General features: G+C 44.3%; 1 protein-coding gene across 2 annotated transcripts; it reads left to right on the forward strand.

Moving 5' to 3' along the window:
* The first annotated feature begins 26655 nt into the window (after positions 1 to 26655).
* Positions 26656 to 86228, forward strand: Sh3bgrl2 (SH3 domain binding glutamate rich protein like 2). Of its 2 annotated transcripts, none has more exons than XM_048435753.3 (4): positions 26656 to 26854; positions 60200 to 60385; positions 78607 to 78687; positions 82084 to 86228. In XM_048435753.3, the coding sequence occupies exons 1-4, from the start codon at positions 26810 to 26812 to the stop codon at positions 82093 to 82095; spliced, it is 324 nt and encodes a 107-aa protein (XP_048291710.1). In that variant the 5' UTR covers positions 26656 to 26809; the 3' UTR covers positions 82096 to 86228. The 2 variants fall into 2 exon arrangements, with proteins under 2 accessions (XP_048291710.1, XP_048291711.2); XM_048435754.3 differs by lacking the exon at positions 26656 to 26854 and adding an exon at positions 35567 to 35708.
* Positions 86229 to 144179: the final 57951 nt, after the last annotated feature.

The following is a 144179-nucleotide window of genomic DNA, read 5'->3' on the forward strand; positions in this document are numbered from 1 at the left end:
ATTAAAGTGACCCTTAATAGTGCAAGGGGTAGTTTCATTCTTTCTGAAAACAGTGTCTGAAAGTCAAAACTGTAAGCCTCTCTTGAGGTCTACTCCGAGAGCTCTGCAGAATACAGGGACAATTTTCGTTGAGGGTCTCAAGGAAAGTCTGAAGTTCCCACAAAGGCCTTGGTTTCTTAACCCTTCGAGGTCACTGCTTTTATTTACGTCATAACTAGGCTATGCACAACACTTGATTCACTAATATGCTTCCAATGCAATCGATATAGCATGAAGACAAAGGCAACTAAGACAAAAGCTGCTCTGACAAAGCAGGGAACCTCTGCCAAATAAAGGCAAACCTAATTTTACTCAAATGTAGGAATGCGTAGCACACTCTCCTGCTGGATAAAAGAACACTCTAAGCTCACATTGCTCACTAGAAATAGAATCTTCTGCCCAAATTCACGGAAATTGTGATAAGAATTGTGGAATCATGCCTGACAGCAAACTCAGCCCTGGGCTACTGTCCATGACTGTGGCCTGCAGTATGACATGTTAGAGCTGCCAGGTCTCAGATAAACAGCTTCCAGCCATCAGCCAGAACTGGGAGGCATTAGATTTTAGCAGTTTCAGCCAGACCTCTTCCCAGTCTCCCTAGAGAATCTACTTATAATCCCTTTGAAACCAACCATTTTGAAGACTGCGTTTGTGTCCCTCAGTTCCTTCTCCACAGATGTCGCAGAAGCTTCTCAAAGATCTGTGTGTCTAAATACCGATTCAACTTTCCCAAAAAGTATCATGTCTTCTCTATCTCAGTTACTATCCAATCTGGAAAAGCCGAAGTTACCTGTGGTGATTTGAATAGGAAAGGCCTCCCACAGACTCACATATTTAAACGTTTGGCCATAGGGAGTAGCACTATTAGGAGATGTGACCTTGTTGGAGGAAGTGTGTCACTATGGAGGCCGATGTTGAGGTCTTATATGCTCAAACTAGGCTAATGTGGCAGTCTTCTGCTGATGCCTGTGGATCAAGCTGAAGAACTCTCAGCTCCTTCTACAGAACCATATCTGCGTGCACACTGTCATGCTTCTTGCCATGATGATAATGAACTAAATCTCTGAAACTATAAGTCATCCAATGAAATGCTTTCTTTTATAAAAGTTGCTATGGTCATGGTGTCTTTTCCCAGCAATAGAAACCCTAACTAAGGCACTACCTTAAACTCCTATCGCCACGTACTTAGAACGCTTATCTCGTCTCTCGTCAGCCAACCTAGGTGCTCCCTGGCTAGCAAGCCAGCACCTTCCTGTCAATTCACAGCACAAGGTAAAAGAGAAAGTATGTGGCATGTGCTCAGAATGGTGCCTACCTCTGGGAGATGCTCAGGAAGTGGCACCGCTTTCATGATCACCCCTGGCCTAAAACCTTCACGGGGTCCTAACCCGTCTCCCCAACTCCAGGTCCCCTCAGGTTTTCTGTGGCATTCTCTGGTCCCTTTGGGACTCTGGTTTCAAAGAGTATTTGTCCCTCACAGCCTTGTTTCCTTTTGATTAGCTGTTCACGGGGAAAAGATAGTCTTTTTAATCCACCAACTTCTAGAGAGGAAGCGTTTTTTGAGCTAGTACCTAAAAGGAACGAATCACCTTCATCTCTTTCGTTTGCACTGGGGTGATGACGAGACCCTAGACCTTGAGAGGTGCTATTCCAGGATAAGCCTTGGTGGGAGGTGGTGGCCAGTGTTGCTCTATGTGAGAAGAACACGAGTTAGTGCCGTGGGGAATGGTTTCCAAAAGAGGTCATGCTGGGACTTCACATCCCACAGGCCTTTGCAATGTGACTTTCTCTCTTTTCTCCTCTTTGAATCAGGGCTGGCTTAGTGAGTTGCTTGGATGAATAAAAAAAAAAAAAGCGGCACCAATAACGCAGCTCTCAAAGCTTTGGTTTAATAGATTCTAAAGCACTGTGTGCAATCTTGAAATGATTTTTCTAAAAATATTCAGATTTGGTGAGACAGGTCTATAATTGCAGGCTATAAGTTAAGGCCAGCCTGGGTACCTTGATCAGAACTGGTCTCAAAGTAACAGGGTTTAGAGATATGTCTCAGTAATAGAGTACTTGCCTAGCATGCTTTAGGTCCTGAATTCAATTCCCAGCAACTCCTTCCCCCAAACAAAACCGAAAGCAAGCCCCAAAACAGCAACAACAACCTAGAACACTGCTTAAGGCCACCTTTCTGTCAGCTGGCTCGTGCTGGTTATTTGGGGGTGGCCACATGCGATAATATCACCACCCTATGACTCACAGCCCCAGCTGAGTCTAGGTCCCAATCTCCCACAGGGATGGAGCTATTAATAATGCTGAAAGAGATCAACAAAAGAATCCTCCAGGCAACCGATATAATTGTAGTAAAACAGATAAACTGTGGTGCTATTACCCCTTCATAATCTGGTCCCAGTATTCTGCAACAGTTCACTCTTTTATTCCTGTCCTTGAAGCTGCACCAGGGAGTGGCTAGACAAATATTAAGATCATAACTTTCTTTTATTATTATTATTATTATTTGTTTTTGATTTTTCAAGACAGGGTTTCTCTATAGCTTTGGAGACTGTCCTGCTGTCCTAGAATTCACTCTGTAGAACAGATTGACCTCAAACTCACAGGGATCTCCCTGTCTCTGCCTCCCTTATGCTGGGATTAAAGGTTTTCACCACCACCGCCCAGCTAGATCATAACTTTCTTACCCCAGCATTCAGTATTCAGAAGCAAATAGAGCTCTGTGAGTTCTGGGCCAGCCTGGCCTACACAGCAAGTTCCAGAACAGCTAGGGCTACAGAGTGAGACTCTGTCTCAACAAAACAAAAAAGCAAATAATCAGAAACAAAAATAGCAAACAAAGAAAAATATAAAACACAATTTTTCTCACAGTGTTATCCAGGTCATCTTGAATCTTCAAAGTTATGGTAAATCTGCGTGTTATATTCATAGTAAATTTTAAAACAGGAAGAGGTAATTCAATGGATTTCACCTAAATTCAAAATTGAAGTTCCAATATGAAAGGTACGGAAAGTCAAGTAGCCAAATAAGCATTTCTAGTAGCCAGGAACTGCTGGTGTAGCATTCAACCCATGGGAGTCAAAACGTGAGTCTCACAGAGACTTTGAACAGGCGTTATTATGCTGGTCTGTTTGATTAGACACACCGAATGATAAGATAGTCCTGCTGAGTAAACAAATGTCTGAAGAATTTATGGTAGAGGTAGTCACCAGCAAGAAAATTTCACCACTACATAGAATCTTGGTATTTTTTTTTCCTTTGGTTACATTTTTCTGAATGTTCCGTTTATCAGCATATTTTAATTCCAAATGGGAATCATCCTGAGGCTGACTCAAACAACAAAGAGTTCAGCCAGTAAGGACTCTTTCAGCCAAACCTAATAGCCCAAGTTCAAGCTGTGAGTTGGAAAGGAAAAGACAGGCTCTGCAAGTTGTCCTCTGACCTCCACATATGCCCTGTCTCAAAAATAAATATAAAAGAAGTAATAAATAAAATAAACAGCAATATGATGACATTTTGTCATCCTTTGTAGACTAATAAGAGATTGGCTGGTGGTGTGAGCCTGAGAACTGATATTGAGGGACTGCATGGATTGTTCCAGAAGTGGAAATCAGGCAGAATGACTGGTTGAGGGGATTTCACAAACCACCTGGCCTATGTCAGCCTTTCTACTAAAGGAAAGGAAAAGCCTACCCTGCTTAAAGTGGCTGGTGTGCTTGAGGCCTAAGAAAAAGTACTTACACACCATCTTTAGGGGTGGGGTAGTAAAAATGTCTTGTGGCTTGCCTCTTTGTGGAAATGTCTATTTTACCTTTGTATAACCATCTCTCTGTGTTGTCAGGTCTCTGGAAACCTCACTTTCTCAGTGTTGTATTCACCCACCCCCAATGACTCAATATCTCTCACAGAGATCCACCTACCTCTGTTTCCTGAGTACTGGGATTAAAGGTGTGTCCCACCACTGCCTGGCTGCGTTATGAGGGTGTATAGGCGTGATAACCAGACAGGAAGAAGAGGTGGGGCAATGAGAACAGGAGAATTCTGGGAAGAGGAAACCCCATTCCTCTGCAGTCCTGCCCAGACACAGAAGAAGGAAGAGGTGACTGTCTCACTGAAAAAGGTCCCGAGCCATGTGACTAACACAGACAAGAATAATGGCTAATAATGGGCTATACAAGTTATAAGAATTAATAAGATGCCTGAGCTAATGGGCCAATCAGTTTATAACTAATGTAGACCTCTGTGTGATTTCTTTGGGACTCAACGATTGTGGGAACCAGGCAGGACAGAAAACCTCAGACAACGCCTGCAGATGAGGACGCAGGGCTCAGCCACTGCTCTAGGGCCATGCATGCCACCACGCTCACTGCCATGACGATAATTACTAAACCTCTGAAACGGTAAGCAATCCCCTGACTAAGGCACTACCAGCACTGCTCTGCCAACTGCAGCTTTGAACCCAGCAGCAGTGCTCTGGCTTTGCTGTTGAGTCGGAAGGAATAAGAAAATCAGCCACCTGTCAGACAGAGGCAGGGAGGGCTGCAGAGCCTACAGTACTAGCTCAAACTGCACAGTTCACCACACTGCTGTGCTTCCAAGTCACCAGGCAGAAGGCGGACTTCTTTCTGAACTACAAGACGCTCTTCTTATTTTTTCAAAACTTTTTTCCTTCTATTGGAAGACAAATTCTTATCTCATACAATATATCCTTATTATAGTTTCCTCTCTTTCTATTCTGTCATTTTTTCCAGAATCTTCATTATCGCTCTATCCTGTCTTTAAACCACTGCCTAGAATTTAGTCGCAAATATATCCCATCCTTCCCTTCTATACGGCCTTATTCTGACCCCTGGAGAACAGTGGCACCCAGTTCTGAAGAACGGCATGCTCAAGTTCTTATATTACTGGGAAAAGAAGTAGAAGCAGAGGCTACCAGATCCCCCTTGAAGGATAGTTAGCAATGGCTCCGGGACCATCCCACCAGTACCTTTTGCTCCTTCCCTCCCTGTATTCCTGTGTGATTGTTCATGGATGGAAACCTGGCTTTCTACAGAGTGTATTCAGTGTTAACTTCCTACAGACGGAAAACGTGTGTAGCTCATTGTGCTACACAGAGGGATGGTCACTTACACCTGTTCTAAGAGGTTGTGACTTGAGATCGTGAGAGTCCTCCAAAAAGACTGCAACTTAAACCTAGGGCAGTTACACGGGCCATTGACAGCAGTTCTGTAAATATTTACAGAAGGTCTCATCAGTTATTATTCAGGGGGTGTGTCTAATGTGTAAAGGTGTGTGTGTGTGTATGTGTGTGTGTGTGTGTGTGTGTGTGTGTGTGTGTGTGTAAGACAGAGAGAGATAGAGCACTTGAAAATTAATGAAAAAAATAAAAAGAACATGACTGTTTCTAGGTATGGTGGGGAGAAAGTTTATTGTAGATAAAGGGAGAACGCAGCAAGAGGCAGAGACGTCTGGAAGAGTCCAGAGTGGACATGACCAGACAAAGCTGGACCATGTGAGGAGAGGGGGAGGAGAGAAAGAGTAACCAGGTGCAGCCACCTGCAAGCCAAAGATTCTAAAGGCCGGGTAACCTAAATGGCTGGATTATATAGGGAAGAAAAGCCCAGGCCCCTGGGCTGGAGAGTTCAGGGTGGGGGGCAGGGTAGGCCAGCCAGGATGACCCTGTAGCAGGTAGGGCTGAGGGGTGCTGGGAGAACCTGGTGGCCAAATCCACTTTGATATGTTTAATAGGTTCCTCAGCCCTTTGTCCCAGGGTTTGAGACTTAACAGAAAATTTAACCCAGGAAGCTGACTTCTCATCTTGGACATTTCTCAGAACCGTATGGAGTGCTTGAGGGCTTGCTTTTTGTTTTGGATTTTTTGTCTTTATTTATTTAGTTAGTTTTTCAGCAGTGATTATTGAACCCAGAGCTTCCACCATGCTATACACTTGCTCTACCACTGAGCTATATCCCTAACTTCACCCCCTTTTCATTTTCTTTTCAGACAGAAATTCTCTGAAAAGAGAGGAACAGTCCAAGTTATCATGACTATCCTGGAACTCACCCTCTAGCCCAGGCAGGCCTAGAAGTTGTGATTCTCCTACCTCAGCTTCCTGAGCAGCAGGGGTTATCATTTATAAAACTGGGTGACCCGAGGCTGGACCCATGAGGGGTGGGGCACCCAAGGCCTCAGTGGGTTTTCTTGCAGGTGGGAGACCCTGGCGGGTGAGAGACAGATACACAGAGAGAGCTTGGGTATAAAGTTTATTTAGTGGGCTTGGGTGAGGAGGGGAAGGGTGGAAAAAAAGAGAAAGGCAGAAGTTGCCTCTCCAGAAGGGGGACAGTGGGCAAAGAAAGAGCTGGCTGGAGAGGAGGCAGGAGATCCACTTGCCTGGGGAAGGGGGCATTGTGAGTGGGCCAGGCTTGTCTCTTAATGGGACAGAGTACCCAGGTGACAGGCCAGGTCAGGCCATTACAACAGCAGGGTGGCAAATACCAGGTCCAGTGTTTGGGGTGCTTGTTCACACCATAGACACCCCCCTACTTAGTTTCCTTCATCACAAATTTGAACTCATTAGAAAATAGATTCCAGTGGAAAAGCACTTGTGTGGCCAATGCAACGGTCGCATACCTGTAAGGTTTCCATGCACTGTCCCCACGGGATGCTGAAACAGAGAGGCCAGTGCTAAGAGAGGGGCGAAACTAATTCCTCCACTTTGCAGAATGAATGGGGAAGCTGAGGGCTCAGCATTCCATGGGCTTACCACTGTGCTTTCTGCCAGGACTGGAATGAGGAAAGCAAGGATACAACACTCAATTCTGAACATGCATTGCCTATCAGAATTTTCCATACTGCAGCACACACCTTTTCCATGTAGGACAGGACATTTCATCACATGTACTTGAGGCCACTTGCTGGTTATGAGGGCCAAATAAAAGTGTATATAAAGGGAAGGGAAGCATGCCGGGAATATCCGCAGTCTCCCTTCTCCCCCCAGGGTCATTGTTGATGCATCTAGATGGCTGACTAGAAAAGGAAAGGTCATACTCAGTGCTCGCTTTAATTCTAGAACTAGTTCTCCCTTTCCAGACCTGGATCTAGACCCACCTCTGCCCTGGCCTCTCCCCTAGATGTCTACCTGCCCTTCCCCACTCTCGGGGGCTTTCCCAAACAGGGGAGTGTTTTCCTTTGTTCTTTGCTTCTCCAGTCTTTGTTCAGCTTTCTCCACACTTGGTACACAGCATGGTTAAGGCATCAGAACTACCAGGGTTAGCAGATTTTTTTTTCTGTGACAATTATTAATGGTTCATTCACACATGGTTGATCTAACAGCCACATTGATCCAAGCAGCCATATAGTTCCAGTCCCATTATCGGTCAAGATCTCAAACTCAGACCCAGTCATGTGTCATCCTGATCGCCTGTATTACAAAGACAGTCTTGTTTTCATCCAATTCAGCAAATATACTGTGGACACAGAGCTACAAGAGGCTGGCTAGAAGCTTATCCATTTATTGACTAAAGGAGGCAGGCCGTGCCAGGACCTTTCCTCATGTATCCCAGCAAATAGGAAGTGTGATCGGCAGTTCTGCACACGGAAAGTGCATGTCTAATGGCAAATTAGAGAACTGTAGAAATATCATTATCCAATCCATTTTAGGGATGATGCTTGCTTTCCCATACCCTGGCTTTATATTTACTTCTTCAAATAATCCGAGGCATTTTGCTGACTTTCATATTCTACAGAGAAGCAAGACAGAATGCTAAAGTCCTTTGTGGTAAGGGGAAAAAAACTCAAAAACAGCAAATCAAGAAAAAAAAATAGAAATCAGGCTGTGACCGCAAGTTTGAGAGTGCTGTGGGTTGGTTAAATCATTCTGATGTTCACTTAACTCACCTGTCACAATCATACGTTTAATTCTCTATGCATTTCTTGAAAATGTGCAGCTTAAAAACAGAATAAATCTTTAAAGAAAAACTAGAAGGGCTAGGAAGATGACTCAGCAATTAAGAGTACTTATTGCTCTTACAGAAGAACGGAGATCAATTCCCAGCACCCACTGGGCAACTCACAACACCTGTATCCTCCGCCTGGGGAGCTGATGTATCCGGCCTCCACAAGCACCTGTACTCACATCCGCACACTCCCACACTGCCACACATGAATATATCTAATTGAAAATAATAAAGCTAAATCTTTAAAATGTCTAGAGTCTTAGGGCTAGAAGAGCCTCACAAATTAGGAGCTCGTGGCTTCAGCTTGGAGAGACGGCGGCAGCGTGGAGCCCTTGAAGCCAATGGGATAGCTGCACCCTAAACCTGCCTGGTGCACAGTGAGGCCGGCCCTTTGTTTTCACGAATGCTCACAGTGGGTCATGAGCCATGCACATGACAAATGTGGCCCTTTGTTATAGAACAAGTGCTTCTCATTAGTCCTATTGATGACATTAAGATAAATTATCCTTGTGTTCATCAAGGATTGAATCAAAAGGGCTAGACTTCATTTCATGCAAGACAAATCACTCCTGGGGTAACTTAGCACGGCATTTTCTACATTTGTACTGTAGGAGGCCGCTTGTTTTTCCTGGCTGCTCAGCCCCGAAATAATCACACAGAAACCATATTATTTGCAATACTGTTTGGCCAATAGCTTAAGAGTATTTCTGGCTAATTCACATCTTAAATTAACCCATCTCCATTAATCTGTGTATTGCCACGAGGCTGTGGCTGACTGGGTAAAGTTTTGGCATCTGTCTCTAGCGGGGCTACATGGCTTCTCACTGACTCTGCCTTCTTTCTCCCAGCATTCAGTTTAGTTTTCCCCGCCTAGCTAAGTTCTGCCTTGCTATAGATCAAAGCAGTTTCTTTATTCATTAACCAACAAAAGCAACACAGAAGACAGAAGGACCTCCCACACCACATTTGAAATTAGGATCAAGCAATAGCTGATTTCCTGGCTCTGGCTACTCCCTCTGACTTCAGGGTTGACTGACATTTTTGTTCTTACTGTGGTCTGTACCTGGCTTAGGTCTCCTGTGCTGGCTGCATGATCATCATCATCTTTATCCTACCTCCTGTTCAAGATCTCTCTGGGGGATAGAAGACTGGTCATCCATGGCACATAGTAGGTAGTCAAGTGAGAATTATCCACTTAATCGAGTCTGTATTCTAGGTTGGATTCACACCTTGCTAGGTAATGTGTAAATTTGGAGGACAATATTCTAACATACTTCTCCCTGTGTAAAAGTAGTAATGTTACATTAGGTCACCTTGACTATCCCTTTGGATCCAAAATATTATTTTATCCTCAACTTGGATCCAAAGCTTAATTTTCCTGAGAGAGGCCAACCCCTGCCCCCAACTGCTCCATAAATGGATGGTTCACATCCTCTCTGCTCATTGCCCTCATTTGTGAAGGTTAATAACAGCAAGATTTGTCCTGTGGCTTAAGTAAAATAAGGATGTGAGACACCTAGAAAACATTCAGAAACACTTAACAAATGACAGTCATTGTTATTTTCACTGTTTGGCGACAGTTTTTCCTCTAATAGTTCAATCAATTTGTCCCCAATTAACTACAGTAAATAGCTTAAATCTCCAGTCTAAAAATAGTTCTTATAGACTTCAATATTGAGCAAACCCAAATTCCAATAACAGCTCAGCTACTTACTCTTGTATAACACCAGATGGGTTCCATGACTTCAGAACCTCAGTGTCCTCATCTATTGAAATATGAAGCATTTTACTGAGGAGATGCCTCAGTGGGTGACATCACTTGCCACGAAAGCCTGATGACCTGAGTTCAGATCCTCGGAACCCACAGAAAAGCCAGGTGTAATAGCATAAGTACCTGTGCTCTCAGTGTATCCATGGGGGAGTGGGAGACAGAGATATGAGAATCTCTAGATGCTACAGACCAGCTAGCTTGGTTTATGCACTGCAAGGAGACCTTGTCTTAAAATGGAAAAGCAAGGCCTGACAGCCAAAGGTTGTAATCTGACCTCTGCACTCTTGTCATGGCATGTAGGTGCTCCCTCACACACAGGAACACTATATACACTTGTCACATACACATACACACACACACACACACACACACACACACACACACACTTGCATATCACATGCACACAGTATTTAAAAAATGAATTGCACCATTTTGCATCTTTGGTTCTCCGTAGGGTTTAGTATAGGCAAAGAATATGCCAGAGAAATGCCAGAAAAAAACAAAACATCATAAACTCACAGAGTTAAACAAAGTGAGACCTGGGATTTTATAACACCACCTTGGGGAAAGAGCATACATGTGTGCTCTGATAAACGTATTTTCTTATTTATAGTATATAGTGACTTCTGCCAACATTCCCCATGCTGACGTTATTCTTCAGCCCCACCTTTACCTGGGAACTCCCAGTAGACCAGGGATCTGCTAGTAAGTGAGTGGAAAGTGTGTTTTGAGAGAAAGGATGGCCACTGGAGCCTACTTCCAGTGATGATGCTGTGAAATCCAAGCTCCTGTGTAATGCAGACCATTGCACAATGCAGAGATCATTCTTATTGGTCTTCCTCCTGACATTCTTTTTTTTTTAAATATTTATTTATTAATTATGGATACAATATTCTATCTGTGTGTATGTCTGCAGGCCAGAAGAGGGCACCAGACCTCATTACAGATGGTTGTGAGCCACCATGTGGTTGCTGGGAATTGAACTCAGGACCTTTGGAAGAGCAGGCAGTGCTCTTAACCGCTGAGCCATCTCTCCAGCCCCCTCCTGACATTCTTATTGGTCTTCCTCCTGACATTCTTATTGGTCTTCCTCCTGACATTCTTATTGGTCTTCCTCCTGACATTCTTATTGGTCTTCCTCCTGACATTCTTATTGGTCTTCCTCCTGACATTCTTATTGGTCTTCCTCCTGACATTCTTATTGGTCTTCCTCCTGAAACTTGATGTCGTAAGGTTTCTATTGCTGTGATAAAACACCATGATCTAAAGCAACTTTTGGAGGACAGGCTTTATTTGAGCTTACAAATCCCGGGTCACTGACAGAAGTGAGGCAGAATCCAGAGGCAGGATCCTGGTGGAAGGAGCAGAAGCAGAGAAGACGGAGGAACACTGCTTTCTTGCTTATTCCTCATGGTTTGCCCAAACTGCTTTGATACACAATTCAGGAACACCTGCTGATAATGCAGCAATATTATGTAGCAATAATATAAAAACAATAGCCTACCTACTTGCCCACAGGTAATCGGATGGAGGCGTTTTCTTAACAGAGATTCCTGTTCCCAGATAGCTCTAGCTTCTGTCAAGTTGACAAAACTAACCAGCATCCCTAAGATGTTTTGGCAACAAACTTCCTAAGAACTACCTAGGGTAAAATCAGTTCCAATTTTTTGAGCTCACAGAATCCATCAGAAAGCAGGAAGAGGCTGCTCCAAACCTACCTGGTTTCAGAAAAGTTCCCTTTGCTCAGTACTGCACATTTGCTACACAAGTCCTTCAACAATACCCAAAATGTATCCAACTAGAATTTACCTCATCACAGAGTGAGAAATTCTGGGCATTACTGACTCTATGAGTTTAGCAGACACTGGCCAGCCCCACCCACCGACATCTTTTCTGACCACCCAGGTTTGTGGATAGACCTCAGGGATATCTCATTGCTGGCTCTTGTCATTGGCTGTGATTTTGCTTTCTGTCATTGCAAAAGTACCCGAGACAATCAAGTTCTGGGGAGGAAAGGTTAACTATAACTCCTAGTTCTAGAAGTTTTTGTTTATCAGTAGTCAGCCCTGTTGTTCCAGCAAGGCAGCCAGCATGGTGGAAGCTTTTGTGGAGGCACTCGCCTCATGGCCAGGAAGTATATAAGAGAAAGAGAATGAGGCCAGGATCCTTTACCCCATTCAAGGTTTTGTTCACAATAACCTAATGGCTTCTCCCTAAATTCTGTTCTTCAATCTTCTACCACCTCCCCAGGCTGGGGAACAAGGCTCTAACACATGTGCCTATGGGAGACTTTTAAAGTGCAACTGCCCAGACTGGTGGACAGCCAGTGTGTCTGGGACATTTTTTAACTGAGAAGAGGGGGTGGGTACCTTAGCAGGGCTGGTTAGCCACCAAAGCAAGCGCCATACAGCTGATGAAAGACAAAGCAGACTGAGACTCTCAGAGCCAGAAATGAAAGCAATCTGCGGTTCAAAAAAAAGGGAAGGTTTTGAAATTCTGCTTCATTCCTATCCCAGCCTCAAACTTCGTATCCAAAATTTGTCTGTTCAAATATTAACGTTTCATTCTTAAAATGCTTGAAAAGTTAGGAGTAAAGAAAAGGGTTGCAGCTCTTTTACATTTTATACTGGGTAAACAGGCTCGTTTTCAACTATTTCCAGTTGTTTGTCATATATTTTACAGCCTTTACTTTCTGGGTATATTTCAGGCAAACTGTGTGGAGAATCGGCTAAATCATTCTCCACATCTGACAATATTTGTCCCCAGAGATCAGGCTCTTGTGTAAAGTTGAGATAACGTTTTCATGGACTTTGGAACCCCTACCTGCAGTTACTCCTGGAGAAACAAAACAAAACCCTATTTGATGCATCCTTTCCCTGAAGAAACACCATTCAGAAGATTTAAGTGATGTGAAGCAGGGTCCTTGCTTACCTGGGCTTTGGCTCCAGAGAGGTGGAGTGTGGAAGGAAGTGGGCACCACAGTGAGAAAGGGCAGGAGACTGCTGTGGTACCCAGGGAAGGTGCCCCATGCATATGTGATGCTGTGATTGAGCATAGCTCCAGCTTGTAGGCTGCGCTCTTCCTCTGTAACCATTCTCTGTGCCCTCCCAAGACTCCTGCTTCATTGTTGCTGCAGGGCTACACAGGACACGATCGATCGGCATCCAAATGCTTGGAAGAGAGTCACTGTAAGGACAGTCAGAAGACTGGGGGACATGGGAGGGAGAGTCACCCAATCAGAAAGAGCTGTCCTTTCCTGGGTTAAAGCTTCCTGGGTCTTTATCCAGAGGGACAAAGTCCTCAGTGGACTCTGCTGGGCTCCTGCTATGAGGAAGGGCCAGGCCTCAAGAGGATCACTGTAGTATGATGCTCCTCATGAGCACACCTTCAGGACCTTAGTGCCTGGATGGTATAAGGGGCACACGGCATGTGTGGAGTCTCCAGACTTCCCCACTGTGGGGCTTCTAGAGCATGCGGACTGAATACTCATGTTCCCGCAAAACTGGCGTGGCCTGTTGAAGCTGTCCACCAACTCACTGTATTAGGAAGCAGGGCTTTTGGGAGCAATCAGGCACAGGAAGGGTGACGAACAACACTCACTGAATGGTCTTTGGATTGCGGAGAGCTAAGATTTGAACTTGTCTTTCCTATGAGAGTCAAACGCAGGACCTTAGCAGAACCGCTAACACTTCGTTTCCGCGCATTTTAGTATCACACTTTTAGTCTATAATAATTGGGGCTTTAAGGAGGACTAGATAGCTCACGGGACACAGCAGGAAGGGAAAATCCACAGAATCGTAGCATGATTTTGGAGAAAGAAATATTAACTCGTCCTCTTCCCTTTTGCCCCCCCCCCCCACACACACACTTCTTTTCCCTCTCCCTGCTCTGTCTCCTCCCTGTGTTTGTGTATGTGTGGTGAGGGTGGGGGTGCATGCTGGTGGAGACAGAGGCTGCTGCTGGCTCACTTCCTCAAACACTCTCCACCTTATTTACTTACTTGAGCCAGGCTTGGTCTCTGGACCCGGAGCATGCCAATTTGGCTGAGCTGGCTGGCAGACAGGGAAGTCATAGAGCTCCATCTGTCTCTGCCACCCCACTGCTGAGATCATAGTCCTGGGTCTCTGTGTGTGATGGGAATCCAGATTCAGGCCCTCATACTGTTGTCAAGAGACCTCTGCTAATAGGACTCATTGACCGAGGCCCTGTAGGGCCTCCTACAACCGCAGCATGTGAAGATGCTGAACTAGATACCATGTCATCCTGGAAAGTGTGACTGATGCCTAGAAGCGAGGTTGGTGTCTGTCACTGCCCTGTCATGAAGTCTTGAGGAAATACTGCATAATGACTTCCGCAGAATCTGACGTTGCTAGATGTTAGTGGGGATGCCTTTTTCTTTAAAGCATCCTTTCCTGCTCATTTTCAACTTCAAGTTTGAAAAGAGGAGCTGCAAACACTCTACACATTTTGACTTTTCGAGCTGGAAGATTCTAAAGAGAAGTGTTTTAAACTTTTCCAACTATGATAAGAAAAGCACCTGCGTAAGACCCCTCCACGTGCCAAGATCCAACACTAATTTCTTTATATTTTCTGGCTTGTTGTTTATCCCTTTTTTGTTTAGAATAAGTGCATTTTAATGTATTTTGTGTGTATGAAGGTGGAGGACACATATCCCAGATAGTGCCAATGGAGTTCAGAGAACAACTTGTAGATTCAAGTTGTCTTCTTCCATCATGGGGTTCCAGGGGTCAAACTGAGGTCACCAGGCTTGGTGTCAGGCACTTTGACCTGCTGAGCTATCTCATGGGCCCTTGTTTGTTGGGTATTCATCATCCATCCATCCATCCCCTCCATCTGCTTCATAGACCTAATGTTGTAGGAAAATGAAGTCAGACATACAAAGATAATTGAGTCTAATTTCGATACTAAAGGAAATCCCAGTCCAATAATTTATGATGTAAGAAATTTTGGCATGGATTCGGCTTGGACTTTTAGGGTGCCACAAAAGAAAATATTTAAATCAACTTGGTGAACTTAGGAAGATTATCCAAGTCAAGTATTGAAATCAAGTATTGAAGACAGTCTGGCAGCTGACTTGACATAGTTTAGGTCAGTGGATCTCAACCAGTGGGTTAAGGTGCCTTTTGGGGTCAAAGGACCCTTTCATAGGAGCCAGCTAAGACCATCTGCATATGAGATATTGACATTACAATTCACAACAGTTGTAAAATTAAGGTTATAAAATAGCAATGAAGATAATTTTATGATTGGAGTCACCACAACATGAGGAACTGTATTAAAGGGTCGCAGCATTAGGAAGGCTGAGAACCACTGTGTCGGGCAAAACCATAACAGGTAGAGAAAACAGGGTACAGTGGAGAGAGGCCCTGAAGGGGACCTGTGGAGAAAGGCTACAAACGTGAAGACAAACACGCTCTGCACTGAGACACCCTGGTTCACACACAGAAATGTGCCGTCATCTTCAGAAGCACAGGGTAAACCTTCCCAGTCTGTTTATGCTTCAGATTGTCTTGTGAGCGGAAAGGTCTCCCTCAAAGGGTTGTCGTCAGGATTAAGTGTAGATGCCCCAGCAGAGTGCCTAGTCTAGTTCCTGACACTCATTAAACATTTGACAAATTATTTTTAACTTCAGAAGCTTTTGGCTCTTCCTGTGTGGGTTGTAGCTCACAGTATACTAAATGTCAATTTTTTTCTTGGCATATATTTTCTGATATTTTATATTTGCATAGGAAAAAAAATCTGTTTTCTAATCGCCCCTGGTTTCTTGGGGTTTTATTTGATGATAATGCAGGCTGCAGCCACCTCCTTCTGTTGTGTTGGAAGGCAGCAGGGCTCTGAACAGCTGTTGGTGACATTTTCTCCCAAGCAGAATGGCCCCGCATGGCTTCCATCAGATGATAGAGTCAGAAGAACCCACGAGACGCGTGATCATTTACATGGCATTCCTCTGAACACTCCAGTGAGAAGGACGCGGAAACGGTTATCTGGAGGAAAAGCCACAGAGGCAGAAAAGTACACGGAGGATGCAGAGGCTCTGGGGGCCAGTAATAAGGCCAGGCAGTGTGGCATTTCTCCTCGGACTCCTCGGTACGCGGTTTTCTCACTGTATTCTCATAATGGCTTTGTGAGAATCGCTTACTATCCTTGTTAACTGACGAGGAAGACACATCTCAGTGACAGTGTCTTTCTCATTCTGGAGTTCAGTCTCCTCCTGGGAAGAACAAAGCCTCAAGGAAGCATGGCCTGACTCTTTAACAACCTTTGTGTTCAGGGACCAGCTCTCCTCTCAGGCTGCATTCTGAAGTTAGAGAAAATGATCTCCATATCCCTTCCACCCCTCACATGCTACCTTGTCACTTGGGGGAGCTCTGCTCGATGATTCAGAAAAGAAAAGAATGCATAGACTATCTATCTGTTAGGAGCCAGAAAGCATCTCTGACTCTATTTCGTATGTGAATTTTCACTTGATGTTTGATTATGAAAATAGCGCTTTGATTCAATAATCATTAGTATTGTGTCATTTTTGATTCTTTGGTACGTTTGTATTCACTATTAAGTTCGTGGTTTTGTTTTTTTTTTTTTAACCTCAAGTAATAGACACCTTGAAACTTCACCTCTGAAAATTTCGTCATGGATTATAATAGAAACTAATAAGCAGCTTCTGCTATAAGCCACTGACGCCTCCCTTGGGCCCACACCGTATCAAAAGCAGGAAGAAAACCTGGCATGGATGTCTTCATTTCTGTGTGCCTTCTTTGTTTCAGATCAGATCCCTTCCTGCTTAACTCTGAACGGATTTGGGCCTTGTCAATCACCAAGGTACATCCATTTTAAAGCAGGCATGCTGTTTTATGCACCTGAATCTACTGCTGTTTCAGCTCCTGATGTCAGCTCCACGATCACAGGCCTGCTGCTCAGGCCAAGGTTTGGCGGGAACTGTCTTTGCCTATGCAGCCAAATGTAGTTTTTAACCAAGTCTCTATCCAATAAAGACTAGGGAGGTAGATGTTGGGGTGAAAACCTGCTAGCTTTGAGTTGTTGGGAAGTAACCAGATGACCTTCTTTTTTGCTGGGAGACCCAGCAAGAATGTCCTTCCACTGCCCCAAACCAAAAAAGACAAAGTCCCTCCCTACTACTGTTGTGCCCAGTCTGTGGAGACCCCAAAAGACTACCAAGGAGACTGACTCACCGAAATGCAAAAGCAAGGTTTATTAACATGCATGTGTACAAGCCAGCAGGGACCTCGTCAGCATAGAAGCGAGAGGAGGTACCCCACCCTTCTAGAGAGCACGATTTAAAGGCAAGACCCAGAAAAGTTACATTAGCAGGGTTCAGGGTGATGGATTCAATCCTGACTGGTTGACATCTGTCTAGGGGTGTTCTGGTGGAAAGCAATGGGTGTGTGCTGTCAGGTGATCCTATCTACAACAATTGGAACGGTAGGAATTTCCTTTGGATGGTCTGTTCCTGGGTGGTGCCTGGGTAGTCTCAGTTTGTGATCTCTCTCATAACCAGCTATTGCCTTAGGGAAAAGTACTGAGACGCGGCTTCTATTAAGCTTATCATGGCTGGGTCCTACACTAGCTCCTGTGCAGCTGTCTTCCGGGATCCCATCGACTCTCTGACTCTGTTAACTAGTTGCTGGCTCTGCTTCCTGAACCAAGGTTTTATTTAACTAACACAAACTCAAGGGTTCACAGTGTGATCAAATATCCTGCAATACAGGTAGTACCTACTGTTCAGTTGGAACCTCCAACTCACTCCTGCACTTGTCAGAGAAGCCCCATTCCTGTCCTCCAGATCCCACCCTGCCAGAGAATCTCCAAACAGAGTGAAGGCACCAAAAAGTCCAGTTCTACATTCTTGGCTTCTATAGCAGTTTCCTCCCCTAAAGTTGCCACTAACCTAATTCCCCTCCTAGAGTGTTCAGGTTTTGACCATACTTGGACACAAACCCAGCAGTGGTTTGTGGATGCGTTATCACTCCTTACCTAAAACCTATGTAATCTCCCTTCTTTAGATCCAGTGTGTGTCTTCTCCATCCCCAATCTCTGAGACTGGAGAACCACCTGGGAGTTGCTTTGCTCAAATAAACCCATTGTTGTACTTTTTAAGTTTGGCTTGATCTGGCTTACTGCATCATCTGAGAAACCTTTTATTAGGGAACAGAAAACTTACTACCTTCCTTTTGGTGCTGAAGGTGCCAAGAGTCATTGTTCTACTACAGGGCAGTAGTGACACAAGTCTTTAATCCCAGCACTCAGGAGGCAGAGGCAGAGGCAGAGGCAGAGGCAGAGGCAGAGGCAGAGGCAGAGGCAGAGGCAGAGGCAGAGGCAGAGGCAGAGGCAGAGGCAGAGGCAGAGGCAGAGGCAGAGGCAGAGGCAGAGGCAGAGGCAGAGGCAGAGGCAGAGGCAGAAAGATCTCTGTGATTTCATTCAAATCCTGCCTGATCTACAGAGTTAGTTCCAAGACAGCCAAGACTGTAATGGAAAAAATAAAATGCTGCAGGTCCCCAAGTATCAGCAGTGGGCAGTGGGAATGAGACCATGGTCCAGGCCGAAAGCCCCCTCATGACCTGCAGGTCCTAGGTAAGGAGCCTAATGGTGGGTGAGAGACTTTGGTGGGGCAGCTAGTCCCAGGAGGAGCCGCAGCCCATGGCAGGTGAGAGACAGACAGATAAGCATGCCACGCAGAGTGAGGTTGCATATTTATTTAGTGTGTTATGGAAGGGGAAGGGAAAAATGGGAAGGGGAGAAGGAAGAAGAACAGAAAGAGAGGCAGGGAGAGAGAAAGAGAAACAGAGAAACAGAGGGGGGAAAAGGGGAGAAGTAGGGAGAAGGGAGAGAGGCAGAAGCTGCCTGGGGAGGTGGAGAGAGAGTTGCCTTGGCACTGGATGGGGTAGGGAGTGGGCGGGTCTTGTCTCTTAAAGGGACAGGACAGATCATTACAAAGACTACACAGGGAAACCCTGTCTCAAAAACTAAAAAAACTGACACAAGCCTTAGACTGCAAAAACTCTGAAGCCTTGTAAGACAGAAAACCCCTACAATGAGGGAAATTTTCTCTGCTAGAGAAACAGATTCCTGGAACAGAATCTCCTCACAGGAACTAGATTGTTCTATCCTATTGAGGACAGTGATAGACCACTTTGATGACCCAAACCAGAGATAATCAGAAGCATTTTAACCAAGGCTGCTTCGTTTTATGTACTTGTTGCCCCTGTTACAATTAAATCTTCCTCATTAAATCTAAAGCTCATGTCAGTAACTCACAGACAGACTTAGGGTCACCAAATCCCCTTATCTGCCCTTCTTCTTGACGTCCACATAGATTACACATAGAAAACACCCTTGAATCTTTGTTTTCCATCTTTAGTTTCTTTCTTTCCTTCCTCCTTCCCTTCTTCCCTCCCTCTCTCCCACCTTTCCTTCTTTCTTTTTCACGTTTATGTGTGTTTTTTAGCAGCACATGCCTGTCCTTTTGATATCGCACCAGTGCTCAGCAGTCTGGTACCCTTGCTAGTCTCTGAACAAAGCAGCTCAGCTTGTACCAATTTGCTGTGGGTCTCTGACTTTTGTTTACCCCCTTTTGTCCCCTCAGACCTCTGAGGTTTGGACTCCAGCTAAAGCTTTCCAGATGGGCTGAGCAGGAATTGCCAGGTACAGCCGAGGCCTCCAGGATGCTGCCTGCCAGGCCCACTTGCCCTGGGAGGAGATGAGGACAGATAGGACCCAGCTGCCTCGGCTCTGCTTTCCCCTCACTTTTTAACCACAGGGCTGTGCTCTATTTCGATGGAATGGATGAGGGCTGGGGCTTTGACGTGGCCACTAGCAGACACAAGGGCGAAACTTTTTCCTGCTAGGCTATCTTTAAGGCAACTTCAAAAACAGACAACGACCCACAGAATTTCTCCGATGTTTGGAAGTTCGATGAAGCCGAGACGCCCATTTTCAAAGCAAATGTTTCCGATGTCACAGAATAGCATTTAGTGCGTGTTTATTAGTGCTCCGTGACTTTTCCATGTTCTTCTCCAAAGCCTACAGCGCACAACTCCCCTGCTTTCCTCTTCCTGCCGTGTTCCCTTGCACCCTTGCTAGGAGTTTAATGTTGACTTTGGGTTTTATTTTATTTTATTTTTTTTTAGGGTGTTTCATTTTTTTAATCGGGAAGTATTGGTTTATTGTTTTATTACAGTGAAAGAAATTGACGTGTGATGAGAGTCTGTAGCTTTCTCAGAATCAGGCATAGATCTGTAAACAGCGATCCTCGCAAAAGATTTAAAAAGGCAACAGAAGCAGCTGACCTCAGAGTCTGCGCTGGTCTTAAAGACAACCCGTGTTAGCACCACATTGCTGTGGCTTGGGGGTGGGTTCTTCTCCAAGGATTCATGTGCTAGATTTCAGGGAGACAGTCCTGAGGGATGGACTGTTGGGAGACTGGGCTGGGAATATCGCTCAGTGGTAGAGTTCTTGGGGGGCGTGTGTTATGAAGGGCCCCATTTTACCACGAATTCTCCTGCTCCATCTTCTGCTACCGTGGTGGTGCCATCCACCAAGGGGTCTTAGTAGAGCTGGCGCAACGGATGCTGTGGAACCCAGACCTGTGATATTACCATCCCTCTTTTCCTCAAAGTGACCCAGCGTTAGGCATTCCACTGTAGACACAAACAACAGACTCATGGAACCTCTAATCACTAATTCATCTTACACGCTCACTGTAAACTCGTCTTACACACTCACTGTAACGGGGAGAGTTGTGTCCCCACCCCCTAATTCCCATGTTGGAAATTCTCCACTTGCAGCACTTTAGATGTGACTGCGTTTGGAGACGGGCGGTTAAAGTGCAGATTAAATTAAAGCCTGTGCGCGTGCATATGGAGGCCAGCAGTCAGTCTTGGATGGAGCAAGCACATCACCAGTGGACTGTCTACTCTCCTGACTGGCAGAAAAAAAAGAAGAGGAAGAGGAGGAAGAGAAGGAAGAAGAGGAAGTGGTAGTAATCATTGTCATCTGGGCAGCTAGTAAGCCCTTTCTTTATGAGGTCAAAGTGACAAAGACCACATTATGAGGCAGGAAACAGGCCTTCACTGGACACCGAAGCTTCTGGTGCTCTAATTGGAACCTTCCAGGCTGCAGAGCCATGAGCAGTAAAGTCCTGCTATTTGCATCTTCCTGTACATATTGTTACTTCTTTGAATGAAACGACTCAGTGTCACTACTGTTGCTGGAAGTGTGTCAGGTTTGGCCAAATCAATTGATGTGGAGCCGAGATGGGCTGAGGGAAACGGAAAAATCTTTTAAGAGTGACAGGTTGCTACTCAGTACTGAAAAATGTGGTGTCCAGCACTGGCCTTCCCCTGACCTTGACTCCCAGGCAGGCGCTAATAAGGTAACCTGTAGCAAACAAAAGGGGCGTTTGAAACATTCAAACTTTGACTTTTCTGCTGGTACGTTTTGCCCATATTACAAAGATTCTCTTCAAGGGAATCCCAGACGGGCTCACATTTTAGATAAGAAAACAGAAACACCATTAACATTTTTTCATTTTAACATTTTGAAAGTTATTCAACCTTGCTGAAGGGAGGAGTCTGATGGGCTGCTAATGGAGAGCAGACAGGCGACAAATGGTTCGAACTAAACCAAGTGGGCTTTAAAAAGTGATCTATTTCCAGTGAAGGTAAACTGAACACAACAGCAATGCATTTCTTTTACTGTGTTGTTCTCTGAAGAATTTAATAAATTTTCCAAATACGTCTGAGTTGCGAGAGAGAGAGAGAGAGAGAGAGAGAGAGAGAGAGAGAGAGAGAGAGATTAGCAGCAGATGGCCTGCCTTCCATTAATGAGTACTTTATCTTCTCAAGGACTCAGTGACACCTGGTGAGAGCAAAGCTGCTCAACACTGGTGAGCTACACTCCCGAAGATCCCTTCCTCAGACTTCGGTGTTAAAGGAATTCCAACCACATGGTGCAGAAACGGGTTCCCTTTGAAGGTTGCTGTTTTAACCCCAAAGCTCTGGCTGCAAAGCAGGGCATATTGGGCAGAGCACAGTGGTACCTGCAATTTAAGCTGCCTCTGCATGATTGGAGAGAGGTAGATGTTTAGGACTGAGAAGGAATGATGAACTCATGTCAAATTGTTCTTTGTTCTAATTTACCCTTGATTTACCCTTGGGTTTACTTTTAGGAAAGAGTTGAGGAATTAAAAGAAGATCTTGCTATTCTTTCCATAATCTTACATCTTCTGGTATTAAAAAAGCACTAAAAAATAAAAGAAATAGTTGTGCATTTCTGAAATGCTAACACTGGGAAGGCTGGAGACAAGAGGATTGGTTTGAAACTAGCCCAGGCTATATGAGACTCTGGGAAGAAAAAAAAAAGCACTAACACAAAATGCTCATAATCCTCATCTCGTAGGTCTTTCAAAACTTTGTGAAAACAGTAAATATAATTGCTACAACACTTTGATTTTCTATAATTATGTCTCTATATAAACATATCACACGTTTGCTGTTGCAATTGTCACAAATGGCCTTTTAAGCCTGGAATAATGAGAAGTTAAATTGAATTCAGAAAAATCGTTAACAACGTTATCTCTGAAGAGTCAAAAATGGTTTCTGAATTCAGCTAGGACCTAAATGCAAAATGGAATGTTTAGTATAACATGGCAATTGTTTACAAGAGAGTAAACTAGTAACTAAAATTTAGTACTAGAAATTTCTATAGTCTGTGTTGCCTAGAACTATTTAAGCAACAATCAATTTTCAGGGATTAGTTTTATCTCTAGTTGCGTGTGTCTGTATGTCTGCATGGGGGTGTGTTCATATGTAAGCGCCTGATGAAGGCAGAGGAGGGTGGAGTTACATACAGGCAGATGGTTTAGTCTCAGTGCGTCAGTGAGGGTCAAGACGACTTTGAAAAGTCAGACTATTTCAGCAGCAAATGAAGGGTGGAAGTGAGACCATGGCAGTCTCTTAGCTCGCATCTCTCTTAGACACAGTGGCTTCCACCCTGGACCAGCTTCTTCTCCTTGCCCATTGGTTAGGATCTGTTATTGCCCCGACTTACACAAGGCTTCTCATTCCCTTCTCACGACATCATACATCTTCCATCACATTTCTGCTTCGTTTCTAACATCCTGCTTGCAACATCCTGAAGGAGGGAGGACCTTGGGACGCCGGGATATATTGTCGAGCCCTGCCATCTATTCCCTAAGTGGGATTCAAGCTGCACTAGGTCATACTGGGCCAAAACAGAGACGTGGCCCAAACTTCCGTGACTCGGCAGTTGAGGATGATTGCCAACTGTCTGTTTCCTTTAGCTGCTGGCTACCCCTCAGCTACTGTTACCTTGCTGAAACTTGAACCTCTCTGGGTCCTGTGCTACTGCATGTAGTCTCCCTTTCAGACTGTTCTGATTGTGCTTTGCTCCGTGCTTGTCAACACCTTGTTCCTTCCCAATTCTCTTGCTTCTCACATTTGAATACAGGCAGGTACCAGTACTTCTCAATCCAGGATTCCTGGAGCCTCTTCCCATCCTTGCCTAAGGGCCTTATAGGTGGAACTTAGAAGGATCATAAACATGACTGAAGGAAAAAACTTCACATCTTTGTATTGTCATCGATTGCTAACTAAAAGTCACCAGTTTCTTGTCTCATGTGTCTGAGCAGTCTGTAGTAACAACACTCACGGCTCGTTACCAGTAGAAGTCACAATATTTTCATGTTTTCCGATTGTTGTAAATGTCTTAATTTTTTCCCCATTATTACTTCGAACCCACGGCAGCTCTGTGATCTGGCGGTAGACCTTTTTCCTGAGTGCAGTTAGAAGGCACATACCCGTCCCAATGTGTGCTAAGATTTGGTAACTTTTTATGATAGTATCGTTTCCTTTGTAGTCTAATTCTGATTTTGGATACACCATTAAGAACATTTCTTTTTGGAAAAGGATCCATCGACTTCCTTATAGAGTTAAAGGGCCCCTGGTTTTCTCCCTGAAGAGCTAAGGGTCTTGGCAGATGGTGTAGCGTGATTTCTGGGAGAGATGGAGCACAACTGGACAGGGCAGCAACTCTGACCCACTGAGTCTTGTTATCAAGCTTTGCCTGCCTGCTCTATCTGTAGATCAGAATCTAAGTAGCTCCTAGGCACCCCTCCAGTTTGTTTTCTAACTCTGGGTCTGTACTTCCCTCACTTGGTTCCTGGATTGAGAATATATTTTGTGTCGCATATAATTTCTAGAAATTATTTTTTTTAACCAAGGTGGGAAAAAAAACCCCAGAGTTATTACCACAAAAATCTTCAAATAGTCCTTGGAATGTTCCCGGTTAAGTGTGAAATTGTTTGGGTTCTTGCCTTCATGCAAAACAAAATCCATTTGTGAAGGCTTAAGCAAGTCAGAGAATTTATGATATGGAGACAGAGGTGTGACATCGCCCTCCAGTCAGTGATAGCAGAACAGGTTAAACCAGAAATGAACTGGCCAGCGTTCCCTGTAAAGGGCAAGCAGCGAGAACCTCAGAACATGAGGACCACGGAGTCTTTTGTATTTTGTTCCATAAAATATGTGGAACGTGAGCCAATGAAACTTTATTTGTAAAATGGACAGATGGCCAGTTTGACAGGCTGTAGGGTGAAGGCCCCCTAACTTACAGCACTGCCAGGGTGGCTTTCTGAAGCATCTGTCCTTCCCCGTCTGCTTTCCTATCCCCACCTTACTGGAACCAGACAGCCAGGCGTGGCTTCAGTTACAGCTAGCATTGTGGACATTTCCCAGAGGCTAATGCACCGCACCGGAGGCTTGGTCTCCACTCTGCTCTGCAGAGGCTCTACAAGAACAGAAGGACTTGGTGGGACTTTTAGTGTCTGAGGCGTAACGGAGGGGAGCTAAGCCACGATGGGCATGACCTTGGAGGCACACTGAGTCCCAGACCCCTTTCTCTTCTTTTGCTTTCTGGCGCCATGAAGGGAGTGGCCTCACCTTCTCCTGCTTTGGTCTTCCAAGTGCTGGGGTAACAGCCCTGCAACACTACATTTGCTGACCTCTCTTTCCCCCTGGTGAGCTGTCCCAGGTGCTCGGTCACAATAACAGGAAGGTGACTAACTCACTCCTCAAAGCTGAGTTCCTTGTCCCAACTTCACGCTGCCTGACTTGCCCAGTCCCAGTTCCAACATGCTGACGGAGGAAATGACTTAGTCAATTTGTTTTTTAATCCATTTTGCGCAGAGTAGTTCTGAGTTCTGCTAGGCTTTTTATCTTCACGGCTACATTAATTCCACACCGCAGAAAATGGTGCCTTTTGTAAAGACCCCTACTTATCCAGGAAATACGTATCTACTTGTATGAAATTATTTCATATTTTATAAGCATGCATTCCCATGTTTGTGAGAGCAAAGTTACAGAACATTTACAGCGTGTAACTAACTACGGCAGAACTTACATATGATGTTTTTGACACTAAAAAGAAATAGAGCCCAATCAAGATTGCATGCTCTCTTACTCTAATAAATTTAAAAAGGTCTTTGACAAAGTGGATTAAGATAAGTAACAGCAGGGCAGGTGGGATGGTTTAGTGGGCGAAGACACTTGCTACTAATCCTGGTTCACATAGTGGAAGGAGAGATTCCCACAGTTGTCCTCTGACCTCCACAAATGTGCTGTGCTGAACGGATGTGCACGCACACAAAATAAATAAATAAATAAATAAATGTAAATAAGACCGCTTAAAACATAAGCAACAAGAAAGGTTAGAAACTTGAAATATTAATAAACTTTAAAAAAAAAGTCCGTAAGGCGGCAACTATTTGTGCCAGAAACTTGGAAACGAGGGAGACTTCTATCAGGTGATTTCCTTCTCTCTAGAATTAATTAGAAGCGGTCCCAGAACTCTGCTGAAGTCCCCTGCTGAAAGGAAGAAAGTAAATACAGTACTGGTTCACTTCCACAAAACTGAGAGGCTTGGGCATTAGCCAAGTAAAAATAACCTGCTGAAGAACTATTCGTAACCTATTAGCCACTACACGAAAGCTTTCCCCTTCATGGTATCCTCCTGGGATACCGTGCTGGAATGCACAGCGATTTTGAAAAAGGCACAGATTTGGCTCAGCTGTAAATATCAGTAGGGGCATAGAAGCAAGGCCATTGTGCAGGGTAAGGGGTGGGGTAGGTGGCTTCTGATTCCCAGTGTCGATAGGGGGATTTTCATTTCTCTCAGCACTTATTTTTTCCTACTACAATTACAGTTTTGCTGAGAAAAAATAAAATACCATGTTCTCAGATGGGTCTCCGATTTTTAGTGTCTTTAGAGTAAAGATGAAAGCCTCTTTCATTTACCTAAGAGATTCCCTTTGCAAATGAGGCGTGGTGATGCGTGCATATAATCCCAGTACTAGGGAGGCAGAAGGATGGTAGTGAGTTCTAGACTAACCTGGCCTACACATTAAAACCACTTTCATGAGAAAAAGAAAATCATGTTTCCACAGTTTCCTGGACTGCAGATAACAAAACAAAATAAAAAACAGCTCAGCCCACTGCCACCACCTGTTAGAACAGCCCAGGTCTCTAGAGCAAAGCTGCTTTTAAACAGTGGGTCTAGGCAGTTCCGTGCTCCACCTGGCTCCCCAGCATACAAAGCCCAAGCTTGGACTCTGAACCCATCCCTTTGTCTAATTTGCTTTTTCCTTGTACTCTGACTTCCCACCACATAGCTTCTCGAGCCTTTGGGTCCTCCCTAAGTCACCTGCGCGTACGATTAATTCACAAGAAGCATGTGCTGGCTGGAGAGAATCTCAGAGCCTTGTCACGCTGGGCGCCACGAAAACTACAACTCCCATCAGGTCCCGCGGCCGCCGGGCCCCACCCCGTCTCCCGCTCAGCCCGCGGCGGAGGCGCTGGGCTTTCATCCGCGGAGCGGCGGGAGCTAGACGCGTCGCCCGGGTAGTCTCCGACGGTCGCGGGGTCGGCTGCATCCTCTGCCGCGTTCCGCCTCTGCGTCCGCATCCAGCGGCCGTCCCTGGCGCAGCGAGAGGATGGTGGTCCGTGTGTTCGTCGCGTCGTCCTCGGGCTTCGTGGCGGTGAGCGGGGCGGGATCGCGGCAGACGCGCGCGGCGCGTGCGCCCGTGGGAGACGCGCGGGCAGGTGACCGCCAGGCTCGGACCCAGTGGACTCGTAGGGAATCGCACTGTCTGGGCTGGCAGCTGGCGAGGGGAAGCAGGGGAGCCAGTCCCCTGCCACAGCTGTCGCCTCCAGGGGCCCCTTTCCCTAGTTTATAGGTTCCCGACTTGGGACTTTATGTCGGTTTATGGTTGTTTTTTTTTTTGTTTTTTTGTTTTTTTTTAAAATGAGAGTTTAGACTACTTTGATTTGCTGACCCGGCGTCTGAAGGAAACAGGTTTAAAGGAATTGCTCTCCACCCTCCAGTCCCCAGCCAGTCCATTTCTTTAGTTCTACACCTGAGCAAAGAGAACAGTAAACCACGCTTGTCCTGTTAGGTCAGAGTTAATTGTTTAATTGTTTTAATTGTCGCTTTTTAGCCTAGGGTGCTACAAATAGTTTTACATTTGTAAGTAAACCTGTGTGCTCGTGCCCCCCCCCCCCCCCCCCCCCGCCCCGTGCTGTGGTTAATTTCATTTTAGGAATCTATGAATTGTGTTTTCTGTTCTTAGCTATTCTGCTTGTAGAGTGTTGAATTCTTTAAGGAAGTTTTCTTTTTCTTTTTTTTTTAAAGGAAATTAAATTGCTAGAGTTGTCATACTTTAAGGAAAAATGCATATGACTGAGATGCACATAGCACATGTGTTCTACGTGATTATTAAGTCTTGATTTCCTTAGTTAAGAGTTAGATTATGGCTCTAAGAGTCTGCTCTGTGAGATACTTAATCAGATAAAGAAGAAAGTGCAGGAATGATTGTTTAAAGTTTAGTCTGGCCGGTTGCTGGCCCAGCAGACAGAGTGATTGTCCTAGAATATAAGTAGGTGGGGTAGGGGCAGAATAAAATACTGCTTGAAAAATCCCTTTAAATCAGTGAAACTTTTAATTTACCTCCCACTTTTTTTCCCCACGAAGACTCCCCATTTTCACTAGACACAGTAGATGGGAAAATGCTAGCTTACCTGTATGTGTAGGCATTTGTGGTTCTCAAACTCCTCACATTTCCAATTTGTATTTATTTATTTATTTTGCCATTGCTTAGTCATAGGTGACCTCTACAGATTTTTTTTCCCCATTAAAGCTGAGCCTCCTGAAACACTTAGTACCTCCCAGATAGATTTATTTAAATGTACTCCTTCTTGTAGAGCTTTTGGCCTTACCATGAAGTTGCCTGCTTCAGTAATTATTTCAAAAACAGTGTATCAATTGTGGAAGGGATGTGCTGTCCTGTAGACCTGCGGTTGTGTTGGGAAAGTCACCTGCCTTAGCCATCCTGTATCCAGACTGGCTCTGCGTCCCGTGTCCTGCTTCCATCAAGCTCATGCGTGCATGTATGTTTACTGACTTAAGTTTTACATTTAAGGGTTTGTACATGAAACTGAGTCAAGGAGAGGGGTTTGCAGTGCCCTGACTAGTGTAGTAGGGGCCCGCGGTGCCTGCGCTCTGCCTCTCCCGTACCGTGAAGGATGCTGCTGCACTATGGCTGTGCCGCACTGGTACAATGCTCTCATCTGTCAGTTGAGTAAATAGAGGTGAATGCTCCTTACAGCTTATTTTGTTTGAACAAGTATATTGGTTAACTTCAAAGTGGAGTTTTCCACTCTGACTTTTTACAGCGTCTTGGATCCCCGTGGTCTGCTGTGGTTTCATTTGATTGGGAGGTTACATTCAGGCACCACACAGACATAGCCTGTAAACACTAATTATTCATTTCAGCCTGCTCTTTGAAAACTTACTCTTTTCAGGTCTCAGAAATACTCACCGAGTCTCCTCATTTTGTAGCATTGTCTCCTACTTCATGTACAGTTTAGTTTTTCTTTAATATTGGTATTTTACATTATATAAAGTTTATGCTTATCTGCAAGGCTATTGATTTTTTGGCTATAACAAAGGTGTGTAGGTGAACTCTCAGTAGGGGAGGCTAATGGTACTTACAACGTTAAACTCTATTAAGGGTTCCTGGGAACGCTGTGTTTTCCTTCTGGCAGTGTCAGGTTGACTGTTGGCACTGATTTATTCTGTCCCCATCTGTGACCAGCAAGTGTATGGAAGGGCAAACAGAGTATTCCCAAGTCAGTTTGGTTTTAGCCATCGTGTATTAAATCACAAGGAAGGAATGTGACCGGAATTAGATACAGCTAAGTAAATCCAGTTGGCAGGATCTTTAAGCATTCTGTTTAGGAAAAATTCTCCTATCTCCTGGTTCCCTTGAGCATTGGAACTTCAGCAGTAGGGATGACAAACACGAAGGGGTGAGTGCCTGTTCATCCTCCCCAGCTCCAGGTGAAGCCCACTGTTACTAGGAAATAAGAATTATACCACATTATACCATCCATGTTGCTGTGATAGTGAGGGCATTTTATTCAGCTCTAAGAAAATAGAGCCATAGAAATGTTATTTAAAAATTTAATTTATTATGCCTGTGTACCTGAGAGCTGAGGCCTTAGTAACCTTTGTCCAGGAAATATGTTAATGTGACTTTAATTTTTTCACTGATGTATTTAACAGAATTTGCTTTGGTCTGCCTGTGCCCTGTCCATCTCTATCCTTGGTCTTGCAGACAAGCCTAGGAGAACAGAGGGTGTGGTCTCTGTACTTGAGGAGGGCACAGACCCGGTGAGGGCACCCGCTAGGAAAGGTAAAACCTCCAATAGGTCCTGAAGCTCAAGGACATGCCTCCTAGGGAACGTTTGCCAGGCAGAAATACTCCAGCAGCAGAGGGATGCCTTGCTGGATGTAAGATACGGAGGGAATGTGCTGGAATCATAAAATATGCATGTGGAGGCAGCCAGCAGGGAGAGGAGTGCGGGAGAATAGTGTTCCTGAGCCCATTTTGATTTTTCAGGTTGGATTTGGAGGTGCCTGGGAAGGAGTGGTGAGCAGCAGATGCCCCTGTGGGCCTCTTTGGAGGACCCAGAGGAAGCCTGTGAATTTAGACTCCACAGTGCTCCGCATCGTGGAGAGGTTTTCAGTATCTAGAGTTAGTCTGCTGCCCAGAACCTTTTGTCCTTAGCAGGGTACTGTCCTTCAAGGATGGACTTCAGGTCTGAGGTTTTAGAAAACTCCCTTCCTGCTTGCCTTAGATTAAAATGTATCAAAGAGTGAATAAAGTCTTCTCTGAGGTGAGCGCTGTGCTTTTGCGTGGGTATCTTTTACCATTCGCTAAAGTTCTGTGACTCAGCTGAGAGTCGGAGGGGAACCTGAACATATACAAGTGAAATCCAACCACACAGCTTCACCAGAGGTGAAGTGATTTGACTTAATGTCATCTATGTAGTGAGTGTTCAGTGAGATATAATTGGAAGCCAGATTCCTACACTGATTGATTGATGCATGTGCTTATTTTAAACATTGAAAACTACCAGGCTTTCTTTCCATCCCGTGTATATATATGTATGTGTGCGCTGTATGCGTACATGCATATGTGCACACCGGCCTGCAGAGGCCCGAGGAGGACATCAGGTATCCTGCTCCACATTCTCCACCTTATTTCTTTAGGACAGGGTCTTTCACTGACCTTGGCGTTAGGCTGGTGACCAGCGGCTCTCCTATCTCTGCTGCCCAGAGCACTGGGATTAGAGGTGTGTGCAAGGCTTCCCCTGGTTCTTTAGGAAGGTATGGCAGTTCAAACCCAGGTCCCCAAACTTGTGCAGCAAGCACTCTTTCCTGCTGAGCCCTAACCCTAGTACCGAGTCAGGCGGTGTTAGGTGCTACACACTAGGATGGTCAGGAAAACAGACACGGCTCAAATCATTGCTGTCTTCATCACACTTGGAGACTTAGCATGCAAACTGTGCACTCAGGGGAACTGATGGTGGTTTGTTATGTAATATTTGATTACATTGTGTAAAGATATGTAACTGTAATTGGCTTAATAAAAAGCTCAGTGACCAATAAGCTAGGCAGGAGGTATAGGTAGGACTTCTGGACAGAGAGTTCTGGGAAGAAGAAAGAGGGAGTTGCCAGCCTGGTGTAGAGAAGACAGGACTTGCAGGAGAAGAGGTAAAAGCCACAAACCACATAGCAGCAGGCAGATGAATAGAAATGGGTTAATTTAAGTTATAAGAGCTAGTTAGAAACAAGCCTAAGCTAAGGCTGAGCTTTCATTATTAGTAAGTATCTGTGTCGTTATTTAGGAGCTTGCTGGAAGGGCAGGGAAAGACTCATTACAGTGGCCAGAGGCATGTTTTTGTGAATTGGGGAAATGGGCTAGAGGGCAGTGTATTATACTTCTCTAAATGTTGAACAGTCACCATCTGGGAACAAAGGCGATTCAAACATTGGAAGGAAAGCCGGGAAGTGGAGGGCTCTCTGCAGCCTGCACCCTGTGTTAAGGTGAGGGTGGGCGTGAAGGGGGTGGACAGACAAACACTGCTCAGAGTTGAATGGCTTTGCAGCAGTGCAGCATGTCCTTGCTGCTGTGCATAACTGGTTATTATTTTACCATGCAATTACCAGTTCAAGCTGTTGCTTCCCTGTTGAGTGTATTCAGGAAGCTCTTCTGTAAGAAAGCCTTAGAAAAGAGTTCAAAAGCAGCGACATCAGGAGGTGACCATACACAGTAACAGGACTCTCTGCTGCGTTGCTTGACTCTGATAGGAACAAGCAGACGCTTGGGCTCTGGACCCTTGACTTATCGTCACTGTCCTCTGGCAGGATAGCCATTGCCATGTCGCAGATGAAGAGGTGGAAGAGAACTGACTCAAACCAGATCATGTCCAATTGGTGCCCTGACCTGTCCTCAAGCCCTGGATGACAGCTGGCCCCTAAGCTTCTAGAGCAGCAGTTCTCCCTGTGGTGTCTGTCCTCAGGTACATTGTACTCTGAGGGGGTGTGTGCACCAGGGAAGCTGACCTCCATCCTGCAGTGTGTAGGTTTGTCTGTACAAAGAGCTGCCCTATGGGTCAGTGGTTCCCTGGCCAGAGACAGTGCTGCTGCAGGGCGGTGGGGGAGGAGTGGAGCAGGCTTCAGGATGAGGTTGTGCAAGAAGTGATCAAAAGAGGCAGGAATAACCTGAGGGCCCAAAGGCGCAGAGCTAAGTAGAAACTGCATTTGTTTCCTAGGACTACAGGGCTTAGATATCAGAAATAGGTCTGAGTCTTCTTGCTGCTGGAGATCCTCGTGTTACCTTTTGAGATCTGTGAGGGAGAATCCGCTCCTGGGATCTGCTGGCAACCCTGGGCATGTTTTGGCTTGCCCTGATAGCCTTTGTGATCATGTGGCATTCTCCCTGTGTGCATGTCTCTGTTCGTCTTTGGTGTTCAGAACCCCCACCACCAGCTAGGCTTATTGTAGTAAAGCCTACTCTAATGACCTCATCCTAAGGAGCATCTGCAAAGATCCTGCTTCCAAATAAGGTCATGTTCACAGGTACCAAAAGTTGGTACTTGGGTATCTTTGAGGTGCATGTAATAGAATCTAGAGCCATGTCCAATCTGAGGGTTGAAGTAAACAGGCTGAGAGTAGAATTTTCTCTTTTGTTGGAAAGGTTCTGGGTGGGTTTCTTCACTTTAAAGTTAGCAGCTCGATAGCAAACTGTATGGGCATGGAGTCTGTGTGGGGTTTGCTGCTAGGAGGGGCGAACCTTTTTTGTTTTATTTATTACCATCAGAGGGGAAGTTCTGACCTCAATTCTTCTGGTACATTTCAATGTTTCCCAATTTTGACATTTCTCTCCTTTCTACAAAAACATTTAAATTTGTCAATATGAATATAATCACCAACATGGATTTCTTTGTGAAATTAGGGACTTTTTTAAAAAATTCATTTGTGTTTACATATTTTGAGTCAGCATTTTAAACCATCTGGGTAAGCTTCATCTTGACAAGTATTTGTGATATGAAGTTCAGGGTGGTTTCCACACCCCAGGCAGAATGTAAGACTACATGAATATTCTGTTTTGTTTTTAAAAATGAAACACAGAAAAGGAGAGCCTCTTTCGTGAAAAAGACTCAAGAGTCCATTGCGAAGTGGTGTGAGCTCCTAAGAAATGAAATTTCTTCATGTGAATATGGTGTATGTGTGTGCGCGCGCACATGTGCATGTGCACTCTCGTGTGGAGGCCCCAGGTCCATGTTGGGTGTCTGTTTTTGTCACGTTCCACCTTCCTTTTTGGGAGAGGCTCTCTTCCTGAGCTCACCGATTGGCCAGCTTGACCAGGGAGGGTCAGAGATCAGCCTGTCTCCTCTTGTCTACAAACTCAGATTCACAGAAGTTCTTTGCCTACTGAGCACTGTCTCCCTTGCAGTGCTAGCTCATATTTAGTTTTTTTTAACGTTTAGTTTATAAAAAGTTTTGAAATGAGTTACACTTTTCTTGGATTAGAACAGCATAATAGAAAGTCTATATTTACCAAGAGGTTTGTCTGCTTAAAATTAAAAATTGGCCTGATTTACTGATATTACATATACAGAAATGTTAAGTATTATATTTTGAAATGCAGGTTTTGAAAATGAGATCAAGAAATTACTCACATGCCAAAAGTTAGTTTCTAAAAATGCTGCATACTATTAGAGGAGAGAGAGTCGTCTTCTTGTGATCTTGCTTGCTGCAGGCTCCAGGCCCGTGCTTTGGAAAATAATCTTCCACCTGCACATTCAGGAAACCCTTATAAAACTCAGTGAAACACACGCACACACTCACACACACACACACACGCACGCACACACACACACACGTATACACACACCACACATACTCACACATATTTCCACCACACACATATACACATATCTCACACACAGCATACACATATGCAAACATGCACACACACACACACACACACATACACACACACATGCACATTAGGAAGAAGAAGGAGTCCAGCAGGAGCAAGAGAGGATAAGTGAGGGTCTTAGAGGGTGCCTGTGATCAAATATAGTACATACATGTATAAAATTGTCAAATAATAAAATATTTAAAAATGAGAAACAAGTGACTGTCTGACCACACACAGAACAAACAGATCCATTACAGTCCTGAGGCTTGGGAAGAAAAACCATGTCCCCATTCACTCTCCCACGTACCCTGTCCCATTTATGTGTTTGGCGTTTGTTTTTTAATTTATCAAATTCTAGATCAGCTTCTCTACGCAAAAATCCATCTTTACCCCCCTTTCTAATAGAAATACATGACAAAAAGTCCACTTATTTGTCTTCCAACTAATTACTCTGTCTTTCAAATCCAAAGTTTAAAATGATCTTTAGAACACCTGGAAAAAACAGCAGCAAAATGGCCGGTTGGTAATTCTGAGCTGGAAGGGGACCCTCCTGGGCAGTCTTTTGGTAAGACTGATTTTCTGGGATTAGGGTTACTACTGTAGCTGCAGAAAACACTTGCATTCTGATTTAAGTCACGTTCTATATTCACTACTTTTCTTGGATTAATTTTATGTTGCTTATCAATTATGCAGAAGAGGACTTTAACTTCCCAAATTAGAAATTTAGTGAAAATCTGCTTCTGTGCCTTGCTGTGGTTTGGAATGTGGTTTATCTCCCAAAGGTTGCCAGAGGGGATGGGGCTTAGTGGGGAAGGTTTAAATGACCATTTTGGGGGCTGCCTTAGTAAGTAATGAAGGTAGTTGGGACCTCAGTTTGTTCATGAGCTGTGACTTCCTATGTTTGCCCTATGAATCCTCTCTAGTCTGCCATGATGTGTCAGAGTGAAGTGGACATCATTATAGGACACTGACCTGATGTTGGGGCAGCCTGAAGTTGAACTTTAAGCCTCCAAACCTGAAAGAAAAAAAAAGGACTAATACATATACAAAATGGGAAATTAACATTTGCCCTGGTGGAGGGGAGTGTTCTTTCTAGTTGTGGTTTAAGAATCAGGCAGCTCTCACCTTTAATCCTAGCACTGAGGGGGCAGAGGTAGGCAGATCTCTGTGAGTTCGAGGCCACAAAGCGAGTTCCAGGACAACCAGGGCTGCTGTTAACACAGAGAAACCTTGTCTCAAAAAAACGAAAACAACAACAAAAAGGAAAACTTGCCATCGGACTTTATGGCTAGTGGTTTTTGGACAGTAATCAGCAAGTGCTATGGCCTAAGTTTTAGGAGTGACTGGTGTTTGGAGAGGTGGGAGATGAAGGGAGAAGAGATTGGCAGCCTGAACTAGCCAGCTACTGAGTAATCTGTGTCTCTGCAGCTCCCCTCTGTCTCCTCCCTTAATAGGCTTATCTACGCTCTCCCTCTGGCATCTGCTGCTGACTTAGGAACTGGCTGTCATAATTTGAAGGGTTAGGAGTGTTATCTCTTGTATAATAGGTTGCTTTTCTCCCCTCAAACTCTAAAAAAAGAAATCAAACTCAGAAAAGCATTTTCTTAAATGCTTCCTTTCTGGACTCAGGACAATTGTGCAGTAGATTGGGAAGCCGCATTTCAGGCCTCATTGCCTACAGAGGCACTTTGGGGTCTGTGTCGTGGTGTGCCACCCCCACCCCACCTGACAGTTCCTGTCGTTCCTCTCTCTGTCGGCACTGACAGCTTGTTCCTGAGGGGATCCCTCCTTTCGGGACTGGCTCAGTGCCGGGTGGAACTTAAGGAGGGGTTTCCCGGAACTGCCACCTGCCTGTCAGGCTCAGGGCGAGGTGTGCCTCAGGGTGTGTCCGCATTGTGTGGACCTTGGTGGCCCCTGCCAGCAACCACTTTGGATCTCCTAGAGCAGCAGTGTTGGCTGTGACTGAAGCAGCCTTTTGCAACTGTGTAAGGGTGTGCTTCTTTCTTCCCACTGGGTGATGGCCCAACGCTCGGAAGTGGCATTTTACCTCTTGGATCTGGTGAGATGGGAGTGGAGGGCGGAGAATAAAAGACCCAGTTAAGTTAACCTGCTTGACAGGTCAGATCAGTGGCCTTTGTTAAATGTCCCGTGCGAGGCAGCAGCTGTTGCATTCCAGCCCGAAATTAAAAACAAAGCAAAGCAAAGAGCAGCAGTCGGCATAGCTGACGTAGTCCAACACGGGTGGGATGCGGGCTGCTTAATTCATGGCATTCCCCTGCGGCCTGCAGCTCAGCAGCCCACTCTCTGCTGCTTAGCTTTAATGGCTGTGTTCCTTTGAGTGAGAATTGACTCCCCCATAAGCCTGGGACCTTGATTGACAGGAGTTTGAGTTACACTTGGAGAGAGAGAGAGCTAGAATATGAATGTGTGTGTGTTCATGTGCAGACCGGAGATCGACCTTCAGTCATTCCCCATTTTATTTTTTGATTTCTGTGCTAGGATCTCTCACCGCCGGGATCTCCCTGAGCAGGGTAGGCAGATTCGCCAGCCCCAGGGAGCCACGTTTCTCTGCCACACTAGGGCCAAGGTTCACAAGTCTGCACCAGCACTCGGGCTTCTCACTTGGGGTCTGTGGATTGAACCCCAGCTCTCAGGTTTTACAATGGGCACTTGACCAGCTGGGCACTTGGCCAACTGAGCCCATTTTCAGCCCTACACTTTCCTAAGGCTTCATGCTTAAAAACAGAACAAGCATTTGTGTTGAGTAAGTGTCGACTTACTTAACACTAGACTGGGTTTATATTCGGTCCCTACATTCATGTCCTTGCATTTATCCATGGGAAATTTGTCACTGGTAGGTTGTACACAACATGGTTAAGGCAATGACTTTCAGGATCTTGGGTGCCACTGATGCGGGACAAATGTACTGGTTAGTTTTGTCAACCTGACACAAGTTAGAGTCACTTGGGCAGAGAGAGCCTCAGTTGAGGAATGGCTTCCATAAGATTGGCCTGGGGAGCATTTTCTAAGTAGCTAATTAAAGTGGGGGGGGCAGCCCTCTCAGACAAGTGTCCTGAGCTATGTAAAAGTTGAGCAAGTCCAAGGAAGCAAGCTAGCAAGCAGTGGTCCTCCGTGGTATGTGTGTGTTTCTGCTTCAGTTCCTGTTGGTGAGAGCTTCCCCACACAGTGCCAAGGTGGTGCCCGGTAGTCACTGTCCTTCCTGTTGGTGAGAGCTTCCCCACACGGTGCCAGGGTGGTGCCCGGTAGTCACTGTCGTTCCTGATGGGTTGCCATCAGAAGCAATGGAGTAGTGTAATAAACAACCCATGACCTTGACCCATGTGAGATCCTTCACCATCCCCAAATGATGGATAGTGCAAGAAGAAAGATGTGGTCAGCATACTTGCGAAGGCAGAGCTGCATTTTGAAATAATTTTAGGAGAGTTTGCCAGGAATTTGGGTGTTTGAACTTGGATTAATAAGAGCATATGATTTGGATATGCTGTTCCTTAAACGGACCAATTACTGTGTGTTCACGGTGATTTCTTTCACACTGATAGGCGATTCACATGACTGCATCTAGTCACTGTCCCAGCGTGCTCCTTGCTATGCCGATGGCCACTCTTCTGTGCTCTGCGCGGTGTCTAGTTTTAGAGTCCTGGTTTGACTTAAAGTTTTCCAGACTTGTTTGATCTTTCCAAATGATGTCAGAGACTAAGGACCAGTTTCTTCCTGGAGAGTTGGTTTGCAGTCTCGTCTGTGATGAGCAGGATGGTTGCTGGTGGGATCCGCACAGACATCCGAGAAGCAGGATCCAGGCTTGTCCCCGTGTTCTTCTTCTCAAGCCTTAGACTGTATTTTACCGCCTTTGAGAACTGTGTAATTGAATGCAGAGAATTTCAAATCTAGCAGTAGCAGGGAAGAGAATCACGAGGCACCAGGTAGAACTGACGGGTAAGTTACGACAGTACGTGTCTTCCATATTGGCATGTCCACAGTTCTGACTCTGAATTTGGAATGCTTTTGTAATTTAGGGTGGATTCTTGCAGCCCCATCAGATAGGTAGATAGGTGATGCTAAAAGAGGTGAAGGGAAGGGGGCTTTATGGAAAATGCCATGGAAACAGGAGAAAGAGATGCCTGGTATGGTGTCCTGCTGTGCTGAGCCCTTAGTGTTAAAAGGGTGGGTGAAAGATTTCTTTTTTTTACCTGTACCTAGCAGTGTGGTGTGTGTGTGTGTGTTTAATCCTTGGAAGCATCCTCTAAACTGTAATTTGTTATGCCCATTTTATAGATAAGAATATCAAGGCACAGTGTGGTCACATATGCTGAGATCTTTCACCTCATTGCTGGGTCTTAGGTTCTAAGCCTTGTCCTTTAGTTTTGAGCCCTGTGCTTTTCCCATGTTGCCCATCACAAGAAACCCTGACTGGAGACTGAGAAAACATGTGTTGTACTAAACTTTCGACCCGACTAGAATAGCTAGATTGTGCAGACTTGAGCTTTACAGTGGGATGGGGCAGTATTCTCAAGGGGCAGTCCCAGAGTGCCCTGCTTTGCTGCTCAGTGGGTATTATAGGCACAGTGTCTTTAGGGCAGGAGAAGGCAATGATTCTGCCTCTGCAAAAACTGTGATGAAAGGGGTATGGTTTGAAATAGAAAGGGAAGCTATCATAACAGTAATAGTGACATCATTTATACCTCGTGTAGGAAGCGCCAGGGGTACTTTGTGTTTATGACTTGTATTCCTTGAAGTAACGAGATGTAGTTAGTAGTCATATTCCTATTTCCTGTCCCTATCCCAGAGAAAGATGAAATCAGATTAAAGGGAGAATAGCTGAAGGGACTGTTTAATGCTTTGTTGAGTGACCTGAAACTCAGCTGTCTGATTTACCTAAAATGTGATTGTACTGCTGTGTGTGACAAAGTCGAGTAGAACTGACTTCATGTGTCACATTGAAGGGAGAAAGAGGGATGGGATGTCTGGGACCCAGAGATGAGGTCAAGGGCAGAGGATAATTGAGGTACTGGAGCCTTTGGGCAGTAGGTGATCTCCTGGGCCAGGCAGTGGTGTAGACCAACGCCCTCCTCTTTTCTACCTCGGACCTTCTGTTCTTGGGAGAATGAATTCCCTTGGCCTGATCATTAATTACTCTACAAAAAGTAGCCAAGGGGCAGAGTTTATCAGTTTATGGCAGCCTGCAGTGGGAGCTCAATGCAAGAGAGCATGTGGAAAGTGGAAGATGGTGATAGAAGGCCTGGCGGAGCAGGGATAGCCTTCTGGTGCAAGAAGAAAGATGTGGTCAGCGTGCCTGGGAAAGCGGGAATGGCGGAATGATCACTGAAGAAGCTGATGCTCCTCGGCTCCATTTAGCCGTTCAGCGTTCTGCACTTTACGGTCACCCATCTCTCTGTGATCAGGTTCTTTACATGCAGTTTCCTCTCAGAACTCCGTCAGCCTGAGAGAAGAAGAAATTTATATGATGCAAGATGGTGATGGTGCCTGGAAAAAAGGTGGATCTCAGGAGCAGAAAGACCTGAGCTCGTGTTGGCTCTGGTGCACCAGCAGACAAGGAGGCTGAGGGTCTTTATCTCCCTGTAACTCACGGTTCCATCGATAAGGCTGTGGAAGCTTGTTGACATCACAGCCACTGTGGTTAGTGTGAGTGTCATTTAGGTTTGATGCAGTGATCAGCTCTAAGTCTTCCTAAGCCTGGCTGGGTTCAACCTGATTCAGGATCCATTATCTGATTCGCACAGCAAATTCTTTCCTCAGCTGAATCTCACTAGTTTATTTAAAGTTGAAGAGTCACAAAGACAAGAGAACGATCACTCCATTGTGTACTACACAGCAGAAAAAAATAACGACATCTTAAATTTTGCAAATGGATGGAGCTAAAAAACATCATTTTGAGGGGGGTAACCCAGATACAGAAAGACAATTATTACATGTACTCACTCATAAGTGGTTTTTAAACATAAAGCAAAGAAAACCAGCCCACAAATCACAATCCCAGAGAACCTAGACAACAATGTAAGAGAGACATACATAGATCTAATCTACATGAAAAGTAGAAAAAGACACGATCTCCCGAGTAAATTGGGAGCATGGGAACCTTGGGAGAGGGTTGAAGAGGAGGGGAGAGACAGGGAGAGGAGCAGAGAAAAATGTAGAGCTCAATAAAAATAAAAAAAAATTGGGAAGCCCAAGACTACATTGATAGTTATGCATGTTTTATGAAGATGGGAGCCAAGGTAGGTTATTTTGCAAAGGAAGGAAATAATAGCCCCAAATGTTTTTTTAGTGTTGATGGGCTGCATTGCTCTCCTAACTGCCTGCCACCTGTGGGCCTTTAAACAGAAGCAGTCCAGACAGTCTGTGTGGGTTGTTATGGGGACACGAGTGCTCTGAGCATGGCGCCAGTTGGGTGCTGGTCTCTCAGTCACACCAGCCACAGAACTGCTGAGATTGTTATACTCACAGCCAGATGCTTCGATCAGACACATTGATCAGACGCTTCTCTGGGTTCTCATCCGGTGCTACTGATGTGTTTGGCTGGGTGATTCTTCCCATGTGACAACTGTTCTGTGCGTTGTAGATGTAGAGTGGTCTGCATGGACTCTACCTGCTGAGTCACCCTTAGTCCCAGTTCCTGACAGCTAACATTTCCAGACATACAGAAATGCCCCATGAGGTAAGAGCACCCCTCAGTTGACCAGCTCTGCTCTACCTGTGATAGCACAGAACAGACAATGGCATCGTGACATAAGAGGACTCAGACTGTCTTAGAGTGAGCAAGCTGGGCTCAGTGATGCTCCCCGTCACCATTATCCCAGCACTGTGCGGGAAGAGGCAGGAGGATCTTGAGTTGGAAGACAGCCTGGGTTACCAGACTTACTAGGGAGACTGTATCTCAAGAAGAAAGAAGGGTAGGAAAGAAATCTGAGGCATGTGTGACTGTGAAGTGCCTAGGTTGTGCAACACTGCTTTCCAGCTCCTGACATTGTCCTGGCTCTTGTGGAGGCTGCTGCAGGCTACAGGGCCATGGTTGTACTGATTTCTTTAGTCAGCTGAGTCTAACAAGATACTTAACTAAGATTTCCTAATGCTCATGCTTAGGATGCAGAGCGAGTGAGCGGCCATGATCCTTCCCCCTGAACAACTCATGGTCTGATTGTGGGAAAAAGAGACCAAGACTCAGGGGCAATATGGGGTCATGCAGAAAATAAGCCTAAATGTGCCTGTCTGCTGGGTAAGTCGCAGGGCCACATGTGTTTCCTTGAGCGAAAGCCATACAGAAGATGCATCTCTTGAGGTACGATCCCAGCTGTCTTAAAGATTCTAGAAATGTCTAGATAAAAGATTCCAGTGGAATGCCAAAAGATTTTTTTTCTTCCCCTAAATATTTCCCATAAGCTTGTGAACTGGAGCGGGTGCTGTTGGCTTTGCTCTTTCTGCCACAGAGGTGGGTGTGACTTGCCTTCCTCACCGCCCTTGGCTTTAGACCTGAGACACTCTTTCTGCTTGTACGTGTATGTCCAGAGCAAGGTGGATGGGCACTGTGTGTTGTGTCTCATGCTGACCTTTACTAGTGAGTGTCTGGTTCTAAGAGATAATTAACAGACCTGGGATGATTAATAATTTACCCTTTGAGTTCTGTTCCCATTAAAAAAAAAAGTCATCCTGTTAATGAGATGAAGTCTCTGTATTAGGTCCAGAAAGGCTGGCAGCGTCTGGTTGAGCCTCAGAGCTTACCAGTCAGCCTGGATGCTTGGTCTGGCACTCTGGGCTGTCTGTCTTCTCTCACAGTAAATACACCAGGCTCCTCCTCCACCCTGGCTGATCCTGTGGTCCTCCCTGCCTTGTCTGTGAACTCCCTATATGATATCCAGTCCCATTCCCTCCTCTCTTTAAAGCATAATGCATTGCTGTTTCACCATAGTTCCTTTGTACACCCCCTCCCCCAGTTCTCTAAACTGGGAGGGCTCTTCCTCCTCAGGCTGCCTTGCCACCTGTAGGGCCGTTCTCAGAGCCTTCTACCTGTGAGTCATTGGAATTTTAAGTTCTTCTTGGTCAGGGACTGGTCTGTATCTCTTCTGTCCTTGCAGATTTTCTGTTAGAGAACTTGGCATTTGAGTGAATACAAGGAAATTGTTTCTGAAACATTGTATTATGAGCGAAAATCTAATCAAGAGTTTATGAACACTCCAAAGAACAACAGGAATGAATTTGCAAATAGTCTGCTTTGAAACAGAAAAGCTTTGGGGACACGATTTGTTCCACTGCTTCTTAAGTAAATGGCTCGAGGAATCTCTGTTATAAAGACAATTTATTACATTATTACTTCTATTTGAGTATCAGTCTTCCCCAACCCCCATGCGGGGTAAAGTGGGAGGGCTGGAAGGGAGGGCAGTGACTTCACGGCCCTCAGGCCTGCCTGCTCAGCTTCCTGGGAGGATACCCTGGCTTATGCTGTAATGACAGGCAGTCTTCAGATACTGCTGAGTCAGTGGCCGAGAACTGAAGCTGCCTTCTGAGCAGATCTGTAGAATTCTAGAGCATGGGTTTAGGCTAGTATGGATTGAAAGCAACAGATTTTTACATATAAATGGCTGTCGGTTGATTTTTCTGTCCTGCCAGCCGGCTCTCAAATAACCCCAGGGACATTTTTTTATTATTAATTATGAAAGCATGGCCAATATCCTAGGCTTGTTTCTAACTGGCTGTTATAACTTAATATAACCCTTTTCTATTCATTTACTTTCTGCTTCATGGCTTTCTTTACCTTTACTCTGTCCTGCCATGCTTCCTGCTTTCTCAGTGCTTGGCTGGCAACTCAGCCTTTTTTCTTCCCAGCATCCTCTGTGTCTGGCTGTTCCATATATATATATATATATATATATATATATATATATATTACCTTCTGCCTAGCTAATGGCCACTTAGCTTTTTATTAAACCAATAAGAAGGCACCTTGGCAAAGATACATCTTCACAGTATACAAAAAGATTATTCCACAACATTCCCTACTTTTTGTCTAAATAAAAAGGAAAAGGTTTAGCTCTAACATTGTGAAACTATATATAATAAGAACAGTTATCAGGTAAGAGTTATATTCACAGTGTCCAATCCATTTTTATTTTGCATTTTGAAAAAAATACTCCATTATTTATCCTAACTTGGTGAGTCCAAAGTTCTACACCTAATTTACCTTCTGTCGTAACTAAGGAAAACTATACCTATAACTAACTATCTATCAATTCCATCAAAGACCCCAGAAAGATATAATATTATCTGAATAAACAGTATGTGCAATTCCAACATGACAGAGACATCTGGCTGCCTGGGCAGTCACCTAAAGTTTCTCTGCAATGTTAGGGTATCCATCTTCGGTCTGCAGGCCTAGAGTATCTGACAGACTGCTATGAAGCAGGAATTTTGAAGGACTGTCCACGTTTTCTTGGTAAAGTTTGGCAGTCACTTTCTTTTGTGTCCTGTTTGTCTAATTTGGACTGTCAGCAGTCGAGACAAGGGACTCTGTAGCTCTCTGAAGTATTTGAAGGCCACCTGTCTATCTAAAATATATCCCTGTTTGACCTTGAAAGTATGCCTAAGATGACAAGTTTGATTGTTATAGGTGACTGCTAACCTGCATTTCTTTATTATCCTAAATAGTTTGTAAAAATAACTTTCAAGGACTAGAAATGTACATAACATTGTTAAATGAGGTGCTTAGGTACAATACCTTAAATGAGTAGAAACATATACAATGTAACAAAAATCACCTTAAATTCATATCAGTATACAAAAACCCATCCCAATGTAAAATATTTAAGACTAGTAATTGCTTTTTTAGTTTCAAAGTAGAGTCAATAATATACCCTTTAATCCTATCATTGCTATATCCCTCCTTTTCTTTTTAGAACAAAATCCCTGGATCTAATCTCCTTTGTTTAGCTTTTTTTTCCTAATCATTACCAATAACAATTTGTAACCAATTTTCCCTAAATGATGACAAATATCTGTAACCCATTGAATGACTAAAACCACCACCCTACCTCTTGAGTATGTGGGTATCATGCTCTCTGGATTGCTTCCTGCTGTCTGGTGGGTGATAACATCTCTAGGGGATCCTGAAAAAATTGAGATAATGGTCAAGTCTTGGGGGAGTTTGTTATTGTCCAGTCTTGGTATGATGGGATAATGCAGGGCTTATCTAATGTTCTGGCTGGAGTAGTCTGTGAGGTTGAACCATCTCAACCTCCAGTCTTGAAGCTGCTCCTGATGTAGAACTCTGAGAAAACTGCAACAGAGGCACTCTGAGAGGACGAATCACCCGAGCCACCCATGTTTATTGGTGTCAGGTCCCCTTGCTCTGAAAACACATAAACTTTGAAAGGCAACATACATATCTGCATTAACACAAGTATAGACTGTGTTGTACACAAACCAGCCAAAGATGATTTTTTGTTATGTTTGAGCAGGTAAACTATGTCACCTGTCTTGTAGTTATTTTAAGATTATGTCTGTTTCTTTATGTCTGTAGCCAGGATTTTCAGGGATCTTCCTTGATCAAATTTGATCTCTATCAACCTTGAGCAAATTTATAGCCTTTCATTTCCTGTAAAAACAAAAGCATAACCTCTTCCCTAACATAACATATTTTTTGACTTACATTTTGAAGTTAGGATATTTTTAAAATGTGTATATTGGTTTAACTTACTTAGTAATTTTTATAATCGAGTGTCTCTCAGCAGCTTTTGTTTGTTGATCAGCAATCAAAAAATTTAAAATTAGTACAACACCAAACAGGATTCAGACACCCTGTGTATTTTCCATTTTTACATGGCTTGTCCTTTTTATATTGTTTTCTCTTTAAAAACTTTAGCTTATAAACTATTTTTTCTATGACGGTCTGTACCCACTTTCTTTTCTTTTTTAAGCTGAAACACGTTGTTAAGCATACTGCAACCTGTTTAGAGTTCTTTTCCACTGAATCTGCTTTACTGTGTATCTGTAACCTTTTCTGTCTGCATGAGCAAAAATCTTAAACCACTGTGCAGCTTACCACATGGCGCTGGCACCTCGAACCCACAGGCAACTGCCAAGAGACCTGTCCGTGTACTGAGGCTGGCATGAGAGACTACAGAACTAGAAAGCTGTGTTTGACTCCATTTTTGTGTATTTGGAACCATTTCTTTTCTAAAGTTTTCTCAGGTCTTCTGTGGAAATATGTGCCCAGACATTGGGTGTCATTTGTAGACAGATTTTCCTGTCCTGCCAGGAAACTCCCAAATAACCACATAGAGACTTTTTATTAATTACGAAAGATCAGCTGATAGCTTAGACTTGTTTCTAACTGGCTGTTATAACATAAATTAACCCATTTCTATTCATTTACTTTCTGCCTTATGGCTTCATTTCCTTTACTTTGTACTGCCCATGCTGCTTTCCTGCTTCCTCTGTGCCTGACTGGCGACTCCGCCGTTCTTCCCAGCATCCTCTGCATCTGGCTGTCCTGCCTATACCTCCTGCCTAGCTAATGGGCTGCTTAGCTTTTTATTAAACCAGTAAGTAGGTGTCTTGGCAAAGATACATCTTCACAGTACAGAAAGATTACTCCACAACAAATGGCCTCTGAGAATGTCAGCATGCCCCATCAATGTATCAAAACAAGTGTCATGATCCTGCCTATTCCAGGGCAGATCAAATCATGTTGGGTATATGTGGATTCAACATACTTGGCTCAGCAATAGAGAGCATACATGGTGAGTTTTGGAAGGATTTCTAAACCAGTGTTTAAAATAAAATAGGACAATATCTCTGTGGTTAGATGAGTAAGGGTGATGACAGAGAAAGCCTCAGTTTCTAGTTCCTGAGAAAGTAGCTAGTGTGTCCTTGACTCAGCCAAGACTGAGCCTCCTGCTTTTAACCTTCTGCTAATGTCTGGAGACACTCTCTGTTTGTCCAGGAGATTGTTCATTTGAGCTGCCGCTTTTTGTGTTTCTGATGCTGGGCTTGTGTTCTTTGCTCACTCATCACTGGCTTCAAGCTCTCTCATGTGCTTTCCCAATAAGTTATTTACCCTTTGACTGTCTTGGGTATACAGGTCAGTGAGCCTTGTTGGATTTGTACTCTACTTGACTGAGGTCTTGTTTTACCCTTGAGTTTTCTTTATTTCCTAGGGCAACAAAAGCATATCCTAGGAGCTTATTAACAACTGTGGATGTCTGGGATCTGAAAACATGGAGTTTTTCTTCTCTGCCCCCTTCCCACAACTCTCTCTTTTGTTAATTTTAACTTTCCTACTCTTTTGAGTCAAAATGAAATGGAGAATTCTAAGGTTGACTATGTGGAGAAATTTGAGGTAGAGACCAGAATTCAGAATCACTTGTAAATTAAAGGTGGTTGCCGTATCCACACCCAGGATACAGAAGTAAAGAGTTGTCTGTGGGCAGAGGAGGTTCCTATGGAAATTGGAGCTGTGCATCAGAGCTCCTGGAGGCAATTTGCTTAGGAAAGAAACATCCAGTGTCCAGCTGAAGTTGATGACTGTTCATCAACTTCAGCTGTTCATCAACTGTTCCCTGGAGTAGCAATACTAGCCGGGTATGGTGGTGCTGGCCTTTGATGCCACCACTTGGAAGACTGAGGCAGGGGAATGGTGAGTCGACACTAGCTAGACTGGGTTCATTTAAAACATTCACACACACACACACACACACACACACACACACACACTCTCTTCAGAAGCCTGGTCGATACAGTGCGGGTTAGAGCGTCTATACTTTTTTTTTTCCATCCAAACAATTTACACTTCCTTCCCTCCTCCCATTCCCCTCCCACTCCCCTACTCACCCTCTTCCCTCCCCCTTCCTCCTTAACAAAGGGCAGGGAACCCTACCCTGTCGGAAATCCAAGCGCCCCCTCCCCATCCAGTCCTAGGAAGCTTTGCATCCAAAAAGACAAATAGACTAGGGTCCCCAAAAATCAGTACATGCAGTAGAAACAAGTCTCAGCACCTTTATCAATGACTTCTCTGTTAGCCCCCATTTTCAGCCACATTCAGAGAGCCTGGTTTGTTCACATGCTCATTCAGTCCCGGTCCAGCTGAATTTGGTGAGCTCCCATTAGAACAGGCACACTGTCTAGTGGGTGGACCAATCCCTCGCAGTCCAGACTTCCTTGCTTGTTTTCTCCCTCCTTCTGCTCTTCAACTGGACCTTGGGGGCTCAGTCCATTGCTCTGATGAGGGACTTTGTCTCTATCTCCATCCTTCGCCAGACGAAGACTCTATAGTGATATTCGAGATAATCATCAGTGTGATAATAGGGCAAGGCCAGTTCAGGCACCCGAGCATCTATACTTCAGTTTGTTAATTTATTCCTGCTGTGAAAATGAGCAGATCACAGTCTGTGATTACTGTATATAAAATATAATTTTGAAAATGACCTGCTGTCCCCCACCTTCTCTTTCAGCTCTAAATAGAGGTAGTTGTTAATCAGTTACTCTTCACACACTTGCCAGTTGACTGATGGAGAGGTGGAAACAGTGAACTCCAGAATCAGGGCTGCAGAACCACACCTCAAGCCTTTGCAGGTACGGCCTTGGGCAGCCGTCTTGTAGCATGCTGTGGAAAACACCACTGTCAGCAGGATTTCCTCTTGATGGCAGGGTTTTGACGATTCTAGCAGATTTTGCTGGAACAGCTCTTCCACACAGTATCCTCTAATTAGCAGGAAGCACATGTATGAGTTGTATATAATTTACAGACAGAATCTCGCCAAATAGTGGCATCGTAAATTCATATTTTATGCTTGGCTGACTTTTTTCTTTAGGAAGTAAACATGTAATCTTGACAGGAAATGTAAAAACAGTAAGAGCCAGCCCACCCACATCTTTCGCTGTTTCTGCTCATGTCTCATCACCAAGTGATCCCGGTTTCAGACAGAGTGGAGACCAAACACTGAGAAACTAGTTAGAGCCAGCTCACTGCAGCCAAGGGGTGAGAAGAGAGACTCCTGGCTGCCAGGTGTGCAGCGAGCAGCAATGCTGAAGTCACCGTCCAGAGGCCCACAGGATGCACAGGTGATACTGCTGACCCCATCACCCAGAGGAATTCATGCTTAAATTGGGGGGAAGGGCCAGAAGCTTACTGCTGTTAGTCAGCAGTGAGACTGTGTGCCCTTAAATGCCAGGTCATGATGACTGTGGTTGTATTAGGAGTTTGAGGAAGGTGGTGATCTAGTGGATAGAATCAACATAAGTCAAGAATTCACTGATGTGGGATTCTCCTCTGTATGCTATGAATGTGTTTATTAATGAATGAAGCTGCTTTGGTCCTATAGCAGAGCAGAATAGAACCAGGCGGGGGAAAAACTAAACTGAATGCTGGGAGAAAGTAGGAGGAATCGGGGAGACACCATGTAGCCGCTGAAGGAGACAGATGCCCAGGAACCTCACTGGTAAACCATGAACCTCATGGTAAAATATAAAATAATAGAAATGGATTCATTTAATATGTAAGAGCTAGTTAGAAATATGCTTAAACTACTGGCCAGACAGTATTGTAATTAATGCTGTTTCTGTGTGATTATTTTGGGTCAGGGCAGCAGGGAAATAAACGAGCACCCTCCATCCTCCATCTACAGTTTATCCTCAGCACTGCTGAAATGTAGGCTGCAGAGTTCTTTTGGGGAACTAGTCTATCTGTGTAACAGTTACAACAACCAGAATTCCTCCAGACGTCCCACGCATCTCTTGAAGATACGAATAATCCCCCATGCAGTGGGGACCATCTGAGTGAGGGACCTTGTGCATTTGAGGTTGAGCCATGAGGAAGAGGTAAATAGTACTAAAAGAATAGGAAGGATGGGTGATGAGGGACTCCATGTAGCTAGGCAACAGTATCCAAGGACACACCCAGAGGAATGTGGGAACAGCCCTCCGGAGGTGCAGGTGAAGGTAGTAAGTATGGCAGCTGAGGAGAATCACTTGGGAAGTCCCACAGCAACTCTACAGGGTAATTCTGTGATTCTCAGCTGGAGTGATGGAAACTGTCAGCTTCTGTTGGGTTACTTTGTTACTTTTTATTTCTAGGGTTTTTTTTTCCCCTTGTTTTTAAAAGATGGGAGTATTCAAACAGAAGCACCACTGAGCTGGTCCTCTGTCACTGAGACTCTGAGAGTCTGCTGGGCTGGATTTTAGGTGTGTAGGAAGGAAGGAAGATGGGTGAGGTGTGGCCCAGGTGGAGCCAGAAGCTGGAATGGTGTTAGAGGCCATTCAAGGGCTTGGCACTTTTTATACCACATTTTTCAGTAAATGTTTCCAGGATGATTAACCAAGCAGAGGAGGATGGACCAAGGACAAAGAAAGGGTGCTTTGGTGACATTTTGACAATGGGAATGACTTTGGGTTCATGATGTCATTTAGTGAGTCTCTGATTTGAGATTTTTTTGGTTGTCTTGGTATATCCACATAAAATCATTTTTGATTTATTCTTTTTGTTCGCTTCCAGTCCTGTGTGCTTGAACTTGAACCCAGGGCCTTGTGCATGCTAGCCAAGTATCTTGCCACTGATCTAGGTCTCCAGCCCTTAAGGCAGTGTTTTTGTTTGTTTTATACTTGTGTGCACACTTAGATATGCAGTTTCATTTACTGAGGCCAAAGGAGGATTTTGGGCAGGCTCTATCTCTTCTGCCCCATTCCCTGGAGACAGGGTCTGTCACTGAACCTGGAGTTTGCTGTTTAGAGCTAGGCTGGTGACCAGTGAACTCCAGTGATCCTCTTTCTTTGTCCACCAGAGCACTGGGCTTCCAGGCATGTGCAGCTGTACCTTATCCACCAGAGCACTGGGGTTCCAGGCATGTGTGCAGCTGTACCTTATCCACCAGAGCACTGGGGTTCCAGGCATGTGCAGCTGTGCCTTATCCCCCAGAGCACTGGGGTTCCAGGCATGTGCAGCCGTGCCTTATCCACCAGAGCACTGTGGTTCCAGGCATGTGCAGCTGTACCTTATCCACCAGAGCACTGGGGTTCCAGGCATGTGCAGCTGTACCTTATCCACCAGAGCACTGTGGTTCCAGGCGTGTGTGCAGTTACACCTAGCTTGTCGTGTTGGTGCACACATGTATAAAACATGCCGCCGTTCCTCATGGTGGTATAGTAGGTACTCTTACCACTGAGCCTTCTCTCTAGGGACACTTTCTCATTGCTTTCTCTTGGATCATAAGTCTGGGCTTTGAATGACTGCACATTTGAAACTGTGATTTGTACATCTTAGAGCGTCAGTATCGCTGTGTAGTGTATCCTTGCTCCTTGAGGTTGCAAACACTTTTTATTTGGCACCCAGTAACTTCAGTGATGCCTACAGCTGTTTCGTACATAAACACAGGAGAGCGTTTTTGCTTGTTTGTATTCTCTGTGAGAGGAAATACTGTGATTTTAATTTTTCTTCCTTACTAGATTGTCGGCAGCATCACACTGACTAGCCTGAGGTCATACACCGGAACTAGTCTTTGGGGTCCTGTGGTCCGGAAGCTCCACCTGTGACTCTTCCCCCCTTCTTTCCCTAAGCCACAGTCCTCTGCTATTTTTTCTTCTAGAACCTAACCTAGTGCTGTTGAGAAAAAAGATACCAGAGTTTGGTACTGGAACCAAATCAGAGATTAATAGGATAGAATACTTCAGAAACTAACCCGAGACAGACATGGTGACATTTTCCTGTAATGCCAGGACTCGGGAGTTTGTGAGAGCCTGGGCTATGAAGCCAGACTTTTAACAAAACTCAGCAAACCAAATAGCAGAGTAAATATAGTAGTAATAGATTCGGTTTCATATCAAAGGAAAGCAAAAATGAAGGGACCAGTGGCTTCAAACACTGTAGAATGGACAGCTACAGTTTTTAATATGCAACACGTACTTCTAGACATAAGAGAGAAAATGTGAATCAAGGGCAAAAAAAAAAAAATACGGGGCTTGAGATATAGCTCAGTGGTAGAACGCTTGCCTAGCACACTCAAGGCCCTGGGTTTGATCTCCAGCACACAGGGAGAGCAAGAGTGAGCGAGGGAAGGGTGAACAGCAACATCACCCAGACGGTGAAACTGAAAGGACTTTGTTATTGTTTGGGGGAGCCGTGTGATAGTCCAGGACTGCACACTGGGTACTGTTCCTTAAAAACCTATGTCCTCCAACATCATCATTGATGAATAGCATTGTCCCTTCTCACCACCATGCAATGGAACACTAGACCTTGCTTCTGCTTTCTAACTAGACCTTAGAAGGTACCCCTTGCTCTGCCTTTCCCCATCCCTCCCACAGCAGTCACCCAAGCTTCTGACAGCTACTTTTCTGCTCCTGACTTGTGTGCAGTCAGCCTTATCAGAGTTCATATTAAGGGAGACTACGTGGTGCTTGTTCTTCTGTGCCTTGCTTATTTCTTGTCACATAAGTGGTGTGCACTTCACCTGTTGAAGTGACAGAATTCCGTCCCTTTTTTGTGGCACAATGGTATTCTATTGTGCCCATAGACCCCATTTTCATTATCCATTCACCCGCTGATGTATTCTTCATTAGGAATCAGAGTGGCAGGTTCGGGAAGGAACTGGCGTGAAATTACAAGCCACAGCAAGCTTTATTAGGGGAAAAACCCTTCCAGACATGGGGCCTGTGACCCAGACTTGAGGTGGAAGCACAATTAGGAGGGTAGGGGACTGTGTCGGAGACACAGGATGTGATGGAACCTTAGAAGGAAAGAGGCTTTCCTTCGATGCCTGGGAAGGAGCATCATCGAGAGAGATAGCTTGAAGTGAAAGTAAGCAAGGCTGACACCACAGACCGGGAAGGAGGTGCGGAAAGGGGAAGAACAGCTCAGAAAGTCCTGGAACAAGTGGTATTCTGGCATTGTTAAGTTTGGCATGGTTCTGGTGGGAAGTTCCACATTACCTCATTTAGTCTGACGTAGCCTACTCGACAAGGGCCAGGCATTATGCAGGACTATACACTTACCTTCTAGTTTCAGGGATGAGGGCTGCATGGCCCCAGCCCAGCACTGGCTTCCAACTAGAAAGAAAGGGAGGGAGAGAGCGCTGTAGGGAGTGTGGCCTTATTTCTCCAGACTGCCAGTTCTTGTCTCTTAGTGACTGGCATCCCAGGTCTAACACACTTAGCCGTTTTATGTCTTGGCTGTCGTGGGTAGTCAGGGGGCATGGCAGTGCATTCATCTCTCTGGCATATGATTTTATTTCCTTTGGCTCTATGTACCCCAAAGGGGAGCTATACATGATAATTCGGTGTTTTATCGCCAACACTGCCTTCCGTAGTGGCTGCACTGACTCACATGCCCATCGTGAGTGTTGGAGGCTTTCCATTTCGGCACATTTCACCAGTGTTTGTCTTGTCTTCTGTGTTTACCGTGGGCGGCTATTTCCTGGGCTGAGGTCCTGCACCGTGTAGAATGGAGAAGTGGTATAGAGGCAACAACGTTGGTTCCGTTGGTATTTGTTGGTGTGGTGTGCCACAGCGTCACTGTACCTGCCAGTTCTGACAGCGTTCCGAGCTCTTCAGTCTCTTTCTCCCTCTTCTATTTATCTGGTCATATTGAACATGCTTGTTTTTATTCTCCGGTGATTTCAGTCTGATATGCCTGTGAGATTGCCCGCAAACCCCATCCCTCCATTCTCCTCATAACCCTTGTCAATGATGCCTTGTGTATTTCCTGGACAAAGTTGCTTACGGTTTGAATATTTGCTTCTTCCTTGCTACTGTCTCAAAAGTAATTCCTTGGAATGATACATGGTGCTTTGTGTCTTCACATGACATAAACTCTGTGGAATTCAAATAACACGACAGAGTGGGGAAGTGGTTCTTAGTGTTCAGATATAGGTTCTAGTCCTGCCTCCACTATCACTCACATCCTGAGTTATTTTCTTGTCAGATGAGAGAGGTGATACATGATGCAATGCTATAAGTGTAGGATGAATGGCTGATTTCAGGGCTGTGGTCCAGGCCTTGGCAGTTTCACAGCTGCTATTTCTGCAGATTCATCATATACAGAGTATAGCATGCAAGACACCTGAGACCAAATGGGCATAGCAGCTATAGCCTGCTTTCCAGGATTTGATGTCATGTCTGTCATAAGACCTGTGACTTTTAGGCAGTCGCAGGGTGAATGGGGGTGGTGTACCTTATTCTTGAGCTGTCCAGAGGGTGTCTGGGTTTCTGTGCTGGGGTTGTGCTGTGTTAAAGGGGAGCCCTTCGTCAGGCCTTGTAAAAAGAGTTGAAGGTAAATACTGAGTGAGATGACAGGAGGGCATCTGAGGCAAAGGGGAGTGGAAAAGAAAACAGAATTCTGGGAGTAAGATGGGTAAGAGAGAAAGAAGCCTTTGCATTTGATGGAACTCAGCTGTCAACCTTCGAACAGGAACTTCATTCTGTCCTCTAAGGAGGCCCTGGAAGGTTCTGTTCTGTTTTGGTTAGGTTTTATGTCCTTTTCCAGGCCGCCCTTGAACTCAGAGATCTGCTTGCCTCTGTCTCCCGTGTCGGAAGCTTTAGGATAACTCGCAGAGTCTCTCAGGAGTGAGAAGCACAGAGTGAGCATGTGCAGGAGCCATTGAGAGAGTTGAAGCAAGAGTGACCAGCGGCCACAAGGATTCAGGAAGCACCAGCACGTGTATACGGCTACAGACCGTTGCCCAGGGATATGGGACAATGGGATGCTGGAGTCCTGTGTCTTGTGGAGCTGGCTCCAGCCAGCTTCTTGGTACATGAGGTCTCTACTCCCCATAGCACCAAGAACACAGGCCACAAGTGCTTTTTGGAACTGCAGATAACAGGCTTTTTAATGCCTCATTGGCCAAAGAAAGTCACATGATCAAAGGAGATTTAAGGGGAAGAAAGATAGACTCCACCTCAGGTGGGAGGATCTGTGGTCTTTGCATTATTTGTGTTGGGGGAAGATTTATGGACTTTTTTTTTTTTTACGTTAGCGTATAACAAGTTTTTTACATTATTCTTCCAAATTGATAAAAACATTTTTGATATTGAAATTGTTGAAATGAGAAATAGCTTACAGTTCTTTTATTCATTTATTTGTGAACTATAGCTGTGGAGTAAGTTGTTTTTGTGACTATATAATAATGTTTTGATTAGGAAACAAGTGAATTTCTAGCTCTCTCTGTGGACTAAAGGGTGAAATTTGTATCAGGTTTTATTTGACCATCTGCCTGCTATAGCACAGAGTTGAGACTCTTTATTCTTTTGTCTAATTCTGTTTTAGTTTCTGTGCTGTGCTTCTTTTTCTCCTGACTGCACCGTTACAAACACACACTGGTGGGTGTACTCCCTACTGTGGCCTGCTGTCCTTATTCCAAAATGAGATTCAGGTAGGCCTTCATCAGCCGAGCATCAGTCCATTGTAGGGAAAAGGAAGCCATGTGTGTGAACTCTGGACCTGCAGCCTTTGAAGGCCTCCAGAAGTCACTTGCTGGTTTTTGTACAAGGTCACACCTAGGGCAAAGTGTGAAAGAGACAGCCCAGCAGAGTCTTATCTGTTATTAACCCCTTCAGTCCCCCTGGAACCCATAGAAAAGGTCCTGGGCTCAGCTCACCCCTGAGGCAACTGAGGCTGGGAGAGAAGCTAAGTAACTTTCCTAAGACTTCCACCCCACAGGACTCTGATTCCAGCCAGGCCGGTCTGTGCCTGCCCTGCCACCCCCAGGTTTCCTCCCTGTCCTCTGTGTGTGCTGGTTTGTCTGTAATTAAACTCGCTTGCCCACAATTGTACATACTAAATCTTAATTTAAACAACAAAAGCCACCTCTACTCAAATTGATTATGCCTCCTCGTTTATAAGTGAGTTCAAAGGCCCCACGGTGCCACATCAGCTGTGCACACTTGGAATTTAAGCAGGAGGTGACCTGACTGGAAGCCTACGACTGACTCTGACTGGGCTACTTAGCCAAATAAGTTAACTGGCCCCCTTCTGAGAAAGAACTAATCCTCCCAGAGTGTAGAGGCAGGAAAATTTATTTGGAGGCCACTGCCACAGACTAGGGTCTAAGTCAAGTGCAGTGTGATTTATTAGCCTGGCTAACATCCACTCCCTAGAGGTCGCTGGGACCTGTGAAAGCCGCAGGCATCTTCACTTAGATTTCTACGGGTCACTGAGTGGCCATGCGCTGTCAGCACAGCCTGGGACACAGGTCCAGACAGTGCACTGCGGAAGTGCCTGGGGGTGTGTCATTAACAGTGAGGTGCAGGCCATGGGGTCCTCAGCAGGTCCGGGAGTGAGAAAGGGAAAGGTTAGCCACACATTGGCTAAGGAAGGTCATCGCTGTCAGTCATCTGAAGAGTCTGCTTTGGAGTCTAGAAGCATTTGGGGAACTGGTTGAGGGTAATCTAGCCAAGGATACCAATAAGCAGATACGACAAACACATTTGCTTGACTTTCAGTTAGTATCAATGCACAAATCCATCAATTAGTAAAAAAACAACACACTAAATTGTGTTTAAAAATACTAGTAGAATTTAAATAGGAATGATATGTAGTTAATACTGACTTCAGGAACTGTCAGTTAGAAGCAGGGTGTTCTCTCACGTTCTCACTGCGAACCACCTCTGTGAGCAGTCCCCTGGTTACAGAGTCTGCCCTGTGAAGAGACACAAGAAACAGCGGATTAAAGGTCAGTACATGCGGGCTGTGAGACGCCCATAATGTGGTTAGAGAGGGCTGCTGCCCGAGGACCTGGTGTTGCTGCTCTGAGGTGTTAGCGTCCAGCTGACTGTGAAAAGTGTGTGTTCAGTAACAAATATGCACTGTGTGACATGCTGTGGACAGAACAGGCAACGCCGCCTGTCTTTAGGGAGTTTGTATTCCATGTGGGGAGACAAATGGGCAGACAGAAACAAGTCCCGGATGCAGAGAACAAAAGGAAGGACTTGAAAGGGAGTAGAATGTTCCAGAATGGCTAGTTAAAAACTCCAGTGAGTGAGAAGGGCTCACTGGGGAAGTGAACCAGAAATTTAAATTTATTTGATGTTTTGATTTTTTTTTTTTAAGATGGAAGAATCTCATTATGTATTCCTGGCCAGCCTAGAATTCTCTGTATAGGCCAGAATAGCCTCAGATTTGCTACAGTCTTCTTCCCTCTGTCTCTCAAATACTGAGTGGCTTGCCTTATTAGGGGCTTATTTGTTGAATAAGGAAAGTTCAGGACAAAGGAAAGGTTGGGAGGCAGCTGCAAGGTGTCATCAGGGACCGAGGCTCCTGCCTCCTTGTCATCCTTAGCAGATGGTGTTTGTTTTCTGCCTCTCCAGCTAACCATGCCAGCGATTCTGCAAGGCAAATGCTCACTCCTTCTTTCTCGGCCCCTGCGTGCTGGGCTGGTAGCCGGCGCAGCCACACCTAGCTGGAATTTGTCTCTAATTCATGAGGCCCGCTCCCTGTGTCTCACCAGTTCTGTCTCTAGAACTGTGCTGGGGCTCGCTTCCTGCTCCAGAGACTCTGGGGAAAACTGGTTTCTGTAGCTGAGCAGGGGCACTCTCGGTGTCTGCAATGGCTTCCAAGTGTCTGGGTAAAAACAAGTGTGAGCAGCATGTGCCTCCTACCTGTGGATGACCTGACTCAGATGGAGTCGCCAACTGTGCTCCTACATTTTATCCAGCAATGAAAAGAAGAAAATACTGTGTATAAGGTTGTTTCATCTCACAAAATTTGAAACTTGGAGAGAACAAAATGCTTCGTGCGGAGGAAATGATCTCGAGTTTTGTTTATATTTGGATTCTGGTGTCCCGTCCAGCACATCCTGCTGTCACCTGGGGCCCACCCATCAGACTGGGTGTTCACCTCACCGTGTCCCTGCCTCCCATGCAAGCCTGGGCGCCGCAGTTCCAGACCACACTCCTGCAGCTTATAAACAGCCCGTGTGCAGTTACTCATCTTCCTTCCGGCAGCCAGTGCCACATCCTCTGGGATACTTGGTCCTGTGCTTAGGTTTCTCCTACCCTGTATTTGGCTAACTCGCTGGAGTGTTGGGTAAGTGTCTGTGGTCTCCCTCAACTGATTCTTCTTTCATGTTAGTGAAGGCAACTGGAGGTCCGTGACAAAATGCTTTGTGCTGCCTTCCTCTTAGTTGGGGAAACTTTGCTGCCCCCTCAGACAGTTCTCTGTCTGTCCCTCTTACTGTCTCCTGAAACTTATTTCTCTCCTTAACTTTCTGAATAGTCACACATTTGTAATGTTCACAAGATTTCAGAGTAAAGCCCTGGCTCCCACTGTCCCCTCACTTGGTCCTCAGTGTCCCTGCACTTCCTGTTTCTTACATGACCTTCAAGAGTTTTTCTTTTCAGTATAACAAATATGTCCCCAGTTTTCTTCATTGCTTTTGTTTTTTATAAAAATGAGCCTGGTCTACACTTTCTGAAACCTCTCAATGAGTCTTATGGTTTTTTCCATAATGGTGCAAACAGTTCATAGCAGGCTGCTTCTGCTTCTGTTTCATCTTGTGTCTTAAGCTGCACAGTACAAAAGCTATCTCTTAGAAATGCAGGCTTGGCTGGGCCTCTTTTTAAAATACAGATGTCTCTGTGCCAGTAAGTTTTGCCAGCTTAACACACTTTAGAGTCCCTGAGAAGAGGGAGCCTAGGGTGAGAAATGCCTATGTAAGATCAGGCTGTGGGCAAGCCTGTAGGACATTTTTGTAATTAGCAATTGATTTGTGAGGGCCCAGTCCATTGTAGGTGGGACCACCCCTGTATTCTGTAGGAAGTCAGGGTGAAGAAGCCAGTGAACAGCACCCCTCCATGGCCTCCGCTTCAGCTCCTGCCTCCAGGTTCCTGCCCTCACGGCTTTTGATGATGGAACTGTGAATGAAATGAGCCCTTTCCGCCCACGTTGGTGTTGGTCACGGCGCGCCATCACTGCAGTAGTGACTGTATCTAAGACACTCTCTTCCCCTTCACTCTGTACAGTGCTCTGAGTCGTCACTGTCGTCTGGGGCGTGCCCTGCATCTCCGAGCATTGTCAGTGTTAGTGATGTCTCTGAGTTTTAGTATTCTGGGTCATTTCCACACAGCTTTGAGGTCTCGGCTGTAAAGAGGAGGGCGTTGAGACCTAGACACTCTGAGACACTACCTGTAGTCCTGTGAACTGCTGTGGCCTTGTTGGAAGCAGAGGATCATGGGTCCCTTATGAACCTGAAAGTCATCTGTTCAGTTTGTCTCACAGTGCCTATTGTGACAGGGCACACCAGTGGGGTGTGCTGAAGAGGCTGAGGCAGGAGGACCAGAGTTTCACTCATAGTGCCTTTACTTGCAGTAGTGTGTGAGACCCACGGAAGCATTTATAAAGGTGCCATTGTGGCCTGTTTCTGTCCCCCTCAAATGTGTGCATTTAAATCTGATGCCTAATGTGATGGAATTAAGAGAGAGCTGTTGGGAGGTGAGGAATGAGATTAGTGCCCTTAAGGATGAGGCCCCGGGGAGCTGCCTTGTCTCTTCTACCGAGTGGCGTCATAGTAAAGGGTTCCGTCTGTGACCCAGGAAATGGGCACGGGCCAGACGTCTGTTCCGTAACGCTTTATTCCTGGGCTTCCTGGCTTTCAGAATGATGAGAACTTGCCCCTTTTTATAAGTCACCCGGTCTGTGGCGTTTTGTTAGAACAACCGTAACAAAGAGACCGAGACAAGAGTTCAGTGTTCGTCTTGTTCATCTCGTGGTGCTGCTCCAGTTACACACAGAGCACATGACCAGCCAGATAATGTGCGTCGGCTCACTACATGTACGGAATGTAAGATGCTGCAGCTCCTCACACACAGCAGTGTGCAGCTGAGGTGCTTGGGGCAGCTCTGTGGGCGTTGAGTGCTGTGATGACCTTCACAGAGGATACTGAGAGCACTGTGTTCAGACCCCAGGCCATGGTGAAGTCATTGAGTTCAGTGGGTCAGCTCTGCCAGGGACATCTCAGGTTTATTATGTGTTAGGTTTTGAATTAATATTTGGCTTCTTGTGAGTTCAAAAACTGTTACTGTTTTCTGCCGCCCCTACTCCCCACCCCCAACAATCAGTGATGGGACCCCATATGAGGGCAGGTCAGTTTTAAGACGATGGATTGTATTCCTTTCCTCTTGATTTTGGTATGTGTTGCCTGGGTTAGAAGGACTGTAGGACACTGTTTTATATCTCAAATCATGGGCATTTTTATAGTCAAGAAGCTGGATCATGAGTCTGCCTGCCCAGAAGTGTGTGTGGTCCCTCAGGGCAGAGAGCGGGTCCCACAAGAAGGATATGAGGCAGGGGGATGGCTCCGGGTGTTTTAATAGAACACACATCAGCTCTCAGACCTTGACCGCACACTGGGGAACTGCTCTTAACTGGAAGACAGAGCAACACAATCATCTTGTTTTCAAGCAGAATGAGTAGTCTCCCCCTCAAGGTGAAGTTGCAAACAGTGTGAGCACATTTCCGAGATGATGTATCTGATGTGAGGGAAGACAGTCTCCCTTCTCAGAAACACAAGATGGTTTCTGTGAAGAAACTGGGAAGCCATTGTCTTTTGGATTTCTAACACCACACAGTAGTTCCCGAATCCACACACCCCAGCTTAGTGATGTGTCGCTTGCCAGCATTTTCTCTGTGTCTGTGTACCCTCACCGTCCTGTTCACACTTGTGGACCAGTAATGAGCTGTTTGCATACAGCCTATTAGAGATTTCCAACCTCGGGGTCACATGCTTTCCAAGGGGTGTTTGGGGAACGGAGGAGGTGGAAATCTCTGTGAGGGTTCATTCTTCACGCTTTGGGCTGGTGATTCCTTACATTTTAAGAGATGCATCTTCTCCAGTCACTTAGAAAAGGCAACCACGTTTTATGTTTAACATGCTGTGTTGAAGACACTGAATACTGGCATAGTGTATGCGTACCATTTTGTTGAGAGGGTCCCTAACCTTTGAAGACAGGCTGGTGCCCCTGAAGCTGCTGAGGAGCACACCTGACCCCTAGTGACTGGAGAGGGAACCATGGGGGATCAAAAGGGTTAAGACTGAAAGTTGCTTATGGTTTAGTCTCACCTGGAAGTGAGGAACAACGTTTCCTCTTGCAAACCAAACTGACGGAAGATTATTTCCCAGTTGTGATTATAGCTGTGGAAAAGCGAGAGAAATGAAAATGCTGCTCTCGGTGGTCACCAAAGTGGCCAGCTCAGACGGGATATACATGGCTGACTAATGGTCCTGAGCAGTAGGAACTTTGCTGCTTGTAAATGTCAGCTTCTCGCAGGGTGGGGGATGAGGAGTGGCCATGGCCTGCTGAGAGCTTAGGTGGGTGTCTCATCTCACCTGTCACCTCATTCTCTATCCTTGCAGGTTTTCATAGGTCAGTGTCAGCCTTCTGGGATGTCTGGGTGGAGGAAGCACTGCTGGTTCAGTCCTGGTCTAGAGAGTGAGGGCCGCTGTGCCCATCCCCTCTGACGATGGGAAGTCTAGGATAGGTTAGTCTGCAGATGCATACTTCCTGCATCAGGTAAGCATTTCTCTTCGTTTATCTCCTCTCCAGATCAAGAAGAAGCAGCAGGATGTGGTTAGATTTCTGGAAGCCAACAAGATAGAGTTCGAGGAGGTGGACATCACCATGTCTGAAGAACAGAGGCAGTGGATGTACAAAAACATTCCCCCTGAGAAGAAGCCTGCGCAGGGCAACCCTCTGCCACCTCAGATATTTAACGGCGACCGATACTGTGGAGTAAGTGGCTGGATTGTTCCCACACTGTGTCCCTTGGTTACCATAGTATGACACCTGGAGTGTGTTCGGATCCTTTACAGTAAAGGCAGTAACTTCGGTAGCACCCGCTCAGGGTCCTGGGCCTAGCAGAGGGGGAAGCTCAGAGCAGTTTGGAATTCAGCAGCACAGACTGGGGTGGGGGAGGGTGCTGGAGAGTTGTATGGCAGGTAGCAGAGTTCAAGGATGGCTGGCAGCCATCCATCCTGCCCTTTTCTTTGCTCTGGGAGGAAAGTAGAGAGTGTGTGTTTACTATGGTCTGGCTTTTCAGGCCCATCTCTTCATTAAAACATTTTTGGCCCAGATTGAAGAGGTAATTATTCTTGAGTCATTATTCCCCTTGGGTAGCTGATTAGAAAACAGAGTTCATATTCAAAAAAGATTATCAACAGAGGGATTACTGTGAATATTTAAGATCTGTTTTGGTGCCTTCCTGCTGGGTAGTATAGGAGAAAGCAAGGTCAGTTTTGTCTAGTTACCCACTTAGCTTATTTCTTAGGCTAAGACAAAAATCGGAGAGACCTCTTCCTACTGGGTAAACTGGGGTTTGCTTTTTACCACGGTTTTACCACAGATGTTTATTTCGGGAGTGCAATTTTTTTATTCGGGGAGCTACAGTGCCGAGGTATTGCATGTGCCCTTAAGCGGCAGGGTTGTCATTAGGGTGGAGAAAGGAGTGGTATGTTTAGTGGCTGTAGAGTCACAGAAGAACATAAGGCTGTGAGCCACCTGTGCACAGTCATCTCAGTAGTGTGGTGAGCTGAGTCCTGCACCCATTGCCCTTGTCTGCCCAGTGTTGTCCATGGCACCTATGCCTTAAGCCTCAGTGTCCTGGCCCTTAAACTCATTACACACTGACTCCTGATCGTGTCCGCCCACCCAGGAGCCGGGATCGCAGGTGTGTTCCCGTTCTCAGCTTTCCAGGTTCAGCCCCAGGAGTCACCCCTCATCTGCGGGCTCACTACCACAGAGCTACACACTAGCTCTAGTTGTCCGCTCTTTGAGCAGGGTCGTGAGTTCTTCCAAAGCTCTTCTTAAATAAGTTATCACATGAAGATAAAGGCTGGGAAGATTCTGCTATAACATCATGAGCTTGTACTTTATTGGAGAAACGTGTAGAAACAAAGGGTGCGTCCAGCGTGATGGCCGCACCTAGGCTCCGTTTGGCTTCCTGACTAAGCTGACAGACTATTGAAATTGCAGCCCAGAATAAGGCTGCAAGGATTGGGTTAGCTCAAAAGGAATTTCAGGTTAGGATGTGAATTTTAAATCAGTGTGAGTAGGCTCAAGTTCATCTTTATTAATCATAATAAAAGCCACTTAATCGACTCATTTTTGCCAATAAGAAATTGCTGTCTCCTCTTGTAGTGTAAAAATCTGTGCCTTGGGATTCATCGAGTCTTTGGAAAAGTTTCCTTATCCTGCTATCCCCAAAGAGTTTCTCTGTGATAAGTTGTCAGAATCCATGAAGTGATGCTTGGCGGGGGGGGGGGGGGGGGGAGGGGAGGGGACGGGGGGAGTCAAGTTAATGTGACGGATGGGGCAAATCTTCACGACCCCTTCAGTTCTGCAGCACTGCAGGGTGACAGGTGGCAGGGTATTGCTGTGGGGAACTGGGTCCTTCCTGGAGGCAGTGCGGGGAAGGCTTGCAGCTCGGTGAACATCTCATCCGCCTGTGGAGCTACCTTTCAGGTGTGAAGGTCCCACCGTATTCCACGGTAGTGCATCAGATGGGCAGAGACCACGGAACAGTGACCGTGGCCCTTCTCTTCTGCTGTCAGCGTGGCCATGGGAACATGCTTTAGAGCTTTCCAGTGCAGATGCTAAGCTGGCCACCGCCAGTTGTCATGTGCAGTCCACTTTTTCTCCCACGTCACAGGCCAGCTGAGAAATGCTTTGTTCTTATTCCACAGACTAAGAGAGGGCAGTGGATCGAAATGGTTGGTTTATCTTTTTCTTATTTTGCTCACTTGACGAGGCACCCGCGTGGCAAGCTTTTCACCTTTCCTGTTTGCTTCAGTGCCAGAATGGTCCATACTGACCTCTGTGTGGCCTTAGCAGTCGCTCTCGACTGGTCATTGTCACCCCGTGATCACCACTGTGCTCCCCATCTTGGAGCTCTGGCCCCCTTTGCATAGCCTATTGAAGCATCACCCAACTGCCTGTTCGTTACCAGTTCCTGGACAAATGTGTCTGTTGTGTTGGGGTTGTCTCCACTCCTTAACTATCCATTTTGAACTCAAGAAATCGCCTGAATTTGCTTTTCGTCTATATAATACATGTAAAATAGGTGTCTGATAATAAATCATTAGCAAAAAGGAGGAAGAGATACATGGGCATTAAAGTTACGTATAACATAACCATGTTTATTTAAGAAGGTATTTCAATATCAAAGGGCAAATTGCAGCAATCCAAAAACTGCAGAGATTTTTCCATCAGACCAGTAAAATAGTATGTCAGAATGCCCAGCACAATAGCCAGTGGCTGTCTTTCCCTGGGACGTTGCTGCTATAAAAAGGCCTTTGTTTTGTTTGTTTGTTTTTTTGTGGAGTCATTTCTAGGCATAGAATTCTAGGACTGTTGCGTCATTATCATCTGATTTCTGGGGACGTAACTCAGGTGTCAAATGCCGTTACTGGGGTTCCTTGGATGTTTGTCAGTTTCTGCTGTTGCCGAATTTGAAGGTTTGTTGCACACATGTACATTCCAAGTTGCTTGGTGAATCACCAGTGAATGAAGTATTTTCTAGAGTTCCTTGCTGAGTGCTCAAGAAATTGTTACGCGTGCCTTATATAGTCTTCTAGCATTGCCTTTGAAAACTTTCTCCTTGCTCTGGTTTTCCCGAGTGCCCATTCAGTTGGGCACTGGGCTTTTAAGATTGGTTATGTAATATTTTTTATCTTTTCCTTCTATTGTCTTTGACTTTTTGTTTTCTGGGGGAGATTTCTTTAATTTATATCTTAATTTTTTTTAGGGTATATTTTTTTCACATATACTCCTTTTCTTACTGTTTTCCCCCCTTTAAATGTTATATTTTATGATATGAATGCAAGGCCGTACATAACTCAGTGAGTGTACTCAGTGTAATTCTTTGACGTTGGTTGTCTCTGTAGCAGCTCTTGTCCTTGTCTGTACTGTTCTCTTCTCCCCCTCCCCCTTGCCGCTCCCCATTTCCTCTCTCCTATTTTTCTTCTCACTTCCCTTTTTTCCTCCTCCTCTCCTTTCCCATCTCCCTCTTTTTCTTCTTTCTCTTTCTCCTCCATTTCCTCTCTCTGTGTCTTGGTACTTGGATTGGGCTGAGGACCTTGCATTTCGGGGGTCTGTGATTGACAGTTGTAAAGCTTTTGCTTCCAGAAGACATGACCGTTCATTATACCGTCTGAGTCCTTAGAGGAGGAGGCACCTTGGGGACCGAGCTGCTGTTTCTGTAGCCCTCCATCTCCACTGCCCAGGCCCCTCGCGGTAGCCAGTGTATCCGCTGAGTGTGGCCTGAACGTTCTGGCTTCTGCTGGTGCTGCCCTTGTACTCTGACCGTCACTGCTCCCCGTCCTCACATCCGTCACCATCTCCCCATTCGTTGCCTGCCCGTGTGTAGGCTTTTGCTCTTGATGCTTCGAGTCGTGTCAGAAATGAGCTTCTGTTTCTGGTTTTCAGCTCCTTGTTTTGTTGACCTTGGAGGGAAAAGCGGCAGATGACAGTTACTACGGTCGTGGCACAGCAGTCGGTATGGGATTTAGAACAGGGGTTGTACTGGGTGGATAAAAGACTGTGATGCTGTAAAATAAGGTTAACTTTATTCTTCTTCTCACCTCTTTCCGACATCTAAGCCTTTGCTCCACAGAGCGTATGGGACTTCTTTAGGTAGACCATGTGGGAGCTGGCTTTCATATTGATTGAACTATGCCAGATCAATGGCTGCTCCTCTGCCTCAGCAGCCGAGGTCCCAGGAAGAAGTGGCAGGAACTGCTGCTTGGTCCTGTTATGTGATTGCTAGGGGCCAGGACCAGTAAAGACGATGGCTTCTCTTATCAAAGTCAAATAATTAAGACCTTCACAGAGCATCAGCGATGCAGCTGGCAGTGGGCTTCATCTCTCTACCTTCTTTTGTGCACCTTAAATCCCAGTGGTGGTTTATGAGGGTCTCATCTGGTTGGCTAACTTGTGGGCAATGTTGTATGGCAAGTGACAGGATCTCAACAGTCTGCAGAGTCTGCTGTACCCAAGATCACCTGGAAATGTCCTACTTAGTTTTAAGCTGGATAAAGCCTAGGGTAAGTACCTACTAAGCTCCAGTAACCAGTGTGGGCACGGGCCTCCTTTCTGTTAGGATGTGGATGTCCTGTCTCCTGGGAATTCCCAACTGCTTGAACAGCTCCCAAGACAGTCACTTCCTCCCTCGAATTGGGGGAATGATGGACAAACATGGGAACTGTTGAAGGCTCATTACAATAGTACCTGTCCAGGAAGGATTTGGACCTGGTTTATAACTGACCTTGTGGTATGGCCCGAAGATGTTCTTGCCTTCTGAGGCAACAAGAATTCCTCCTAGTTTTAAACTGTTTCTCCAGCTATGATTTTTTTCTCAGCTTGTGTTACACCTCCATACATTCCTCCCAACAGCCAGCATCCTTGTCAAGTATTGGCAACCGAGACTCCAAACTGGTGCAGCTGTTTACTAGCCTGCTGGTTCACTGAGCTGCATCTCACTGCGAGGAGAAATCTGGCAATGGGACCTGGCCCTCCTAAAGCTCTTGACCTCTTCTGATATGTTTTAATGTCTCATTTGAATTCTGGAAGGTTTAGACCTCACGTTTGATGTTTTAAGCCTTTTCCTCCTTTGAACTGACTTGTGTGGAAGGCAAAAATGAGCATGCCTCTCCACAGAATGAAACCATTCCCCCTCCATTATCTCCTTCCTTCCCGTTAGCATACACATGATTCAGATCATCATGTGTTTATTTCTTGTTAAAAACGTGTGTGTGTGTGTGGTGAAACACATAAGATTTACCACCTGGGCCACCTTAAGGTGTGCAGTTCACTATTGAATTTACTCACATGGTTGTGAGCTGCCCTGCGCTCGGCCTCGCCTGAAAGAACCACGCGGGACACAGGATTCTTCTGCAGAAGAGCTTTATGTCTCTTGGGAGCTAGAGCATAAGCCACATGGCGGAGACCCAGATATGAAGGAAGCCATCCCTTATATATGAAACAGTCCTAGCTTCGGACGTGTCACTCTTGGATTGGTCAACTGCTCCCAGTCCCAGGTGATGCCTCGGGAGTAGGCGGGGACTCAGTGGGAAATTACCGAGTACATATGCGTTCACCTGGTGGTGAAGCCGGATGTCAGCGCCATCTTGATGATGGAGAATGTGGCTGCGGCCTTCTACAGTGAGCTGAATTCTAGGATACAGTGTCTGGCAGAATTGGAATTTAAATCCCTTGGGCAGCAACTCCTCTTTGTACTGCCATTTTGCTATATCTGTGAGTCTGACCGTTAGAAAGCCTCTGTCAGTGGGGTCATACAGTGTTTGTAACTGGCTTCCTTCCCTCCGTGTCAGACCCTCAGCGTTCATCCATGTCGTACTGTTCTGTCCAAAGGCTGCACAGCAGGATGTGTCTGTCCCACATCTTGTTTACTCGTTCATCTATCAGTAGTCTTTGGATTGCTTCTATTCCTGTGCCATTTTAAAATTTTATTTATTTTTATTTTATGTGCATTGGTATTTTGCCGGCATGCATGTGTGTGTGAGGGTGTCAGATCTTGGAGTTACAGGTAGTTATTAGCTGCCATGTGGGTGCAGAGACTTGAACCCCGGTCCTCTGGAGGAGCAGTCCGTGCTCCCAACTGCTAAGTCATTTCCCCAGCCCCCTCCTGTGCCATTTTGATAGTGCTACTGTGAGCAGAAGCTCTCAAATATCCTTTTCAGAGTCTGCGTTCAGCTGCTTTGGTTTGTAACTGGAAGTGGGGTTGCTAGATATGTGGTAGCTTTGGATGGATTTGCTTGTTTGTTTGTTTATTTTATGGAAAAGCCAAAGAACCCCTTTCCATACCTGTTACACCAACAGTGCCAGGAATTTCCAGCTTTTTTATATTCTTACCAACATGTCTTATTGTTAGTGTGTGTGTGTTCAAATTGTGGATATTCACTGTAGATTTAATTTGTGTAACTGATGAAGAATTTGTTGCCTGGTGTTGTCCATGCCCTCTATTTGCAGACTCTCTTTTGGTGGATGTCTGCTGTTCAATCAGTGCCTTTATCTTTCAGTCATCACCAGATCTTGCTGCTGACTTGGTGGGGGTCTTTATGTATTCTGGATCATGATCCTTCAGGGGTACCTGGTCTGCTGGTGTTTTCTTTGCCTTTTCACGTTGCTGTTTGTGCTCTTCAGTGAATGAAAGTTTTCTCGTTTAATGTACCAGTCGGCTACTTTTTGAATCTGTCATCTGTACATATGTATCGCTCGTCCCTGGGCTTTTTTTTTACAGTGGTCATAAAGGTTTGGGTCGTAGGTTAACTTAGGCCTTTAATGTTCTACACTATTATTTGTTTATACTGGAAGGTTGGGGTCTAATGTTCTGTGACGTTTTATTCTTTTGGCTTTTTGAGTGGCCTGCCACCCAGCTCCCAAGTAAATCACGCACAAAGGTTTATTCTTACTTATGAATGCCCGGCCTTAGCTTGGCTTGTTTCTTGCCAGCTTTTCTTAGCTTAGATTATCCCAACCACCTTTTGCCTGAGGGCTTCTATCTTTGTAGATTAGGTTTATGTCTACCTTTACTTCTTCCATCTCTGTGACTTGCTGCGTAGCTGTGTGGCTGGCCCCTGACATCCTCCTCTTCTTCCTCCTTTCTCCTTCTACTTATCCTCTCTGCCTGCCAGCCCCTCCTATCCTTGCTCCTGCCTCACTATTGGCCGTTCAGCTCTTTATTAGGACCATCAGGTGTTTTAAATAGGCAAAGAATCACAGCTTCACAGTTAATCAAATGCAACATAAACAAAAGTTACACACCTAAAAATCATATTCCCTAACAGTCTAATTGTATTTTTGTTTCACAGGGACACCCAGTTTTTCCCTGCTGTTCTTTAGGAGATCATCCTTCCCTACTGAGTGGCAGCCATGTGTCTATCATTAGAGCATATATTCAAGGTTGCTTTTTGTTCCCATCAATATCGTACTATTTTGATTACCATAGCTTTGCAAATATTTGGGCTTCTTCTACATTCCTTAAGATTTTAGGGGTTCCCCCCCAATTTCTAGGGAGGAAAAAAAACTACTCTTTGGATTTTGGTAGGGGTTTTACTCCATTGGCAGTTTGTAATGTGTAGTAGTTACACCTTAACAAAATTAAGTATTCCAGTCTGTGAACACAGGATTTACATTACTGTGTTACTTTTATCACATATTGTATGTCCAAGTCTTCATCTTTCATGCTAGGTGTGCTAGAAACACTGTGTTCTTCTGAGGCTGTTCCCAGTCTTCTTTTCCAGCCTTCCATTTTCGCTGTATAGAAATGCAGCTGACTCCTGCATACAAATGCAGTTGACTTCCAGTGTGCAAATGCAGCTGACTGCCAGTGTGTCCAGACGCAGCTGACTGACATTGTGTGCAGGTGCAGCTGACTGCCATTGTGTGTAAATGTAGCTGACTGCCAGTGTGTGCAGGTGCAGCTGACTGCCAGTGTGTGCAGGTGCAGCTGACTGCCAGTGTGTGCAGGTGCAGCTGACTGCCAGTGTGTGCAGGCGCAGCTGACTGCCAGTGTGTGCAGGCGCAGCTGACTGCCAGTGTGTGCAGGCGCAGCTGACTGCCAGTGTGTGCAGGTGCAGGTGCAGCTGACTGCCAGTGTGTGCAGGTGCAGGTGCAGGTGCAGCTGACTGCCAGTGTGTGCAGGTGCAGCTGACCTTTTTGTGATGATTTTGTGTCATGTGACTTTGCTGAATTCATTTTTAGTTTTCTCTTTTTAAAAAACTAGCACTTAGAAATTTGTATAGGATTTAAATCACAGTAATCAGTTTGTGGACTAACCACCAAGGAGTAAGAGACATAGCATTAAGTAGTCAAGATGTGTTCGTGAAAGTCTGGCGCAGATGCGGCTGCTCAGTCAGGCATTGGTTGACAGTGGGGATATGGAGTGAGTGCAAAATACTGCTAGTTACTCAAGAGTAAAGTCATTTATTTATGTCAGGTCTTAACACAGGGCAGCCTACCTGAGATGCAGGTTGCGATCTTCTTAAATGAAAGACAGACTGGCCTTTCCCATTAGGCAGTTTACAGGTTGTTATTATTATTGTTTGTTTGTTTGAGACAGGTTTTCTCTGTAGCTTTGGAACCTCTCCTGGAACTAGCTAGATCAGGCTGGCCTTGAACTCACAGAGATCTGCCTGCCTCTACCTCCAAGTATTGGGATTAAAGGCGTGCGCCACCACCACCCAGCCAGTTTAAAGGGTGTTAATGTTTAAAAAATGTTGACTTTTTTAATACTCTTTTAGATGATATTTATAATATCAAATGTGTGCCTAAGTTTTGGGTGTGTTACTAACCAATCAGAGACTAGAAGGTATTTCCCAGTTTGTTTCAGGAGTGACTTGGAACCCGCTGTGGCCTCCTTCCCACATAATGCCTTGGCGATTGAGGCCAGGTGACTATTCCTGAGACTGCTTGGCTGTTTTTCTGGAGGATCAGAAAGTAACTGTCCAGCAGTGGGTGTGGGTGCTATCCCTCGCCTCCCTTTCTCTCCTGTCGAAGGAGGTGAGCCTGCACTGACTGCAGCAGAGCCCTCCTATGTCTGCAACTGTACAGTACTCAAGTACAGTATTGCTGCAAGACCGGGCTGCATTTCCGTTTTACAAAGTGCAAAGCCAAATGCACGACAAGAAAGTTTACCTAGCCTGCCTGTAAACCTTTACAGTGAAATCTGCTAAAATTGCCACCATTAGATGCTCACCTATCCCACACTTATTTTCCTGGGAAACTTCATATTAATTTAAAATTCTTTCGTGTGTCAGCACCATCTGTGCGAAAGACCAGTCATCTAATTAAGGAGAGTATTCTTCATCAGCTGCTGGGCCGCACACAGTCTTACGTGGCAGGCACCCTTCCACGTTTAGTGGGGAGCAGTGAGGGAGCGGCCCATGCTCAGCAGCCAGCGTTGGTATTCTTTGCAGCTTTTTCTCTTCTAACCATGGTTTTTATTTTGCTGTCTATAAATGTTTAATCTCCCATTTTCACCTCACTGAGATGTTTTCCTCAGAACTGTACCGGGATGAGTCCCTGGGATGTGACTGTCATGAAGATGAAGGCTCGCGCTGTGACTGCTGAGAGCCTTCAGCCGGGAGGTTTGAGGCCACCCTTGTCGCAGCAGTTGTCTGAACTCATGTCCAGACGGGTGGTTTCCTTTCTGTTTACTTTACTTTTCTGAGCCATTTGCAACTAAAGGCAATGAAGAAAGTAAAACCATGCCGACAAGAAGGGCACATTAATGTCAGCATTGAGAGATCAAAGCTGGTTTCTGGGAGGATGGGGCGTGGAAGTTCCTTCCCTGCCCCACCATCCTTTATATGCTCCCTCCAGGCCTGAGCCCAGGTGCCACCTTCTCACTTCTCACGGAGCTTTGCCTCCTTGCTTTCTGCTTTGTTCATCTGTATTCTTCGATTTTCAGATTTGGGCGGTGTTTATCTTTTTCTCTGAAAGATAAAGGGAAACTTCTTTTCTTATAGTTTTTCATTGCTTCTCAGTTTTGATACATGAATACACATTTACACCTGATGAAGCGGTAACTGCTCATAAACGTGGCTTAGGTTCACGTAATTCTGTAAATACTGCTTGCAAAGCTGTTTAGCAGCGTGACCAGCCATAAGGAAGGACATCTAATCCTATCTTATGAAGTCCCATCATTTTAAAGAGAATGGTGCAAAAGCCAGCATGAAGGGATTCTCGTAGGAAAGTTGAACACTCCCTCCCTCCCTCCCACTTCTTTGGTGAAGATGCAAAGAACGTGCTATTCTTTTTATTCCTTTACACCTCTGTCTACAAAAATATTCCAGTGTTGTTGAGTTTTTTGTGTTATTGTTTGTTTTAATTTTTATTCTTACTGGATAATTTCTGGATAATTTCATTGGCCAAAGATTTAAAATTGTATCTTACCGAGACAGCTGACTTCATTTCCTGTGTTCTTGCTCTGGTTGGAAGAACTCGTGTGTGTTGCAGTTCATTCTTAGGTTGGCCTACCTCTCTGGAAGACTTTGAGGTTTTTGTTTGTTTGCCTGCTTTCTTGACTTCTGAGGTGTTCGTGTCTGCTGAACTAGGTTCTTTAGATTGCTTTACTCTGTCTCTTGAAGGCATTACATTTTTTTGTTTGTTTGTTTGGTCCTAAGCTCTGGAACCTGCTGCCTGAGAACCTTGTGCTCAACAACTGGAAGGACTTTTCAATGTGAAAATCAGTTCCCCTCCTTTGGGGAAGTTTTCATATTTCTTAGACTTTTCATTCTTTGCCTGTCCACCTGCAGGATTTGTTTTATTTGTTCAGTGGTTTCCCCCTTTTTTTTTTAAAACTACTAATTACGCTCTTGATCTTGATGCTGTACTGTGCATGCAAGTGACATTCTTGAGTCTGTTGCCGAGGTCACTACTATCTGAATGAATTACTTTTTCAGCTCTACATCATTCTGTTTCCCTGTTTTTTTTTTAAATTTAGTGATCAGATTTAATTTCTAGGAACTCCTTTGCTGTTGTTTTATTTCTCCTCTAAAAATAGTGTCTTGTTCTTGTTTTATAGATGCAGCATGTTAAATCTTTCCAAAGATATTGATTTGAAGTACATGGAATGAAGGTTTTCTTTTGTGGCCTGTACCTTCCCAGCTTTCCCAGCTCTGATTCTGGCTGTTGGTTTTTGACTTTTCCTTTTAGGAACCGGGTGACCCCCCCCCCCCCCCATCCCTTGCCCAGGCCAGTTTGGATAGGTGAGCAAAGGGGATTGTGTAGGGGATTAGATCCTCTGGACTGTTGAGAAAAGAGAGAATTACAATGGAATGAAGACCAATGTCTCCCTTCCTGGATAAGCTTCTCTTTCTTCCTGTGTCCTGAGGTGTCCAGAGTGACCACCAGACCTTTGAGCTTCTGTAACCTTGGTAGGAGCTACCTCCAGCAGGTGGGAGCCGGTGTTTCTCAGAGAATCCCAGCTTTCCCAGTACCAGGATGGACAGACTGCCTCCGCCTCTGTGAACACACTCTTGTGACTTTGGTCCTTGCTATCACCTCTCTCCCCACTCCCCCTACCTTCTCCCCCCCCCCCCCCCCCCCCCGCACTGTGCTTGTCTGTTCTTAGGGATTTAGCTCCCCTCCCCCCAGGGTTTTCTCTACCTGCCCAGTTGTAGTTGCTGTATATTCTAGGTGTTGTTTGAATTTTATTGCTGGTTTATGCCTTCCTAGGCATAACGCTGTCATGTTGTTCCTGCCCCGCCTCATTTCAGATGGCATCCAGACAAGACAAGAGGTGACACACATGCCCACACTGTATCCTGAACTAGTTTGGTCAGAAATATTAAACATGATTTCAGAACTAGAGATCCTTTAGTGTTAGGCATAAGATTTGCTGAATGGAGTTGTTTTGAGATAGCAGCCCCTTACCTCTCTGCCCTGCCCATGCCAGCTATTTTTCCCCCCCGTATCAAGGTTTCACAAAATAGAATATAGCATTAACAGCTCTTAGTCCCAAAACTTAGAAATTCTGTCTGGAGGCTGCCCTCAGGCTCCGGAGAAAATGGAGCAGGGCTCTTTGTCTGTTTTAGGCAGTGGTGGCAGCAGCAGCAGCAGCTCTAATAGCCTTCAAAATTTGGATTTTTAAGAAATTCCTTCCATCTGAATAAACCAGCTTTTCCTTTGACCCATGTAGACTGCTCGCTGGCTCCATTTCCTTGTCCATGTATTGTGTTCCCAGCAACCGTCATTTGACTGTGCCCTTGGCGTGTGGAAAGAATATGGGTCTGTCACTTACCTGCCATTAGCTGAGCCGGGGAGGCCACACAGCCTCTTAGAGTAGCCGCTTTGGGCTTTCCTAACTGCTCTCATAGGGAACACTGAAAAGGCAGAGAACTTGAAAATCTTTGTCTCCATCGGCTACTTAGTCCTTAATAGTCAATCAGTGCCGGCAGGCAATGTCCATTCTGGGCTTTGTGGAGAATGAGGGTATGGTTAACTGTACCTGCTACAGATTTTATCATGGGCCTATAAATGTCTCAACATTGTGTTCTTTTGAACGCAATACAAACAGAAGTATAGGTGATGGTAATCACCCCACACACACTCAAGCATTTCTTAAAATTCCTCCGTGGCTCTTTAGCTTTATTCTTCTTAATGACTTTTAGAAGACCCCCCCCCCCCTGTTATGCTCGATCTGTGAAGCCCAGACTTTCTTCCTGACTGTTGCTGTGAGAAGTGATGACTTTTCTTTGTCATCCTCTGTCTTAACTGTAATGAAAACATACCAGCTGTTGAAAACCAGCACTTTAACCTTGAATATGATTTCTGTGTTTGTGTCCTCTGCAGAGTCAGTATAAATTGATCTTTATAGCCTGGAGTCATAGAGCGGAGTTTTCCCGCAGTGTGCAGTGCGGCCTGCAGACGTGTATTTACAGACGGCAGCTTCAAAGAGTGCCTCCAGCTGTAGGGAATTCAGCCGGTCTGTGTTAGAAGCCTTGTGTGAATTTATAAACCATAATACTCTTCACCTTTGGGAGGAATTCTGACACCCCCCTTCTACACACACACAAATACTTTTAAAAGTTTGTCAAAAGAAATACATTTGATAAGAAAGCATTATTAATTATTTTACTCTTATTGGAACACATTATGGCCTAAGATCATATATAAGAAACTATATTTTAATTTTAAAATTCTGCAATTATGTTACTCTTAAATGATTTCATATCATATAGCTTAACTCTGAAAGGAATATTGAAAGGTTCTAGACTTTAAATTTTCAGCAATTCACTTTGTCCAAATAGGACCAAAAACATTTATTTGTGCATACTTTAGGATCCAACAGGACTCTCAAAAGCCTTTGAATGCCAGGGAGCAACTTTTTATACAGTTTTGAACTGGTAAAATGCTAACACATGACACGCCAGTCAATAATTAACAAGTACAATTGATCGGCTCACTTGACATAGGTTTTTATTGGTAATCTGAAGTGTCTGGTCGAAGCCAGATATTGAGTTTAAGAATTACTTTCTGGGCTGGCTCTCTGGCTGGCTGGCTGGCTGGCTGGCTGGCTGGCTGGCTCTCTGGCTGGCTGGGGATGTCTAGAAAGCCTGATGACTGTGCAGGTCTGACCACCACCGTGTGATCCCTGGAAGCTGACTTCACAGAGCCGTCTTCTCTCTTTCTCCAAGCGTCATGGCATGACCATGCCGCCTCCACATCCACACATATCATATGCAGAATAATACTATAGAGTTTTCAAATGACTATAAATTCAGCTTTTATAGCTCATTACTAACTTTGATATTTGTCGCTTTCTCTTGGGGTTATCTTAATGAAAATTCCTAATCTCTTAGTGAGTCTGAATCTGTAATACAAACAGTAAAAACCTAGGGACAGATATTGGGGTTCAGCCTGAATATCAGAAAAGCAAAGCAGCCAAGCCACTAGAGAGGTCTTACCTCTATGAAATCTTCAGACTGAAAGAGAGCCAGTTCCTGTCTCATCCCGTCTTACATTCCTCTCTAGATCTGGCATTAAAGGCGTGCACCGCTACCTGGTTTCTGTGGCTAACTAGTGTGGCTGCTGGGATTAAAGGTGTGCGCCACCACTGCCTGGCCTGTATGACTGACTAGTGTGGCTGTTTTGTGTTCTGATCTTTATGCAGGCTTTATTTATTAAAATACAAATGAAATATCACTAATAGGTTGGCACTTTTCAGGCCAGAAGCCCCTTAGCCTTAGCTACATGGCATTGAGCTGAACATTGATTGAATAAAAATAATGCTTATCATTTTTGTGAAGAAATACAGTTTAAGAGAATTTTCTTTTTGTAAATTAGAAATCAGATTTCTAAATATCTGACATTCACAAATACCTTTGTTGTTGACCAAAACTTATAAGAACAGTATCATTTCAATGTGGATAAGTGGGCTATTGATATTGTTGCTTGTTTTTTCTGCCTGTCTATATTTTTAGGTGCTACTTGAGAAGTGTATGGTAGTTTGTTTTACATTTAAATTTGTGATTTGAGGAATTATGATCATTTTTGAGGTTTACAGAATTTCTGATGTATAAACGTCAAATCTCATTGTAAGTCCTTTTACTGTTTTCTGTAATATTTCAGTATCACTGCTAAATTCTTCTGAAAGTGGAAAGAAGGAAAAGCCAGGTTTTCCAGTCGTCATCTGTAACCATAGCAGTGCCCAGGTGGGGCCCGGGCCCAGACACACCGTCAGTCTGCTTCTGGCAGCTCCTCGGAGTCTGTAATTCCAATGACTTCACTAACCTGTGATGCAGGGTGTGAGACAGCGGGGGAGGTGTCACAGGCCAGTCAAATTTGTGAACCTGACATGCATCGTGCCCATCACTGGCCACAACTGAGCAGGTCCCTTCACTGTCTCCTAGAAATGAATCTGTGAATACTGACCAGTGCAGGCTCGATTAAAGGGCCCTTTGTCGTCTCCCCCAACTGAAGGGCTGGACAGGGTCAGGATATGCAGAGCCTTCAAGACCACATCGAGGATCCTAGGCCATACTTCATGAGCACCCAAAGTCTGCAAGAAAAGGTGTGAGCACAGGGTGATAGGGTCAGATGTGCATTGTTCAAAAAATCAATGTTTCCTCCTTGGCAGAATATGACTGTGGGTATGGATAGGTGGGAGTAGGCAAGGGCTGATAATGAGGTCCTATGGTGAAAGTCCAGCTTGGGTTGGTCTGCTGAAGACAAATACAGAAAACTAGGGAGGCTTAAGGGATGGGTCTGCTGGTGGGAAGAGAAGACCCATGATGGCTCACACAAGATGTGCAGTGCTGATTTGTATACGCATACTGTTCGCTTGTGTAAGAAAGACATGTAGTGCTCATGTGTAAGTCGTGCAGTGTTAATGTGTGTAAGATGTGTGGTGTTCATGTGTGTAGGACGTGTGATGCTCATGTGTGTAAGTCATGCAGTGCTCGTGTGTAAGATGTGCAGTGCTCATGTGTGTAAAATGTGCAGTGCTCATGTGTGTAAGTCATGCAGTGTTCATGTGTGTAAGATGTGCAGTGCTCATGTGTGTAAGTCATGCAGTGTTCATGTGTGTAAGATGTGCAGTGCTCATGTGTGCAAGTCATGCAGTGTTCATGTGTGTAAGTCGTGCAGTGTTCATGTGTGTAAGATGTGTGGTGTTCATGTGTGTAGGACGTGTGATGCTCATGTGTGTAAGTCATGCAGTGTTCATGTGTGTAAGATGTGCAGTGCTCATGTCTGTAAGACGGACGTGCAGTGCTCGTGTGTGTAAGTCGTGCAGTGTTCATGTGTTAAGATGTGTGGCTCGTATGTGTAAGATGTGCAGTGGTCATGTCTGTAAGACATGCAGTGCTCATGTGTGTAAGACGTGCGGTGCTGATGTCTGTAAGACGGACGTGCGGTGCTCATTAGAGTGGAAGCACTTTCTTAAAGGTGCAGAGTGCAGAGTGAGGACCTGGAACTGGGGTTGGCTGGAGCTGAACAGCTTGCTGCATGGATCTAGAATGTAGCCGAGATCAGAACTAGAAGTGAATTCCGTTAGAGCAGATGCCCTCGGAAAAGACCGAAGATAGGGCAGAGGCAGAACATGGTGGAGAAAGGGTCAGCTCCATGGAGTTCCCTACAGTGGGCGACTGTCAGGAGGAAGGGTTACATCCAGCTGTAATGCAGCCCCCACCCTCTGCCTGCAGACGGTCATCACTGGGTTATGGGGAGGAAAGCACACTAGACAGGGTGTTGAGCCTGGGTCAGTGAAGCAGTATTTACCTTCTGGTAAAAAGCTTTGCAACAAAGAATGTGGTCTTGTTCTACTTCTGGTATAACTTTCCTGTTATACCTCAGGCTTAGTCCTGTGTATAATGTTGTTTGTCTCATATTTTCTAGATGAACAACTTTTTAATAAAATATGTAATGTCCTAGTAACACTAGCAACCATTGATCTCTCACCAAGATCTGTTCAAGCTGGGTGGTGGTGGGCACATCTGTAATCCAGCACTCAGGAGGCAGAGGCAGGCGAATCTCTGTGAGTTTGAGGCCAGCCTGCCAGCCTGGTTTACAAAACGAGTTCCACGAGAGCCAGAGGTGCTATACAGAGAAACCCTGTCTCAAAAACGAAACAGATGTGCTTCAGTCGGGTGTTATGAGTCTCAAACAACATGTTCAGCTCAACTCCAGTCCCCCCGCCCCCAATCTACTTTTCCGCCAAAATTCCCATCAAGTTAAAACCGAGAGTCACGTTAGTTCTCAGTTCTCCCTCATCTACATGTCCAATTCAACGCCGACTATCAGTTTCTGCTTTGGGATGCTTCTGCCAGTGTCCCTGTCTACTGCCTCTACTCTGATCCTGGCTGGGACCATTGCTGGCCTCAATCACCAGTACCCCCTAGCTTTCTCTCTGGTTCTCTCTGTGCTCCCCTTCATACCTATGGTGTTATCATTGAAGTGAGATCCGTTTATTCCCTGTTTCAAAACCCTTATGCTGTTTCCTTTGTATTTAAGGTAAAATTATAGAAAACCCAGCACACATGGTGCGAGGCTTTTCCATGCTGTCCTTGCCCTTAATGTCCTTGTTCTCAGCCATTTACGAGGCAAATTCTATTCGTAAGGCTTCTATTTAACATGCCAAGCCTCTCCTTTCAGACATGATCTTCCTTGGTTTGGTCTGTCAGTGGCAGAGTAGTAGCTACGTAAACCCAAGACCAGGATGCCTGCTGGTTAGAATCTGGGTTATTTTGAAGGTCATTGACTCACCTTGCTGATAGGGGCTGTCCACAGAACCAAATATAGTTCACACAATTTTAATCAAACGGGGCTCGGTGAGAACTAAATTTCAAGTTGTGGGCTCATTTAGATTTCAGATGTATTTAAAATATGTAACAACATTGGCTCAGCTCAGCAAGGAGTTCATTGTGCTCAATGCCCAGGATGCGTGCGCCCGTGCCCGTTTCCTCGTGGGCTGACACTGCCCAGTACAAAGAGCCACTGAAGTTCAAGGACGCTGCAGCACCAGCAGGAACCTGCTCTCCCACCTCCTAGCTGTCACACGTGGGCCTTGATAGCATTGTGCTTTTTTCCTCTGAGCCCGTCCACAGGAAACTTCAAAAGCAGAATAGAAGCCTTTGCATTCTAACCGACTTGACACCACAGACCCCTGTGACGTTTCTACAGTTTGCCAATGGTTTTTGTTTGTCTGTTTTTTCTTTTGTTTTTAACTCTTGGGTAGCAAAAGTATCAAGCATTTTTGTAAAGAGGCCGCTTGTTGGTTCCCAGCTGCTCAGTCCCAAAATAATCACACAGAAACTGTATTATTTAAATCACTTCTTGGCCCTTTAGCTCTAGCTTCTTATTTGCTAACTCTTACATCTTAATTTAACCCATCTCCATTAATCTGTGTATCACCTCGAGGTCGTGCCCTACCAGCAAAGTTTCAGTACGTCTGTCTCTGGCGGTGGATCCATGGCGTCCCTCTGATTCTGCCTCCTTTCTTCCAACATTCAGTTTAGTTTTCCCTGCCTACCTAAGTTCTGCCCTGCTATAGGTCCAAATCAGTTTCTTTATTCACCAATGGTATTCACAGCATACAGAGGAGGATCCCACATCAAAGCATGGCATTGGAGGCCATGTCCACAAGTAGCGTCTAGAGTGTAATCTATAAGGTCAAAGCGAGTCCGTGCAGATAAGTTCTAATTTGACACCTGAAGAAAAGGGAATGTGATTTCTTCTTTATTTCTGATGCCAAATTTTAGTGCTGTCCTAGTTTTGTTTTAAAGAAAAATCTTGTTCTATGTGTGTTCTCACTAAAGGGTGCGCCCTCTCAACTCTAGCGTGTTGAACCCACTAGGTGCATGTAGTTCTTCCTCGGCCTTGACAGAGCAGTAGTACATTGTTGTCTTACTTCTACGCAGGATTTTTGAAAGCATCAACTATAAAGGTAATTGTTTTTTGTTGCTCACTGGCTTTATTTCTTCTTCTTTTTCTAGGACTATGACAGTTTTTTTGAATCAAAGGAGAGCAACACAGTCTTTTCATTTTTAGGCCTGAAGCCGCGGCCAGCATCCACGGTAGGTTAACCTTCTGTACTCAAGGTAGGCTAACCCTTCTAGAGGTGGATGAGAAGGGACAGCTCTACCCCTGCAAACTTTGAGTCCCTGGTAAATACAGACTGCAATGTTAAGCATACTTTTTAACTCCTCTAAACGCCGCCTTCTAATTTTTAACTTCTTTAAATCAGAGTAGTCGTTTACTTTTAATTTATATTCCTGTTCTAGGAAGAGTAATTTTAGGTAGCAAAATAGGTAGCTAGTTTCTGTTTAAATCATAAATTCACATTACATTTTACTCTGTGTCTGGATTTCACACTTGTAATTTGTTTGGTCCAGTTGGAAATATTGAAACAATGTTACATCTGTACTGAACTACTCAGCCTTCCTTTCTCCTGGCTGTGTTGCTATTTTTTTGTTTGTTTGTTTGTTTGTTTGTTTTGGGACAGGGTCTTTCTACTGTCCTGGAACTCATTATGATAATCAAGCTAACCTTGAACTCACAGATCTCCTTCTGCCTCTGCCTCCCAAGCACTAAGCCTTCCTGTCCTTATTTCTTAAAAACACAGCATAAGACCTGTTTGCGTAGATATCTGTTTGTTCATACCATCTCCGTGTGGGCAGACATACATGGCTGAATTACAGGTACTGTGAACTAGAGAGAAGAGAGAATCCTGGGGTCCCAGCCAGGTCACGATCACCACAGATGGATCATCACAGATGCCAAGGGGCAGCAGCTTTATGCACGAGCAAAAGCAAAGCCACATTTGAGAGGCATCTCCAGAAGGAAACAAAAGGAGATACTACATGCAGTTCCTAAACCAATCCGAATATTTTTAAAGCCTCTTTATTGAGTCATATGACTTTTGAAAAACAAGAAGAACCCGAGTTTGTCTTGTGCTAAGACTTAGAAATAATGGCTATTCCCACAATTGCATAAAACACAAGATTTATTTTTTAAAACAATGATACTTACCAAATAAGTTAATAATTTGTTTACTTCATTTAAAAACACTGGTTTGGGGATTAGAAAAGTAATTTAGGCTTATTTTTTTTAAATTGGAACGGTATAAATGCATATAAGATAGAATATTAAAATCACCACCCAGAACTGACCACATTGACACTTTTCCATCTTTCTTTACAAGCTTTCTATACATAGCAATCGAGGCTTGGCCTATAGCTCAGGTTGAGGGGAATTCGAAAGCGTGTGTTTTTAACACAGCTGAACCTGCAGTGCATTCTGAGAACTTTGTAAGTACCAGGTCCTCTGAGCCTGCCTGGGACAGGTCCAGTCTCTGGAGCACCTGTGGGAGGAAGGCAGAGGGCATCAATAATAGAACTCCTCCAGCAGCTCTGGGGAGCAGGGCGCCTGGGAAAACGGGCTTTGTTTTAGCATCAGCAAGCCTGCAGATGGGTTGTGGGTGGTTCCTGTGCGCAGGCTTCACAGGTACGCCCACGCAGAAAGTATTTGCAGGTTCCTAAGGCTATTTTTATACAAGTTAGACATTTGAATATTTCTTAGGAAAATGGGTTGTGTGTATGAAATATTTCACCTAAAGATGTTAAATAATCCAGATTTATCTTCAGAGAACTGGAGGTGGGCAGTGGCTGGGGCAAAGATTACCTGATGGCAGCAGGAACCCAGTAGGCACCATTGGCTGTGTCAAAACCTCCTAGAAAATGCAGTGTGCATGCTGTCTTTGTTCTCATGTTCTCCAAAGGTACAATTCCTTAGAGGTTTAGCAAGCTGTTGTTTTTTTGTTTGTTTGTTGTTTTCTTCTGTTTTCTTTAGACAATTAGCCTGGGGCCGTAGTTCAGTCCTTACATGCTTGCTTAGCGTGTACCCAGGGTTTGATTCCCAGCATGCAGCATCTCTTTAACCATAACCCTGCAGAGGTGTAAAGGGCGGGGATCAGGTGCTTAAGGTCACCCTCTGCTTTATAGCAAGGTCCTGGCCAGACTGGGCCACTTGAGACCCTGGCTCAAAACAGTAACAGAATCCCACAGTGTATTCTCCTTAGTATTTATAAGGGAAGTTGGGGGTCTCTGCAGGGTCCATTCTCACATGGTACCTGAGCAGTGATATTTGGTCTTAGACCCATTGAAGCTTATCCCTCAAAGGGCATAAAGGGCCTGGAAATGGAGTTCCTAGGTAGGACCCCTTGGGGCAGAATACACAACCCTGGCATAGTATCCGTGCCACTTGGGCACTTGAGCCCTCAGAGCCTTAGGCACAGAGTACACATCCTTCATCTCCCTCTGCGAGGAGTGGGATTGTAAGCACTAGTAAGCAGTCCCCCTTTCGAGTTGCTTACTTTGCACATTGGTTAGCATTCATAAGAAGCCTACATTTGATGACTTGGACAAAGTGGTCGTAGCTGTGATACAGCGGAAGTGACCCTGTCCTCTCTCCCACTACCGCAGCAGGCACACATAGAAGACAAAGCCAGGAGGCACAGAAGCCCACGTAGCCTCTGTAGCTGCCCCCACAGTAGGTAGGAGAGTGTGCTGATGGCCCGCAGGCAGGTGTGGCTCTGACGGGACTACTCTCCAAAGTGGACAGAGGGGGGAAGGGCAGTGATCACTAAGTGGTGGCCTAATGGCCACCCTGGCTCAGGACACGCTGTTTGTCTTGCACAGGGACTTCTTAAAGTAAAAGGTAAGTGGATTTCTAGCTGTAATGTTAGGGTTTCCACTTCCATCAGAGCTGGGAGAGGTAGAAGCACTAGGGAGGGAAAACCGAGCGACAGGAGTCAGCAGTGACTGGCCACAAAGTTCATTATTCTAATAGACTCCAAGCAGATCCTGTTAATGGAAATTTCTGCACCCAGGTCCCTTGCAATAGGGGTGATTTTCAGAATACAAAACAATTGATTGTACTGCACATTCTTTGTCCATATCTGGATCAAATTGCAGTGACTTCATGGGGACCCTTGTTTAACTGGTGCCCGGACAGTTGGGATGGTGATGCTTCATGAGTGATGTTGCCATTCTGATGATGTCATTCACCCAGCATCACCCTTAACCAGCACCTCTTTGTCCCCCAGAAAGCTTATAGCCACCTGCTGTGAGTTAGTAGCACAGCAGTGTTCAGAGGAAGGAGGCTTGGTGGCTGCCAAAAAATGAGGTTGGATGGGTGTGATTGAAATTGAGGTTCTGGCTTAAAAGTCAGGACTAGCTCCTGTCAGCCATAGAGGGTGACTCATGGCTTCCCCATCTCTGTTCCTGACATGAGAGCATGAGAGAGAGAGAGAGAGAGAGAGAGAGAGAGAGAGAGAGAGAGAGAGAGAGAGAGAGAGAAACTGCCCTGTCACAGAGAGAGAGAGAGAGAGAGAGAGAGAGAGAGAGAGAGAGAGAAACTGCCCTGTCACTGTAGCCTATGAACTGTGCCTCTCTCCCTCTTCTGTTTAATAGGCCGAGCCTTAGACACAAAGGGTGAAGGTGATGGAGTTGCATTTGGAGCACCGTGGTACTCAACACATACCTGCTTACCTGATGCATCACTGTGACAAAGCCACATGCACAATCGGCAACTTTGCTTGACCTGGAAAAGGTGTTTTTGGAGAACGTGGGGACGATGGGGACTGCGTGATTGTTAAGCTAATCGGGGCTCTGGTGGTGGATTTTCTGCTTTTCTCTTTTGCCTGCGGTTGCCTCACCTGAAAATACCACCTGTTACCGTCTGCTTCCTTAGTGATTGAAGACAATGGGGCAGCACACGTGGGAGAAGATGCTGGATCTGCCCTAAATCTTACCAGACCAGTACTGCATAAAACCATTCCTCTCTTAGCTGCCTGCATTGCATCCTTGCAACCAGTTTGCCAAGATGGTAACGTCTTTGAATCAGAAAGGAGAAAAACAATGCTGGTTGGCAAAGGACATCAAGGGTTCTTATTGCAGAATCACGAATGTCACTCACCACTCTGGTACTTCGTAATAACCTACTGAAGAAGTTAGATGCTCTCGACTCCTTTCTGTAATGGGAACCCTCACCCCATCAATTCTGCAGGCTCCTACAGGTGCTTCCAGAACTGCCACTGCGACATTGCACTACTATGACCAAGTTACAGGACAGAAAAGAATTGCTTTCGGAAAACGTCTCCTTCCTTATCCCTCACAAGGCGGGCATGTCACTGTACGCATAAGACTGCTTGAGGGATGTATTTTAAGAAGTAAATTAATAAGAAAGTTTGCTCTGTCCATATGCAAAGGCATTTCCAGCTCTTGCACACACACACACACACACACACGCATATATATTTTTAAATGCAGCTCCTCTGAGTAGCAGCTGCTTGTTCTATTTTGTGAAGGGATTATATTTTTGGAGAAAGGAAATACTTGGTTAGATATATTTTGTGAGCTGTTGATGAAGTGTATTGGAAGGCGCCAGTACTGCTGGGGCTGGGCTTAGCTGGGCTTAGCAGAAGACTTGCACAGCACACACAATGCACAGCACACACAAGCTGCTGCGCTCGGCTCCAGTGCCGCGGGAAACAGACACCAACACTGCTTACCATTGATTCTCTTGGTTCGTATTCAGACCGGTTCGCCGTCTCAGACTTTTCAGAATAACACCAACACACACACACATCCTTGCTTGATGTATGAGAACAAGTGAGATTTCAGAGAGCATAGAGAGAAAGGGGCTTTCTAGGGAGTCATCTGTCGATCTTAAGGAACGAAATCCCTGCTCCCTTTGGGCGGACACTGGTAAACACTGAACACCTCTAGTTCATCAGGGCAGAGATTATCTTTCTACATCCTGGCATATTTTAGAGTTCATTGCCAAACATAGGGCCAGCCTCGAATAGGATAAACTCAGGGGTGACTGAAGTCTCCACCTACCCCTAGCAGCGTGACGTGCGACCTTTCTCTCTGACTGTGGAAAGGAAATGTTTGAGAAATTGAAAGAGCAGGCTAGCAGCTCTCTCTTCCCCTGCACCAGGAGCTCTGATACATGTTCTGGGGCATTTTTTTGAATGCAAAAAATTGAGATCCCAGCCTGAGAGCTGCAGACCCTATTACAGCTGGAAGACAGGAGAGCTTTCTTCATGAAGGGACCAAATGCTTGACATAAAATTTTCTCTCCAGAGAAAGCTTGTCGAATCATGGATCTTACTGGCTAGTTGGTATTAAACAATATCCAGGTCTCATTCCATTTGATAAATCCCAGGGACTTTTGTGTTTGTTTCGTTTTGTTTTGTTTCCTTTCTCTTCCAACTGGACATTGTGCTTGATTTGTGAGTCTTCTGACGAGACACACGTCCATTTAAAATAGAGTGATTTTAAAGTTATCTCATGAAATCAGCCCAGCTTACGCTGACTGAGTCTATTCTTGCCAGTGAGTGCCAAGAACCAGTTTAGAAAAGCGAAGTCTTACCATGTTTTGGATTATGTGAGCCTCACCATACTTGGGAGACAGAGAAAGGTACCCAGATGTGTCAGTATACCTTTCTGGTTGGCCGTACCATACCTGCTGTGACCTTGTTAAAACACTGAGCAGACAGTGTGCTTAGAATTGCTATCACAGTTACATACCGTTTTCTTGCCATGATTCCTTTTGATCAAACACTGGCGAGTCAGCAGCAAAAGCATGAGGCTAGTGGGAGTTCCTTCTTTCTGTGGCTAGAAACCCAGGATACAGAGTTGACTGTAGTTCCCAGGCAATGGCGTGTGTAGAGCACACTGGGTCTTTACTTAAATGCCCACCAATCTGAGTGACAGACTGACTTTCCTCCTCCCATCTTCCTTTTCCTCTTTCTATTGCTTGTTGCTTGAGACAGAGTCTTGCTATGTAGACCAGGAACCTACTCCTTCTGCCTCCCAAGTGCTAGGATTGCAAACTTGGCTGAACTAGTGTTCTTATTACCTTTGGCTGCCTCTAGATTTGGTCACCACCATCTTCAAAGCCTAGGAAAGAAGTAAAGAAGCACAGGCAAGGCTGTAAGGCCAGCTTTAAGGCAGAGTGTTGACTTCCTTATGGGACCAAGGAAATGTGCTGCTGACACCAAATGGTGCCGTTTTAACCGTAGGTGAGCGTGGAATGCCATACTGCCAAGTGTCTGCAGACCAGAAGAAGATTTAGTTCAGGAAATACTTTGCCAAATCCTGGGGGTTTACTAAAATCTAAGAGGAGAAAAAGAAGACATTTTGCCCGGAGATGCTAATACATTTGGGTTTGTTTTCTATTTTGTAAAGTTAACCCAACATTTTACTTTTATATTGTGTGAATTTAACCATCTAAATATTTTTTCTTTTGTTACTGGAAGGTACCAAAGGCTTTTTATGTTTCATTTGTTTTGTTTGATTTTATTGTGGGATTTGTTTTTTTCTAGAAATTCTTTGATATAGATTTGTCCCTAAGTGTCTGGGTCTACTTCAGTCTGTGTAATTGTTTTGATTTCAGTTTGTTTGTATCTGTCTCTCAAGGCATTGGTGAAATCTCAGATTTTATAGTCTTCATTAAAGGAGAATAAATTCTAGAAAACATGGCATTCTGAAACTGGAGTTGTTTCTTCCTTTTCTCACTCCCTTTCCAGCTTTTATTGTGGTGTTGGCTGGGTCCTGTTTCTCTAGGAAGCTGTTTTTGCTGCCATCCAAGAAAGGGTTGGATTGTTAAAGGACAGACCTTATACAGCCACTCACTGAGAAGGATGCCTGGGCACACTGGGAGGCCAGCTAAGAGGCAAACAGGCAGCCCAGGGCTGAGGCGGGCCTTACTCAGCCACTGGTCTAGGTATTCTGTGGTCTCCCAGGCATAGTCTACTCTAGTGGTTTATCCGATACTAGTTGCCAAAAATATGATAGGTGGCCATGATCCTTTCACTTGGGCTTTCTTTGAGCCACATTTGGAAGCCAAAGAAAATGTTTCTGAAGGAAAGCAGGGGCTGAGGCTGAACTCACCAAGAAACAATGACAGAACTTAAACACCAGGACAGATGGAGGGTAGAGGAGGGGTCAAAGGCAACAAGCTCTAAGCCGGCAGAAATGTGTCAACTCATGAAACCAAGTCAGCAAATAGTCCTGCCTGCACATGACCCAGATTCTGGTGGGAGGGCCTCCCAGTTCTAGACACCCAGACGAGATTAGCATGGCTGTCTTTTCTGCCAGCCTGTATTAAGTCCTCACAAGGTGATGGGTCCCATCTGAGCAGGAGGATGAGGGGAGCAAAAGAAAGCAGCCGACACAGCAGCAATCAGTGGCAGGCCAGGTAAGTTGTCAGTACTCAGGGCTGCAGCTCGTCATCAGGGATGTTAATGGTTGTTCCTTATTAAAACCATCCTGACTGTTTAGATTTTATACATGCAATGGACTACATGCATATGTACACACATATCTACTGAAGTATAAAGAGTAATAATAACAACTTCTGTATGCCTGCTGCCTGCCTTACAGCCTTTTCCCCTCGGCACCCCTTGGGCCCCTCCCTGACCTTCTCTTTCTCCCTATTGAATAATGGGAGCCTCACCTGTATTTGTGTGAATCGAAGCCTTTCTACCCTTTAGTGTTTTGTCTCCATGTATGTATCCATAAAGAATAATAAACAGAACTAAACCAGATATAGTGGGTTGGTTTTTGTTTGTTTGTTTCTTCCTTTTAACATCCATTGCGATGGGAAATTTCATTGTTAAAAATTATTCTACTAGATGAATTAATAATTTTTTTTTTCTCCAGTTGCTGACCATTGAGCCTTGCTGTGAGCATTCTTTCATTTGCTTTCTGGTGCAGTTACACAAGAGTGGATCCACACCTTAAGTAGAATTGCTGACTGTACAGTAAGAGCACACAAACCAGCCTTCAGGACGGAGTCAGATGGCTTTCTCGAACTTTCGTACCAGTGTGTATTCCCACGAGAATGCCAACATTTTTAGGATTACAGATCCTGATCAATCTGTGTGATTGCTAGTCAAATTTGTGCCAAGTATGTAAAACGTATTTGACTTTAAAAAAAAATTATTAGTAAATTGAGCATGTTTATTATGGGATTCCTGTGTCAAACTTCTCAGCTATTTGGATATGTTTTTAGTTATTAAATGTTCTGCTTGTATCACTGGTTATTAAACCCAGGACCTTGCACATGATAAGCAAGCATTCTACCACTGAGACATACCTCTAGTTCATGAGTTATCTCATAAAAGTGAAGAGAAATCAGGAATACACAGTCTTCGGAGGCTATTTCCAGAAATGTGTGAAATGCACGTGAATGCTTATTCTGGTGTCAGAAGATAAAGGTAAGTGTGCTCTATAGCCTGTCTGTCAGCCATGAGATGTGCTCAGGGCGTCTCTGCTCTAGAAGGCTCTCCTCTTGGAAAGTGTCTCAGGGCTCATCAGTTTGTTATTTGGCAGGAAATCAATGTCATTAACGTTGTGATTCCGTTTGCTTTCCTGGATTCCTGCTTTCCTGAATTTCAGCAGAAGGAAGTCTATGCAGACTTCATGCTCGTGTGCATGTATGCTTAGGATGTCAACATACAGTGGGCCTGTAACAATGGACCAAACATGATTTGACACTTAAAAGAACAGCAGGAAATCTTTGTTAAGTCCCAGGGGATCCATGTGATGCCAATTATAGCCCAGAGAGTTGCAGGGGCAGCAATGCACACGTGTGGAGAACTATCAGGAACTAGAATGCAGGATTCTCTTCCTTCTAAAGGACACTTTCAGCAGACTCTGGACACTGGTATTTGAAAGTGTATTAGGAAAGCTCATTATAGTGAATAAAAGAAATTGAGAAAAACTCCTTATAAAACAGACCTCTATAATATTATACATAATATGGGGCCCTATAATGATAAAAATCATAACCTAACCTCCTCTGAAGGTTAGGAGCAAGTGTCTATGCACCAGAGTCACACAGAACAAAGCTCTGAAGTTTTGAGTGGGACCTTCCACTGTACCAACAAGCCACGTAAGGCACTGAGCCCTTGAAATGAGCCCACTTGGGTTTGTGACATGGTTTGAGTGTAAAGATATTTTAGGATTTATACTGAGTGTGAACATTTAAATGAACTCATGAATGAGTTTTCTATTGGTTACACATTAAAATGGTACTCTAAAATTTGTTAAGTTGAATATTAAGGCGATCACTTGCCCCCTTAAGTGTGGCCACTGGGATATTTTAGATTGCCTATGTGCCTTTTGTTGTTTACCTTCCAGGCAGCCCTGCCTTCTGTCATTCTTTTTGCTTCCGAATTTGCACTATAGTAATAAATACATTTGAAATATTTTTAGGTCTTGGTAAATTCTTCATTTATAATACTGAAAAATGTGAATGCCTTTGGGAGCATAATCTTCTGATATAGCTGCCAAAAGAACTTTCTCATTCTGCTTTTTGCCCCCATAGCTCAAAGCATCTTTGTAGTGAAGGAAGAGTCTATTCTGGACACCAGCAGTGTCATGGTTGTCAGAATGCTCAACATCTCTGTCCAGACTTCTGCACACGCACCCCTCCTCCCGCCTCCCCATCAGTTTACAGAGCTCCACCTGGAGCCAAGCTTTGGACTGTCTTAGACCCCAAATTATTTCTATGTACCTAGTGATTTTATTAGTACAAGCCATGAAACATATTGGCAAGGAGAAGTATCAGAGACGTTAAACAGATAAAAGAAGTGGGATAATATTAGTAACATAAATCAGATTAGCAAGAATGTTGTTCTTGAATGTGTTGTTCTCCCCACTCGAGAAAGTGAAATCCTACACACGCATGCAATTCATTAACATGGCACATGACATGCCCCAAAGCAACAGGACTTGTAGCCGAACAGAATGCAGATGACTGGCGTCTCTCATGCTTGCAAGAGCTGTTCAACTAATTCACTCTCCCTACTATGTTATTCCCAAAGTAATAAAAAGAAGAAAATCCTTTACTCAGTTATTTTTAATGGCAAGAGTACTAGAGGTTTACCTTGAAATTAGTATTCTAAGAGAATAGGAGAAGGTACTTTAAAACCCTGGGCAGCTTATTTTAATCTTTGGCAATATGACCAGAAAGAAATGTCCAAAAGGCAGATTAATTGCCCATACATTTGTGTGAGCTTTGCAGATAGCCGAGAAGCTGAGGGCTAAGTCCCAAGAATGTTTACCACAGCTCTGCAGAGAATAGCTGGTATCTGTGTGAGCCATTACATTCCCCTTTAAAAACAGAAGATACAAACTGCCACCATGGTGGATGCCAAGGACAACAGGCTTGTCTGGAGGTCAGCAGTTTGTCAGCAAGAAGACTGACCCTTCCTTCTCTCCCCTATCTTTATGGTAAACCTCTCTTGATGTGCTGCCCGAAATGTGGGCACCAGCTAGCTGGGTGACAAGATGTGACAGGAGCCACACTCCAGTCTCCAGCCTGGGAGTCTGTGTGACTTCAACTGCAGCTCCCTGCATCGGGCGTCCTAGCGAGTGTTCACTAGCATTGTGTCGCATCCTAATCATGTGAGGAACTGAATATTGGCAGGTTAGCCTGCCTGCCCAAAGGTGGGTTGGCAAACAGGATTTTTAGCTGCTAAGATGACTAACATTCACAGCTGTGGACAACTACGGAAGAACAACAAGACACTCCTTCCCCTGCCAGAGCTCACCCAGGGCACCATGGTGCCTCTCAGTGAAGGAGAGGCTAGTGTGGCCAGCTTTACTCGAACCTCAGTGTGCAAATAGTTACATCTGCACTAAGTGCAAGCCAAAACTACTGGAACCTAGACTGCTGCAAGAAAACGACCCAGCTGCTCCCTGGAGGAGGTGTCTACCCCAGGAGTCATCTTTTCAACTAAGTGCAGAGGGTAGATGTTGGTCAAAGTCAGTTTTCTCCAAGGTTTTCCCCATTAGTAACAAGTGCTCATTAGTGACCTAGCAAGTGGCTCTTTATTGGCACTATTTCGGTATGTTGTTATGATTTACATTCTGGTGATTTGCTCGTGGAATTGGTATCATGGTAATTTGCATGACATGTCAGGAAAAAAAGCCTCTAAATAAGATGTCCAGCTAAAGCCGAGAATCTGTGCGCTCTCTCTCTCTCTCTCTCTCTCTCTCTCTCTCCCTTCTTCCCTCCCTCCCTCCCTCCCACCTTCCTCCCTCTCTCACACACACTGTGTGTATGTGTGTGTGCCCTGTTGTGCTGTGGTTGAGCCAGGGCTTGCTACAGGCTAAGCCAGTATTCCTATCACTGCCACTATGTTCCTAGCCTTTAAAATCTTTTTTTTTTAAATTATTTCTTTGTACCTTGACTGTAAGTTGGTGAACTTCTGAGAAAGGAGGAGGAAAAACCAACAAACCTTTCCTTCTTTGGTAATGGCGCAGTCACCAGCTCATGCCCGGCTGCACGAGTCAGAAGACGCAACCCTAGGACCATTGGTGGGGTTTGCTGGTGGCAGGGTGAATGCTTATGTTTGCCTGTGGTTGAAGAACGCCTAGTGCCTTTGCTAACCTACCTGTGAGTACAAATGTTGACTGTGTGTCTCAGACCTTGCTTCTCTAGTGTATTTAATTTTCTTTAGTTTGCCCTGCTTTTGGACGAAGAGAGCCATTACTTTTGTGTCTTTTTACTTGTGGGCCATAATTTTGTCACAGATACGTGCAATATTAGCAGTCTATTTGATGAGTCGTTATGTGGCCATGTGCTAAGAAGTCCCGATTTTTTCTTACTTTATCACTGGAACTTTGATTCCTTCTCTTTTTTTCTCTCCTGCTGACAGCTATAAGTTTGAAATATGTTTTGTTAGTGTGAGACCAATTAGGAGGTAAGAACCACACAGTGATTTAAACAAGGGAGGTGAATATAAGGAATTGCTGAACTCTGGTTTTTGGTTTTTTGTTTTTTTTAAGAAAAAAAATACTGTCAGATATGAGAAATCCCTGGGGGGAGGGGTGTGGAGAATATCTAAAAAGGGAAAGCGTGAAGAGGGGCTGCCCTTCAAAAGTCTTTGGAGGAGATCCAGTTGTAGTTCCTGGATGACAGGAGTTTTCTGGGTGAACAGGAAGCCACCCATGGAGTACAGGCTAGGGCCTGCTGAGCAAGAGGGCAGCCATGCTGACAGAGGAGCAGGTGGCAGTGTCTTAAGGAGGCCTAGCGCAGAGTGTCCATGCCAAAGGGGTTATCACAGGTCAGGCCAACGGTGCAAGGTCCCTAAAGGACCACGTGTCTCGCCAGCTACCCTCACTGCTGACCTACTGTGCAGGTGTCCCTCCAGCCTCCTCTACTGAGAAGGCTAGCATCGTGTCTTAAGAGAAGAGAGCTGGCTTAATGGAGCTCTCCCCATCACCACAGCAGCCATGGAAGAGTGAATTTGGAGTTAGGATAAATCAGTGACAAAGACGCCATGAAGGGGTTCTGTAACAGGAAGTCTCTTGGTGTCATCTGGAGTCGGTCATGTTCAAGAGCTTAGAGGGTGAGAGTGGCAGTGTGTTGTGAACCCTGGGTAATTAGTGAAAATGTCTTACTGGGAATCCATACGCCTTGCTGGCTGGCCTCCTTGGAGAACACGTGATAATTAACTAAGCTGAGGAATGACTTGTCACAGACACAAGTGTGTCCGGAAAGGATGCAGAGCTCAGTCTTGGTCCTTGTTCTGATGGCTTACATGGTTTCTTCAAGCTGTTGAAATTTATTTTACTTGTGAGGGATTACAGGTATGTGATCCTACAACTTGAGAGGCTGAGGCAGGAGGATTGGATGTTCAAGGTCAAGGTGGGCTCCATAATAAAACACAATAAAATCTAACCTATGTGTGTTTTAAGTAGGAAAAAGGAACTATTATAGTGCTGATGTATGTATGTAAAGCTTGTAATGGAATTTTTCATGTAACAGGTCTTCATGATAAGCGCTAACTTGTTTTTAGAGCGTTGGTCTTAGCCTAGTCCCTGAATTGCAAAGCAGTAAATAAGAACTCATTAATTCTGTAGTATCTAAAGGGCCTGGCTATTAGCGTGTGCTTGGGCATACTTATGTGTTCTCATCATTTACTCTTCCTCATTTACTCATGCAGCACATAAAAATAAAATCATGCCTGAAGTGAAAGACCAAGGAGATCTCATTGGGGAATGGCACGTGCCAGCCTCTGTGATGGCCCTCACCCTGACCTCAAGGGATCCAGTGAGCCGATGGGTAAATAGATGGTTAGATCGGTGACCCTGTCACGGACCCTCTTATTAACTCCAAGGACGTACAAAGTCAAAAATTATTTTACTGACAAAGTAATTGGCTCTGAATGATGACTGATCCAGGATGTGTTTTTCCTGACCAGTGCTGCTTTCACATCCTTCCTTGAGTCTCAGTGTGTGCCTGCTTTATGTTTTGATTTTCTCACGAGTACCTCGAGGGTTTGTGTGACATCAAGACACGTTAGCCAAGTCAGGAGCAATATCAACCAGCTGATTGCAGTTCGGCGTGCCAGTACCTTGTGTACCTTGATAGGCACATGAAGGTCCCTCCCAGTGTGGCTTGTCACAGTACTCTGGCCATTGCAGTCTTCCTTGGAAAGGCGCTGTGGGGGAGGATGTTGTGCGGAGGCCGCTAGTTTGTTCCCGGCTGCCCAGAACCAGAATAATCACACAGAAACTGTATTAATTACAACACTGTTTGACCTGTTTAGCTTATGGATATTTCTATCTCACTCATTTTTTAAAATTATTCTATTTTTATTATTTTATATTTTACCACGAGGTTCATGGCCTACCAGCAAGGTTCTGACTACCACCTTGTGTCTTTCTCCTCTGGCGGATCCATGGCATCTCCTGACTCTGCCTTCTTTTTGTGTGTGTGTCTATATCTGTATCTGTATCTGTATCTGTATCTGTATCTATATCTATATAATCTGTATCTTTTAGTCTGGCATTACTCTGTTAATCTATTGACTGAAAGCAGCTTTTTAATAACCAATGGCAATGAAACATATTCACAGCATACATCACCTCTCACATTGGAGGAGGTGCCCTGGGTCCTGAGCAGCCATAGGCTCTGGCGTGTGGACTATGTGGATATCCACACAGCAGTGCTTAGCACTAACGTTGGTTCTGGAAACTGACTACCTTCTCCCGAAAGTCCAGAATTTGTCAGACGTAAGCTGCAGTGCCTGCCATGTAGGGAGTTTGGGGACTTTAGAAAAGCGTTATTTAGCCGAACAGCCTGATTTTTTTTTTTTCAATAACTGAGAAGGACTCACTGTTTCTGCTATACTATACAAATAGATTCAAGCCTGATACTTTTCTATACTATCTGCTTTGTCAATATCATCAATTCATTTAGTTTTGTGCATATTTTGTAACCCTTAACTAGCCAGTCAGTGTAGACACTACCAACTTTTGGGTCGTTCTCTAATTCAGAAAAACAAAAACAGAAAAGCTCTGGCCTTTCTGGTTGTTTTTTTTTTTTTTAACTAGCCTCAGTTCTAAAGTCAGAAATAAATATAATTTCCTAGTAGAAGCCTGACAGAAGTATGGCAGTTCAGCAGTTACTAGATGGAGCTCTAATATCTGAGCTAACTGCTGTTCATTATTTTTCTTAGGTGAAACAAGTGGGTGGGTGGTAAAAACAGCATGTTCTCTTGTCTTACAGTAGCTGAGATTACACTCAGAGTGAAGTTCTTTGACTAATAATAACTTTGCATACACCCTAAGCTGTTGGGAAATGACTGCATATATGTTAAATGCAAGGTCGAAAAAGCTCTCCTATTTTCATTGCTGTGTATGTAGATATTGCATACTGTATGTGTGTGTAGTTGTATACATCTTAGAAGATATTTGTCTCAAGTTTTAGTTCTACTAAATTGCAGAGAGAAAGCCAAGGAGTATCTTCCAACAGGATCTTCTTATGATTTTGTCAGTGTTAGTCTTGGCCTAGGCTATGAAGTGTGACCTTCAGCAACAGTAAGCTAAAAAGCCAGCCTAAGGGAAAAGTGTGACCCCAAGACAATGCTGTGGAGCCAGAGAGATGGCTCACCAATTAGTGCATACTGTTCTTGCAAAAGACCTGAATTCAGTTCTCTACCTCTGCAGTTCACACCGCCTGTAACTGCAGCTCCAAGGGATCCGGTGCCCCAATGCCATAGAAACCTGCACTTTTTTTGTGTGTATGATAGAGTTTCTCTTGTAGTCCTAGCTGTCCTGGAACTCACTTGCTCAGTAGACCAGGCTGGCCTTGAACTCAGAGATCTGCTTGCCTCTGCCTCCCAAGTGAAGGGATTAAAGGTGTGCACAGCCCATGGCCTAGCTGAAATGCGTTTTTAAAAGTAAGCAATGTCAATGTCAAAAGCAAAGGCTCAGCCAACAGTTTTGGAAAAATCGTGCCACATTTTAATATAAAGACAGAGTCTCTGTGTCTGGTCATATGGAAGAAAGGCAGTCCTAAGAGACAGGCTGGTCCCTTACAGCAGGGTTCATCCTTCCTCAAGGCTGTGCTCATTGGTTTTTGTCTACTTGACACAAACTAGACCCATGGATAGAGGGAACCTCAGCTGAGACCTTGCCTCCATCAGAGTGTCTGGTGGCCATGCCTGTGGGGTGTGTTCTTGATTGATGGTTGATGTGGGAGGTCCCAGTCCACTGGGATCAGTACCAGCATTGGCCGGGTGGGCCTGTGTGGTATAAAGAAAGCTGGCAGAGTGAGCTGTGGGGAGCAAGCCAGTGTCCAGCACTCCTCCACGGCCTCTACTTCAGTTCCTGCCTCCAGGTTCCTGCCTCGAGTTCCTGCCCTGATTTCCCTTTATGAGACACTGTAAGCTGTCCTATGAAGTAAAACCTTTTCTTCCCAGGTTGCTTTTGGTCCTGGTATTTGTCACTGAGATAGAAAACAAAGGAGAGTTAAGGACTTCTACGTTCTATGTATTATTCTTACTCCAAAATAATTTGTAATGAGCAAAATCCTAGATTAAAAAGGGCATTAGGTTTTCATGAATCCCAGTTGATCATGGTGTTTCCAGGTCTCGGATGCATTCTCCAATGTCTGCTGCTTTCTACGACCTTGAAAAATAAAATTATTCACAGTTGCTTCTGAAAGTGCAGATAAATCTAGCGGAGGGGAAAATGCTGAAGTATGCTGTGCAAGGGAAGCCAGTCCCTATGAATATGGATGCTATACTCCGAATGAAGAGTTGTTAATAAATTCACTTTGGTGTGGTGGGATATACCTTAAACTCAACTATTTGGGAGGTTGAGGCAGGAGCATTAAGAATTTGAGGCTGTTTGAACAGACCAGCAGGACCTGTCTAACAAGAGCCTGGATATTCTAGTTGCTCAGGAGGAAAACAGAACAAAGGATTGACATTTACAAGTACATTTATATAGTCTCTTCAGTTTTATGCAGATATAAAGAGTGTTCTGTAATTGAAATGCACATGTACACACACACACACACACACACAAACACACACACACACACACACACACACACACACACACACACTGGATAATCCTGGGAAATCCCCAAGTGCTCAGCCAGTGTACCAAGCAGTTTGTCCTTTAATAACGGCTTGGGCAGTGGCGACACCTAGAGGCCTGATGGCTGGATACAAGGAGAGGGCTTCCTGTTAATTTTAACCATCCCCAGAACAAATAAAGGGCGCCTTAAAATGGCAGCTACAGTGAAATCTGCCTTTCAAAAAACCATTTGCAGTGTGCGAATCTTTACGGTGCTCCAGGTCACCGAAGGAGGTTGGGAAACTTTGTTCCAAAAGGAGAAGGAAGGGTGTGCTCCTGTGGAGGAGGGTGCCGAGCCTGGAGGAAGCAGGTCTCAGTTTATCTCCTGCAAGATTCACTGTCAAAGTATCTAGAGGTTTCTCAAAATCACAGAACAAAGCAGATCTCCCACGACATCAACCACAGGCTCCTGTACCACTTGACACAAAAAATCTTTAATGTCGGCTCTGGGGGAAGCCACACAGCGCCCAGCGCTGGACCAGTAGAAAGCTGAGGGCAGAGCCTCTGTGGGTTGGGATGCCACCTCGATCAGTCTTTCCCTCACCGCTCAAGAAAAGGACTTACAACCTGGGGAAGGAGAGAGGATGGCTGTAGGGTCTGTTGCAATCTGCATGCAGAGTTAATTGCAGCAGTGGATCCCTGCTGCGGATAAAGCGTCTGGATGCTGTGGTTGAAAACACAGATACATGCAGAATTCAGGTTGCCCATCTTGCAAGCTGGGGGCAAATGTTAAAAGAGGTGACTTCTGTTGGTTCCAGAAGAAAAATCAGCTGCTTTGTCTCCTCAGACCCATCAGGCTGCCTGCTTGACAGTCACATCACGCACTAATGTGCTACCTCCCATCTCTTCCCCTAGCTCAGACACTCCTCCTCATTCTGGAAAGGACCCTGCGATTACCTTGGGTCACCACACGTAATAATCCAGCATAAACTCTTTGTCTCCAGAACCTTTCATTTAGCAAACCTGCTGCTGCCAGTGTAAAGCAAGGCATCCACACACCATCTTAGCAGAGGACATTATCCTGCCTACCACAACCACTGTATGGGCTAACCCTGTGATCCAGGCCAAGGATATTTAAAGTTCCTGTCTGTAAGGGGGGAGGGTGTGGATCATGCAGATAAATCAGATTTCCAACAGTAAAAGATTGCACATATTGATAACTTGGTCAGCTCAGCTGAGGCAATCAGCTCAGCGTCTGAGTGATTAGGAAGACTTAGCCAAGTGCATGGCTTTTAACAGAGCAAATACCAACATGCAAAGGTTCAGAAATATATAAAATAGTTCATTGGTTGCTATGATTAATAAGATATTGGGTGATATTGTTGGAAGTGTCTCCCTGGGGGCGGGGGAGGGTAGAGAAGAGGGGAGAAGAAAGAGGAGGAAGGGAGGGAGGGAGAGAGGGAGGAGGAGAGGGTGATTGCTCACAAAACATTACATCCCAGTGGTATAAAAGATTGTACAACCTGGCCAAACAGTCGAATATTTCAAATGTATTTTAATCTACTTCTTTATTAGCTACTTCTAATGATAAAAAGAAACTATAAAGCTTGAATGAAGATAAGCAACTGATGACCCAATGAAAATATTAAAAGACCATTTTCCAAATAAGATATGTAATATATTTTTCGTGAGGCTCTTACACCGTTCTGTTCTCACCAATCTCCTCATGAAAAATTTAGTGAGATTTTTTTCATTAAAAGAAAAAGATCTCTGTGCTAAAGACCCAAAGGTGAGCTGTTAAGAAATGTGTAACAAATGTGATATTATTGAACTATTTCACACCGAAGAGCTTGTGAAACATCTATTCCCTACTAGTGTGGAAATTGCATTTGATTTTCATCTTCTGTGTGGCCTGATCCACAGCCGGTGTGCATGGCACAGGCTGTTGAAAGGGATGAGAAATGTGGTCAGGAAACTGGAAGGGCCACAGGCTTGAACTGTTGATCTAGCAGATTTTTTGCTGCAAGGCCTGTGGAGGTTTCCTTAAAGAAAGAGGGATGAGCAAAGCCTGCAAAAAAAAAAAAATGTTCCTGTGACAACTGACCGTGGTTGTCAACCCAACTACTTATGCACTTAAGGAAAACCCAAGCAACTGGGCATGCCTATGAAGGATTTTCTTGACTGAATCATTTGAGGTGGGAAGATCTATCCTAAATCTGGGCCACATTTTCTGGTCTCGGTCCATATAAACACGTGGAAGAAGGAAGCTCTTGTTTTTTTTCTCTGTGTAGCTCTGGCTGTCCTAGAACTAGCTCTGTAGCCCAGGCTGTCTTCAAACTCACAGAGATCTGTCCATCTCTGCCTCCTAAATGCTGGGATTAAAGGTGTGCACCCTCACTTGGTGAGCCCTCATCGGCAAGTTCTCCCATCCTGATGCTGCAGCATCCCTTTGTTGCCTTTATACCCTGCTTCTTTGGGTTTCCAACAGAGAATGAGGACCAGTTACTCTCTACGAATCCAGCACCAAATCAGGACTGCTGAGACATCCTGTCTCATGAATGAATAACTACCAAATTCTTGGTTTTTTATCTTATATTAATTTACAGTTCCCCTGAGGTAACTATGGAACAACTATGTGATAGAGACAAATGTCTGCAAATCACTCTGTTATTTTATATATTAAGTGGTTTGTAAATGAAGACTGTACTTTAGTTTCCTTGCCACCCAGACCCAAATAATCACACAGAAACTGTATTAATTACAACACTGTTTGGCCTATTAGCTCGGGCTTTTTATTAACTAACTCTTATACCTTAAATTAACCAGTGTCTATTAATCTGTGTATTACCACGAGGTGGTGATAAAGTCCGGCTTCTGTCTCCTTCAGCAGCTACATGGCATCTCTCTGACTCTACCTTCTCTCTCTCTCTCTCTCTCTCTCTCTCTCTCTCTCTCTCTCTCTTTCTCTCTCTCTTCCAGTCTGGCATATTCTGCCCTGTCATAGGCCAAAGCAGTTTCTTTATTAACTAGTGGTAATAAAACATATTCAGAGCGTACAGAGGGGAATCCCACATCAGTGATTACATCAAAAGGGGCCCACTAGCATGCACAAAGTTTTGATCACTAGCACTGGAAAAAAAAAAGGTATCCAGAATAAAAGTGTTATAAAACACACACAGAAGGCTTTTAAACCAATCTGACAATGGACAGATTGTGGAAAATATCTTATTAGAGAAGGTTATTTGAAACTTAAAATCTTGATCCATAGAAAAAAGTTTCCCAGGAGAAGGGTATTTCCATCAGTAGTAGCATGTGCACAGGCCTGGGATGGAATAAAGGTCTGGAACAAGTGCAGGCAACAGTGTGTCCTGAACAATGACTTTGTCACAAGGAACCTGGGATTTCATGCTATGAGATTTGAATCCTTAAACACTGGCTATTGCAAGTGTGGTCCAAGGACCAGAGCATTCTGGGGACACCACTCCTATCACAAGATCCCTGGGTGATTCTGGCCCATGTTCATACATGAGAATTGCTGTTGTTGGCTTAGGGAAACACTGAAGGATTCAAATTGAGGGTTTCAAATAGTCATGTTTACATTCTAAGGAAATAAGTGGTGGTGGTGATGGGGTAAATGGGGGGGGGGTATGTGAAGATGAAGAAGTCTATAGACTAATCAGAACTTGACCGCAGGAGTACAGGCTAGAACTGTGCTCATGACCATGGAAATGCCTCGTTTACTCTTGAGGAAGAGAAAGGAATGTACTCAAAGTTCTAGCTCAGTTAGTGGATGAAATTATCCAAGCAGGTAAATAGGCTGTTTTAGACTGCCTCAGTTTGAGATGCGGGTAAAATGACCAGCAAACCAGGTAAGTTCACCCTTTGACATACCAGCCAACCTGAGAAACCAGTAGACGCTAGTGTAGGAGAAGCCAAGGGAGAGAGAAACGTCAGTCAAAAATCAGGCCAAGCAAACACAAGGACACAACCTTTGGATTGCACTTCCTAGAAGTTTTTGAAATCCTTCAGTTTTCCTGAAGTCCAGTAGTAGTAAAAAGAAATGAAATTGATTCAACCATGTACCCCGTAGAAATCAGGAGAACTCAGAAGACAGCGAGAAACCAGAACATGGAAGACAGAGGCATTAGCAGACCTGTGCAGGTGTTTCCAGAAGGAAGGTAAAGAAGCATAGTAGAACAGCCTGTGGGGAGTGACTGCATCTTTAAGAGCCCTCTTGCCTTTGCACAGGCTCGTTGATGGAAGTGTGCACTGTTAAGCCTTTTTGCTGGCGTAGATAACTGATAGCTTTTCAGCCAGGTGGTCATGCCATGGGCTGGACACATTCTGTACAGGCCTGTTCCTCTTTGCATTTCACTCCTAAGTATAAATCCTTAGTGCACTAGAGACTGGAATGGCTTCAAGGACTTATTAAATACAGTCTTAAAGTTATCATATTCTCTGGGCTGCAGAATGCTGTTTTTAAATAAGTTATTTTGGGGGAAGAAAACCCACCCATGTGCTTCTTGGGATCATTTGTGCACAGCGAGCAAAACTTGAGGAAGTTTTGACACAGGCAAGTGGCAAACCCCGCAGACACTTAAGTGACCAGCTGTGTCTCGTGCCGCTGTCTGCTAGAATAATTCAATAACCTGGATTTGAAAATACCATTTAATTTCATAATTTTTGCCCTCCTAGTTTTTCTGAATTAAAATTAAGCTAGGAGAATAATTGTTATGTTTGTAGGAATCCTATTTCTACTCACTCATCATATATAATGACTCCTCTAAACCAATGATATATTTGAAATATTTTCTTTTAGTTGCCTACTAATTGAATTAGTTCAGTTATAGGCCCTACAGGGAGGTTTCTTGTATGTGGCACGCATTCCTTTAGCACTGTTTAAGGTTACTAATTCTAGGTTATATCCTTCTTTCTTTTCATTCACCTGGTGCTGAGTCCAGTTCTAGCTTCTTGAGCCTACCCACTGAGGCTTAGCCTGAAGACCCCATCAACAGTTCATGGAACCATGATTTGCCAGACAAAGCCCAAAGATAACTGAGCTTTACCCCACAGAGAGGACCTTCTCTATGGAAGGAAAATTGGCTCCAAGTTCTCGTGGTCATCAAAACAAAGGACTACGTGTCAAGTATCAGGGAAGACCTTCACCAGCCTGTGTCACATGCCTATTCCATGGCACAGATGACCAGAACTGGCTCCCTACATTCTTTTGAACATGAAGGGTTATTTCTTGGTGATGGAAGCCACACTGCTTGGATGAAAATAGCAGACATCTACTGCATGCATCTATAACCAAATTAGTCATTTGTTGATGTTCTGAGCATGGTTACAAATCAAAGCACATTGAAATTTGACCATGGAAAAACAGCTTCCTGCATGACAAAGTTCAGGACATAATGGCATAAAAGAAGATCACAGCATCAGATCAGACGCAGTGACAGTAGGTGGACAGTAGTCATCATAGACCAAGAATAATAAAGAATAAAAATTTGTCAGTGACCCCAGTAGGTACCCTGGTAGGATAATGTAGCTACTCTTACCAAATACAGCAAGCACCTCTGTTTTAAGCAAGTGCTTGTCCAGTTTTGTTTTGTTTTTGTTTTCACCATAAGCCATATGAAAAATGTATATCATACATTAAAACTAAGTACACACATATATACTGTATAATTCAGTTTTATTAACATTCTTTCATTGTACTGAACTCATAGACATTTCCTATACAGTCTTTCTCACAATTCTAAAATACGTTCATACTGGTGTTCTGAAAGCCCTAAGGTGTCAGCAGGGTTGCTTTCTTCCAAGGCCTCTTCCCTTGGCTTGCAGATGACACCTTCTCTCTGGGTTTTCACAGGTCATCCCTCTGGGATGATTCTCTCTGGGTCTTCACATGGTCATCCCTCTGGGACGACTCTCCCTAGGACTTCACATGGTAATCCCTCTGGGACGACTCTCCCTAGGACTTCATCACCCCTCTAGGATGACTACATCTATTTTCCCCTCTGGTAAGGACTTTAGTTATAGGGTATTAAGGCCCATCCCAATGACCTCATTTAATCATAATCCAAAGCCCCATAAATCCTAACCTGATCCTATCAGATTTTGCAGAAAGTGGAGTCAGGACTTTCAGTCAGGAGTGTCAGGTCCAAGACATTGTATAAGGTTCTACCTTTCTCCAAATACAGAGACAGTTGAAGGCACTGAAAGTCGCGGCTTCGGTGTATAAGTTTTGGTCGAGATAGTGGTGTCATGCCACCTTGATTTCCACCAGAAGTTAATGTCACAGCCCACTCTCAGTGGTGACGTGCAGTTTGTAAACATTGTTCAAGAAAAAAAATGAGTGTCTTCCCTCATGTAATTCACTGTTGATTCAAGGCTTATGGTGCTTTCTCTGCAATGGGCCAGATAACAAATATTTTAAGCTTTGTCCACCCTGTGTGGCCTCTGTCATGATTTCCTTTTTGTTTTCTTAACCCCTAGAGAATGGGCAGTCTTAGCTTGACATTTGTGTGCAGTGAAGTTGATTTAGTGTGCGAACTTGTAGCCTGGCTGCTTACCTATTCCGCAGACACTTCTTCAAGCATTGCTGAGGAGGACACTCCACTGAGATCATCCAATACCTCCAAACCGATGTGAGGTCTGAGCAACCCTACAAATAATCCGCCTGCCTGAGCAAACTGATTAATTTCTACCAAAGGATATGCTGAGGAGAAAAGACAAATATTCTGCATTAGTAGTATCTGTTTTGGAAATTTGAGTCACTAAGTCTGTCACAACAAGGAGAGGGGGTGGGGTGTTTGTTTAGTCAGTTTAGTTCTGTTTTAGTCAGAGGCTGGGCCCTACTACCTGGCTACCAGAGTTTGCTCCACCCTTCATGGCCCCGTCTAGGAGGGCAAGCAGCTGCTTGTCCTCAGCATCTTCAGTGCACTCTGTGACTGAGCAAACGAATAGGGAAGGAGAGGTTGGTGCCTGGAAGGTAGAGCCAGTGAGCTCTCGCTACCTCAAGAGCAAAACACTAGCTTCTACTCTCATTCCTTGTCTTTCTTAAAGTCCTTTTATTTCTCTTTCAGTCTCCATTAAGAGTGTCAATAGAAGTGCCAGCAACATCTTTCCACCCTATACCTGCATTACTTCCTCTTCACTAGGGAGTCTGTGTTCCCTTCCTTTAAATCTAGGCTGGGCACGAGACCTACTTGAGCCAGTTCACCTGGAAAGGTAACTTCTGTCCTAATTTGAGGACTCATCTTTGCGAGCCTCTGCTTTCACTGTTGGGCTCTAGCTACCACCCAAAGAATCTAGTGCCAGGATGATGAATAATGGCAGAGCCCAAGGTAAAGCTCAGCCAGACGCTAGCTGAGCTTGGCTGGACATAGCCACGTGTGAGATCCAGGCTGACCCTAGGTGAGGCAGAACTGTCCTGCTGAGCCCTCTCATCCTACAGAATCATGAAAAGTAACGAATTGTTATTGTTTAAATCTCCTAAGTTTTAAGGTAGTGGGTGTCCCCGCAATAGATAGCTTATACCACATAGCTCTCTCTTCCTACTCTCCCTTCCCCCCAGTGGGCCCACAGCGTGGGGCCTTTTGCACAGAAGGGCGTGGGGATGGAGATGCAGGAGGAGGTAACTTAGCAAAGCTCCCCCAGAGGATCCTCATACCACCTTCTCTTGGGTAGAGCTAGTGTGGGCTACAAATGGTTAGACAGCCTAGTTCACTGGTTTTCACAACATACCAGTCCTGTAACTACCTAGGGATATTTGGTGAAATAACTGGTAAGGGATTGCATAGAGTTTCTCAGGTTGGCCAAGAATATGTCTTTTCCAACATAGTAATTACGATGAGCCCTATTAATGTCCTTGTGTGTCTCAATCTTCTTTCTGTCACTGTGACAAAGGCCTGAGATAGCATCAGCTGGAAAGACTGGTCTCAGGGACTTTGACTTATGGTTTCAGAGGTTTCAGTCCATGGTAGTGTGGCCCCATTGCTTTGAGTCTGTGGCAGAGGAGTCTATGGTAGAGGAAAGTGTTCACTGCATGGTGTCTAGGAAGGACAGAGGGGAGGGAGGAAGAGAGGAAAGGGTCCCAATATTCCTTTCAGGGACATGCCCACAGTGACCTAACTTCCACTAGGTCTCACTTCTCAAAGGTTCTACTGCCTCTCAGCAACATCACAGGCTGAAGCCCAAGCGTTTAACACATGGGCCTTTAGGGTACTCTTAAGATTCAGACTACAACAACATGTTTGCATAAAATTAATTACAGGATCATCTAAGATTACTGCCTCTTTCCAGATTCCTCTGTCACCATATTGCATCGTGTGTTGGGTTTTCTATGGGCCAAGTTTAGCCGAAGGGAAGTTGAATTGAGGATACATTAAGATTGTTTGGCTCACCATTACTTTCTGGAGTATGATGAACTTCAGGAACAGCCTCTCTGACAATGGGGCCAATGCACATCAGTGATACAGTGATGCGAGGCCTGAGAGACTCATGCCATAACCATGCCCAACACCAGCTACTGAGGCGAATTGGGGGGGGGGGAACAGAAAAGGCTTATAATCCAGAACACCAGAGCTGTAACTAGTCTGTGAGAAATCCTTCCCGTAATCAGTACATAGACCAGAATCTTCTGTTCTTCCTGTTTTCTCATCAAAAGTAAAGTTCTCTCAGGTTGAAATACAAGCAACAAGCGTCATGCATGATTACAAAGCAAATATATGCACACTTTCTTGGTTTGTCTTTTTCTTTGACTTTGTTTTACATTGTGTGTGTATATGTATATGTGTGTGTATGTATATGTACCTGCCACAGCACATGTGTAGAGGCCAGAAGACAACTTGCAAGAAGATTCAGTTCTCTCCTTCTACTGTGTGGGTTCTGAATACAGAACTCAGGTCTTCAAGCCTAGGGGCAAGTGCTTTTACCTGGTGAGCTATCTCATCAGCTCAGCTCCTTCCTCCACCTCCTTCTTTTCCTCCTCCTCCTCCTCCTCCTCCATTTTCAGTCATTAATGACAAGGTGTACTTTGTGCAAAGGGCTTCAAAAGAACTGTTTTGACATGAGACTGCATTTCTCTCTGATTAATGGTCCGCCTCCTTTGTCTTCAAAGTTTGTTAAAATTTCCATTTTGGAATAAAGAAGTACCAAAGTCCTTTCACACCATTCTTTCTAGAGTCTACTTTGTCCTTCGAAGTGTAAATATTGGATTCTATATCTGGTGAGGTGGACACCATATCTGCTGGGTTGGTGATGTGGGATTCCCTTCTGTATGCTATGAATATGTTTTATTACCATTGGTTAATAAATAAGCTGCTTTGGCCTATAGCAGGGCAGAATATAGCCAGGTGAAAGAGATATGTAGAGAGAGTAGGTAGAGTCAGAGAGACACCATGTAACTACCAAAGGAAACAGATGCCAAACCCTTGCCAGTAAGTCACAGCCTCATGACAATACACAGATTTATAGAAATGTGTTAATTTAAGACACAAGAGTTAGTTAAGAAACCTGAGCTAATAGTTCAAGTAGTATTGTAATTAATATAGTTTCTATGTGATTATTCGGATCTGGGTGGCCAGTATACGAATGAGCAGTCTCCGATTACAAGGTAGACACCATATCTGGTGGGGTGGACGCCATATCTGGTGGAATGGACTCAGTATCTGGTAGGGGAGATTCCATATCCAGTAGGGTGGACTCCGTATCCGGTGGAGTGGACAGTTGAGTTCAATGTAGTCAAGTACTGAAAAATATGGGGAAAGACTTGGGAGGGATTCAACTTAGCATATCTAATTTTGTTTTCTTAATTTTGAGTAAGCTCCAGGTCTTATAAAATTTAAACTTACTCCTTAACACTAGAAAAATATCTTGATTAGTTCAACTAAATAAAAACAGCCTATTTTCTCAAAAGAACAAGGCCTCATTGGTGATGTGGCGTGGGGATGCTAGTATTCAGGGATGACACATCTTTTACCTGCTGGTACTCCTCTCAGTGACCTAGAACTCAGGCTCCCAATCTTTGAGGTAAATGTGTGTCTTATGGTGTTCTGCTGCTGGAAACCACCATTTTGTTCAAGGGAAGAGTTCTAATCTCTGCCAGAAGCTTTCCTTTGTCACAGTGAGCAAAGACCCCTAAACCAGCTACCTCTGAGTTACCATCAATTGCTTCTGTGTCAGCACTTGTTGCCGGGAGAGCCACATGGCCCATGCTACTATAAGTCCTGATGGGCTCTATTGCAGTTTCTCCGATATCTATCCCTGGATGAACCTCTTATTTGTTTCCAAACACTCGTTACTCGAGTTGGTCCTTCGTATTGGTCCTTTTTGAAGCAAAGGATGAACATTAAATACATTAGATTTAAGTTCCAATTCCAACTACTGGAATATTTTCACCCCAAACCGAGTTTTGTTACCTGCATCTTTATTCCTCCTTTCTTTAAAATAAGCATCCCCACTGGGGTAGTTAAATTTAGGAAGGAAGAAAGACATGGAGTCTTCAAAGCTAGCAGTTACCCCCAGCAAATGCTCCTCTTCCCTTGAAGGTATGTTTTTTTGTTTGTTTGGGGTTTTTTTTGTTTTCTTTTTTTTTTTTTTTGGACCATATAACTTCTCACATCCACTAGATTGGCTAGCAGAAAAAGATCTATGTTTTGCTCTCTGATTTAGATTCAGAAAGTGGGCTTCTAGCCCATGAGTTTTTATTCCTTTTTTTTCTTTTACATTATACCAGTGTTGAATTTATACTGTTAGAGAAAGCACCAGAATAACTATTCACAACTGATTAGTATTCACTGCAATAACTGACCTGAACATCCTAGTCTTAAAAATAACCTCATTAAAGTGCTTCGACATTTGAATGTGTTTAATTTTCATGCAAAAAGGTGTAGTTTTTCAAGGTAGTGATTTGTCTTTTCTCATAAATTTTTATTGTTTTCCTTACTTTTGGAAGTGTGTTCTGGAATTTTCTGTAATTTTAATTACCTAAAGTATCACATTCAAATTTAATAGAAAGAGCTGACCCCAGAAGTTTTGCTTGTTTTTTAAATAGGAAAGCTTTAACGTTTTTGTTCCCCAACAAACCAATTACATTTTATTTCTGGTTGCAACCATTTTTCTCCTCTCTCTGTTGGCAAAATAAATCTTGCGCTATTGGGTTATCAACCTCTTTATTCTTCATAGGATTTACTTCATTTATTAGTATATTCAAGCTAATCAATCAGAATTGATCTAGGACCATCTCTCAATGTCAGTGCTGTCAATCTGACCATTCTAGTTACTAATATGTTTGTGGATTAATGAGCAGAAAACTGAGAGGTCTTTAGCACCTTCTAAAATATAAAGCTGCAAAGTTCCTGCTTCTCACCACCTGCAACGAATCTCTCTACACAGGGACACACTGAGTTCTATTCTCTAACAAGTCATGGTTTTAAGGTTTTCCCTGCCGCTGTTTCATGTTTTGGTGCTGGAGCCCAAAATAAAATGTTGGTCAGTCTGAGCTGCTCCATTCCACAGATCTACATCTTCAGCTTGGTTTGACAATTTTATTAGATTTTTATTCATTTATTTATTACAAGAGTTTTTCTTCCATCATCCAAGATCTGTCTGCTAACCGACACTTTCTGCTTTGTGCCTCCAGGAGTCATTCTTAATCAAGGGCTTCTTTTCACTTGTAATTCTTTTTCTTTAGAAAAAGCATTATTCTTTTTAAAGATGTGTGTGTGTGTGTGTGTGTGTGCATGCACACGCTTGTCCAAGTTACATGTGTGTGCCTTTAGAGACCACAGGAAGACAATGGATTCCCTGGAGCTGGAGTTGTAGACGTTGTGAGCTCCCAACTAACTAGAGTCTTCGAGGAGAATAGCAAGTGCTCTTAACTGCTGAGCTGTCTTCCCAACCCCCAGAGGTATTATTCTATTTGTGTTGTTGTTCTGTTTTTCAAGGTGTTATTCTTAAATGAGCTATCAGCATATTTTGGTCAGTGCTGACAGGCAGCCTGTGTCAGACAACACTGAGCTTTGGACTGTGCATTCCAGACTCCTCCTAGTTGACTTAAATCATGGGTCACTTCTGTAGCAACTGAAGTGCTAAAATTAAAGTTTAATACATCACCACTGGGATTTGGTGACTCAAAACAGAAGCCATACCCAGGGCTCAATCCATTGGCAAAGCTAAAAGACTGTTTTTACTAAAAACCATTTGCTCTCTTGTATGAGTTAAAAAATCATAGATGTGATCACTAACTGAATGAAAAATCTTAGCTTTCAAGGGCAGCATTACGAAGGTGTCACCTGCTATTGGTTATTTTTAGAAATCTTTCTAAGTGGCATATGTGTGGGACCTTGATATGGACAGCAAACGGCCTTGATGATTGCCCTCGCTGGGCTCAGGGATCTGGAGTTGTTCGTCAATATATCCATGAAGAAAAGAAGAAAGAAATGAAAGGATTGGGAAAAGTGAAGAAAGGGGATAGAAGGGAAGGGAGAAAGACTGGGATTTATCAGGGCAGTATTACCAAGAGATCTACTCAAAAGCTCAGTCTCTTCTCTGGCTAGAGTTAAAACCTGTTGGATTCATTCACACTGTGCTAGCAAAATACCTTAGGTTGGGTAACCTACAAGCAACAGACATTTATATCTCACAGTTGTGGGTGCTGAAGTTTTCAAAATTACTACATGCCTGGTTTCTTGGTTTCAGTGAGAGCCCTCCCTGGTTTATGGATGACACCTTGCTTTGTCCTCAAATAATGGAAGGGATAGGGCAGTTCTTTGGGGTTTCTCTTATAAAGGCCCAGGCCCTGTCTATGAGGGCTTCATCTTTATGATCTAATTACCACCCACAAAACCATTACTTTGGACATAAGGATTTCAGCAGTGTGCTTTGAGGGTCATAAATGCCCACTTCTTAGCAACAGCCTTGGCGAGTGCCCTCTGCCCCCGCCCCTTGGAGTCACTTTCACACTGCTTCTTTCAGTAGTGTGTGTGACTCTCAAGATAGTTAAGACACCAACTTTTCAGAAGGGTCCAGTGCTTGTCTCATGTTTCCGAAGAGATTCATCACGTCCTCATAGAAATAAAGCCATTAGCTGTGAGGCCAGTGTGTGGTCATGGTGTGATGTGCCCCCAGTTCACAGCACAGGCTGAGTTTCTGTCTTTGCTCCGAGGCCCTTACCATGATTATTCTCTGGAACTCTTTACGATGTGTACGTCAATTAGAAATATTCTTTTTTTTAAAATATCTTGTAGGGTAAAGACGCACACTTCTTTGCTGCCAGATACCATCTGCCTTTTCTGCTTCTTTTGTGATTATCCAGCTCTGTCTTCTGCTGTTGGTTGCTTTGACATAAATATCAATTTATTATCCTCCATCTTTATGTGAACATGTTGAATATACTCATTGTCAAATGGACAAAACTTGCATCCTGTAGAAACCTCCTTAATCCCAAGGTCTGCCTTCCCTGTCTCTCTTCATCTCCAGCTTCATCCCCACCCCCGGCATCATTCTCATGTATTTCAGCCTAAGCTCTTCTTTGGAGTGTGCCTGTCTCCCAGCCTGTGCTGAACTTGTTAGATCCCCCACTCATGAAGCCCTTTCTCCTGCCTCCTCTGGTGGTGGAAGTGGCAGCAGCGGGTGGGGGTGGTTTCCTGACTCCTTGGGCTGAGTTTCAGCTTTCTTTTCTGAATGGTTCTATAAGTTGTTTCCAGAATTTCTCAGTTTCTGTTTCTTATCATTGATAATTTATCTTCCCACAATGTTTACACAGCTGGGGACTAGAGACCACAATTCTATCTTTCTGTCTTCTTTCCCAGTGGCTGTAATACAGAGTCTTTTTCCCATGAAGATTGCAGATTTGGAGGATAAAGACCACAATTCTATCTTTCTGTCTTCCTTCTCAGTGGCTGTAATACAGAGTCTTCTTCCCATGAAGATTACAGATTTGGAGACCACAATTCTGTCTTTCTGTCTCCCTTCTCAGTGGCTGTAATACAGAGTCTTCTACCCATGAAAGGTGCTAAGTAAGCATTTCCTGAGCAAATGACCTGCAACATCTGGTGGTAAATGATTCCATGTCAGAGACGGACAAGTGCCTGCTGACCAGCAGATGGTTGGTCCTTTTCCCAGGTTGGAGGCAGGGAACATCCAGTGCAGCTGCGCTTGAATGCTTCTCATTTGACTATGCTTGTCGTGGGGGTAGTGGGGGGTTAGGGGTGTAGGGAGGTGGTTCCTGGCCTTGACTGCTGCTCTGTCATAACCTCCGGGGCTGTCTTGGAACACTTTGTCTCCACAGTGAGGTACTGCTCTTCATCTTATCAGTCTGTGATGTGCACCCAACTTCTTAAGCATACTTGTGATCGGTAGAGATAATACCACACACTCATATGGATCTGCACTTGAACTTTGAAATATGAAGAATGCATGATTCGAACTGGCCCTCAGAACAGTGAGATGATTATCATAATCCACAGAGTTTTCTGTTTATTTGTTCAGTTTCATCAATAGAAAACTTAATGTTTTACATTTGGTGCAGATGTTATCTCTTCCTCTGTTATCCTCCATCTTCTAAGCCTGCTGCGTTCTGGCTTCTGATCACAGTCATCACTCAGTGCCCATTAGAAGCCTCCAAGATTTGTGATATCTAGTATGCAGATACTCTTGCTCTGTACCAATGATGCAATATGAGGGCCGACAAGCATTTTCTCTAAAGGGTTAGAATGCAAGCACTTTCGGCATTTCAGGTAATGTATCTGTGTCTGAGCAGGTGAGCATTGCTGTTGCAGTGCAGAATCAGCGAGAGCTGGGACTTAATGAGGTGACTCTCGGTCGACAGAAACTTAATGAACATCGACATTTGAATTACATATACGTTTTGTGTTGGTTAAATGCGTTGGTAATAACTTCAGAGCACCCAGAATGTGTCGGTGTCATGTTTAGGAAAAGAAATCAAAGCACTACCAAGAGCAAGCCCAGATTTGAAGTCTCTACTTCTCTCTCCTTGTGTCTTCTGCCATCTCCTCTGGGTAACCGCTCTGTTCTAGGAATCTGACTCTGTGCCTGCCTATGATGTCTTGGGAACCTACCTATCTCTGTTTCAGTATGCGTGTCTCTAACACCCAGGTATATCTGCTCTGTATTTATTGAATAGCACTGAAAGCATCACATAGAGGAAGGAATGAAGAATTCTTTACAGAAATCTTTCAGTTTTACAAGGGACGGAACTTTATTGAGCCTAACTGAACCAGATAACAAATCCACCTCACACAGATTTATCAACCCGTATCCTCACTGATTCCGACGTTTATGGTGGAGATTTGTTTTCTAAGGTTGCTGTCAATGTATTTGTCTCTTTTACTAAATGACTACCATATCACACATGCAGACACACATGCACTGAGCTCTGAATCAGGGGCATGGAAGATAAACTTAAATACACCAGATACTTGTCTCAACACAAGAAATACTAATTCTCTCTTCACCCCTAGTGCTGGAGATTGGACTTGCCTTATGCATTCTAGGCAAGTGCTCTACTACTGAGCTACAGAAAATCTTCTTCCTACATAAAATCTGCTTTCTTCAGTGGCCATTGTCTCTTGATCTGCGACCTTGTTATATCTAAAGAATAAGCATCTGCCCTGGCTTTGATCTACAAGATGCCAGAAATGGAGAATGGTTTATTTTCTGGACTAGACCTCCTCAAAGACCTCCATGGCTTGTTCTGCCCCTGGAGGCCATGTTGGTATCTGTGGTCAGTGGGGGACATGCTGGTATCTGTGGTCCAGTCTACCGCCCCAGACTGCACTGATGCCTAATGTCCATGGTCTGTATTGCTGCTGGAGGCCATGTTTATGGCTCATGTTACCACGAGAGGACAAGTGGACATCCATGGGCTGTGCTGCCATTGGTGGCCATGATGATGTACATGGCCTGTGCTACCTCTGAGGTCCATAATGGTGTCAGTGGTTTATGCTGTGATCAAGGGCCAAGTTGTGATTGAGGGCCATATTAATATCTGTGGTCTACACTGCCACTGAAGACCAGGCTGAGGTCCCTGGTTCATGCTGAATCTGTAGGCAAAGTGGATGTCCATGATCCAAACTGCTGCCGGCTGTAAAGAGCAAGGAAGCGTCTTTTGCATTGTATCAATGACTGCAGATTCACAGTAGAGACTGAGGGACATTGAAGGCTTTTATGACCAGCTCTCCTCACCCCTACCCCTAAAAAGAAACAGTCTAGACAGGAAGTCATCGAAGAGAGCCCTTACACATTGTGATAAAGATGCTGATGTGTAGTTCTCCATAGTTGATGACTTTTGGCAAGGGTGTGGGGAAAGACTTAGTTTTCTTTACGGGGATGGCCACTGGGAGTTTGACCATGCTCCAGTGAGTATATGGGCAATATGAATTGGACTTGGTGTTTTCTTCTTCTTCTCTTTTTGTTTTATTTTACAAAAAGAGAAGAAGTCACAAGCTTGGGGGGATGGACCTGGGAGGACTGGGAAGTGAGTGTGATCATGGTGTATCCTGTGAAATTCCCAAATAATCAGCAAAACATCATGTTTGAAAATAGATAAAATAAAAATGGCAACCATCCTCCAGATTCTGGTAAGCTTGGTGGGAAGACCAGGTTAGACACCTTCTTCACACTGTTAGTCATGTAAGTGCCTTGGCAGAATAGAGACTGTTGCTCAATCAACAACTTCTTGACTTTCCAGGGGTGGAAAAATGATAAACCCTTGGAAAATGGACTTGGAATTTTGAGTCTGATGTAATCCCAGGCTAGTGATGATCTCTCTCCCCAGCAGCCATGGTCAGAGGGAAGCAGCCAGAACTATACGATATACTGAATTGCTAGCTATGCTGTTTGCTGGGCTAAGTGTATCCAAACTATCTTTAACTTAAGAGAACTTCTCTTCATGATGAGTTCATCATGAAGATGTAACCCTATTATAAACTGGGTATCTGCATTATAGGCTAGGTTGCTTAAATGAAGAAAAGTATTTCTCTTGTTTCTGGAGGCTTGAAACCCAAGATCAGGGTGCCGTGCCAGGTGATAAACTCATGGGAGGGTCTGTCATCTTCCAGGGTTATAAATGTCCACATTCTTGCAGCATTTGAAAGCCAGAGAGGAGAGGAGGAAAGGTACAGGAACTGGTGGTTGTGGGGGGAAAGAGGGAGAGAGAGAGAACAAGAAAACCTTGTTTCTTTTCATAAGGGCCCATCACTGTGGACTTCTCACTCTGATCTCTCAATGGTTCTATATACAAAATACAAAATATTAAGGTTTTGAGTTTGAGCATGGACACAGTAATTTCAAGGTACCCAACAATTTAGTCCTTGGCTGGCATCTTTTAGTTTCTTTTTCGTGTGTGTGTGTGGTGGGGGGAGGAAGGGAGAGGGAGAGAAAGAGAGAAATTGACTGTTGTTTCCATGTCATTCATAGAAGGAAAACACATGATCTGGAAAATATTGATAATTGATATTTGGGCCATCTCTGTGGCTTAGTGATACAGGTGAACTAGGATTACGGTGGGGGAGAGCAAGGGAGGAAGGAGCCATACTCACCAGCGAGGGAAACAAGAAGGAGGGTATTGAGTACACTAAACAGATTGAAGTCAGCTTTACTAGATGTTACAAAATAAGGGCAAAATGCCCTAGGCGCCAGATGGAGATTTGGAGAGATGAAATGAAAATTACATCATAGTGTGTAACATGAGTTTGATTTTTCAGACATTGTAGGCAATGAGAAGCCCAGGTTCACTGTTCCATATCAGTAAACCAAAGTTTAGTTGTCTGAGCTTTTGCCTCACTTCTGACCAAAAGAATTGAGCATCCTGAGAGAAGTTAGTCTCCTTTGCTGGCCCAGAGAAATCTGGAAGATGAAAAAGCACAACCTGCCACCACTACACGGGGCAATTTCCTTTACATGACTTCGTGGTGCAGCGGGATTTCATATATTCTGGAACAGTGGTGCTTCATTTTCCTCACCTGAGAAATCTGGGTACTAACAACCCTCGCCTGGGAAGACTGTTTCCCACTAAGAGATGTATCTAAAGCAACTGTTCACCGTGGCTGCCCATGAAGGGTTAGCAGTTGCTACTGTCCACAGCATACATGCATACAGGAACCCGAGGCTTTAAGAGAGACTGTGATGAATCACCGCTTCCTCCAGATTGAATCATTTCCCCACTGGGTGGAGAGGGAGGTCCTTAAGATTCAGGGAGTAAACAGTCCTACAGGCCCAGCAAATAAGTAAACATAACAAGTCTCAGGAAATTCCTGAAATGGACAGGATTCACAAGACCCATCTTCAAGGCTAAGCAAACAGCAGTGTGCTGGGGGAAGAGATTCCAGCTGATTGAACGCCCGCAGGTCACGCTAGGAACTCCAGGGAAACAGCTTCCATGGATTTTCGCCCATGCAGGGAAGCCTTTTTTTTTTTTTTTTTTTTTTTGTGCTGTGGCTACCTTTGATTTGTCCAGACTCCTAGAAGTAACTGTGCCCTCTGTTCCTCTTTGGAACCATGCCAAACTCTCTGGTCAGTAAGCTAGAACCTGGTGGAACTGTTTCTTTAGCTGTCATTGGTGTGCCTTCTGGGGTAAATAGACATTTGATCCTGAGGTCCTGGGAAAAGTCATATAATAGACTACCTGACTACCCAGGTGTTATATAGTTGGTATATGGCTAAGCTGGCTTTAGCCTACATTGAACGCCCCAAATCTATGCATATTGTAGAGCTCTAGTTTCTAGTTTCCTTTTTTTCCTGTTTTCCAGGGTATTTTGATGTTTATCCAGGATCCTGTGTTAAATGCCTGGCAGTATATGCCCTGTCATTGGAAAAGAATATTCTTAACCATTAATCCTGGTTATGAATTTACCATTATGGCTAGTATATTAGCAACGCTTGCTTTGCTTTTTCCTTTTTATATCAGTAAAGATAGATTTCTAAAACTATCCCCCCAAAGCCCCACCAGATTAATCAATAAAGATTTTTGGAAGTAAGTAAATTGCTAGATTTGAACATTAAACACCTCTTTGTTGCCCTTTGCAAGAATACATACATATGCATATGAAAGGACTTGAAGGAATCGGTTTCTTAAACTGCATTCCTATGGCCCAAGATGCTAAGCACCTTCCAGAATAAGCATCTCTGTGATCACAATACTGGAGTCCTCTGTGGCAGAGAACCATCTGGACTCTGCAAAGTGGTGGGTTCGAGCCACACACCAAATGCTCTTCACCATAGCTCCCAACGACAGTCTAATTGATAATGATAACATGCGTTTTAGCCAAACAAGGTTACCTGAGCGCAGATCTGACTTCTGTCCTGTATATCCTTTCTCTATCCCAGCAGGAGCTCTGAATATTTGCCGGATGGAGAGAGGAAGCAGGACACACAAATAACCACATGCTGACATTTCCTAGCCTGCAGGAATACCTCCCCCAAAGCTCTGAAATTCCTCTGGAATACATGACGTGCTCAGGCCAGCTGTGAAAACAGCACACTCACAATTTTCTCTCCTTGGATACCTGCTTATATGTATATATCTCCCTTGCCTGCTTGCTAAACCAACAAAGAGACAGGGTTCTCTGCACTCTAGCCTTGACAACCTAATGGAATGCCTGGTGACCGCAGCCGCTTTCTCTGTGCTTGTCAAACCCCACTGTTCCTCGTTTGAGGTTTTTCTGAAACGGCCATTTTGTCATTTATGGCCTGACTGCCTCTGTAGTGCTGCCTGAGTCCAAGTGTTTTCACTTGCAGTTGTCTGCAAATATGTACATACATACCTACATGCATATACACACACACACACACACACACACACACACACACACATACACACACAGACACGCGCGCGTGCAGTGAAATCCCAGGGCTCAGAGAGAGCTGCTGCCTGCTGCTCCCGCCAGGCAGGTATCCTCGCCTGGGACAGTGTTTCAGTCATATGCACTCAGGTTTAATCATCTTCAGCAGGGATGGAACTCGCAGCGGATCCCTCTGTTTCACTCATCAGCTGTGAATGCACACACGGCAAACTCGTTTAGCCCCCACCACTCCTCATCAACTAACATCGCCAACATTGATTCTATGTCTCTGGGTCAGGAATGATGAAATCAATATGTAACGCGGTGAATTATAGTTTCTCACACTTTTTCACTCTGATTCTTTGACAGATCTTAAGCTTATTACATTGCATTAATTTTAAGGATTAAGTGTGAGAGCTTATAGATTTAAATGCCAATAAAGGCAGGGATTGCACATGGAACTAACTACATTAAATTTTAAAGTGACAGTGGTTATTATTAGGCCCCACAGACGAACGTAGTGCAGTATTTCCTTGCTATGACCAACTAGCTCACTCACAAGCCAATTTGTTGATTATTCATTTGATACATATTATTGTAGAGTCTAGGATTTTAGGAGAAATTGAAAGCAAAAAGTTAAGTACTATCGTAAAAGTGCTTTGAAAATTTCAAACTTCATTAAATGCATCTGGAAGTACTTATTTTAATTAATTAATTTATTTGCAAAAAAAAATAATACCCCAAGAATGGGCCCAGCCCTATCCTAAGAACTGTAGCTACACAGACAAAACAGAACTGGTCCCATAGGAAAAGAAGCAGACAAGAAGAAGGTGAAAATTAGTGAAGAAGCAAGTTCTGGTTCAAATGTGAAGCCCCTGACCTAATTCGTTTTCTCTTGCTGTGATTAACATCTTAGCCAAAAGCAGCTTGGGGAGGAAAGGGTTTTTTTTGGCTTACAAGTAATAGTCCATAATCCAGGGAAGGCGAGGCAGGAACTGGAGACCTGACACCATGGGTACTGATGCTTACTGGCTTGTTTCTTTTGACTCATGCTTAGCCTGATTTATCATACAACGCAGGTCTGACTGCCCAAGGGTGGCCCCGCCCAGAGTGGCCTAGGACCTCTCACATTAGTTAGCAATCACAAAAATGAGTCCCGCCACCACACACAAAGACATGCCGCAGGCATAATCAAGGGGATAATCACGTTAAATAATTTGCAGCATTTGGTATCAGACAGTGGAACAGGACACAGGGGAAGAGGGTGTTATTATCTTTATTGTTCTGAAGTTGAGATCAACCTGAACTGTTTCACAGAGGGATACACAGCAGACAACCTTCATCTCAGAGGCGGCCGTACGTAACAGCCACTTAACAAACATGTGGTGGAGAGTCCCCTTTGAGGAGGGATGAAGCTATCCTAGGTGAATTGACAGAAATTAAGTTGAAAATGAAGGGTCTGTGAATAGTCCCCGGAGAACAGCGTAGCTGCCATCTCGACTACCCACGTAGTCCTTGCCACCGAGGAGTCTGATGAAAGAAGCAATCCGAATAATGGAAAACAGAGAATTTCTAAACTAACCGAAGAGCGTAATTCACTGGCCCCCAAACACCCTGAGTACCAAGCATCAGAAAGATAAATACACATTTCTGATTCTACCGTGACCTGGCTGTGGACACCAATCTTAGAGCGAGGGCTCAATGGTTAAGATCATGTATCAGTCTTGCAGAGGACCTGAGTGTGGTACCCAGCACTCAAACAGGCAACTCACAACTGCCTGTAATTGCAGCTCATGGGGATCTGACACCTCCGCTGGGCACCTGGCACTCATTTGCACATGTAGACACACAAACATTTATATGATGGAAACAATGTAAATCTTTTCTTTAAAAAATGGCATTCAACAGTGGGTGCTCTGATTTCATCATCCACCAGTTGGAAACACTACCACCAACCTCAGGGAAGTTGTGAACTCTCAAAGTAGTCAGCATTTGTGCTTAGCACACTAAGATACACTAGGCACTCAGAAATAGCTACAATCGTAGCAAAAGAGTGACAAGTGAGCTGCCACCATAACAGTGAGCACCTGAGAGTGAAGCACTAATATCCGTTACAAACTAAAGGGACAATAGTTGTCCAGTTTTGCTGTCTAAGTAAATTATTGCTTAAGACTGGGATTAAAAGATAACTTCAGATTGAAACTAAAAATATTTACAAGCAATAAACCACCTCTCAGAATTATTAAACAATTGCTATGCCAAAATGAGAGCATTTCTCTGCGTGCTGACCAGCGCATGGTCTTCGTATCAATCGCTCTCTACTAAAAGGAGACGTTTCTTTGAAGAGTGTCTAGAGACTTAGCATTACGTCATTAAGAGTCATTTTAGCTATGTCTGTTCATCAGAACAATAATATTATGCTCTCCCCTAGGGCCTATGACCTATCACGTTCTTGTCTCTGTTAATGGGACCAGGTACAGTTTTTGTCTCATGGAGCAGGCCTTAGATTAAATCAGAACATTTCACAAATGGGTAAGATGGATGATGTTTTTTCTCCCCTGGTAGTGCGGAGAGTCTATCTCAGCACTATGAAAGGTAGCCAGGTAAGATGACAGCACCCCTTGATTTTTCCATGTGCTATGACTCACATATTTGATGTGTTCAGCAATAATGTCTTGCTGTCAAGTTCTGGAGGATAACCAAGAGCTTTGATAATGTCCTATAAAATTTATAGACCCACTGGCCAACAACCTAAAAAGAGGTAACTCCTTCCTGGTACTGGGTGTTTTGTTTTGTTTTTTTTAATTCACTAGTATATGGTGTCTAGTTGGGTCATTATCTACCCATTATCACATACACACACACACACACACACACACACACACACACACACATACACACACACGAGAGAGAGAGAGAGAGAGAGAGAGAGAGAGAGAGAGAGAGAGAGAGATCACACTCCTCTCCCCAAAGCTCCATGATCTTCTTGGTACATGGGGCAGCTAGAAAGAGTATAAGATCCAGAGGTGGCAGGTAATTCCAAGGAAACAGTGTTTTCTGGACACACAAGGCAGGTGCACATGTGAACTCATGGTGGTTATGACGGCATACACAGGACCTTCAATGCTCAAGCCAAACAAAGTGCCAGTATGGAGTGGGAGGTAGGGATGTGGGCACAGAAATCCCGCCACGTGCTGAGGCGCTATGGGTATTACATAAGCTCTGGAGGAAGACAGTCAGTTTTACTTCATGGTGTTATCCATGGTTAGTCAGCCACACTCCAGGGAAAGCCCCACTGCCAATCATATATGAGCAGCACAAAGTGGACTAGATGTGTTTAAAGAAGGACGGGGAGGGGAGCGGCAGTGGCACTCACAGTTCCGAGGGTAAGAAGGTGAGAATGGGGAGAGTAGATCGGGGAGAAGTGGGCAGATGGGAATGAGGATGAAAAATACATGAAATTCTGAAAGAATTAATAACACATTTCTTAAAAAATTTGTAAAATATAAATAAAAACTAAAATAAAACAAATACATTAATGTATAAGGCCGAGTTAAAGGAAACAAATGTCATGAAAAGATATTAAAAAAATTACTGAGTATGTATCGGCTATATAATTACCACTTTTCCATGTCTTGCATGTGCATGTATGTTTGAGCCTACACGCATGTGCATGTGGAACTTAGAGGTGGATGTCGACTGTCTTCAACAGTTTTCTACCTTATTTTTAGAGATAGCTTCTCTCACTGAACTTGGAGCTTGCCAGTTCTGCTAGGATGACTGGCCAGAAAGTCCCAGGGCCATTTCTGTCTCTACCTCTCCAGTGTTGGACTTACCATTGTCACATGGGTGCCGGGGGGAGAGGGGGGGCTGAACTCAGGTTCTCATGATTACATGGCAAGTTCTTTACCAACTGAACTGTCTCTCCAACCCCTCACACACAACACACATAAGGCACATGCATACGCGTGTGTGTGTGTGTGAACATCTGCATGTGTGTATACCTGTGTGTGTGTTGAAATAACATTTCAATTTAAAACCAAATTTTTTAAAATAACAGAAATTGTTGAATTACTAACTAGATCATCATAAGGTTCGTATTCTATAAGGTATGAAGATGAAAGCACTGAAAAACTTTAAGCACTTACAGAAAAACATATCATTCAATATCTAGAACGTTAACTTAAAGGTAAGGTTCAATGTAAATACAGCACAGAGCATCTAAACTGTCAGGGGATTGGAAAGGAAAAATGAAAGAAATAGCAGGGTCACGATAAAGGCAGATGGAAAATACAAACAAGACATCAGTGTTGGTAATGTCCTGTCAGTAAGCAATATAAAATCACCGTGAGGAAAGTATGTAAATAGATCTTTGAACAATTTTTCAATAGCAAACAATAGACTATGTTATCTGAGTTAACTATTTACTGCAAAAGTACAAGGGCGTGTACCTTTATAATGAAGCTTCTCTGGTTCCTCATGTGTGCAGGTGCGGGGAGGGGGGCAGGGAGAGAGGAAGCTGAGATGGAAAAGGCCAATACCTTTCCTTTAAGTTCATATTGCTGTGAATGGGTGGTTCTCCATCTGTTAAACTTCTCACACATTTCTGATTCTTCTTATAGATGCTCAGGGACTTTCCCAGTCCTCTATGTGTTTATCAGGTATTTGTGCTGATTTTCCACATTCTTCTGATTTCTAATTTCAAAATCTCTAGCAAGTGGGGAAGTGGCTGCTTTTAAGTTTTAACAATCCCTTCCATATTTCGGGAACTGTTGTCTGTTCTCAGCCCCTAACCTTCAGCTCTCCACGGTCTCCCTTTTTGCAGGGCACAGAGGTGCCGACTCAGTCGTAAACTCAGAATTATTCAAGCATGGGCTTTCACTTAATTGCAAATCATAATTGAGTTTGGACAGCCACTAACTTTCCAAGCTACTGGATGGATTACTCCGTGATTCTGGCTTTTTTTTAAGAAAATGGAAGTCAGTTATCTCCCTGTTTAATATGCTCGATGCTATAACTGATTAATGACCCCCTAGTCCCCAGTCAGGTTTCACATTTCGTACCGTCTATTTTTCAATTTCTTCCCTAAATGTTCACAGAATATCAAAACTGGCAGAAGATAGAGTTGTTTCACGACTCCAGTTAGCAAGTGTGAGTCATTAAAAGTCACACAATCAGTAAGTAGTAGGAACAGGGCTGAAGTTTTCCTGTCTCCCACTCTGTCTGTCTCTGTCTCTGTTCCTCTGCCTCTCTCTCTCCCTCCCTCCCTCCCTCCCTCCCTCCCTCCCCCCCTCTCTCCCTCTCTCCTTTCCTCCCTCCCTCTTTCCCTCTCATTTGATTTTGATTAGATAAAGGTCTCACTATACAGCTCAGAGCTCAGATCTCTCTGTCTCTGCCTCCCACCATGCTGGGATTGTAGGGGAGGTACCCATCATCCCTCTTGATTTGTGCTTGGAAGACTGGGACTTTGGAGTAGATGCATTGTGGAATACAATGGGAAGTGGATTAAGCCAAAAGAGTTTGACTTGCTCTCTCCTTTACCTGTGCTATTTGATGTTTCTTATGACAGAGAAACTGAGACAGTCGGAAATTCGGGTGAATATGGAATGTTTGGAGTTTTGTTATCAGATTTCCTGAAGAAAACCATTATCGGTCCAATATGGTATCTCTATTGTCAATAGCCTAGTGCGTTCTCATTGGAACTTAGAATATCCTGCTACCCACATTAAGTGCAAGCAAGACATGGATGTGCCTTGCTGTCTAAGCGTACAGGCTGAAGGCCCAGTCAGGCAGGGCCCAGCAACATATCCAAATGGACTTCATACACAAGGAACGGAATATGAAAATAAGGAGCATCTTCAACGAGAGAAATATTACCTACAACTTGTGTGTGGCGCAATAACTTAAGAACTTGCCATAAAAATAAGCAACATGGGGCATAGTCTGCTGTGATAATCCGTCCCTGTAACAAAGTATCATCTACTTACAGGCTTCAAATCTACCACCATGTGACCAGCTCAACCCGGCAAAGTTAGTTTTTTATTAAGCTAGACTCACAGCATCATTCAGCTCTACGATAGCACCCAGGACATTTTCCCCTTGAGCATGAAATTTTAGTAAACAAACAAACAAAAAAACAAATGCACAAATGTTAATAGCAGCTCAGCTGAACTTTGCTTATGCTGTCCTAACAAAATATTTGAGACCACGTAATGCAAAATTATTTTCACAGTTTTGGGGGCTGGGAGGTTCTGACGGCTCCCATCTGATGTCTCTCTGCTCCAAGCTGGCACTTCACTGTAGGAGCCTTTCAGTGTGGGAGAATGTGGCGGCCCCCTGAAGAAAAAGGCCCTGGCAAAGTCTCTTTTTTAAGGGCCTTCATCTCATTCAGAAAGAAGGAGCCCTTGTGACGTAAAGAGTTTCTAAGGCCCAACCACTGCATACCGTCACACTGATGATTAAGTTCCAGCCGGAATTTGGGGAACGCATTCAGTTCGCGGTTCAGTTTTGTTCATAATCACCAAGACTCGAACACGGTTCAGTCTGCCACACGTCTGGAACGGACACAGGCACTGTAATGCAGCTATATCGTGGAAATTCAAAGCTGACGATATCCACTGCTTGCCCCGTCACAGAAGTTCACTAATCCCCGTGCTTAATGAAGGGGGCCGGGTGCCAAAAGGCACAAGCTGTATGGTTCCCTTTATAGAACATTCTAGAAAAGGCAAAACGATTGAGATGAGAAATCCATTGTTCCTGGGGGTGTGGGATGAATGCAGAGGATGGCTGAAAAGGGACACAGACCCCGTCTATGTCTTCCCCTGGGGTTCCTGTGCATTCCTGTGAACTTGCCAATGCTAATACAGCGGATGTGACCGAGGGAAAAAATACAAAACCCCACGAGCATAAAAATGACGTTTTAAGCTTCAAATTGTAGAAACTGTAATGGAAGACTTTTAGCTGGAAGAAAAGGTAAGTCATAACACAAATCAGCAGCAATCTCCCCCCAGGTGACAATTCCCATGGGACCAGGTGATCTAGAGATCACTGCATCTCAGTTCTTTTTCTGTCACTCTTTTGGTCACCTCCCCCTACTGATCGCCATACAGTGTGAGCCTGTCCAATTTAGAGACCTGGCTGGGAAGAGAGAGCCTTTGCAACTGAGTGCCCGTTCATCAGGTCCAGCAAAAGCTGTAATTGCCTTGCCAGCCACACAGGCTCTCTAATCCAGCAGGTCTCAACCTGTGAGTCCCGACCCCTTTGGGGTCGAATGACCCTTTCACAGGGATCACTGAAAACAATCAGAAGACACCGATATTTTCAGCACAACTCATAGCAGTTGCAAAATTATAGTTATGAAGTTGCAACCAAAATAATTTTATGGTTGTGGTCACCACAACGTAGGGTATTAAAGGGTTGCAGCGTTAGGAGGGTTGAGAAGCACTGCCTTAATCCGAGACTAATTCATCAGAGAATGAAGCACTACGCTCCTCCTGCTCACCACGGTGACCTAAGACCAGCAACCGTTTTGAAACAACTGGAAAGCTTATTATGTGGACAAAATCCAGTCGTGACTTGGTTAACTATCCTGGTTACACACTAATAAAAACTAACACAGCAGACACTTTTAATAACATACACAGTTTCCGGTGATTCCTTTGTTCTGGGACCAAACATTAATTTGAAAGGCAGTGTGAAGGGATTAAAAGCAGATTTTGAAGCATCCCATCTAAGTGGGGTCTGTGATGGAGAGATCAGGAAGCCACTCTTAATTGTGAGAGTTTTTATTTCAGCTCCTCGTGCACTTTGAAGAACTGGGATTCCAGAAGGTACAAAGAGAACTGACTAGTATGGTAGTAGAGCTCACATTAAGGGACCCTGTTATGTAGATCAGGACAGTGCTGTTTCCCATTTCCAGTTAACCCCTTTTTACTTTGAAGTGTTGCCCCTTACATGTTTTGAGGTCCTCTGCTCTACCCAATCTAGACAGCCTCTTGTTTTTTTGTTTTTTTTTAAATATTTATTTATTTATTTATTATGTATACAATATTCTGTCTGTGTGTATGTCTGCAAGCCAGAAGACAGCACCAGAGCCACCATGTGGTTGCCGGGAATTGAACTCAGGACCTTTGGAAGAGCAGGCAATGCTCTTAACCACTGAGCCATCTCTCCAGCCCCTAGACAGCCTCTTGTTAAAGGGAAAGATGCAGAAGTTTTTAAAGATTCAATCGTCATGATTGAATTCTGTTTATTAATTTTCCTGTCTCTGTGTCAGTAAACTAGACTATCATTCTCTTTAAATGGAAACAAGCCATACACAACCTTTATTTTTCCTTTCTCATGCAGTGTATGTTATAAAGAAATCATCAGACAAAACCTAAGCCTCCTTCCAAATCCAAAGCTACACAGTGTCTTGGTGTCTCACTGTCCCTTCCTTTATTTATTGCAGGGGCTCCACCTGATGGGTCAGCTTAGGCAGCACAAAGCTACCCACTGATCTCATGTGCCCAGATTACCAACCAGGAACAGAAAAAAAAGGAAAAATAAGAGCAGGCTTTCGTTTGCTCAGGCTTCCGGGTCATTGACCCGGAACACAAACAGCACAGCTCATTTGCAGGGCTGCCTCAGAGCCTTCACCCTTCGAGGGACCTGGGCCCTCAAGCCCTCTTGCCTAGGGAAGGAAAGGAAGATGAGGAAATTGGAGTATTAGTTGTCTAATTGCAATTTGGAACCGTTTCAGAAGGGATTTATGATGTGGAGTCTTAGGTCTGTAAATCTGATTTAATGAGTATAAGCACCGTTCCACCCTTCAGCTGAAAACAAAAACATACCTAATGGATTAGTGACAAATTGCTCTGATATTGCAGCAGCTGGAAAAACAGTAAATTCATCTTATCTTGTCCTTTGTGCATTAAGGTATATCATCTATTGTACATCTATTGTAAGACACTAAGTGTGTAACTCATTAAGGTTATATCATCTATTGTACATCTATTATAAGACTCTAAATCAAATCAAATGCTGCATGACACTTAAAGGCAGGCCTTTTTCAAAACTCGCTATTAGAGACTCGGAAGGACTGTTCTGCCGGTCAAGTGCAAACAGGAAGACTTGAGTTTGGATTCTCAGCACCCATCTAAAAAGCTCGGCATGCAATGCACACTGGAATCCCAATCCTGGGGAAACAGAGACAGCAGGATCCCTGGGGCATGCTGCTCAGACAGCCTAACCGAATCAGGGAGCCCAGGTACAATGAGAGACCTTGTACCTTGTGGAGTGTCATCGAGGAAGATGAATGACATCAACCCCTGGCTCCCACACATGTGTGTGCATGCACACATACATAAAGCAAAAGGAAAACATGTCATTAGAGAAAAGTTCAAAGTTATCTACTGAACCGAAATCACTGCTACCCATTAAGTCTTGTCAGTCAGGGACCATTAGACTCAGCAGAAGACAATACCAGGACAATATGCTGACTGTTCCAATCTGTGGGATGTGTGTGTGTGTGTGTGGGGGGGGGATCAAAACTCTGTCCTGTTCGCTGGCATCTGAGACATAAGGTACTAAGTACCCCGCATTCTAGTGCAAAGGATGATTAGGGGTGTGTCTAAGACAGTGGTCCTCAGCCTTCCTAATGCTGCGACTCTTTAATACAGTTCCTCATGTGGTGGTGACCTCCGAGCGTAAAATTATTTTGTTGCTGCTTCATAACTGTAATTTTGTTACTGTTAGGAATCATGGTGTAAATATCTGTGTTTTCTTCCAATCTTAGGTGACCTCTGTGAAAGGGTCATTCAACCCCTCAACGATCGCAACCCACAGGTTGAAAATCATTGGTGTAAGAGTTTGCCAATTTGTCCTGTAGGCATTCTGGTTGACATAGGATGTTCAGGAAGGAGGACGGATGGGGAGGAAGATCATGTTCAGGGGAGCGGCTATGAGGAGAATATCCTCACTCTTTCCTATAGGCTGACCTAAGGAATGTAAATGACAAATTCATTATTGTTTCCTATCCTTCTGTACATAACAAAGCTATTTCAGCTCGTTAGGAAGTTAATAAATTTTAAATCTTGGTAACATATGTCTCTGCTCCTTCTAAATCAGATTCCTCTATTGTAGCATGCAGATTTTAAAGTTATTTGTGCTTTAAAAAATTATATGGTCTACACCGGGTGGTGGTGGCACACACCTTTAATCCCATCCCTTGGGAGGCAGAGACAGGCAAATCTCTGTGAGTTCGAGGCCAGCCTAGTCTACAAGAGTTAGTTCTAGGACAGCCAGGGCTGTCCCGAAAAACAACAACAAAAATTAGATATTCTAGCTTTCTCAATTAAGACCATTTATGAATTACTATATAATGAATATAATTGCATGCATTATATTGCATGGCTTTGTTACAGGGTAAAAGGCCAAAAGGTGGGGGTTGGGAGCAGGGAAAGGACCAACATAGTCCCTGCCATCTAGGTCTGCAGAGATCCCTGCCCACAGAAGCAAACTGTGAGCTGTGTGCAGATGGCTTTGTGTTCAGTAAAGCACCATCACTATCATTTCCAGAAGGACATGACGTGGACAGAAATGACGTGAAAACAGTGGGGAATGTATGCACCTATGATCATGTCAACAAAAAAGTTAAAAATTAACTGTTTCAGAAAAGGAAAACTGTTCTGTATTATGAAACTTTAATGAGCACTTTGCATTTTAAGAACAGGGGAAATCCTGCATTTCTATGAGTCTGTTACACTAATGAGTCACAACAGAGTAATGAGTATGTCACAGCGTCCAGCTTCAAGCCCCCGTTTTGTCACCGCGGATTTTGAGACATTCATTGTCAATGGTTGAATGGGCAAGTTTGTCAATCCATGTTCACTCATGGTTGATGTAGTAACACTTTTTATTAAGTTTGATTTCAAAAGCCTTGTTTGGAGCTGGGAACCTAGAGAAAATTATTTTTCACACAAAATTCTGACCATTACCCGTGTCGCAGACCATCCGAGAGACTAGAAACGCACCAAATGGCATCTGAGTACAAGCATTATGATGCAAACATTCTCACGGTTTACAGAATGTCGGCCAAGCAAATCCTTAAGTACTGTGTTGTGTTTGTTTTGTTTTGTTTTTCACAAGTGCCTGGCACAGTACCACTGATTTAATGTTTCATTTTACTTGAATTATCCTTTCGTTTGCAATTTTTAAAAACCAGTTGAACTCACTCGTGAAAAATAATTACTCAAATTCAGTTAAACCTTACCACCTGAGTTTGCACGGACCAATTGAAAATCGCAGGTCTGACATTTCCCACTGTTCCATGCTCCTATATCTTATAAAATCTCCCAGGGGCCAAACCAAGCAACAGAACAGAAGGTCTATTTCCTTTTCACTACAATCCTGCTTAAAAGACACAGCGGTTAGGTTCAAGTTCAATCTTTTTTTAAGAAATGTTTATTTTGACTTACTGTTCTAGAGGGAGAATCCGTAATGGCGGGGCATCAGAACACAGTCCGGGGATGGAGTCGAATAAGAATTCTGAGTGTTTGTTCGAGAGTCTGGTGACCTCAGTCTCTTCAGAAACAAGGGATTGTTTTTGAAATGTGTTTTTGTGCTCCTTCCCAGTGTAGAATGTAGGAATGAGTTTACTTCATTGCGTGCTGTTGTTATTCAATTAAATGTTTATGCCTCTCTAGCAAAACATGTTTTGCCACATGTGGCTTGCTGCTGTGATTGTTTACAGCTTGAACTCATGAGAACTTTACTGGTGGGACCCTCAGAGTATAAATTGTCCGGGGCTCTGAATGAAGTTGTCTACCACGTGAGACTTTAGTTTGCTCAGTTATCTGCTTTGTTCTCCTGGGTCTTGTTGCCTTTAGCATGGGAACAGTGCGGGAGGCACTCTTTGTGAACCTATCTTTCATATACAGTACAAATTAAACTAGGTCTAGTGATACACACCTATAATCCCTATAATCCTGGCATTCACTGAGAGAAGGCAGGAAAATAAAGAATTCAGCATCAACCTGATTACACAAGACCCTGACTCAAAAACACAGCAACAACAAACATTAACAGCATCAACAATAACAAAAGACCAAACTGTTTGGGTGGAAGCATCACCCCAGTCTCTGGAATCCATATATGCAAAGAGTCTGGAATGTTCAGAAGTTCTATCCCCAGCCCCCTCCCCTTGGAGTTGCCTCAGTCCAGACTCCACCTCCCAGAAAGTCAGCCAAATGATGACCCCTCCCTAGAGATGATCAAGACCACTCCCACAGGGTATTTAAACTGCATCCCAGAGAACAAACACGTGGTTTTCTAGTCTTCCTTCGTTTCCTCTCTGGGGGACTGGAAGACCACCCGAAAGAGCTGGTATCCATGAAGCCTGAGCTTTTTCTAATTTGGGTTGATTTGGTCTGATTTGGATTATCGCATCGACGGAGACGTTTATCGGGGCACAGACACTTTTCACAAACGAACAAAACAGAAAGTTACTGTGACTCTTTGTAAGATGGGAGCTAACTAAGGGAAATTTCTTTAGGTTCACTTTCATGAAGAATAACTCTTTATTAAAGGATATGTAATATAACACTGAAGCACTAATACACTCGCAGACAGCACACAGCAGCTCTTTAGATGATAGACCAGCAAACGGCGTTTGTAGGAGGAAAATTTCTACCATTACAGTTGTTGCTACATAGTGATAATAAACGTGGAAAAGTAGACTGATTTGTTCTTGGTTTTAGGATTATTTTTTGAATTTTCTGCAACCTCTGAATCGGCCTTTGCCTGCGGGTGAGGCTCAGCCGTCACCCTGTCCTAGGTGCACTATTTGGTGTCCCACTGGTGTGGACCAGTTCTCTAGCCGAGGGAACTCTTTCCCAGGTCTGTGGGCTTGCATATAGAGGACACTGCTTTCTTATTTCATCGTTATTTGCTTAGCCATTGAGCTTGATGATGTACCTGTGTGTGGAAGGAACTGGCATGGTGCCACCTTCTGACCAAAGTGACAAGCGTGCCTGTGACTGAGGCCCGGGCTAGAGTGCCTCAGGAAATTCTTTAGAATGAATTCAGATAAAAACTACCTTCCTTGAACTTGTCGCCAGAGCTCTCCATGCGCGGATGCCATTCACAGCCCCAGGTGTCTGATGCCAGGATCCTGTCAGGCAGAAACATGGCTAGCCGCATGTCCTTTGAACAGTCACAACTGACATTCAGATTCAAAACCAATGTTGAGGGGAGAAAACATACTTCCTGGTTGACAGAAAAGCTAAAAAGCAAGACACACATGGGTCACAGCATTTATGCAAATTTAAAGAGACAGGAAATCAATAATATTCTAGCCATGTTCCTGGAAAATGTGTTAGGAATTACAAAAATAGATGTCAGAATCCATGGCTCTCAAGAGGAAATTAGGGTAGGAGATGAAGGAGAAGAGAACTTAAATTTATCCTAACTCACACACATATACAGAGAGAGAGAGAGAGAGAGAGAGAGAGAGAGAGAGAGAGCAAATTGTATTTAAACAAAGTGGAATAGCAAAAAATAAACTCACACATGGTCTTAGATGTGTAAATGTCACCATCTTTGGACACTTATTATCAGGCAGCTAGCTTGTCTGAGTGTTCCCCTGGAGTGAGCTTCACTTGTGAACCCCACCTTCTGCCTTCCTCCATCACGGAACTTACAGCCTGTTTCTTTTATTTTTGCTTTTGTCTCAAGCTGAGCCCTCGGGAGCCTACAGGTCCTATCAATGTGGTTAGGCACAGTAACTCTAATCGCCAGGCTGGAAGCTGCATCTCCCTGGAAAGGAGAACAGAAAGAGCATCGCCATGCTAATTCCCTCTTTGGGGAGGGCGTGGGCATGCTGGAGTTCTCTCGCTGCATGAATGAAAGGGGTTTCAGAAAATGCAGGTAGGGCTTAATTACCAGCCGGGCTGCCTGGGCATCACGTTTCACTTAAAGGATTTGCATGCTATTGTCACCTGGTGACTGAAGAAATAGCTTTAAGCGTAGCGCTGATAAAATAATATTTAAAAGTATAAGATGTGGTCTTGAAGTCTATAGCAAATGGATTCCTGAAAGGGCCTGGATGTGCGTACTGTTTGCACGTAAATAACCACCCCCATGCCGGAATGTGTACATTCTAGTATGATTTCCAACAGCTCCATTTTCACAGAGAAGCCAGGGCTCGCTATTTTCTGAGCAGGATTGATTCTCCACAGCTGGAGTGGTGCGCACAGCTCCCAGATAATTTGGAATGAATTGAATTTTCCTTCAGCATACCTAATTAGTAACTCCTTCTTTTGTTGTTTAAAAGGATATAGACATTTTAAAAATAATTGTATGGAAATTCTGCTGAAATACCAGTAAAGCATTAAGTAAAGCATTGTCACACAACCCAGAGTCTCCTAAGTATATATCCCAAATCCCCCAATGCAGTGTTCCCATACTGTATTGAAATGTTCATAACTGCAGCACTGGCAGCAGCAGGCAAAGGTTGGAAGTCAGGGGGTGTCTAGCAGCTGATAAAAGGATAAAGAAAACCCAGTACATGCATACAATGAACTTCACCACAAGAAGGAATGGGTGTGGCTTCTTCCTGCAATGTGTAAGAGCCTGGAAGCCACTGTGCCCATTCTAGCTGAGAATTCTTACCCCCAAATCCCAAGCTCCTGTAGGGAGGGGAAAATGCCCTGGATTTCTCACCCACTGCTAGGTTCATGGCTCAGGCATTTGCAACAGAAGACAGACTAACAAAAGCGAAGACTAGTATTACTTGCATTTTACATCGCAAGGAGCCTTTCTAGGGAAATGGAAGACTTAAACTTGTGTATTTGTGTGGGGGAGGCAGAGTTTGCATGTTGGGGAACATGCAACTGGAGATCAGAGGACAGACTTAAGTGTGTGGTTCCTCGTAAGCTACAGAACTTGATATTTTGAAACAGGATCCCTCTTAGGCCAGGAGGTTATCAATTGTGGGCCCAGGAATCTGTCAGCCCCTGTCTTCCCAGTGCTGGGATTGTTGCAGACACACCCCTTCATGCCAACTTTTAACACAGACTCTGGGATTTGAACTCAGGTCTTAGTGCTTTCATGACAAGAACTTTACAAATCCAGCTACCTCCCCAGGTCAAATTTGTATATTTTTGTTCCGCAGCTCTATCAGGAGTGGAGAGACATGGAGAGGTGAAGGAGGCTGTGATTGAATGGTTGTGTAATGGTTGTGTGTGTGTGAAGAGGATGGTGAGCAGGTCCTGTTCATTCAGATGCTTGGAATACATGTCTTCATTGATGGTATTTTCCTCTGCGTGTAGGATGAGTGTCTTTCTATGAGAGTCTGCCAACTTGCTCAGGGGGAAACAGAGAGGTCAGCGCCTTTTTTTGTTTGTTTGTTTGTTTTGTTTTGTTTTTTGTCAATCTCACTCTACCATATTATGAATACAGAGCTGGCACCTCTCCTTGAGAGTTGTGTGACTTTCTTGGAGCGAGTAGAGAGGGAGAGGGCAGGAGTGACCCCCTCAGTGTCTGCCGTTTTCTGAGATGTCAAGCTACCGTAGCATGGGCAGTGACTTCCGAGTACATACAATTCTAGAAGCCAGAAGAGAAAACCAAGTTGATGAGTAAGGAGGAAGAGGAAGACTGAGTCCTAAACGGAGGGAGGTTCTCTAGGAAGGTTGGTGTAGGTAAGGGATCTAGGGGAAGGTGGAAATGAATCATAGCACATGATTTGTTAGTGAGACCATACAGAAGCTCACCTATAAAAGTCCTCACCTGGAGAACGGTTTGGGGTGGGCAGGGAAGATGGCAGGGCAAGCCTGGACAGTACACCACTGCTCCTCTTACCTTTTGGTAGACGGTGAACTTTGATTGATTCTTGGGTCTCTAGGTCTCATCAGATGTTCCAGATGGGCCCAGAGTCTTGAAGGTCCCGTTCCAATTCTGAAATGATAGTTTGGGATTTTCCCAAGCGTCTCCAGCTGTTTCAGATTCTTATTTCTAGAGATGATTGTATTTGAAAAGAGTCTTGTAAACAAATGGACTCTGAATTCTCTTGGGATGTCTTTCTCCACTAAGATCATCTGGGGTCTTAACCGTGAAAGAATTTTGTGAGGTATACAGTTCTTTCTTTCTTTTCACCCTTTAAGTTTATTTTGACATAATAACAGTGAGCTGGTTTTTACTCACAATATTTTTGACTCTAGAAGGATATTCAGTAATTCAGCTGAATTCTGAGACTGTCTTCCTAGGGCTAGAGTTAAATCCTGAAAGCTCTGGTTCTCAGTCCCGCAAGACTACTTCCTGTTTTAGCTGCCAACTGGAAGTCCCTAGCTTCCCATGCTTTTGGTAGACCAAAAGCTGGGAATGCCATTACTCTGATGCACTTTGGTAATGCACCAGGGAGATTCATTTAATTCACAGAAGTGTTTTCCTTACTGAATTGGTTGGTTATAATGCATAAATCTTAGAAGAAGGGGTAGTAAGATAGCTGATGTTATCTTACTGCCAAGCTTGTTGCCAAGCTTGATGACCTGATGTCACTCCCTGGAACCCGTGTGGTAGGAGAAAGAACTGACTCTTGTAGGTTGCCTTCTGACCTCCACATATGGCCATGCTGTGTGCATCCACACAAAATAAAATGTAAATGAAAAGTAAGACAGTAACAACTCAGAAACTGCCAAGTGGAAGAGCACCATAGGGAAAAGTATGAATCAACATGAATGGGGTCAGGAGTGGGCTCCACCTCTCTGCCCTTCAGGGTGCTCACCAAGGTGGCAGCTCTACATCCAGTGGCTAGGGGGTCTCATAGAGCCACCATTACACAAGCACAGTTGCTTCAGTCACTAGCCTTTGGAGAGTAACTCCATCTCTAACCCTTCCTTCCTCCCCAGCGGAGGAAGGATGAACAAGCCAAGCATTTTATTTGCTTTTTTTCTTATTTATTAACTTATTTTTGTCTTGAATTCAGATGGACAAGGTCCCCCTGTAGAGCCTAGGCTAACCTTGAACTCGCCATCTTCCTGCCTCAGCCTCCCAAGCTGGATTGACAAGCAAACACCACCAAACCGGATGGAAAGCTCTAAAGTTCCTGCCCAAGGCTCGTTCTTTTTGGTGACCCTGCAGGGAACAGCTAGACGGCTCTAGCCACCAGTGGTCTCATTAGCAGACAAATGATGTATCATTCTGGAGAGTCCAGGGCTCTAGGACCTGTGTGCCAGAAAGAGGGTACAAACAAAACAAAACCCAAGAAACAAACAACAACAAAACTCCCAAACCCTCGATATTTATTTATTTAGAATTACACCTATTTATTTATGTATGTATGTGGGCCTGCCTGCCGCAGTGTGTATGTAGAGGTCCGAGGGTGGAGGTCACAGGACAACCTGCAGGAACTGGTTCTGTTCTTTCCTTCAGCGAGGGGATCCCTAGAACCGAATCCAGATGAACAAGCCCCACAGCAAGAGTCTTTCCCCGTGAGCCAGGTCATTGGTCCCAGACGCTTGCTGTTTCTTTTGCCATAGTCATGGAACAGTTAAATATGATACCAGGAAGACCCTGGTCTCCCTTTGGTCACGGAACAAATTCAAACCTGTTCTGTCTAGTTTGCAGTGGAAACAGCACAGAAGGAAAATTGCCCCCGACTCTTCCTAGAGACACTGCATGTTAATTAACTGTGAACATGGCTTTGTTAGACACACAAGGACAGAGCTGCATGGCGGAAAGCTAACAAAGCCAGACAGGAAAAAGTAATATCTAGCTTGAGCTGTTTTACTTAAAACCCTCAGTTCTAAACTAAATAACCACTTAATCCCTTTATTTAGATAACCAAGGAACACTTAAATAGAAATTAAGAAAATGGCTTTTAGGAGTTTTCAGACCGAGGAACCTAGCTAAATGGATTTTGTTGATCTTCCCTTGAGGAAACAGCATATTTTATAGCTTATACATTCACCAGCTGATTCAATAATTAGGTCCCTGTGACATGCCAGGCTAGGTGCTAAGGATTTAAACGTGAGTGCAGCTGGCCTCTGCTGTACACAGTCTCTTGGGCTCTGAGGATGCATCTGGTAGCTCGCTGAGCAGCTCTGGGAACAGCCCATCTTGCCCTTAATAGCCCTCAAAGCCAGCCGGTTCACTCATCCCGAGTTCCTATCTGCATCGAGAAAGAGAGAGAGAGAGAGAGAGAGAGAGAGAGAGAGAGAGAGAGAGAGAGAGAGTTTCGCATCCTTGAAGTGATGTCTTGTCTGAAAGGCTTAGGACAGCACTGAATTTCTTTCAAATGTGTTTGGGATGGGTTGTGTTAGTTCACTTGTTTTATTTTCTTTTTGATGTGCTCACTCAGTTGCTCTACAATCCCAGTGAGTCCATCCAGCCAACAAGTGATAACCAAACCCCCACAGAGCTACTCTTTCCGAAAATGTTTTGTCAATCTTACCGACAAACCGCAAAAAGCTTGGGGTGCCTCTCTGTCATGAGGTCACAGGGAAGCAGCAGCAGTGGGTCACCTCAAGCTGCATTTTAAAATAGAGTTGGCTTTCCTGGTGTCACTTGTCACTGTTCCTCAGCAGATGGTGGTGGCCCTGCAGGAGGGGGAGAAATGAGGGAGTCTGGCTTAGGAAAAGCCTCCTCACAATCCTTGTGCCACATCCCATGTGCCACATGACAGATAAAATAGCTTTGATATAGGTAGCTGTGTATGAGCACAACCACAGCCAGGCATTGTGTGTGTGTGTGTGTGTGTGTGTGTGTGTGTGTGTGTGTGTGTGTGTTTCAGAGTATAGCACTTAATTAAAGCTACAACTACTGTCACCTTCTGTTCAACCTTAGAGGAGAATGTGTCTCTTCTCTGCTTTGAGGTGACCTGTCTCTGTCCCTGGGTCCTTGTTATACCCTTGATTTCGCTCTCGGTACCTTTTCTCTGTCGCACACCTGACCCTCCAGTGGATCTTTCCCTGTAGGCTCTAAGCGTCTTCACACTCTGCTGTCACCAAATCTCAGGACAGGTCACAGAATAAACAGTTCCTCATCTTGACCACCCTTTCCTCTCCCACTGTGAAGAGTCCACCTACCTTCCTTTCCCATCTCCTTATCAATCCACTGCAGTTTTCTCAGCCCTTCTATTCCCCAACCAGCTAGAATAAAACTCATCAATGATGCCCTACCTGCCCAAGTTAATCTGAGAGTTTAACCCTTCATCTTGCTGGATCTGGCCCTCTGTGTGGAGTTAGACACAATATACCCCTCTTTCTTACAACTCCCTTCCCAGGATTTCAGAAGGTGTCCATGTCCTGGTTTCTTTGTAGCTTTAAACATTGTTGCTCAGTTGCTTCTGTTATAATTCCTGGAGTATGCCAAGGCAGGATAACAACACCGTCATTCGGAATGGAGGACTGTAACATGGATTGGAATAATGAGATGACCCTTCCAGGTGCTTCAGTCTGGAGTGGAGACATGTGGGCTGGTGGGTAGCTGCAAGGAGACATTGTAAAAGGAACAGCAGGCCGCTTCCCACCTCCAGGCTAGCTTTACCCTAAATAATTACACGGAAACTGTATTCATTTAAACACTGCCTGGCCCATTAGTTTCAGCCTCTTATTGGCTAACTCTCACATCTAACTTTAACCCATATTTAGTAATCTGTGTAGCACCACGAGGTGGTGGCTTACCGGGAAAGATCCTAACCTCCATCTGTCTCGGAGAGGACAGTCATGGCGACTGCCTCATTGCCTTCTTCCCAGCATTCTGTTCTGTTTACTCCACCTATCTAATTTTCTGTCCTATCAAAGGGCCAAGGCAGTTTCTTTATAAACCAATGAAAGTAACACATAGACAGATGACCCTCCTCCATCAAGACATGGAAATCTCAGCGCCCCCTTCCTTCTGTGCACTCTGGGCCTTTTTGTACAGCTGTTTATTCTGATTCTGCTCTCCAGCCTCCTGTGGGTCCTTTTCCCTCCAGTGCTCCCGATTAGATGTGGTCTCTGTTACTTGCAGTCAGGAGCTATAATAGATACTGGAGGGCACCAATCAGACCCTGGTGTCACTTCTCTTTATCACACGTGGCTTTCCTGGGGTCCCATTAACTCCCTTTGCTTTGGTCCCTATTTATATGTTCTTGGATTCCTTATTTATGTATTTGACCCTGAGATGCCTCATGGTCTAAGAACCCAGAACCCAGCATGTCCCACAGGGAGCCTGTAGGCTTTCTCCTTCAGTCCGCTACCCCACTTCACTGATCACCTGTCTTGGTTGTTTTTCTATTGCTGTGATAAGACACCATGATCAAGGCATATTATAGAAGAATTAGAGTTTATTTGGGGCTTAGAGTCTCAGAAGGCTGGGGTCTTGGTCATCTGAGTCGGCAGGCAGGCATGGTGCTGGGACAGTGACTGAGAGCTCACTTGATCCAAAAGCAGGAGGCAAAGAGAGCACAATAGGAATGTCCAGAGACTTCTGAAACCTCAAACCCCCACATCCTCCAACAACGCCACTGCTGTTAATCCTTTCCAAACATACACCAACTGGAGACCAAGTATACAAACATACGAGCCTGTGGGAGCCATTCTCATTCAAGATACCGCACTAACTCGGTGAGAAACATTACGAGCCACTTATTCACGGTCAGCACCACCTTCCGCTCTCCCTCTTCCACAGAATAGCTTGGTCCCTCCAACTGCTATTAGTTCTTTTTCTTTTCTTTCATTCATTTTCTTTCTTTTTCTTTTTTGGATATTTTGTTGTTGTTTTCAATTTTGGGGAACAAGTCTTATTGTATAGCAGGGATAGGTCTTGAACTCTTGGTCCTTTTGCCTCCATCTTTGAATACTGGGACTTTAGATGTTTACCACCACACCCAGAAATTCCTATTCTGAGTTTTCCTAGTATCCATTTACTTGTTTACCTTTTCTCTGCATCTCACGCCCTCAGTACCCCTTCCCTGGGCTACTATGCTATTCTCTAGCTTCCTGCATCGTCTTCTTCTCCTCGCCTTTCTACCACTTAGCATAGTTCAGGCATCCGAGTTTCCTTTCTAAAGCTGTCCCTGACAAGGTAGGTACCTGCTCTTTCTAATCCCCTTGCCTGTTCCTTAAAAAGATGTATTTCTCAGCATGACAGACACAGCTGCCCAGACTTGCCCTCTGCCCACCTGGCAGGCCATAACTGCCCCACCCCTTAATCACAGAAGCTCTTGCTGCGGTAACCAGTGCACACCACACATGACATGCTCTTAATGCTGGGTTAGCCTGGAACTCCCACCCCACCCACCCTAACCAGTGCACACCACACATGACATGCTCTTAGTGCTGGGTTAGCCTGGAGCTCCCATCCCACCCACCCTAGCCAGTGCACACCACACATGACATGCTCTTAATGCTGGGTTAGCCTGGAGCTCCCATCCCACCCACCCTAGCCTCTTCTTACACACTTACCCTTTCCCCAGAGTCTGTCGGTGGGTTTCTCTTTTCTCACATGCTTTTGTAGGGCGTGAGGGAGCAGGGGAGGAAGTCAGAAAACACGGAAAATTACTAGAAATATCCCACTGTCTGGGAAAATGCCTCGAGTTGGGAATGTGTCAACTTCCAGGCTCCCCAGAAAAGCCAGGGTACCCACAACAAAGTCAGAAAGTGGAATGAGTGACCAGAAACTGAGGCAGAAATGGGTTCAAAGTTTCAGTTTGGGACGAGGAGAAGCTGTGGGGGTGCATGGAGCAATGTTTAGAAAGCAACGCGGTGAACTCTGTTATGTGTGTTGTGCCATAATATGTACAAACACAAGACAGCAATACCAAAGGGCATTGGGATGACTTTTCTTTTCTTCTCTTATATAAACTGTTCATGAGAGGAAAGGAAAAAACCGGTAAGAGAAACTGAAGACCTGAGAGAGGAGGGAGTGGGAATGTGTGTCGTTTCTCCAGGATGATGGGCACAAAGCGCCTCGTTTTCTTTTATTGAAAATAACTGGTCTCCACGTTTCTAGATAACAGGGTTTCACTCCCTCCTCTGGCATCCTCTTTCTCCCTAGATTAAGCAAGCACCCAGACTCCTTCGCTGTAGCATCTTTGGTGGCCACAAGGTGGCGATGATTCTGTGATGGCTGCCACCATATCTACCGCGGGTGGTGCTGCAGAGGAACACAGCCCCCATCTCTATGCCCACACACTCCCATCCCCGTGGCCAAGCAAAAAGCACAAAATAGGATCCAATGTTCTTGTAAAGGTTGCCATGAATGCATGAATGGCTACTGACCAATGTCACAGGACACACAGAACTGTACCCTCAAGGATAACTCCTCAGCAACACCACACTTCTCTCAACATGCGGAAGCTCTATTGTTCGCTGCGAGCTCCAAGGTCTCTATTTTGTGTGGTTCTTGTTGAGAAGCAGTGCGGGCTTCTGGGGTTGAAGGCAGACCAGGTGTGGCAGGCATAACTTAAGCAGCCTCTATCTCTTCCAGTAACTCATGGATGCATCTAAGGGAGGACATCAGCGGGTGGGAGGGTGGCAGGTGAAAACCTCACTAAGAGAGTCCCCTAACCTCATTACCTGGGAGTGCCTTCCTGACTTAAGATCCCTTTCTTTCCCTATGTACAACTTTGCTATCTTGTGATAGAGAACTCCTTATGAGAAAGAAAATGTTGCTGGGAGAAGACAAGAAAAGCACAGAGAAGATTCAATTACTTGTTTGTTTCACCAGCAAATGTATTAGGAGCTCCTTTGACTCATAATAGGATTCTGCCTCAAAGAACCCATTGCAAATGGAACTCTTGTGAGTTTAAGTTGCATTTATTGCTCTACCCAGTCTTCCTTGAATAGCTGTGGAGCACTTACATTAACATACAGTGGGGCAAAGGCATCTAACGGAAAGCCCATTTGACTTCACTTCTCAATTAAATATTTCATTTTACTTAAGTGTATGCATGTATGTCTGGATGGCTGCATTTCACAAGTGTATAGGTGCCCACACAGGTCAGAACAGGATGTGAAATCCCTTGGAGGTACAGTTACAGGCAGTGTGACGGATCAGGTATGAATATTAAGACAGGAGCTTGGGTCCTCTGGAAAAGCAGCAAGCACTCTTAACCACAGATCCATCTTTCCAGCCCTACTTTATGATGGAGGAGGGTCATCGGTCTACGTGTTACTCTCATTGGTTATTTAATAAAGAAAACGGCTTGGCCTGATAGGTCAGAATATAGGTAGGCGGGGAAGACAGAACAGAATGCTGGGAAGAAGGCAATGAGGCAGACGCTATAGCTCTCCTCTCCAAGATGGACGCAGGTTAAGATCCTTCCTGGTAAGCCACCACCTTGTGGTGCTACACACATTCATAGAAATGGGTTAATCAAGATGTGAGAGTTAGCCAATAACAGGCTGGAACTAATGGGCCAAGCTTTTACAACCTTGTTTATAATGAAGCATTGACTGTGTCTTGTGTTTCAAGGCCTGTAGTACCCTAGAGAATTCCCAATGTTTTCCTCATGCTGGTGTCATACAGGGCTGTACTGGCCACTGGCAGTAAGGACTTACCTTTGAATGAAACGGGACACATCATAAAGACAGGAGATGCCATGGTACCTACCCTTGAAAGCTGACCTAGTTCCACAGAGGGCAGGGCTGTCCATGGAGGGAGGGCGGTAACTGGGTCCAGAACAAGCCTGCTAAAGGGGTCAAGATGTCAGACTCTGTAAGAGCAACAAAATCTGTGATAAGAGGAATGAGCCATGTTTTAAAAAAAGAGAATAGACTGGAGAGATGGCTCAGAGGGTAACAGCATTGCCTGCTCTTCCAAAGGTCCTGAGTTCAATTCCCAGCAACCACATGGTGGCTCACAACCATCTGCAATGAGGTCTGGAGTCCTCTTCTGGTCTTCAGGCATACACGCAGACAGAATATAGTATACATAATAAATAAATAAATATTTTTTTTAAAAAAAAGATAATGGGGTAAAGAAAACAGGGTTCAGGGCCCACGAGTTGGTCTCCACTAGCTTCAGTTGAACAGTAAGTGACATAGTGTCTGAAGTTTACATTTTACACATTTGAGCCTCAGAGGGGTGTTAGAGGAACAGTGTGAACTGAGTACAGGCTGTGGGAGCCAGTGCGGTGACTGAACACTGGCTTTCCAGTACTCAGCCATGTGACCCCAGGTGATGTGAGATATCGTTTTGTATATCTGTTCCTTTTATTGGTTAGTGAATGGAGTTACTTTGGCCTACAGTAGGGAAGGATATAGCCAGGCCAGAAGAGATATATAAAGAGAGTAGGTGGAATCAAAAAAATGCCATGTAGCTACCAAGGGAGAAAGACGTTGGGACACCAGGATCTTACTGGTAGGCCACAGCCTTGTTGTGATACACAGAATAATAAAAATGGGTTAATTTAAGATAAAAGAGTTAGCCAGGAATATGCCTAAACTATTGGCCAAAGAGTGTTGTAATTAATATAGTTTCTGTGTGATTACTTGGGTCTGGGTGATCGGGAATGAACAAACAGTCTCTGTTTACAAAATGGCGCCTACCATCTGGGGCATGGATTCACATAAGACCTAAAAAAAAATGCTTAAGACCAAAAAAGAGGGCTTCTAGATCCATGAAAATGGGAGCCAAGCACATCTTCTAGGTAGCCACACTTTTTTTCCTCAGATAGCCTCTGTTTGCTGGCTGCAAGCAGAGGCTCAGCTCCTTTAAGAGAAGACTTCCTGACTCAGCATTAGCAGCAAAAACTGTATGTCTTCTTTAAGAGAAGATTTCCTTATTTGTACTGGAAACACAAACTGGCTCTTTCAGGAGGTCCTGCATTTAAATGGGGTTTGTGAGCAGCATGTTACTAGTTGTTTAACCACAACATAGACCCACTGTGTTCCTGGAACTGGGTCAATGAGTAAGGCTAGCAGAGGAAGTAAAAATGCCTCTGCCATGTTGGACAGGGCAGAGTCAACAGGCAAGGCCGTGGAGTTGGTCCTAGCCATGCCCACTTAGCATTTAGGAAAAAAAAAAGTGCTCCTGGTCAGAAAATGATTACAGATATGCAATAAACAAGACAGATTAAAACAAAAACAAACCTCTGAATGGGTTACAGTGTGCTTAAAATGTACATAGACTTGGGAGAGAAAGAAAAAAGAGTATAGACAGTTATAAAAAGAAGTAAATAGTTTTTAAAAATAAAACAAAGTTTTTAAAGAGACAGTAAAAGTCATATAAAAGAATACAGTCATAGATTAAAGGAGTGAAAGTAATAAAAAAGCCACGTAAAGATGGAAAACACACAAAAAGTCTAAATTACATACATTATTATGTTTTCTTTGAATTTTTTGACTGCAGAGAGATATTTGATTCTGGGGGCTGCTAAACTAAACCAACATGTGGATTTTAAAGGTACTTTGACTTCAAAACTTGAGTTTAAGGATACGTTGCTTTGGAAAAGAGGTTCTGCTTTTGTTTCCACAAAAGATGAGAAGCTGTGGATTCCTTACAGGCTAATGTGGTTTGATGAAGCAAAATCCCCTGAAAGGTCTCCATGAACCCTAAAAATACTTCATCCAACAAACAGAAGGAAACTGTTTGAAAAAAACAATGCTCAACTTCCCAAAATGATTGTTTATAAATGTTTGCTTTCATTTAAAGGGGATTGATTATAAATGGTTAAATGGTCAATGTATTTCTACAAAATGGGGAGATATAATATAAAGATAAGTACTTTGCATTGGCATGGATTTTGGTCTATTGATATACAAATTTAAGGTTGATTTGTTAAACTGTGTATATTTCTGCTCTTGTTTAAGGTATTGTGTTGGTGCAGCTCATTTCAAAATGTAATGTAAAATTAAGAAATACAAATTAACAGATAGTCATCTATAATAGTCAAACTGCAGTCATGTTAGTTAGGTTTTCTAGATATGCAGAGATATAGTTCAGTTAGATAGACAATCTTCATACTTTTCAAAACCCTACAGAATATGTCATTTAAAATGTTTTAAGAATTTAGACTTTTCTAAATGGTGAGACAAGTCTGCTTCTGGAAGCACCAATTACTTCAGAGAGGTTGGTGGACATTGAAAAAACTTAGCTAGCCATTTGGGCAACAAACTGCTCTTGCCTGAACTGCTTGATGTTATGCTATATAAACTCAACATGCAGGACCCACAAAAAATGACTGCTGAACTTGTCTAAAGAAGGTGAAACAGGTCTTCAGGTTTCCTGCTTCATGAAAGAGTCTGTCAGACATTCTTGAGGACACAGAAGAAAGTGATTGACAAAATGCCAATATAGGCTAAACAGTCTTTCAAATTTCCTACTTCATGGAAAAGTCTGCCAAATACTATGGGGCTAAGGATGGATACCCCAATGATACAAAAGAACTTTGGGTGACTGTCCAGGCAGCAAGATGTCTCTTGTCAATTACAAAACTTTTGAAGTTGCTTATAATGCGCTACCTGTTTACTTAGGTAATATATCTTTCTGGGCTCTTTAAAGAATTTAAGACAGATAGCTATAATTTTCCTTAGTTATGATAAAACATAAATTAGATACAAACTTTTATACTCACAAAGACAAAATAGATGATATAATATTTCCTTTAATTTTGCCAGCACAAATGGATTAAATATTGCAACTATCATTTTTGTTTGACAACTCTTTTGCATGTGCAGTTTTGCTATGTTAAAATTAAAACTTTCCTTCTTATTTAGACAGAAAAGGGGAGATGTTGTGGGATGTCCTTCTGTATATGCATTGTTTTTATTGATTAGCGAATAAAGCTACTTTGGCCTATGGCAGAGCAGGATATAGCCAGGTTGGAAGAGATATATAAAGAGAGTAGGTGGAGTCAAAGAGATGCCATGTAGTTGCTGAAGAAGAAAGATGCCTGAATGCCAGAATCTTACTGGTAGGCCACAGCCTCATGGTGATACACAGAATAATAAAAGTGGGTTAATTTAAGATATAAGAGTTAGCCAGGAATATGCCAAAGCTATTGCCCAAGGAGTGTTGTAATTAATATAGTGTGTGATTATTTGGGTCTGGGCAGCTGTGAACAAATGAGCAGTCTCTGTCTGCACCTGGGCACCTTTCTGAACTAGTCCCAAACTGTGGAGGAGAGGTAGGAATCAGGCTGTTTGCTGTTGTGGCACACAGTCTGACTGTCGACCTGAACTTAACTATTACTCATTCCTGCAAGCTCCTCAGAAGTACCAATGCCGATTGAAAGGACACAAAAGAAGGGACCACTTCCTGAAAAGAGACAAGACATAAAACACCTTGGCAGGACTGACCACATAATTTTCATGGCTGTCTGTGAAAAACAAGATTGTAGAGCCCTCTGAGGGAGAGACCGACCGAGGCCAGGGGTGGGAGCTGAGTAATTCTAGCTGCTTGGGAGGCTGAGGCAGGAGGATCCTGAGCTTGAAGGAAGCCTGGCAACACAGTGAGACCCTAGCACCCTATCTACATAAAAATAGAGACTATGTCAGGTTCTTCTGCCTGGCTGACAAAGTCATCTGTTGCATTTCAAACTGAGAAAATACATGTGCTGCTTTCTTCATGTGTCCTGTGCTTGGATTCCAGGATGTTTTATTTCTCCCACTTCCGGCTGTGTATAAAATGACATTAACAGTGCAGTTTGTGTGTGGTGGGGGTTTGGGGGTGTAAAATAGGGAGGTAGGAGGTTGGGAGCGTGAGGGGGCTGAGGGTCTGCCTTGGGCACTGAAAATAGAGGTCTCTTGCAAGACCGGATCTCAGTGAAGAGGCGCTGATGGGTCCAATTTTCCCACAGAATATGGAAATGTAAACATGAATTATTAGCATGATTAAAGAAATGCAAACAGCAACTAACCCACTATCCTCCACCACCACTCATCAGTGTTTGCAATTAGTGCTCTCTCTTTGTTTGCGGCCAAAGGAAAACGGAAAAGAATAAGGAAGAGAAAAAAAGAAGAGAAGCCTCAGAATGACATGCAAAAGCAACAAAGTGATTGATGGAAGCAGACGGCTCCCTGGTGGTTTGCTTTATTAGTTTCTTCTGAATGTATATGCCTAAGTAATTATGTCAAGATTAAATCAAATATTTAAATTAAGATAAAGATAAAATTAAGCCCAAATGACTAGAAGCAGAATGGCTACATCAACTAATCAGCTCAGCATGAAATTTGATCCATATTTCTGGATTGCCTCCATACATAATGTCCCAATCTGATTGGTCCGAGCAATAGCTCATGTTATTTTCATTTGCATGTCTCTAGTGTCTCCTTTTCCTTTTAGAAATTAACCATGTAGGTTTCTCTTTTTATCAATTACCCAGTGAAGGGCTTTGATATTTTTTTCTTCCCTGTGCTTCCCTCTGATTTGATTTTTTTTTTTTTGTAAAATTGAGGCTGTGTTTGTAATCCTTTTCTTTTAAATAGCTGTAAGATTTTTTTTCTTCTCTTGTAGACTTTTTATGTTTCAACTCTCACAGGAGTTAAGTTCTTGGGGGCGTGGGAGATGACTCAATGGGTGAAGCACTTGCTCTGCAAACATGAGAACATGAGGCCGGGCTCCACAGCACCCATGTGAAAAGCCCAGCATGGTGACACAAGCTTATAATGCCATTGTTGGGAGCAGAGGCGGAGGATCCCTGGGGCTTACCAGCCTGCAGTCTGGCCAACTGATGAGCTTCAGTTCCATGAGAGACTGTCTCAAGAAATAAAGTCAAGAGCACAGAGGAAGACACCTGCTGTTGCCCTCTCTGTGTATTTGTGGGCACACACACACACACACACACACACACACACACACACACATCTATACACGGCACACACAAGCACAAACAAGAAAAAGAAGTTGTGTAATTCTTTTTTTAATGGTTTATTTAACTTTATTTTTATGTGCATTGGTGTAAAGGTGTCAGATCTCCTGCAACTGGATCTTCAGACAGTTGTGAGCTGCCATGTGGATGCTGGGAACCGAACCCGGGTCCTCTGCAAGAGCAGTCAGTGCTCTTAACCACTGAGCCATCTCTCCAGCCCAGTTGTGTAATTCTTTACATGTGCAATTGTTTCTGTCTCTTTCATGTTTTTCTGTATATTTTCAATGATATGTTAGAAAACTAGAACAACAATAATCACAAAATCCCTGTATCATCACTTGATTATTTATACATTCATGAAGGAACAGGGACATGTCAGATAGTGGAAGTGTATTGGTAAACAAGTCAACTGAATCCTCTCCAATGGAGCTTAGCAATCAACCAACACCTGCTCTTCCTCTACTCAGATCTCAGGATCCCAGCAGTCTGCTCCAACGAGAGCCTCTGTAGCTGAGCTCCCAAGGGCTGTTAACTCTGAAAACAAGGCCAACTCATTGTAAGTTTTGACAGTTTAACTTCAGCGGATGTCTTTT

The sequence above is a fragment of the Myodes glareolus genome, chromosome 4 (genome assembly GCF_982192425.1).
Source record: "Myodes glareolus chromosome 4, mMyoGla1.1, whole genome shotgun sequence".
Classification (NCBI taxonomy): Eukaryota; Metazoa; Chordata; class Mammalia; order Rodentia; family Cricetidae; genus Myodes; species Myodes glareolus.

Coding starts and splice junctions, on each gene's coding strand:
- Sh3bgrl2 (XM_048435753.3), top strand. CDS start 26,810: ATGGTGGTCCGTGTGTTCGTCGCGTCGTCCTCGGGCTTCGTGGCG. Junction 26,855..60,199: donor CGTCCTCGGGCTTCGTGGCG/GTGAGCGGGGCG, acceptor TCTCCTCTCCAG/ATCAAGAAGAAGCAGCAGGA. Junction 60,386..78,606: donor ACGGCGACCGATACTGTGGA/GTAAGTGGCTGG, acceptor TTCTTTTTCTAG/GACTATGACAGTTTTTTTGA.